The sequence below is a fragment of the Coregonus lavaretus genome (assembly GCF_964263955.1).
Source record: "Coregonus lavaretus genome assembly, chromosome: 16".
Taxonomy (NCBI): Eukaryota; Metazoa; Chordata; class Actinopteri; order Salmoniformes; family Salmonidae; genus Coregonus; species Coregonus lavaretus.
Window position 1 is genome coordinate 29,965,464 of NC_140003.1, and position 107,537 is coordinate 30,073,000.

Here is a 107,537-nt window from a genome sequence, read left to right on the forward strand (position 1 = left end):
AATTGGTGGCTGACTAAATACTTTTTTTCCCCACTGTATATACACACACACACACACACACACACACACACACATTGTGGGGATCTATTTTCTTATAACTAGATGTGATGCCTAGCTTAGAAAGAATACATTAATGATTAAACATAATAGGTTTGTGCTGTACTGATATAGATTGTTTAACATAACAAGCTGTGATTAATGTGAGGAACCGTTAGGGGGTAGGCTGAGACAGACTTGTGATTCACACACACACTGCCTCTTTGTTAAACCGCTCAAGGACATGTGTTCTGCTACAAAGAAGAACAAACTATGTCTGAGGTTGCTGACTCGACACAAGTTGTAAAGATAACAACTAATGCCCGGCAACAGTGAAGCGCCAAGGGACTGGGACCAGCCTGTGCGCCATCGATAGGTTGGGTAAGTTTAAACCACACCCAGCCTCTACTCTGACAGGTCCAGCAGGGAGCGGGAACTATCTCTGTCAGAGTATTTAAAGAAGAACTTATAACAAAAGCTCAGTTCTCTGACTGCCCTGCGTGGTTTTTCAGTGGGCCCGTATATATGAACATCATATTTACCATTCAAGTGTTTGCATTAATTAAAATACTAGTCTATTTTAGAAGACGTGTATTGACCTCTTTTTGTTCCTATACCAGATTTGAATTGACGCAACTTGACAATTGGTGACCGCCGACGTGATCTGGTAGAGGGACTTCGCTGGGTATTGTCCGGCCGATTGGACATCGCTGTCGTTGGACGGTGTGTTTCACAAAGAGTCCGGACAACTAAAAACAGGTAAGCAGACACCTATTGTTATATAACTAAAGTTCTGCACATTGGCTTTATCCAAATTAATTTTGTGAAACACCTGTTTGATGTAAGTGAACTAAATTATGAATTATTATACGAATTATTATGAGTAGATAAGCACCATATTGTGACATGCAAACCTGTGGTGAATGTGATGTTAAACCATGGTACCATAGAGTATTGTTCTACCGGCAAGGTCCGTAACTACGAGGGTACGGCTAGGATCGGGGAAAATACTGAAACCCTCAGGCTAGGACCACCAGGGGTGGGAACTGGGGGTATAGGGAATTATTGGATTAAAAGTGTTGCGCTACTGGCAAGGATCGTAACTACGAGGGTACAGCTAGGATCAGAGGGACACTTAAAATTTTAGATAGTGTTGCGCTATCGGCAAGGTCCGTAACTAGTACGGCTAGGATTGTAGGAGCACTTTAAAGTACACTATAGTGTTGCGCTTCGGCAGGGAGTTGTACTTGGGGGTACAGCCCAGATCGGAGGAGCACTTTAAAGTATAGGGTGTTGTATGAATGAGAGTGCGAATGATCCCAGTGTAATAAAAGAGTGATTGCAAATGAAATAAGAGTGAATGCGGGTTATAGAAATTAATAAACCTGTATACCTTGATAGAAAACTAATTAGGAGTTAAAGAAGTCTGTGGTTGCTTAAACCGTATAACCCGTTAATAACAATTGGGAATAGATATACTAGGGTAGAGAAATTAAAATTTAATATATATTAAAAGTGAGACATAGAATCATAGCCAAAAAATTTAAAATTTCTAAAATAAAGGTACAAATAATGAATAACTAGTATGACTAAACTGAAACGTTTGAACTGATATAATTGAACTGTAACGTTTGATGTTTGCTATAGCATAATACTGGTTTTAAATAATTATGTTGAAGCAATTTGGTTTATTATTTGATTTAACGTTTGATGTTCGACATAGCATAATACTGGTTTTAAATAATTAAGTTGAAGCAATTTGGTTTATTATTTAATTTAACGTTTGATGTTTGACCCTGCAAAATACTGGTTAAATAATTAGACTGAAATAATTTGGTTTATCGTTGAAATATAAATATGCACCGACTTCAACTAATTAGGTGGGAATAATTTGATTTAAATAAATAGACTAACGTACTTTAAATAACGGACGAATATTACGTTAAAACGAAAAACAGACAAAACCTGTTCGGAGTGGAAACAGGAGGGAGAACCGCGTAGGGGTAAATTTAAAGAAGCAGTGAGAGAGAGAGAGAGAGAGAGAGAGAGTAGGAGGGGGCCAGTACCCACTGATAGCCTTACCTAATCTATTGGCGGGGAATGAAAGGGGCCCCAGCAACCTTAGATGTATACAGTAATAATAATAATAATATGCCATTTAGCAGACAGGCCATGAACACAGAGGACGTGGCCAGAGCGGTAGAAGGAATGACCCACCCCAAAACAGGAATAGTAAGGTTTGGGCTGCCGTTAGAGGGCAATGGGTTTCAGGGGATGCAAGTAGCTTTAGCTATTATGCTGAGGGAATAGCACCAACCTATAGTGGGTTCTAGATTAGTTAAATAAACAAACTTCTATTTTAAACTAAAGTAATGCAATAGGCTACAATTATAACATTATCAGAAAAAGGCATAATTTAATGTGAAATAGTTATTACAATTATTATTAATAGTTATTACAGTTATTATCATTCATCCAGTAATGATAGAAGGATAGTAGAGGAAAGGCAAGGGATTAAATCTAATTTAGGGAAAGAAGAAGAGTATGAAGACATATTAGGGAGAAAATACCATTAACTGAGCAATATAAAACGTTTAGCTGAAAAAGACAACAGGAATAATTTACCTTACACCCTAATATAGACATTAGACCACACCAGAAGTAGAGATGGCAGGATCACCAGCAGCAATCATGAAGAGAAGGTTCCCAGAGAATAGTGAAGATATTGGTAATATCTCTAACAAATGAGAAAAAGGACCAGAAAGATAGTAACTAAATGGCCAAAGGAGGGAACATTTGATGTAACTGTGATTGTATTGGCTAAAAAATGAAATATGACATTTACAGGGGGGACAGGAACAATAGAAGGGGAGACAGATTTTCCTAGGGGGTTGATCAAATAATTGATAATGGATCATTTGAGATGAGATCACATGTAGCAGATTTAGGGTAATAAATTAAATAATCATTGTATACTCGAGGAATTTTGAGTGGTTTTATGGATTAGTTATGAGGAATTAGATTGATACAAACAATTATTGATGGGTTAGGACTGGGGATATCTGTATCATGTTTTGTGTGTACTACCATCTTTAGATTACTGATGGTAATTGAAGGTTAACAAAATGTATAACCAGGAGAAAGAGATTAGCTTAAGGGATTGATTGATTGGATTACTATTGATTCTGAACTGAATGAAAGTCGAATTTAGCCGCCATAAAAGACAAAGGAAGTGGGAGGAGCAATAAAGAAGCAAGGGACAGTCTAAAAAAAAAATTAAGGATGGCAATTGGATGATAAATTCCCAATATTACCTAAGTGATTGTTTAGGTAGGTGGTAATATTGACACATGAGCAGAATCATGTGTCAAAAGGGGGATGATAGATGGTAGGATTAAATAATAAATATATACGAAGGAGAGGACAAAATACTTAAAAAATAAATAATTTTAGATACAGTCTAGAAAGAGAATGCAGTCAGAAATAGAAATTGAGAGCTGAACACGTGTGAAGATAGTTTATTAACCACACCCGTATGTCAGAGGTTTTGTGCCCCACAGGTGAACTAAGGTAGCGGCAGGTAGCTTAGTGGGTAAGAGCGTTGTGCCAGTAACCGAAAGGTCGCTGGTTCTAATCCCCGAGCCGACTAGGTGAAAAATCTGTCGATGTGCCCTTGAGCAAGGCACTTAACCCTAATTGCTCCTGTAAGTCGCTCTGGATAAGAGCGTCTGCTAAATGACAAAAAAAAAAAAAAAAAAAAAAAAAACTAAAGGAGAAGGTGACCCACTCTATCTAACCAGGTGACTGGTGAGCATCCAGTCCCTAAAGAAGAAAAACTGGAAGCAGGCCTGTTGGGAAGGGCCCTATCAGGTTATATTGGTCACTGCCTTTGCCATTAGAATAGCAGAAAGAACAACCTGGGTCCACGTTACCCACTGCAAAAAGGTAAGAACACATGCAAGCACCACTGAACACATGCAGAGTTAGAGAGAAGAACTGGACCAATAGGGTCTGGGGATCACCTCTGTTAACGAAGATCTCCTACCCCGACCTATCATCACTGTAGTGTGTTCTCAGGGTGTGAGTATGGGGTAGTACCAAGCAGAAAGACTGAGGACAGGAGAGGGTTGGCGGTTTTTGGGTATATGGATAACTTGAGTTGCATCATAGTCTCGGCAATGGTCTTGATACCGTGGGGGAAAAAAGTATTTAGTCAGCCACCAATTGTGCAAGTTCTCCCACTTAAAAAGATGAGAGAGGCCTGTAATTTTCATCATAGGTACACGTCAACTATGACAGACAAATTGAGATTTTTTTCCTTCAGAAAATCATATTGTAGGATTTTTTATGAATTTATTTGCAAATTATGGTGGAAAATAAGTATTTGGTCACCTACAAACAAGCAAGAGTTCTGGCTCTCACAGACCTGTAACTTCTTCTTTAAGAGGCTCCTCCGTCCTCCACTCGTTACCTGTATTAATGGCACCTGTTTGAACTTGTTATCAGTATAAAAGACACCTGTCCACAACCTCAAACAGTCACACTCCAAACTCCACTATGGCCAAGACCAAAGAGCCGTCAAAGGACACCAGAAACAAAATTGTAGACCTGCACCAGGCTGGGAAGACTGAATCTGCAATAGGTAAGCAGCTTGGTTTGAAGAAATCAACTGTGGGAGCAATTATTATGAAATGGAAGACATACAAGACCACTGATAATCTCCCTCGATCTGGGGCTCCACGCAAGATCTCACCCCGTGGGGTCAAAATGATCACAAGAACGGTGAGCAAAAATCCCAGAACCACACGGGGGACCTAGTGAATGACCTGCAGAGAGCTGGGACCAAAGTTACAAAGCCTACCATCAGTAACACACTACGCCGCCAGGGACTCAAATCCTGCAGTGCAAGACGTGTCCCCCTGCTTAAGCCAGTACATGTCCAGGCCCGTCTTAAGTTTGCTAGAGTGCATTTGGATGATCCAGAAGAGGATTGGGAGAATGTCATATGGTCAGATCAAACCAAAATATAACTTTTTGGTAAAAACTCAACTCGTCGTGTTTGGAGGACAAAGAATGCTGAGTTGCATCCAAAGAACACCATACCTACTGTGAAGCATGGGGGTGGAAACATCATGCTTTGGGGCTGTTTTTCTACAAAGGGACCAGGACGACTGATCCGTGTAAAGGAAAGAATGAATGGGGCCATGTATCGTGAGATTTTGAGTGAAAACCTCCTTCCATCAGCAAGGGCATTGAAGATGAAACGTGGCTGGGTCTTTCAGCATGACGATGATCCCAAACACACTGCCCGGGCAACGAAGGAGTGGCTTCGTAAGAAGCATTTCAAAGGTCCTGGAGTGGCCTAGCCAGTCTCCAGATCTCAACCCCATAGAAAATCTTTGGAGGGAGTTGAAAGTCTGTGTTGCCCAGCGCCAGCCCCAAAACATCACTGCTCTAGAGGAGATCTGCATGGAGGAATGGGCCAAAATACCAGCAAGTGTGTGTGAAAACCTTGTGAAGACTTACAGAAAACATTTGACCTGTGTCATTTCCAACAAAGGGTATACAACAAAGTATTGAGAAACTTTTGTTATTGACCAAATACTTATTTTCCACCATAATTTACAAATAAATTCATTAAAAATCCTACAATGTGATTTTCTGGATTTGTATTCCTCATTTTGTCTGTCATAGTTGACGTGTACCTATGATGAAAATTACAGGCCTCTCTCATCTTTTTCGCTAGGCGTAGGCAAGACCATAAGCAAATAGATAAACTGGGATAATACTAAAGAGTTAAATCAGGGTGATTTTTCCACAAATTGACAGGCACCCACCTTTCCATGGTAGCAAGATCTTATCTATTTTGGCTAACCTTCTATTATAATTTATTAAAGTGAGATCATTTATTTCCTTTGGGATATGTATTCCGAGCTGAACAACTTGTTTTAAATTAAAGACTTCAGCTGAATGTCTACATGAATACTAGGCATTCACATGAAGAAGAGACACATCCTGTCCTTCAGTCACCTCACATACATTTTATCAAATACAAACATGAGTACATCAACAGCAGTACAAGGGGAAATTAAATTATGGAATGATATGAGCACACATCTCTACTCAGATGACCTGTACCCAGATCAGCTTTAGGACTAGGATGAGACATGCAGGAATGATAATCTTACAGACTAGAAATCTCCAATAACCTGCTGTTTGGACAAACCGCACATTAAGACCTGAGGGAAATGGCACAGAGCAGGATCAAGGAGTTAGCTACCTTACTTTGATAAACAGATATACTGCACTGTAGCTCTTGATTCTCTGATTCCAAATCTTGCTTTGTGATAACCCCCCCTGGGTTACGTGCACACACACACACACAGTACAGCACCAACCTGTGAGAATCATACTGCACCACACAAAACCACTAGCCTGGGTGCCAGACTGACAGTTCATCCATTTAACAACACTAGTATCAGTGTTACCAATGACAACACGCTGACGAATGCAGAGAAAGACAGACTGGTATCCAGGCTACATAAAAACACAATACGATAAACTTATTTCAAATCATATCAGCAGTCATTCAGATATTGTAAATCAGTCTTGGTGTATGAATCAACATGGAACTCATACCTTTTTACATCCAACAATGATAACTGTACAGAGGTCATTAAATGAGGAAACGGATAGGAATAGTATAATTCTTAAAGTCAGTGACTGACTACTACTGTAAATAGCATTAGAGCCTCATACAGCCATTCTCCAGCAGTAGATCTGTATAAGCTTAGGCCCAAGATATGTGTGACTGATTAATCAACATGCTAGTATTCATGAAAAATGACCATGGCTAATTATGGTTGTATAACACAAATATCAACATGCAGACAGGTTGTTGTGGTTGTGGTTTTACAATAGTGGCTCTGCCTAGAAAACAAATCCAGTGTAACATTTCAGGAACTTTCAATAGATTCCTTGCTTTTCCAGAAATCCCAGTTGGAAGATTCCTGGAATAAGCAGGAAATCCGGTATCCAACAACCAACCAGGAAACCAACAAGGATTTCTGGAAAACCAAGGGAATTTATTGAATGTTTCTGGAATTTTGCCACCCTAAATCCACTACCGAAGTCAAAAGCGTATTAAGTGACATTTAAATAACTCTACAATAAAATTATAAAAAGATTACTGGAATGAACTTGTTCTTTATGATTTACAATTTCAATTGGCAAGCCTAAACTAGAACATCAGTTTGCAATACAGTATTCATAAAAAAGAAACAAAAGAAAAACATTTATTTCTCCAAGTTCCCTACATCTGTGGCGATCAACCATTACCTGACAGTGAGATACCACATGTAGACTTGTTCACCAGCTGTGTATATGTATGATGACCTTCAGAGAGACTAGAAGCTATACAGTAGTCCTCTCAAATTCACCTCTGGACCTCATTGTTCCCCTCTAATCAGGGACTGATTTAGACCTGGGAAACCAGGTGGTTGCAATTAATTATCAGGTAGAACAGAAAACCAGCAGGCTCCGTACCTCATAGGGTAAGAGATTAATTCCCTTACATTAGGCTATGACCCTCCTGACACCTCAACTGAAACAGGGTCCACCCAGAAACAGGGGTATTTTGCCCACTGCAACTATACAGCAGCTTAAAAGCAAAGAGTAAATCCGATGAGCCTCATAAGGTCAACTTTGGGACCTTCTGGAGTTTCATGATTATATTAGAGTATTCCATCTTGCTACTGTACGTACAAGTTACATATCTAACTGATATTCATAACCCAGGTACATTAAGTGCTTCGATTTATTTTACAACTATTGGTTTATAAACCACTTTTTTCATGCTTTCTGTTTATCGTAGGGAAAGCTATAATAAGATAAGAGGAAGGCACTTCAATATAAGCTTTATATTTGCCCGACTAGCTGTATTTGTTCTTCAGTAGGTAAACAGAGTTCCCTTTACTACAAAACATTATAAATATTATAATAATAATAAACCAAAGAATATAGGGAATTATGTATGCAGCCAGTGTAAAGCTTTGCACGTTTAGTCACCAAGAGGGACGAGGACAGGCAAGAAAGACCTGGTGTTTCTAGGTTCTGTGGATGTTGCTCAGCTGTTGTAGGTTGTTTAGATGTTGTTGTGGTGGTGGTTGTTGTTGTTGTTGTTCTTGTGGACATTCCCTCTTCCTCTCAGGATGATGGCCACCAGGCTGTAAGCTCTCACCTGATAGGTGGATGGAGCTCCATGTTGCTCCCTGTCAACGATGACCCTCAGGAGACCACTGGAGTCATGTCCCAGAGCTGTTGACACACACACACACACACACAAACATAAGGTGTATAAAAAAACACAGCCTCCTTCATACACATATACGCACCCAAGAAAATACGTTGTATAAATGTATCCTCCTGTATCAGATACATAGTGTCTGGTAGCGTCTGTCTCACCTTCACGACTTTGTCGGCCCCAGAGGTCAGCAGCCAGCCTGTGGTGGGCTCGTAGTGCATGTAAACTATGCTGTGCTTGCTGTCATGGAATGTCGCAGTGGGCGCCCGGCTGTAAGACGGAGAGGGGGGAAAACACTTATCACCAAACGTATAGGAAAAAATGAGATGACCAGAAGATGTCCCCAACAGAGGATCACCATTCCACCGGACTACCGTGACATCGGACCACCGAGCCAACAGAGGTCCTCGTCGCTCCCCGCGACAGCTCCCCGCGACAACCCCCCTCTCTGAGGCAGTGGCCCTATAGGCAACAGTACTCCTAGCCGCATCATGCACCCCCCCTCAACGGACCGCCGAGCCAATGAAGGCCCTCGTCGCTCCCAGTGACAGCCCCCTCTCCGATGCAGCGGCCTTCCCGGCGAGTACTCCCCCCCCCCCAAACAGTTCTATTGAGGATGCCAGAACCTTTTGCTTACCTGGAGCGAAAATTCATGATATTTTAGTGAAGCTTCCCACAATTCAGAAGCAGCTACCTGAGGCAGACTCTGGTGATTCATGTGGGATCGAATGACATCAAACTTCGAGTGCCTGAACATGACTTCATGGACCTGATAGAAGCCGCAAAGTATGCAAGTAAGAGGCTAGTTATCTCGGGTCCACTACCCTCAATAGCCCATGGGTCTAACTGCTTCAGCAGACTCCTCTAAATGAATCATTGGCTGAAAATGTTCTGTGCCTCAGTGGAAGTGGCGTTTATTGACAATTTTGACCGGTTCTGGAAGCTGAGGGATTGTTTCAGTGAGGATGGAATACATCCCAACTACCACGGAGCACAGACGCTCTTCGAGCAAAAAAGCCGTCTCAGGTAATCCCTACCATTATATCACAGCGCCACCCCAAGACTGTTACAGATGTTCATATTCCAAGATGTGTTGTCAGTCATAGTCTTGTACCCATAAAGTTGATTCCCATTGTTAGCTCCATTACCGTTAGATCAAATGGGAAGCCCACTGTGGCAAGCACAAGCTCAACCAGAGCTATTAGTTCAAATGTGAAATCCATAAATATGGATATCCCCTTGGTTTTCAAATCAGGTAAGAGGCCTGGGCTGTTGCACTTAAACGTGCAGAGTTTGATTTAAAAAAGGACATTGTTGATATCAGTAATCTTGTGCCTATAAACCTGAATTACACTGTTAGCACAGACTGTCTGCCCAAGTAGGAAGCCCACTGTGGGCAGCTCACCCAGTACTATTGGCTCAAATGTAAATATCATTGACATGTCTACCTCTGATATTTTTTTGTGCTTTCCTGGGAGGCCTAACATTCATATACTGGGTATCTCTGAAACTCCCTTAGATAATTCATTTGATGACACAGTGGAATCAATACATGGTTATAACATCTACAGATGAGACAGAAATGCCAATGGGGAACGTGTTGCTGTATATATTCAGTCATATTCCTGTAAAGCTTGGAGAGGATCTAATGTCAAATGCTGTTGAAGTAATATTGTTACAAGTTCACCTGCCTCACCTAAAGCCTATTCTTGTGGGAAGCTGCTATAGATCACCAAGTGCAAACAGTATCTGGATAACGTGTGAAATACTTGATAGTGTATATGATATCAACAGAGGTCTATTTTCTGGGTGACCTAAATATTGACTGGTTCTCATCAGCCTGTCCACTCAAGAAAAAGCTTCAAACTGTAACCAGTGCCTGTAATCTGGTTCAGGTTATTAGTCAACCTACCAGGGTATTTACAAACAGAACAGGTACTAAATCATCCACGTGTATTGATCACATCTTTACTAATGCTGCAGAAATCTGCTCTAAAGCAGTATCCTCATCCATCAGATGTAGCGCTCATAATATAGTGGCCATATTTAGAAAAACCAAAGTTCCAAAGGCTGGGCCTACAATAGTGTACAAGAGATCATACAAAAGGTTTTCTAGTGATTTCTATGTTGAAGATCTAAAAAATGTCTGCTGGTCTGTTGTGTTTAATGAGGAGCAACCAGATGCCGCACTTGAAGCATTTATGAACATTTATGGAAATGCTTCTTCCAGTTATCGATAAGCATTCACCCATTGAGAAACTGACTGTCAGAATGGCTAAATCCCCATGGATTGATGAGGAATTGAAAAACTGTATGGTTAAGTCGAGACAAAAAAAATGGCAATTAAGTCTGGCTGCACAGCTGACTGGCAAACATACAGTAAATTGAGAAGTCATGTGACTAAACAAAAAGAAAAAGAAATAGTACTACGAAACAAAGATAAATGACAAAGGATGATGGTAAAAAGTTTTGTAGTACACTACCGTTCAAAAGTTTGGGGTCACTTAGAAATGTCCTTGTTTTTGAAAGAAAAGCACTTTTTGTCCATTAAAATAACATCAAATTGATCCGAAATACAGTGTAGACATTGTTAATGTTGTAAATGGCTATTGTAGCTGGAAACGGCTGATTTTTTATGGAATATCTACATAGGCGTACAGAGGCCCATTATCAGCAACCATCAGTCCTGTGTTACAATGGCACATTGTGTTTGCTAATCCAAGTTTATCATTTTAAAAGGCTAATTGATCATTAGAAAACCCTTTTGCAATTATGTTAGCACAGCTGAAAACTGTTGTGCTGATTAAAGAAGCAATAAAACTGGCCTTCTTGAGACTAGTTGAGTATCTGGAGCATCAGCAATTGTGGGTTCGATTACAGGCTCAAAATGGCCAGAAACAAATAACTTTCTTCTGAAACTCGTCAGTCTATTCTTGCTCTGAGAAATGAAGGCTATTCCATGCGAGAAATTGCCAAGAAACTGAAGATCTCGTACAACGCTATGTACTACTCACTTCACAGAACAGCACAAACTGGCTCTAACCAGAATAGAAAGAGGAGTGGGAGGCCCCAGTGCACAACTGAGCAAGAGGACAAATTCATTAGAGTGTCTAGTTTGAGAAACAGGCGCCTCACAGGTCCTCAACTGGCAGCTTAATTAAATAGTACCCGCAAAACACCAGTCTCAACGCCAACAGTGAAGAGGCGACTCCGGGATGCTGACCTTCTAGGCAGAGTTGCAAAGAAAAAACAATATCTCAGACTGCCCATCTTAATCTTTTCTTTTTATTGGCCAGTCTGAGATATGGCTTTTTCTTTGCAACTCTGCCTAGAAGGTCAGCATCCCGGAGTCGCCTCTTCACTGTTGACGTTGAGACTGGTGTTTGCTTTTCTTTCGAAAACAAGGACATTTCTAAGTGACCCCAAACTTTTGAACGGTAGTGAACCTTAATGACATTCTAGGCAAAAAGGTGAACTCTGCTCCATCCTTCATTGAATCAGATGGCTCATTCATCACAAAACCCTCTGATATTGCCAACTACTTGAATAACTTTATTATTGCCAAAATTAGCAACCTTAGGCATGACATGCCAACAACAAACTCAGAGTCTTCATATTCATGCATAACTGACTTAATAATGAAAGACAAGCATTGTAATTTTGAATTCTGTAAAGTGAGTTTGGAAGAGGTGAAACATTATTGCTGTGTGGTCTCAGACCTGGAGAGAAGCAAAAGTCATTCAGCTACCCAAGAATAGCAAAGCACCCTTTACCGGTTCAAACAGCCGACCAATCAACCTAAACATTTGGAAAAAATGGTGTTTGACCAGACACAATTTTATTTAACTGTAAACTGATTAACAACAGCATGCTTTATAGGGAAGGGCATTTAACATGTACGGCACTGACACAAATGATGATTGGATGAAAGAAATTGATAAGAAGCTTGTGGGAGCTGTCTTTTTAGACTTCAGTTCAGCTTTTGACATTATCAATCATAATCTGTTGCTGAAAAAAAACATATGTCTTATGGCCTTATTCTAAAATAGATTAAATAAAACATTTTCCTCAATCTACACACAATACCCCATAATGACACATTTTTGCAAATTGATTAAAGATAAAAAAAACACCCTTTGCTATGAGACTCGAAATTCAGCTCAGGTGCATCCTGTTTCCATTCATCATCCTTGAGATGTTTCTACAACTTGATTGGAGTCCACCTGTGGTAAATTCAATTGATTGGACATTATTTGGAAAGGCACACACCTATCTATATAAGGTCCCACAGTTGACAGCGCATGTCAGAGCAAAAACCAAGCCATGAAGTCAAAGGAATTGTCCATAGAGCTCCGAGACAGGATTGTGTCGAGGCACAGATCTGGGGAAGGGTACCAAAAAATGTCTGCAGCATTGAAGGTCCCCAAGAACACAGTGGCCTCCATAATTCTTAAATGGAAGAAGTTTGGAACCACCAAGACTCTTCCTAGAGCTGGCCGCCAGGCCAAACTGAGCAATCGGGGGAGAAGAGCCTTGGTCAGGGAGGTGACCAAGAACCTGAGGTTCACTCTGACAGAGCTCCAGAGTTGCTCTGTGGAGATGGGAGAACCTTCCAGAAGGACAACCATCTCTGCAGCACTCCACCAATATGGTAGAGTGGCCAGACGGAAGCCACTCCTCAGTAAAAGGCACATGACAGCCCGCTTGGAGTTTGCCAAAAGGCACCTAAAGGACTCTCAGACCATGAGAAACAAGATTCTCTAGTCTGATGAAACCAAGATTGAACTCTTTGGCTTGAATGCCAAGTGTCACATCTGGAGAAAACCTGGCACCATCCCTACGGTGAAGCATGGTGGTGGCAGCATCATGCTGTGGGGATGTTTTTCAGCGGCAGGGACTGGGAGACTAGTCAGGATCGAGGGAAAGATGAACGGAGCAAAGTACAGAGAGATCCTTGATGAAAATCTGCTCCAGAGCGCTCAGGACCTCAGACTGGGGCGAAGGTTCACCTTCCAACAGGACAACGACCCTAAGCACACAGCCAAGACAACGCAGGAGTGGCTTCAGGACAAGTCTCTGAATTTCCTTGAGTGGCCCAACCAGAGCCCGGACATGAACCCGATCTAACATCTCTGGAGAGACCTGAGAATAGCTGTGCAGCGACGCTCCCCATCCAACCTGACAGAGCTTTAGAGGATCTGCAGAGTAGAATGGGAGAAACTCCCCAAATACAGGTGCGCCAAGCTTGTAGCGTCATACCCAATAAGACGAGGCTGTAATCGCTGCCAAAGGTGCTTCAACAAAGTACTGAGTAAAGGGTCTGAATAATTATGTAAATGTGATATCAGTGAAAAAAAAAAATGCTAACATTTCTAAAAACCTGGTTTTGCTTTGTCATTATGGGGCCTTGTGTGTAGATTGATGAGGGAAAAAATGATTTAATCTATTTTAGAGTAAGACTGTAAAGTCAAGGGGTCTGAATACTTTCCGAATGCACTGTACTCTGCCTTATTGTGGATTGAGAGCTCCCTATCTAAATATAACACAGAGGGTTTTCTTTAATGGAAACCTCTAATGTAAACCGGGTAGAGTGTGGTATTCCTCAAGGCAGCTGTCATGGACCCCTACTGGTCTCTATTTTTACTAATGACCTACCACTAGCATTGAATGAAGCCTGTGTGTATGTACACCAATGACTCAACATTATACTTCAGCTACCAAAGCATGTGAAATCACTGCAACCATTCAAAGAGCTGCAGTCAGTATTAGAGTGGATGGCTAGTCCTAAATCAAATGTTAAACTAAAAGCATTGTGTTGGGGACAACCCTAAACCTCATCTAAATTTAATAATAAATAATGTGGTGATTGAGCAAGTTGAGGAGACTAAACTGCTTGGTGTAACCCTAGATTCTAAGATGACATGGTCAAAACATAGATGGAACTGTACTGTAGCTAAGATGGGGAGAGGTCTGTCCGTGATCACAATCGACCAAATATCCTACAAGCCCTAATTTTATCATACCTGGACTAGTGCCCAGTTATATGGTATAGTGCTGCAAAGAAGAACATAGGAAAATTACAGTTGGCCCAGAACAGAGCAACACCTCTGGCCCTTAAATGTGCATAGAGGGCTAATATCAACAAAATACATATCAAATCTCTCCTGGCTCAAAGTACAGGTGCACCTTGTGTTGAGGAGTATTTCTGTCTTTAATAAAGCCCTTTTGTGGGGAAAAACTCATTATGATTGGCTGGGCCTATGCCCTCCCAGGCCCACCCAAGACAGCTCCCCTGCCCAGTCATGTGAAATCCATAGATTAGGGCCTAATTTATTTATTTAAATTACCTGATTTCCTTATATGAACTGTAATTCATGTAAAATCTTTCAAATTGTTGCATGTTGCATTTATATTTTGGTTTAGTATACATTATTTTCTTTAGGAATGTAGTGGAGAAAAAGTTTAAGTTGTCAAAGATTTTAATAGTAAAGTACAGATACCCCAAAACACGAATTAAATAGTACTTTAAAGTACACTATATATACAAAAGTATGTGGCCACCCCTTCAAATGAGTGGATTCGGCTATTTCAGCCACATCCATTGCTGACAGGTGTATAAAATCAAGTACACCAGCAATCAATCTCCATAGACAAACACTGGCAGTAGAATGGCCTTACTGAAGAGCTCAGAGACTTTCAACGTGGCACCATCATAGGATGCCACCTTTATTATTATTATTTTTGTATTGTATTTTAATTTTTTACCCCTTTTTCTCCCCAATTTTGTGATATCCAATTGGTAGTTAGTCTTGTCCCATCACTGCAACTCCCGTACGGAGTTGCAGCGAAGGTTGAGAGCCATGCATCCTCCGAAACACGACCCTGCCAAGCCGCACTGCTTCATGACACACTGCTCGCTTAACCCGGAAGCCAGCCGCACCAATGTGTCGAAGGAAACACCGTACAACTGGCGACCGAAGTCAGCGTGCATGTGCCCGGCCCGCCACAAGTCGCTAGAGCGCGATGGGACAAGGAGGACATCCCGGTCGGCCAAACCCTCCCCTAACCCGGATGACGCTGGGCCAATTGTGCGCCGCCTCATGGGTCTCCCGGTCGCGGCCGGCTGCGAAACAGCCCGGGATCGAACCCGGGTCTATAGTGGCGCCTCAAGCACTGCCTTAGACTGCTGCGCCACTCAGGAGGCAGGATGCCACCTTCCTAACAAGTCAGTTCGTAAAATGTCTGCCCTGCTAGAGCTGCCCCGGTCAACTGTAAGTGCTGTTATTGTGCAGTGGAAACGTCTAAGAGCAACAACGGCTCAGCCGCGAAGTGGTAGGCCACACAAGCTCACAGAACGGGAACGCTGAGTGCTGAAGCGCGTAAAAATCGTCTGTCTTCGGTTGCAACACTCCCTACCGATTTCCAAAATGCCTCTGGAAGCAACGTCAGCACAAGAACTGTTCGTCAGGAGCTTCATGAAATGGGTTTCAATGGCCGAACAGCCGTACATACAGTGGGGGAAAAAAGTATTTAGTCAGCCACCAATTGTGCAAGTTCTCCCACTTAAAAAGATGAGAGAGGCCTGTAATTTTCATCATAGGTACACGTCAACTATGACAGACAAATTTAGGGAAAAAAATCCAGAAAATCACATTGTAGGATTTTTAATGAATTTATTTGCAAATTATGGTGGAAAATAAGTATTTGGTCACCTACAAACAAGCAAGAGTTCTGGCTCTCACAGACCTGTAACTTCTTCTTTAAGAGGCTCCTCTGTCCTCCACTTATTACCTGTATTAATGGCACCTGTTTGAACTTGTTATCAGTATAAAAGACACCTGTCCACAACCTCAAACAGTCACACTCCAAACTCCACTATGGCCAAGACCAAAGAGCTGTCAAAGGACACCAGAAACAAAATTGTAGACCTGCACCAGGCTGGGAAGACTGAATCTGCAATAGGTAAGCAGCTTGGTTTGAAGAAATCAACTGTGGGAGCAATTATTAGGAAATGGAAGACATACAAGACCACTGATAATCTCCCTCGATCTGGGGCTCCACGCAAGATCTCACCCCGTGGGGTCAAAATGATCACAAGAACGGTGAGCAAAAATCCCAGAACCACACGGGGGGACCTAGTGAATGACCTGCAGAGAGCTGGGACCAAAGTAACAAAGCCTACCATCAGTAACACACTACGCCGCCAGGGACTCAAATCCTGCAGTGCCAGACGTGTCCCCCTGCTTAAGCCAGTACATGTCCAGGCCCGTCTGAAGTTTGCTAGAGTGCATTTGGATGATCCAGAAGAGGATTGGGAGAATGTCATATGGTCAGATGAAACCAAAATAGAACTTTTTGGTAAAAACTCAACTCGTCGTGTTTGGAGGACAAAGAATGCTGAGTTGCATCCAAAGAACACCATACCTACTGTGAAGCATGGGGGTGGAAACATCATGCTTTGGGGCTGTTTTTCTGCAAAGGGACCAGGACGACTGATCCGTGTAAAGGAATGAATGAATGGGGCCATGTATCGTGAGATTTTGAGTGAAAACCTCCTTCCATCAGCAAGGGCATTGAAGATGAAACGTGGCTGGGTCTTTCAGCATGACAATGATCCCAAACACACCGCCCGGGCAACGAAGGAGTGGCTTCGTAAGAAGCATTTCAAGGTCCTGGAGTGGCCTAGCCAGTCTCCAGATCTCAACCCCATAGAAAATCTTTGGAGGGAGTTGAAAGTCTGTGTTGCCCAGCGACAGCCCCAAAACATCACTGCTCTAGAGGAGATCTGCATGGAGGAATGGGCCAAAATACCAGCAACAGTGTGTGAAAACCTTGTGAAGACTTACAGAAAACGTTTGACCTGTGTCATTGCCAACAAAGGGTATATAAGAAAGTATTGAGAAACTTTTGTTATTGACCAAATACTTATTTTCCACCATAATTTGCAAATAAATTCATTAAAAATCCTACAATGTGATTTTCTGGAGAAGTAAATTCTCATTTTGTCTGTCATAGTTGACGTGTACCTATGATGAAAATTACAGGCCTCTCTTATCTTTTTAAGTGGGAGAACTTGCACAATTGGTGGCTGACTAAATACTTTTTTCCCCCACTGTAAGCCTAAGAAGCCTGGAAACGCGTTCTCTGGAGTGATGAATCACGCTTAACTATCTGGCAGTCCGACGGACAAATCTGGGTTTGGCGGATGCCAGGAGAACGCTACCTGTCACAATGCATAGTGCCAACTGTACAGTTTGGTGGAGGAGGAATAATGGTCTGGGGCTGTTTTTCATGGTTCGGGCTAGGCCCCTTAGTTCCAGTGAAGTAAAATCTTAACGCTACAGCATACAATGACATTCTAGATGATTCTGTGCTTCCAACTTTGTGGCAACAGTTTGGGGAAGGCCCTTTCCTGTTTCAGCATGACAATGCCCCCGTGCACAAAGTGAGGTCCATAAAGAAATCGTTTGTTGAGAGCGGTGTGTTAGAACTTGACTGGCCTGTACAGAGCCCTGACCTCAACCCCATCGAACACCTTTGGGATGAATTGGAACCCCGACTGCGAGCCAGGCCTAATCGCCCAACATCAGTGCCCGACCTCACTAATGCTCTTGTGGCTGAATGGATGCAAGTCCCCACAGCAATGTTCCAACATCTAGTTGAAAGCCTTCCCAGAAGAGTGGAGACTGTTATAGCAGCAAAAGGGGAACCAACTCCATATTAATGCCCAGGATTTTGGAATGAGATGTTCGACGAACAGGTGTCCACATACTTTTGGCAATGTAGTGTATTTTTACTTAAGTACTTCACACCACCAATGCTTTTTGTGCACAGTCGTGTGTGTGTGTGTGTGTTACTCACTCCTCGTCTGTGATGGACTCATGGCAGCTGTCACACACCCGCACCTCGAACTCGAAGCCCATGAGAGGGATGGTGGAGCGCTTGGCAGAGCACTTTCCACACACAGCCTTCCCACACTTCCTGCAGTGGTGCTGGGGGAGAGGAGATACTGAGGCTTGGGTTGGGCCTACTCGGCTGGCAGATAAGGACAATGTGCATATATCTCACTCACGTAGTCTCACAAACAGGCAGTTTTTTCTGCATTTCACCCTGCTATAGGAATAACATTAACTAAGGACTTATCCTGCCCTCTTGTGGACAATAGGTGAACTACATCCCAGAGTGATAGTGACAGTATGGAGCCCACTGTACCTGGCGCAGGCCAATCTTCTTACTGTCCCACATCTGTTTGAAGTTCCAGAAGAATGGTTGCTCACACTTCTGACACGAGTCACTGTCCAGCCACTCTGGGGTCTGAGGGAACACACAGATAGACAGGTTGAAAACAGACCCTAAATACAGTACTTCTCTAGAATCAGCTTTCCCTTTCTCAATCCTACCTTTAACCATTAGGAGTTAATAAAGGAAACTGACCCAGAATCAGTGCTTAGGTATAACCTAAGTGAGCGACATTTAGAGCCAGACGAAGCCATAGGTAGTCTACACACATTCAGCAAACTATCAGCCATGTTGGCACTGAACACCTCATTTGCATTCAGTACATACAAATTCAAATTTTCATTCAGTTTGTCATTCTCTCTGTCTGTGCATCTATGGCTATGGTTTAAATCCACTCGGTCTGTTTCAGGTCTCTCTCTCACACACAACCCCTCCATCCGTCTCACTGCCTTGAGGTTTCTCTTCCTCCCTCCTGCTCCATCCCTCCACCTTTCAGTCCATCTCTCCCTCACCTCCTGTCTGGTCACGTCCATGTTCCAGATGACGATGCCTCCATCTGAGCTGCAGGAGATCAGCTGACGTGTGTGTGGCGCATAGCACAGGCCCTGGATCTTATCACTGCATGGTTAAAACACACACACACACACACACACACACACGAGGATGCAGTATATAAAGCTTGATTTGATGATTACCTTTCATACATTCTATCCACACATGCTCTCTGTGTTCCATTTAGTTGACTCAGACACCTTCTCCAACTGCATGTACAAGCCTAAAGTTATGGATAATTACTTAACAGAAACATCCCTAAGGACACTACTAGGGACATTTCAACAGTTTCTAAGACTGTATCATACAGATAAATACATTGGGGTTTTAATACTACATTGGGATTACATCTGAAGACTATATTGGACGACTATGTTGACATTCAGTGTGTGAGTCTTACTTGTGTCCCTGCAGTTCTATGGCGGTGCCTTTGCGTCCCCCGATGTCCCACATGATGATGGAGTGATCTGAGCTGCCAGAGAACAACACTCTCTGGGCCGGGTCCCAACACAGTGCCGTCACGTTGCCTAGAGACAGCAGAACACTTAACACACATTCTTTAGATCATACTGGAGGTAACAAACATTCCTAGCCACTGGATCTTTAACTTGACCTGGTCAAGGCTGCACCAAGTAGAACAAACACAAGAAACAAACTAAAAGGGCTCACTGAGTTTCTACTTCTTGGAAAGAGGCCGAAAGTGACTGTCAGAATTGCAGAACAAATTCAACAGGGTTGATAAATGAAAAATTGTGAACATGAATATGATAGCAAATTTAACAGATGTAAAAATGCAACTAACCCTATTTTTATTTTAACTAAGCCAGTATATGGTTGAAACATTGGATCTGCTTTTCCAGTTCAACAGTATCACTTTTCTTCAGATCGTTAATGAAATCAATAGGAACGTTTTTTTGTCCTTAGAAGAAACACCGGGGTCGTCATCATCAAAATAGTGTAGTATACAGAGTGATGGGGATGAAAGAAAAGTAATATGGAGGATGACAGATAATGCTCAGAACTTTTTTCCAGTAATTCTCAATGATGGGACAAAGCCAGAATGCATGGAGATGAGTGTCGGGAATGTATTTTTGGTAGAATGGACACAGAAGCGATTCAACAAGCCCCATCAGCCACAGAGTTCCATAGGTATTGTGGAATTTATGTAGGATTTAGTACTGGATAAGATTTATTTTCTTATTACATGAGATGCTGTGGGCGCTGGTAAATACTTTCTTCTGGGTTTCCCTGTTAAGGGAGATGTCCAAATCGCTGGTCCATTTCTCTAGGGAGGATAGAGTATCACCTACTTCTGTCAGTGTTTTATACATTTTGGAAGTATTTCTTGAACTCCGGTTGTCTAAGAGCAATTGGCTTAGCTCTGAGATATGTTGTTGCTTTGGGTTGAATTGCAATTTAGATTTAAGTAGCTGTTTAATCTGTAGGTATTGAACACTTGAGGAGCTATTCAAATGAAACCTTTTCTGTAACTATACTGAACAAAAATATAAACGCAACATGCAACAACGTCAACGATTTTACTGAGTTATGGTTCAAATAAGGAAATCAGTCAATTGAAATAAATTCATTAGGCCCTAATCGATAGATTTCACATGACTGGGCAGGGGCGCAGCCATGGGGGGGCCAGGCCCAGCCAATCAGAATGAGTTTTCCCCACAAAAGGGCTTTATTAGAGACAAAAATAGTCCTCAGTTTCATCAGCTGACCGGGTGGCTGGTCTCAGACGATCCCGCAGGTGAAGAAGCCGAATGTGGAGGTCCTGGGCTGGCATGGTTACATGGTCTGCGGTTGTGAGGCCAGTTGGACATACTGCAGAATTCTCTAAAACAAGAATTCTCTGGCAACAGCTCTGGTGGACATTTCTGCAGTCAGCATGCCAATTGTGCGCTCCCTCAAAACTTGAGACATCTGTGGCATTGTGTTGTGACAAAACTGCACATTTTTGAGTTTTTTTTATTGTCCCCAGCACAAAGTGCACCTGTTGTATTTTTTGGGGTGTACATTTACCCCTTTTTCTCCCCAATTCCGTGATATCCAATTAGTAGTTACAGTCTTGTCCCATCGCTGCGGAGGTTGAAAGCCATGCGTCCTCCGAAACACGACCCTGCCAAGCCGCACTGCTTCTTGACACACTGCTCGTTTAACCCAGAAGCCAGCCGCAGGAAACACCGTCCAGCTGGCGACTGATGTCAGCTTGCAGGCACCCGGCCCGCCACAAGGAGTCGCTAGAGCGCGATGGGACAAGGAAATCCCGGCCGGCCAAACCCTGCCCTAACCTGGACGACGCTGGGCCAATTGTGCGCCACCTCATGGGTCTCCCGGTCACGGCTAGCTGTGACACAGCCTGGGATCGAACCGGGGATGCAGTGACACCTCAAGTAATGCAATGCAGTGCCTTAGACCGCTGCGCCACTCGGGAGGCCCTAATGATCATGCTATTTAATCAGCTTCTTGATATGCCACACCTGTCAGGTGGATGGATTATCTTGGCAAAGGAGAAATGCTCACTAACAGCGATGTAAACAAATTTGTGCACACAATTTGAGATAAATAAGCTTTTTGTGCGCATGGAACATTTCTGGGATCTTTTATTTTAGCTCATGAAACATGGTATCAACACTTTACATGTTGCGTTTATATTTTTGTTCAGTACTTAAATTAAAGTAACTGGTAGATGTACATAATTCCTTTCTTCTTCCATAGAGTAAACTCGAACGGTTTCCCCGCAATTAGAAAATCGGGATTCGAAAAAATAGGAGAGTTCAATGAAGGAGACAGTTTTGTGTTAGTTACTTTTTAGGCTTTTGTCCATTCTTCCAGTGTATTTAATGTGAAGGGATTGGAAAAGGGTAGTTTTTTAACAGATTGAAAAATATAGGGCAGATCTTGAATCTTAAGTGGTTTTACGCAGGAGTCTTCTATATCAATCCAGGAAGGTGAGTTTACACTTGGATAAGTGAGCCACTTGGCTATGTTATTAATTTGGAAGGCCAAATAATATTTTTGTAAGTCTGGTGCTCCTAGTCTGCCTTTGGGCTTACCGTATTGTAATGTAGTAATAATATAGTTTAATTCTGGCCTTTTCTGTCTCCAATAAAATCTTGAGATAGAATGGTTAAGGGTATCAAACCATTTCTGTGGGGGGGGTGATCATTGAGAGGGAGTTTATTTTCGGCAAAATATAAATGTTAATTGTATTGATACGACCGGTAAGAGACAGAGGAAGAGAGTTCCATCTCTCGAGATCTTCTTTCACCGATTTCAATAGTTGAGGGAAATTATATTCAAACAATTTATCTAGCCTGTGTGGTACTTGTACTCAGAGATATTCAATGCCTTGAGATAACCATCTGAAGGAGAAATCTTTGGCTAAAGAGTCCCAATAAAATGTATTGATATCCTGAGATACTACAGAATGTGTTGATTATTGAGAGCAAGTGTTCTAATGATCGACCGGGTTCTTGTACGAACTTCAGAATATCTTCAGCGTAGAGACTTATTTTGTGAGTTATGTTTGGGGATTGGACGCCTATGATTGAGCTATTTTGGCGAACAGCAGCGGCGAAGGGTTCAATAAATGTTTTAAACAAAAGTGGAGACATTGGACAGCTTTGTCTGGTCTGTTTTAGTAATTTGAGATTATATTATTGGTAGTTATGGAGGCTTTGGTGAGCTATAGAGAAGTTAAAAAAACTGAAATATCACTTTCACATAAGTATTCAGACCCCTTACTCAGTACTTTGTTGAAGCACCTTTGGCAGCGATTATAGCCTCAAGTCTTCTTGGGTATGACGCTACAAGCTTGGCACACCTTTACTTGGGGAGTTTCTCCCATTCTTCTCTGCAGATCCTCTCAAGCTCTGTCAGGTTGGATTGGGAGCGTCACTGCACAGCTATTATCAGGTCTCTCCAGAGGTGTTCGATTGGGTTCAAGTCCGGACACTGGCTGGGCCACTCAAGGACATTCAGAGACTTGTCCCAAACCCACTCCTGCGTTGTCTTGGCTGTGTGCTTAGGGTCGTTGTCCTATTGGAAGGTGAACCTTCGCCCCAGTCTGAGGTCCTTCATCAAGGATCTCTCTGTACTTTGCTCCGTTCATCTTTGCCTCGATCCTGACCAGTCTCCCAGTCCCTGCTGCTGAAAAATATCCCCACAGCATGATGCTGCCACCACCATGCTTCACCATAGGGATGGTGCCAGGTTTCCTCCAGACGTGACGCTTGGCATTCAGGCCAAAGACTTCAATCTTGGTTTCATCAGACCAGAGAATCTTGTTTCTCATGGTCTGAGAGTCTTTAGGTGCCTTTTGGCAAACTCCAAGCGGGCTGTCATGTGCCTTTTACTGAGGAGTGGCTTCCGTCTGGCCTCTCCACCATAAAGGCCTGATTGGTGGAGAGCTGCAGAGATGGTTGTCCTTCTGGAAGGTTCTCCCAACTCCACAGAGGAACTCTGGAGCTCTGTCAGAGTGACCATCAGGTTCTTGGTCACCTCCCTGACCAAGGCCCTTCTCCCTCAATTACTCAGTTTGGCCGGGCAGCCAGCTCTAGGAAGAGTCTTGGTGGTTCCAAACTTCTTCCATTTAAGAATGATGGAGGCCACCGTGTTCTTGGGGACCTTCAATGCTGCAGAAATGTTTTGGTACCTTTCCCCAGATTGTGCCTCGACACAATCTTGTCTCGGAGCTCTAGGGACAATTCCTTCGACCTCATGGCTTGGCTTTTGCTCTGACATGCACTGTCAACTGTGGGACCTTATATAGACAGCTGTGTGCCTTTCCAAATCATGTCCAATCAATTTAATTTACCACAGGAGGAATCCAATCAAGTTGTAGAAATTATGATCAATGGAAACAGGATGCACCTGAGCTCAATTTAGAGTCTCATAGCAAAGGGTCTGAATACTTATGTAAATAAGGTTTCTGTTTTTTATTTTGTATACATTTGCAAGATTTTCTAAAAACCTGTTTTCACTTTGTCATTATGGGGTATTGTGTGTAGATTGCTGAGGATATATATATATTTTTAAAATCAATTTTAGAATAAGGCTGTAACTTAACAAAATGTGGGAAAAGTCAAGGGGTCTGAATACTTTCCTAAGGCACTGTTATTGCACTAAAACCAAATTTCTTCATTGCCAAGTTCAGGAAGGTCAGATTGACTCTGTCAAATGCCTTCTCTGCATCCAACGTCACTACTGCGGTAGGAATATTGGTTTGGGAAGCGAGATGCATGATGTCAAAGAGGCGCCTGGTGTAGTCTGAAGAGTGTTGGCCTTTCATAAAACCTGTTTGATCAGAATGTATTATTTTGTGAAGAACCGTTTCTAATCTGTTGGCTATCGCTTTGCAAATTATTTAAAATCCATGTTAATCAAAGAAATTGGATGATAGCTACTACAGTCTGTTGTCTTTCTAATTTGAGTAGGAGAGTGATTAAGGCGGTGTTCATAGTATGCAGAAGGTTATTGGAGCAATATACGTGCAAAACTATATTTGAAAATATTAAGAAAATAAGGGTACGTTTATAAAACTCAATAGGATATCGGTCCTGGCCAGGCGCTTTAGCCGAGGGAATTGCCAAAATTGCGGAGTGAAATTTGTTGGTAGTTAGCAGTCTCTAAGGAGTTACAGTCTGGGGAGGATATTGCTGGAAGTTGGAGATTATCAAAGAAACGTTTAATTTCGAGGGGATCCACGTCTCTTTCTGGCATACAGTCGTGGTCAAAAGTTTTGAGAACGACACAAGTATTGGTCTTCACAAAGTTTGCTGCTTCAGTGTTATGAGATATTTTTGTCAGATGTTACTATGGTAAACTGAAGTATAATTACAAGGATTCCATAAGTGTCAAAGGCTTTTATTGACAATTACATTAAGTTTATGCAAAGAGTCAATATTTGCAGTGTTGACCCTTCTTTTTCAATACCTCTGCAATCTGCCCTGGCATGCTGTCAATTAACTTCTGGGCCACATCCTGACTGATGGCAGCCCATTCTTGCATAATCAATGCTTGGAGTTTGTCAGAATTTGTGGGTTTTTGTTTCTCCACCCGCCTCTTGAGGATTGACCTCAAGTTCTCAATGGGATTAAGGTCTGGGGAGTTTCCTGGCCATGGACCCAACATTTCGAGGTTTTGTTCCGAGAGCCACTTTTGCCTTATGGCAAGGTGCTCCATCATGCTGGAAAAGGCATTGGTCGTCACCAAACTGTTCTTGAATGGTTGGGAGAAGTTGCTCTCGGAGGATGTGTTGGTACCATTCTTTATTCATGGCTTCTTAGGCAAAATTGTGAGTGAGCCCACTCCCTTGGCTGAGAAGCAACCCCACACATGAATTGTCTCAGGATGCTTTACTGTTGGCATGACACAGGACTGATGGTAGCGCTCACCTTGTCTTCTCCGTACAAGGTGTTTTCCGGATGCCCCATACAATCGGAAAGGGGATTCATCCGAGAAAATGACTTTACCCCAGTCCTCAGCAGTCCAATCCCTGTACCTTTTGCAGAATATCAGTCTGTCCCTGATGTTTTTCCTGGAGAGAAGTGGCTTCTTTGCTGCCCTTCTTGACACCAGACCATCCTCCAAAAGTCTTCGCCTCACTGTGCGTGCAGATGCACTCACACCTGCCTGCTGCCATTCCTGAGCAAGCTCTGCACTGGTGGTGCCCCAATCTCACAGCTGAATCAACTTTAGGAGACGGTCCTGGCGCTTGCTGGACTTTCTTGGGCACCCTGAAGCCTCCTTCACAACAATTGAACCTCTCTCCTTGAAGTTCTTGATGATCCGATAAATGGTTGATTTAGGTGCAATCATACTTGCAGCAATATCCTTGCCTATGAAGCCCTTTTTGTGCAAAGCAATGATGACGGCACGTGTTTCCTTGCAGGTAACCATGGTTAACAGAGGAAGAACAATGATTTCAAGCACCACACTCCTTTTAAAGCTTCCAGTCTGTTATTCTAACTTAATCAGCATGACAGAGTGATCTCCAGCCTTGTCTTCGTCAACACTCTCACCTGTGCTAACGAGAGAATCACTGACATGTCAGCTGGTCCTTTTGTGGCAGGGCTGAAATGCAGTGGAAATGTTTTTTGGGGATTAAGTTCATTTTCCAGGCAAATTGTGTCATTTGTGTCATTCTCAAAACTCAATATTAGGAAGGTGTTCCTAATGTTTGGTATACTCAGTGTAGTTTGGAATAAAATACTTTGAAGGTGGAATTAATATTTTCTTGATCGGTTGCTAAATTACCTTCAATGTTTTTAATAGAGTGGATTACCGACCTTTCCTTGTTATGTTTAAGCATATTAGCCAAGAACCTGTCGGACTTATCCCAGAGTTCATGGCTATGTTGTTGTGTTCTTATAACTAAAGCCTCTGTTTCTGCCGAAATAAGTTAATGAAGTTTGAGTCTGGCCTGTAATAGTCGCTTAGGAATATCATCGGTTTGAATGGATGCCTTTGCTGAGCAGAATGACATAATTTTACAACTTTAGCATTTCAGCAGTTTCCCAGAAATAATTTTTCATGTTCAAGGTCAGTTAGATGTTTCTTGTAATAAACATATATCTGACTTGAGCTGCCTGAGAGGGGAGAGGATTCTCAACCGTTTTTGGGGGGTGAATTTATTCCTATCACGTTCCAAGAGGATGCAGTTAGAGTTTAATCCCAGAGTGTAGGTTGGCATTCAAATATATATGTGATATTAATACAGTATTATACTTATGTCTCGTCAATTTAAATGTTGCTGAGAATATGGAATACCAGGGAGCCCATTAATCTAACAGACAGTTTGATCAGGCAGCAGCTAGAGAGTAAGACACAAGGATTGACCTTCGAAACATAACACGCAACACAAAACCAATGACATACAGTTGAAGACGGAAGTTTACATACACCTTAGCCAAATACATTTAAACTCAGTTTTTCACAATTCCTGACATATAATCCCAGTAGAAATTCCCTGTCTTAGGTCAGTTAGGATCACCACTTTATTTTAAGAATGTGAAATGTCAGAATAATAGTAGAGAGAATGATTTATTTCAGCTTTTATTTATTTCATCACATGCCCAGTGGGTCAGAAGTTTATATACACTCAATTAGTATTTGGTAGCATTGTCTTTACATTGTTTAACTTGGTCAAACGTTTCGGGTAGCCTTCCACAAGCTTCCCACAATAAGTTGGGTGAATTTTGGCCCATTCCTCCTGACAGAGCTGGTGTAACTGAGTCAGGTTTGTAGGCCTCCTTGCTCGCACACGCTTTTTCAGTTCTGCCCACACATTTTCTATAGGATTGAGGTCAGGGCTTTGTGATGGCCACTCCAATACCTTGACTTTGTTGTCCTTAAGCCATTTTGCCACAACTTTGGAAGTATGCTTGGGGTCATTGTCCATTTGGAAGACCCATTTGCAAACAAGCTTTAACTTTCTGACTGATGTCTTGAGATGTTACTTCAATATATCCACATAATTTTCCTTCCTCATGATGCCATCTCTTTTGTGAAGTGCACCAGTCCCTCCTGCAGCAAAGCACCCCCACAGCATGATGCTGCCACCCCCGTTCTTCACGGTTGGGATGGTGTTCTTCGGCTTGCAAGCTGCCCCATTTTTCCTCCAAACATAACGATGGTCATTATAGCCAAACAGTTATATTTTTGTTTCATCAGACCAGAGGACATTTCTCCAAAAAGTAAGATCTTTGTCCACATGTGCACTTGCAAACCGTAGTCTGGCTATTTTATGGCAGGTTTGGAGCAGTGGCTTCTTCCTTGCTGAGCGGCCTTTCAGGTTATGTCGATATAGGACTCGTTCTACTGTGGATATAGATACTTTTGTACCTGTTTCCTCCAGCATCTTCACAAGGTCCTTTGCCGTTGTTCTGGGATTGATTTGCACTTTTCGCACCAAAGTACATGAATCTCCTAGGAGACAGAACGCGTCTCCTTCCTGAGCGGTATGACAGCTACGTGGTCCCATGGGGTTTATACTTGCATACTATTGTTTGTACAGATGAACGTGGTACCTTCAGGCGTTCAGGAAATTGCTCCCAAGGATGAACCAGACTTGTGGAGGTCTACAAATTTTTTTCTGGGGTCTTGGCTGATTTCTTTTGATTTTCCCATGATGTCAAGCAAAGAGGCACTGAGTTTGAAGGTAGGCCTTGAAATACATCCACAGGTACACCTCCAATTGACTCAAATGATGTCAGCCTATCAGAAGCTTCTAAAGCCATGACATCATTTACTGGAATTTTCCAAGCTGTTTAAAGGCACAGTCAACTTAGTGTATGTAAACTTCTGACCCACTGGAATTGTGATACAGTGAATTATAAGTAAAATAATCTGTCTGTTAACAATTGTTGGAAAAATTACTTGTGTCATGCTCAAAGTAGATGTCCTATCCGACTTACCAAAACTATAGTTTGTTAACAAGAAATTTGTGGAGTGGTTGAAAAAAGAGTTTTAATGACTCCAACCTAAGTGTATGTAAACTTCCGACTTCAACTGTACACACATTCAGTAAGCAGGACAACTGAAAACATAAATACAACGACGCATTGAGTGAATGTTGAAAAAAATAAGTGAAATGCCTCTTTAGGCCACTGGGGGTTTACTCTCATGTAAACACAAACAGAGTAGGGGGAGTAAATGGATAAGTGTTTATATTTTCATAGACCACCATTAATCTCTCAAGCCATGCTTGAGCACCCTCGTGTTTAATTCAGAGGGAAATACTTATGCTCAGGTGTGTTTAACAGGCAGATATTTGCATAATGGCAAACGTGTAATAGGACTGAATGGCAGGAACCGGTTACCGAGATTTACTGCCCAAAACCACTCCCTTTTCCCGGGATAAATAACTGAGAGAAACCGGTAAATTATAATACATTATTTATATGAACAGCATGGCGTGAAATGGAACTGTTAAATTATATGCAATATCTAAATCTGGCTTCTCTACGGCCTCTGCAAGATGAATCATCAACGCTCAGGGTGGGGACAGACAGCCCATCTCAGTATGGAACACAGTTCACAATGCATGTAGACCCATCATCTCATCATGGTAACTTTTTTTCTTGTGACAGGTAGGCCTACATTTGCTGCAGCATAGCCTATGCTACAGTAATATAAAGTAATCTAATTTACACATCTCCATCTCGCTTTCGGGGGTCACCTTGTTTGTTAATTGTAAAGATTATATAATTTTTTTATGCAGCTGCAGAGTTTTAAAACAGCCTATCACTCAAATATCGTTGCTTTAAATCAGTGCACACGCGAGCACTCTCTCGCAGTCTCTCCCTCAACTCCATTCAAATTCCATCCAAAATAGATAATCCTGTTCTAGATTGATATAAAGTATTGCCCTATACAGTGCATTCGGAAAGTAAACAGACCCCTTGACTTTGTCCACATTTTGTTAAGTTACAACCTTATTCTAAAATGGATAAAATTCATTTTTTTCTCCTCATCAATCTACATACAATACCCCATAATGACAAAGTAAAAATGAAGGAATTGTCTGTAGAGCTCCGATACAGGATTGCGACGAGGCACAGATCTGGGGAGGGTACCAAAACATTTCTGCAGCATTGAAGGTCCCCAAGAACACAGTGGCCTCCATCATTCTTAAATGGAAGAAGATAGGAAGCACCAAAACTCTTCCTAAAGCTGGCTTCCCGGCCAAACTGAGCAATTGGGACAGTTTGGACACACCTACTCATTCAAGGGTTTTTCTTTATTTTTACTATTTTCTACATTGTAGAATAATAGTGAAGACATCAAAACTATGAAATAACACATATGGAATCATGTAGTAACCAAATTGGTGTTAAACAAATCAAAATATATTTTATATTTGAGATTCTTCAAATAGCCACCATTTGCCTTAATGACAGCTTTCCACACTCTTGGCATTCTCTCAACCAGCTTCACCTGGAATGCTTTTCCAACAGTTTTGAAGGAGTTCCCACATATGCTTAGCACTTGTTGGCTGCTTTTCCTTCACTCTGCCGTCCGACTCCACCGGTCTAATGTCCATTGCTCGTGTTTCTTGGCTCAAGTAGGTCTCTTCTTCTTATTGGTGTCCTTTAGTAGTGGTTTCAAATCAAATCAAATTTGTCACATACACGTGTTTAGCAGATGTTATAGCAGGTGTAGCGAAATGCTTGTGCTTCTAGCTCCGACAGCACAGTAATATCTAACAAGTAATATCTAACAATTTCACAACATATACTCAATACACACAAATCTAAGTAAGGAATGGAATATAAGAATATATACATATATGGACAAGCAATGACAGAGCGGCATGGCCTAAGATACAGTAGAATATTATAGAATACAGTATATACATATGAGATGAGTACTGCAAGATATGTAAACATTATTAAAGTGACTAGTGTTCCATTTCTTAAAGTGGCCAGTGATTTCAATAGGCAGCAGCAGCCTCTAATGTGCTAGTGATGGCTATTGAACAGTCTGATGGCCTTGAGATAGAAGCTGTTTTTCATTCTCTCTGTCCCAGCTTTGATGCAGCTGTACTGACCTCGCCTTCTGGATGATAGCGGGGTGAACAGGCAGTGGCTCGGGTGGTTGATGTCCTTGATTATCTTTTTGGCCTTCCTGTGACATCGGGTGCTGTAGGTGTCCTGGAGGGCGGGTAGTTTGCCCCCGGTAATGCGTTCGGCAGACCGCACCAACCACTGGAGAGCCCTGCGGTTGCGGGCAGTGCAGTTGCCGTACCAGGCGGTGATACAGCCCGACAGGATGCTCTCAATTGTGCATCTGTAAACGTTTGTGAGAGTTTTAGGTGATAAGCCACATTTCTTCAGCCTCCTGAGGTTGAAGAGGCTCTGTTGCGCCTTCTTCACCACACTGTCTGCGTGGGTGGACCATTTCAGTTTGTCATTGATGTGTACGCCAAGGAACTTGAAGCTTTCTACCTTCTCCACTGCGGTCCCGTCAATGTGGATAGTGAAGTCCACGATCATCTCCTTTGTTTTGTTGACGTTGAGTGAGAGGTTATTTTCCTGGCACCACACTCCCAGAGCCCTCACCTCCTCCCTGTAGGCGGTCTCATCATTGTTGGTAATCAAGCCTACTACTGTTGTGTCGTATGCAAACTTGATGATTGAGTTGGAGGCGTGCTTGGCCACGCAGTCATGAGTGAACAGGGAGTACAGGAGGGGGCTGAGCACGCACCCTTTTTGGGTCCCAGTGTTGAGGATCAGCAAAGTGGAGATGTTGTTTCCTACCTTCACCACCTGGGGTCGGCCCGTCAGGAAATCTAGGACCCAGTTGCACAGGCCGGGGTTCAGACCCAGGGCCTCGAGCTTAATGATGAGGAAGCAATTCGACCATGAAGGCCTGATTCACACATTCCCCTCTGAACAGTTGATGTTGAGATGTGTCTGTGACTTTAACTTATTTGGGCTGCAATTTCTGAGGCTGGTAACGCTAATGAACTTATCCTCTGCAGCAGAGGTAACTCTTTGTGTTCCATTCCTGTGGCGGTCCTCATGAGAGCCAGTTTCATCATAGCGCTTGATGGTTTTTACGACTGCACTTGAAGAAACTTTCAAAGTTACTGAAATTGTCTGTATTGACTGACCTTCATGTCTTAAAGTAATGATGGACTGTTGTTTCTCTTTGCTTATTTGAGCTGTTCTTGCCGTAATATGGACTTGGTCTTTTACCAGATAGGGCTATCTTCTGTATACCCCCCCTACCTTGTCACAACACAACAGATTGGCTGAAATGCATTAAGAAGGAAAGAAATTCCACAAATTAACTTTTAACAAGGCACACTTGTTAATTGAAATGCATTCCAGGTGACTACCTCATGAAGCTGGTTGGCAAAAGGTGGCTATTTGAAGAATCTCAAATAGAAAATATATTTTGATTTGTTTAACACTTTTTTGGTTACTACATGATTCCATATGTGTTATTTCATAGTTTTGATGTCTTCACTATTATTCTACAATGTAAAAAATATTAAAAATAAAGAAAAACCCTTGATTGAGTAGGTGTGTCCAAACATTTGACTGGTACTGTATTTACATTTGCAAAAAATCCTAAAAACCTGTTTTTTGCTTTGTCATTATGAGGTATTGTGTGTAGATTGATGAGTGGAAAAAACACAATTTAATCAATTTTAGAATAAGGCTGTAACACAACAAAAAGTGGAAAAAGTCAAGGGGTCTGAATACTTTCCGAATGCATTGTATATATCCTAGCCTACCTCTTTCAGGAAATAAATTCAATGCAGTATTAGCCTTATATTGAGCTAATGAATTATGTATTATCTGCTTCTAACTTATAGCTGCTTCTAACTTATACTCATGTCTCTTGCGCAATACGCAACCACCTGTGCTCTGCTGGCCTCTCCTTAAAAAACACTCCTTAGCTCTTGGTGTCCAATGCAGGAACAGCTAGACTAGAATAGCTTGCTGGACATAATTGTTTTTAGCATTTCTTATACCAATATACTATTAGAAGAGAGACGCAAGCTCTTTTTTGCAGAATTTTACATACAGCAGCCAATAGGCTATAGCAGTTATTTATTCAGACCCATAACCATTCAATCTTCGTGAAGAGAAGTGAAAGCCTTCTGCATCTAATAATAATCCAATATTATTCAAGGCCGCCATTAGAATGATGAAGATAAGGACAACGAAACATATTTCCTTTAACTGTTGAAAGTGAGGAAGGAATGAAACAACAATAGAGAGAGAAAGAGGAGGTAGGCTAATAACATTAGGGGAAATATTATGAAAGGTATTATTGAGTCAGCCTGCTAATTATACAAATAGGCCTTATCATATTTGAAAATTAAAATCAAAATTCGCTAGCCTATACTTGTAACTTTGTAGTCCGCATGTGCTGCACCAGAATCACATGTTCTCTTCTGCTTTATCATGGTTTGAATGTTGTGCGTAATTCCAGTCCATACAATACAGTATAATACAGTACAGTAATACAGTTTACACTAAAAAAGATTAGCCTACTGGAGCTAGTTTCATTTATTTACCCTAGAGAACATATAGCTAGCTACATCTATGGGCTTTTATGTTTTTCTGTCATGCGTAATGTGCAGTCGCCTATATCATATATGTATTGGATAACGGCACAATCATTTGGTCTTTTTTGAGCTTGGGCTCATAAAATGTGTTTCATATATGGTTCATCAGGCTCAGGTAGCATCAGGTTTGAATTTTCATGCTGATCAAAGCTCTAATAAAATCCAGACATTTATATGCTTTATAATGCTTTTGAATGACACTTCCGGTTTTGGTGGGAAATACCAGGTTACCCAGGAGAAAAGTGATTTATTCTAGGGATGGAACATTTGTAAAATACCGGGAAAATATTCAACCCTAATGTGTAACTCTACTGATAAGAGACAGGCCTGAAATAGTGGTGCTGTCAGCAGTTGTCAGTCACACGCTCTTTTGTCAATATAGGAAGTATGGGATTTGACTATGCTACAACAACTGACCCCAGATCAGAACATAGCTGTGAGGGTTGTCCTCCGGGGTGTATATCCCACACTGCTCATTAGCTCTGTCACTGCTGGCAGGTGACCGAGTGGCCGGAAGGGACGGTCAGAGTGGGCAATAGACCTATTTAGAAAATCTACATGATTTTTCCAGACATGGGTCTAAAATAGTATTTGTGTTTTCTTTCAAATATTTAGGGGCACTTTATTTAGCTTCCTCTGCGTAATGGAACCAATGGAGTAGTCCCAAAAGGGCAAACCCCCCCAGCTGGTGTTTTAAGGCTGGTGGAGGATGGGATAGTAGGGGACGAGTGTTGTGTTGCAACGTGGGGTGTAGTAGTAGTACCGGTGTGTCCTTTGAAGGTGGTGACCAGACTACAGCTGTCCTGCTCCAGCTTCAGGATGGTCACCTGACCAGAGTAGTCGCCCACAAAGGCGTGCCTCGTCTCCACATCGAACCTGGGAGGGGCACGGTCAAGGAAGGTCTCCAGCAAAAACATGACAGTGGCAATGACCGTTTAAAAAGGCAATCTGCAGTTGCTACATTCATTTTTGGACTTATAAATTAATAATATGTACCCATTGATTCTTGAAGAATATAACTTATAAATGCCTCATGAGCTTAGTTCAACTGTCGTACCGCATCAGAACTCAAAATATGAGCTTGTTTGACTCAAATGTTTGTAAATAAAGTAAATGTATAGCCTCAAAACATGGTTAAAACTATCATTGTGATATCATGAATGGTCAGTCCTTGCATCCATAGCTCTGTCTATGAATTTGAGAGTAGTTACATTTTTCCAGCCCCATCCCTCAGCTTGGGTGGGAAAATTCGTTATTGTTTAACTGCTTTAACTGAACCACTTGCAGCTGAGCAACTTCACACATATTTATTACATTCTCACAGTGTTACCTGGTTGAAACCTACTGTATCTGATCTGTATGTGGTTCATTCTAGTCAGAGAAGGGCTGACTACATTTCCAACAAAAACATCTAAGATTCCATTTGAGTGAACGTACCACAACAGTCAACTGTTCATTAGCTACAAAATCATATGTATTTAGTCTCTGAGCTCAAGAAAGTCCTTTCAGTGACCTTCTGAGGGTGCAGCCAGGCACACACAGTTCTCCCTGTGACCTGGATACGAGGCCAGAACGATAACAGTCAGAGAGAAAAAAAGACTAATCTTCACAGAGCATAATCTAATTTCTCCTTCTTCTGAAAAGGGTTGCTGTACTAATCTGACCCCAGGCCAACTCGGGACTGTGGTTATTATGGAGAATTAGCTGGATGACATACTAAAGAAAATCCACGTTCCAGGTCGATTTCTTTAATTTCAACAATTTTGGACAGTGACTCCTTTGGATTTGTAATAAGGCAAACAAAGCCAAAACAAAACGGCTGCCATGTGAATGATGTCAGCTGAAATCTGCCATTATTTTGCTTTGTTGTATTTAAAATGGGTAGTGTTTATCCATGGCTTTGAAGCAGCAGTCAGTCTTATGACCTGACAGAGCTGGTTGGTATTGAGTGCCCCCCACAGTGGAGTGGACCCAAACCTTTCATCTAGCCATTACGGAAATCTATCCGGAACGTTGCCTTGGTGACCACATGACTGAAGGCTATTGTTAGTGTCCCCCAATAAGAAAAACCACTGGGACGCTAATCTGGCTCCCCCTCTGGTATACGCCACATTGCGTTGTTGTTATAAAAACATACACTTGTTTGAGGTGAAGGAGACGCAGTCAAAAGCCATTATCACTTGAAAGATTGAAATGTAAAGCCACAGACACACTCAGGTATCTGTTAAGATAAAGTGCCTTCAGAAAGTATTCATACCCCTTGACTTATTCCACTTTGTTGTGTTATAGCCTGAATTCAAAATTGATTAAATAAATGTTTCCCCTCACCCATCTACACACAATACCCCATAAGTTCCAATTGGCTCATTCATCCCCCTCCTCTCCCATGTAAACTATTCCCCAGGTCGTTGTCAGGTCATTGTCAACTTACCAGGTCAAATAAGGGTAAAATAAATAAATAAAGTGAAAACATGTTTAGACCGTTTAGCAAATTTATTGAAAATGAAATAAAGAAATATCTCATTCACATAAGTATTCACACCCCTGAGTCAATACATTTGGCAACGTTTACAGCTGTGAGTCTTTCTGCGTAAGTCTCTAAGAGCTTTGCACAGCTGGATTGTACGATATTTCTCTATTATTTTCCAAATTCTTCAAGCTCTGTCAAATTGGGTGTTGATCATTCCTAAACAATCATTTTCAAGTCTTGCCATAGATTTTCAAGCAGATTTATGTCAAAACTGTAACTCGGCCACTCAGGAACATTCACTGTCTTCTTTGTAAGCAACTCCAGTGTAGATTTGGCCTTGTGTTTTAGGTTATTGTCCTGCTTAAAGGTGAATGAATCTCCCAATGTCTGGTGGAAAGCAGACTAAACCAGGTTTACCTCTAGGATTTTGCATGTGCTTAGCTCCATTCAGTTTATTTTTATCATGAAAAACTCCCCAGCCCTTAACAATTACAAGCATACCCATAACATGATGCAGTCATCACTATGCTTTAAAATATGGAGAGTGGTACGCAGGAATGTGTTGTATAAGATTTGCCGCATTCAGGACAAAAAGCTAATTGCTTTGCCACATTTTTTGCTAAATTACTTCAGTGCCTTGTTCAAATAAAAAAAATCTAATTTTATTTGCCACATGCGCCGAAAACAACAGGTTTTCCAAGCCCTTAACCAACAATGTCGTTTTTTTAGAAAAATACGTGTTAAGTAAAAAAATAAAAAATAGCAAATAATTAAAGAGCAGCTGTAAAATAAAATAACAGTAGTAAGGCTATGGGTACCGGTACAGAGTCAATGTGTGGGGGCACCGGTTAGTCGAGGTAATATGTACATGTGGGTAGAGTTAAAGTGACTATGCATAAATAAATAAACAGAGTAGCAGCAGTGTAAAAGAGGGGGTTGGGGTGGAGGGGGGGGGGGGGGGGGGGGGTTAGCTGTTCAGGAGTCTTATGGCTTGAGGGTAGAAGCTGTGAAGAAGCCTTTTGGACCTAGACCTTTTGTTGCAAACAGGATGCATGTTTTGGAATATTTTTATTCTGTACAGGCTTCCTTCTTTTCACTCAGTCAATTTGGTTAGTATTGTAGAGTAACCTCCTGGCACCGACGAAGATGGCGGCCTCGCGACTAGCTCTTAGGAAACTTTGCAGTATTTTGTTTTTTTATGTATATTTTTTTAACATTATTAGCTCAGAAAGTGTTTTGCGTCATTACATACAGCCGGGAAAAACTATTGGTTATCAGAGCGGCGGTAACTCACCAGCATTACGACCAGGAATACGACTTTCCCGAAGCAGATCCTTTGTTTGCTCACCCCAGGGCAACTGAACTGATTCCAGCGGCTGACCCAAATCATTGCTGGCGGAGGAGAGGCACTCGGAGCGGCCTGCTGGTTCGATTTAGGAGGCGCGCACACCACCCACCGCTTCCAAGTATACTAATCGCTAATGTTCAGTCTTTGGATAACAAGGTCGACGAACTATGGGCAAGGATTTCTTTCCAGAGAGACATCAAGGCCTGTAACATACTCTGTTTCACGGAAACATGGCTCTCTTGGGATATTCTGTCAGAATCGGTCCAGCCAGATGGGTTCTCAGTTCATCGCGTAGACAGGAATAAATATCTCTCCGGGAAGCAGAAGGGCGGAGGTGTGTGTTTCATGATTAACGACTCGTGGTGTAATTGTAGTAACATAGAGGAACTCGAGTCCTTCTGTTCACCTGACCTAGAATACCTCACAATCAAATGCCAACCGTATTATCTCCCAAGATAATTTTATTGGGTTATAGTCACGGCCGTGTATATCCCCCCTCAAGCCGATACCACGACGGCCCTCAAAGAACTTCACTGGACCTTATGCAAACTGGAAACCACATATCTTGAGGCTGCATTTATTGTAGCCAGGGATTTTAACAAAGCAAATTTGAGGACTAGGCTGCCGAAGTTCTATCAACATATCGACTGTTGTACTCGCGCTGCTAAAATCCTCGACCATTGCTATTCAAACTTCCAGGATGGTTATAAGGCTCTCCCCCGCCCTCCTTTCGACAAATCTGACCACGACTCCATTTTGCTTCTCCCTTCCTATAGGCAGAAACTCAAACAGAAAGTACCCGGGCTAAGGACTATTCAACGCTGGTCTGACCAATCGGAATCCACGCTTCAAGATTGTTTTGATCACGCGGACTGGGATATGTTCCAGGTAGCTTCCGAAAATAATTTAGACATATACACTGAAACAGTGACTGAGTTTATCAGGAAGTGTATAGGTGATGTTGTGCGCACTGACTATTAAAACCTACCCTAACCAGAAACCGTGGATAGACGGCAGCATTCGCGCAAATCTGAAAGCGCGAACCACCGCATTCAACCATGGCAAGGTGACTGGGAATATGGCAGAATACAAACAGAGTAGCTACTCACTCCGCAAGGCAATTAAACTGGCAAAACATCAGTATAGAGACAAAGTGGAGTCGCAATTCAACGGCTCAGACACGAGACGTATGTGGCAGACAATCACGGACTACAAATGGAAAACCAGCCACGTTGCCGACACCGACGTCTCGCTTCCAGACAAGCTAAACACCTTCTTCGCCTGCTTTGAGGATAACACAGTGCCATTGACAAGGCCCACTACCAAGGACTGTGGCCTTTCCTTCTCCATGGCCGACGTGATTAAGACATTTAGGCATGTTAACCCCCGCAAGGCTGCCGGCCCAGACGGCATCCCTAGCCGAGTCCTCAGAGCATGCGCGGACCAGCTGGCTGGTGTGTTCATGAACATATTCAATCTCTCCCTTTCCCAGTCTTCTGTTCCCACATACTTCAAGAGGGCCACCATTGTTCCTGTACCCAAGAAAGCAAAGGTAACTGAACTAAATGACTATCGTAGCACTCACCTCTGTAATCATGAAGTGCTTTGAGAGACTAGTCAAGGATCATATCACCTCTACCTTACCTGTCACCCTAGACCCACTTCAATTTGCTTACCGCCTCAATAGATCCACAGACGATGCAATTGCCCTCACACTGCCCACTGCCCTATCCCATCTGGACAAGAGGAATACCTATGTAAGAATGCTGTTCATTGACTATAGCTCAGCATTCAACACCATAGTACCCTCCAAACTCATCATTAAGCTCAAGGCCCTGGGTCTGAACCCCGCCCTGTGCAACTGGGTCCTGGACTTCCTGACGGGCCACCCCCAGGTGGTGAAGGTAGGAAACAACATCTCCACTTCGCTGATCCTCAACACTGTGGCCCCACAAGGGTGCGTGCTCGGCCACCTCCTGTACTCCCTGTTCACCCATGACTGCATGGCCAAGCATGCCTCCAACTCAATCATCAAGTTTGCAAACGACACAACAGTAGTAGGCTTGATTACCAACAATGACGAGACCGCCTACAGGGAGGAGGTGAGGGCTCTGGGAGTGTGGTGCCAGGAAAATAACCTCTCACTCAACATCAACAAAACAAAAGGAGACGATCGTGGACTTCAGCAAACAGCAGAGGGTGCACCCCCCTATCCACATTGACGGGACCGCAGTGGAGAAGGTGGAAAGCTTCAAGTTCCTTGGCGTACACATCACCGACAAACTGAAATGGTCCACCACGCAGACAGTGTGGTGAAGGCGCAACAGAGCCTCTTCAACCTCAGGAGGCTGAAGAAATGTGGCTTATCACCTAAAACCCTCACAAACTTTTACAGATGCACAATTGAGAGCATCCTGTCGGGCTGTATCACCGCCTGGTACAGCAACTGCACCGCCCACAACCGCAGGGCTCTCCAGAAGGTGGTGCGGTCTGCGGAACGCATTACCGGGGGCAAACTACCCGCCCTCCAAGACACATACAGCACCCGATGTCACAGGAAGGCCAAAAAGATCATCAAGGACATCAACCACCCGAGCCACTGCCTGTTCACCCCGCTATCATCCAGAAGGCGAGGTCAATACAGCTGCATCAAAGCTGGGACAGAGAGAATGAAAAACAGCTTCTATCTCAAGGCCATCAGACTGTTAAATAGCCATCACTAGCACATTAGAGGCTGCTGCTGCCTACTGAAATTACTGGCCACTTTAAGAAATGGAACACTAGTCACTTTAATAATGTTTACATATCTTGCACTACTCATCTCATATGTATATACTGTATTCTATTCTATAATATTCTACTGTATCTTAGTCCATGCCACTCTGTCATTGGTTGTCCATATATGTATATATTCTTAAATCCCATTCCTTACTTTTCTGTGTGTATTGGGTATATGTTGTGAAATTGTTAGATATTACTGCACTGTCGGAGCTAGAAGCACAAGCATTTCGCTACACCCGCTATAACATCTGCTAAACACGTGTATGTGACAAATAAAATTAGATTTGATTCATCAGTTTTCTCCTATCACTGCCATTAAACTCTAACAGATTTAAAGTCACCATTGGCCTCTTGGTGAAATCCCTGAGCAGTTTACTTTCTCTCCGTCAACTGAGTTAGGAAGGATCCCTGTATCTTTTTATTGTCTGGGTGTATTGATACACCCTCCAAAGTGTAATTAATAACTTCACCATGCTCAAAGGGATATTCAATGTCTGCTTCTTTGTTTTTTACCCATCTACCAATAGGTGCCCTTCTTTGCGAGGCATTGGAAAACCTCCCTGGTCTTTGTGGCTGAATCAGTTTCTGAAATGTACTGCTCGACTGAGGGACCTTACAGATAATTGTATGTGTGGGGTACAGAGATGAGGTAACAATCATGTTAAAAACTATTAGTGCACACACAGTGAGTCCATGCAACTTCTGTGACTTATTAAGCCCATTTTTACTCCTGAACTTATTTAGGCTTTGCCATAACAAAGGGGTTGAATACTTATTGACTCAAGACATTTCAGCTTTTCATTTTTAATTAATTTGAAAACATTTCAAAAAACATTATTCCACTTTTACGTTATGGGGTATTGTGTAGGCCAGACAAAAAAATCTCAATTTAATCCATTTTAAATTCAGGCTGTAACACAACAAAATGTGGAAAAAGTCAAGGGGTGTGAATACTTTCCGAAGGCACTGTATCTGTGGCATAGCAACATCATGTGAATAGAATGAGTAGAATATAATGAATAGGTGGTTTTTAACTGATGAAGGATACTGTAGTCCAGAGACCCAGGCGGTGGTGCGGTATAACCCCAGCGGCGTTCCACTCTCAGAGCAGTGCCAGGTGAGGTTCTTGTCCTGTCCTGTACTAAGGACCCACTCCATCTCCAACACAAACAGCACCACTGTCACTTTGCCCTGGTGGGCTGACAAAGAAAACACACACACACTTATGAAAGACATAATGTCATTATAATAAACAGATAACAAATACTAATAAATATGACCAAACATTGTCAAAAATAGTATACAGTAGATGGACTGGTGTTCTTTGCATCCTCAGTCTTAGTTTATTGCTCCTAGAGGTATGCAGATAAAACCAAGTAAAGTGCCATGAACAGAAAAAAACATTATTTTGTCAGGTTTAATCCCTTCCTGCCATTGACCGGAGTCAGCTGAGTCACAGAGAGAACACAGCCTGTGCCTACACTTCCCTTCTCACCCTGATAGGTCCTTTCTGGGGTCATCTTGTTGTAGTCTTCAGACAGGATGAACTCCTGAAACACAGGAAGTATGTCTCTCACTGGTTTTCCCAAGAAATAGCACAATATTTATTTGATATGGACATACTTTTGGGTCAAAATTACCCAACGCTTAAAATTACCTTACGATAAGCAAAAAGGGAAGTGCTTAGCTTTATTAAATTATATCCATGTTATTTTTAGACAGGCTATTTTTTCTGCAAATAAATCCCACACTCATACACATAATAACAAACGGTTTTACAGCAACCCGTGCCTACACCTCCAAAGAGATCACCAATTACAAAAATGTGAGGGCATAAATGTGAGTGCTATGAAAAAGTATTTGCCCCCTTTCTAATTTTCTCTACTTTTGCATATTTGTGATACTGAATGTTATCAGATATTCAACCAAAACCTAATATTAGATAAAGGGAACATAAGTGAACAAATAACACAACAATTACATATTTATTTCATAAACAAAGTTATGCAAAACCCAATTCCCCTGTGTGAAAAAGTAATTGCCCCCTTACACTCAATAACTGGTTGTGCCACCTTTAGCTGCAATGACTCCAACCAAATGCTTCCTGTAGTTGTTGATCAGTCTCTCACGTCGCTGTGGAGGAATTTTGGCCCACTCTTCCATGCAGAACTGCTTTAACTCAGTGACGTGTGGGTTTTCAAGCATGAACTGCTCGTTTCAAGTCCTGCCACAACATCTCAATTGGGATTAGGTCTGGACTTTGACTAGGCCATTCCAAAACTTCCAATTTGTTGCTTTTTTAGCAATTTTCATGTAGACTTGATTGTGTGTTTTTGATCATTGTCTTGCTGCATGACCCAGCTGCGCTTCAGCTTCAGCTCACAGACGGATGGTCTGACATTCTCCTGTAGAATTATCTGATACAGAGCAGAATTCATGGTTCCTTCTATTAAGGCAAGTCGTCCAGGTCCTGAGGCATCAAAGCATCCCCAAACCATCACACCACCACCACCACCATGCTTGACCTTTGGTATGATGTTCTTACTGTGGAATGCAGTGTTTGGTTTTCGCCATTGCAGCAGGAGTCATTGCAGCTAAAAAGGTGGCACAACCAGTTATTGAGTGTAAGGGGGCAATTACTTTTTCACACAGGGGAATTGGGTGTTGCATAACTTTGTTTATGAAATAAATGAAATAAATATGTAATTGTTGTGTTATTTGTTCACTTATATTCCCTTTATCAAATATTAGGTTTTGGTTGAAGATCTGATAACATTTATTATATTATATATTATTTAGTATCACAAATAGGCAAAAGTAGAGAAAATTAGAAAGGGGGCAAATACTTTTTCATAGCACTGTATAACCCGCTTAAATGTTCCCAGTGAAACAGCCTGAGTGACCAAGCCACTCCTGAAGATGAGGCATATTTATTATCCCGGTGTTGATTGATCCACTTAACTGCTTACCCAATCATGCAAGAGATTACTCAGAGATGCACACCCTCTGGGAGTATCAATCAGTGCTGGGTGTCAGGAGAAGCAAAGACTCATAGAGAGTAACACACAGTAGCTACTCAGTGACCCGCTGATGTGAAACATGAAACCATGACAACCAGCCCAACCTGACCAGCCCCCAATCTGACCCTGGGGTATGAGCTTTGGTAGGCCTGTGTGTCAGGGTTGAGGCTGGATGCTTGGTATAAAAAGGTACAGTGCATTCAGACTTTTTCCACATATTTGTTACCTTACAGCCTTATTCTAAAATGGATTAAAATCGTTTTTTTCCTCATCAATCTACACACAATACCCTATAATGACAAAGCAAACCGTTTTTTTTGTAATTTTTGCAAATGTATTAAAAATAAAAACAGAAATACCTTATTTACATAAGTATTCAGACCTTTTGCTATGAGACTCAAAATTGAGCTCAGGTGCATCCTGTTTCCATTGATCATCATTGAGATGTTTCTACAACTTGGAGTCCACCTGTGGTAAATTCAATTGATTGGACATGATTTGGAAAGGCACACACCTGTCTATATGAGGTCCAACAGTTGACAGTGCATGTCAGAGCAAAAACCAAGCCATGAGGTCGAAGGAATTGTCCGTAGAGTGCCGAGACAAGATTGTGTTGAGGCACCAATCTGGGGAAGGGTACCATCAAATATCTGCAGCATTAAAGGTCCCTAAGAACACAATGGCCTCCATCATTCTTAAATGGAAGTTTGGAACCACCAAGACTCTTCCTAGAGCTGACTGCCCGGCAAAACTGAGCAATCGGGTGAGAAGGGCCTTGGTCAGGGAGGTGACCAAGAACCTGATGGTCACTCTGACAGAGCTCCAGGAAGGACAACCATCTCTGCAGCACTCCACCAATAAGGCCTTTATGGTAGAGTGGCCAGACGGAAGACACTCCTCAGTAAAAGGCAAAGGACAGCCCGCTTGGAGTTTGCCAAAAGGAACGTAAAGGGCTCTCAAACCATGAGAAACAACATTCTCTGGTCTGATGAAACCAAGATTGAACTCTTTGGCCTGAATGCCAAGCGTCAAGTCTGGAGGAAACTTGGCACCATCCCTACGGTGAAGCATGGTGGTGGCAGCATCATGCTGTGAGGATGTTTTTCAGCGGCAGGGACTGGGAGACTAGTCAGGATCGAGGGAAAGATGAACGGAGCAAAGTACAGAGAGATCCTTGATGAAAACCTGCTCCAGAACACTCAGGACCTCAGACTGGGGCGAAGGTTCACCTTCCAACAAGACAACAACCCTAAGCATACAGCCAAAACAACGCAGGAGAAGCTTCGGGACAAGTCTCTGAAAGTCCTTGAGTGGCCCAGCCAGAGCCCGGACTTGAACCCGATCAAACTTCTCTGGAGAAGCCTGAAAATAGCTGTGCAGCAATGCTCCCCATCCAACCTGACAGAGCTTGAGAGGATCTGCAGAGAAGAATGGGAGAAACTCCCCAAATACAGGTGTGCCAAGCTTGTAGCGTCATACCCAAGAAGACTCGAGGCTGTAATCGCTGCCAAAGGTGCTTCAACAAAGTACTGAGTAAAGGGTCTGAATAATTATGTAACGGTGATATTTCAGTATTTCTTCTTTTTATTTTTTCTAAAAACCTGTTTTTGCTTTGTCATAATGGGGTATTGTGTGTAGATTGATGAGGGGGGGAAACGAATTAATCAATTTTAGAATAAGGCTGTAATGTAACAAAATGTGGATACTTTCCGAATGCACTGTATGTGACGCCAATACATGAGGAGTGTAAGTTAGACAACAGAAATTGTCACTTACAGAGATGGTTCCATTTTCCATTCCCACAGACAGCCTCCTGGTCTCTGGATTAAAGGACATACAGGAGCAAGAAGCTACGAAAGAAAGGAATGACAAGTCTAAGACAATTGTGCATGTATATAAGTGTGTGGAGGCAACAAGGCACCCAGCAGGATGTTAAAATGAAATATAGCCTAACTGGTTGTTTACTTTATTAAAACTGGAACAGATGCTAAAACAGATTCCATACAGACAGAATAGCTGACGACTGCTCACAAAATGAGGCCAATGGAGTTGCTTGGCCTAGATGCTTAACTCCATGCATGCATAAGTAGCTAACGAGAGATGAGTACTCACCTGGCATAGTGTGGTATATGCTGGGCCAGTACTGGCCACTGTCTCTCTTCAGCCATATCCGGATCGTCCTGCGGGTCAAATAAGGACATTCTGGGTTATGTATGGGTCGGGACTATCAAACTGCTGTAGGCACTATTCCCCCCCCTGTGCAGTTGCAAACTTTGGTAACGGAATTACAGTAAAATCTCCCTCAGGTTTTTATGCGACCACGTTTTCCAAAAACTCTTAAATATCTGCTCTGAATTAAGATTCAAAAGATGTCTGCTGAAAGAATGGGGTGTCAGCTATAATCATGGCACCTTGAGTTTGAAAAAAATGATGTTGAGATGTTTCTGTGACTAGAACTTTGTGAAGCATTTATTTGGGCTGCAATTTCTGAGGCTGGTAACTCTAATGAACTTATCCTCTGCAGCAGAAGTAACTCTGGGTCTTCCATTCCTGTGGCGGTCCTCATGAGAGCCAGTTTCATCATAGCGCTTGATGGTTTTTACGACTGCACTTGAAGAAACGTTTAAAGTTCTTGAAATGTTCCATATTGACTGACCTTCATGTCTTAAAGCAGTGCTTCTCAATTATTTTCTGTTACGCCCCCCCCTAGGAAGTAAACATTTCGCGCCCCCCAACTCTCCGCCACGACTGTAAATAGTATCATTTGTCTATAAAATTGTTATAAGTACACCTCTGCATAACATTGTATCCTTATTAACATTAAAGAAAACAAAAAAACAAAAAAGAAAGAAAGAACTTTATTAACATAGTTTTTTAGTCTGTAACAGAAAATACTTAAAGTGCATCAATTTGCCTGAACATTTTTTTTTATTCATCCTTATTTAAACTGTAAACATTTTTTGACCATTTGATACTGAAAAATAAAATATAATATAATCAATAAATAATAAATTCAAATTGATCAGCAACATTAACTCAAGAGCACAATATATGAAACACTGACCTATAAAACAAAAATGAATAAAACAATTTCTGCTGATTTTTTTTAATCAAAATGAGGAAGTCAGGATTAATGGCTACAATGAGCACGTTTTGCAGTGCACAGCTTTTCGAAGCGGGGTTTGAAGCATGATACTGCAACTCTCAGCTCCTGCTCAATGTTTAGCTGGGACCTGTACTTGGTCTTCAGTGCAGCAACAGCAGAGAAGCCAGTCTCACAAAGATAAGATGTTGCAAGAGGAAGAAGTATGATCTAAGAGTGGATACTGCCTCTCTACACTCTGCCAGAATTCACTTTGTGTCTGCGATGTGAACCTCAGTCTCAATGTGGAGTCAGACGTCATATCAATGAACTGGTCCTCCTCTGCAGAGCTGAAACCAGTTGGAGCTGGTGCATTGAAAGGATCTCTCACCCAGTCATATTGGGAACTGTTTTCAGGGAAGTACTTTTTAATGAATCCCATCAGTGATGAAATATGCTCCTTAATATATGGAATCACTGAGGTGGCATCATAGTCAGTAGTGTCAACAAATTCATGCAGGTTCTCGAATGAATCAGTATTTCCTTCATCAAGTCGCCTGCCCCACATTGCAAGCTTTCGAGTGAAAGAGCTGATCTTGTCTGTGACCTGAGGGAGGTTTTTATCTTTCCCTTGAAGCTGTAGATTTAGTTCATTTAGCTTTCCAAATATGTCACTCAGGTAGGCCAGTTTTGCCAGGAAGTTCTCATCACTAAATATTTCTGCAAGGTCATACTTGTGCTCCTGCTCCGAAAACATTCTTATCTGCTCTCTGAGCTCAAAAACTCAGGACAAGACTTTTCCTCATGACAGCCACCTTGCTTCACTGTGAAACAGCACAGCTTGATGTTCAGCTCCCATCTCCTCACAGATAGCAGAGAAGACTCTTGTTTTTAGTGGTCTGGTCTTTATAAAATTGACCTACAATGTCAGTCACAACCTCACTTAATTCAGAGGAAAGGTGCATTGATGCCAGTGCTTCTCTGTGTATAACACAGTGTGTCCACTCAGCATTAGGTGAGGCCTTCTTGATGAGTGCCCAAAGTCCTTTTCTCATCCCTGCCATGGTCTGTGCACCATCACTGCAAACACCAATGCAGTTCTCCCACTTTAGCCCATTCTCAGTCAGGAAGCACTCAAGCATTTTGAATAGCTCTTCAGCTGTGGCTCTGTCTCTGACATAATTACAAAAAAGTAGATCCTCACACAGGGAGTTTGTCATGTCAAAACTTACATAAGCGATAAACAAACAGTCTTTGTTGGTGTCAGTTGCTTCATCGAACTGTAAGGCAAAACGTTTGTCTTTGAGTTTATCTACCAGCTGTTCTTTAAGATCGTTAGCAATGTCATTTATACGTCTGGCGACAGTGTCATTGGACAGAGGGATAGTTTTTATTTTTGCAGCACTTGCGTCATCCAGCATGACAGAGACCATGTCTAATGCTGCAGGCAGTATCAGCTCCTCTGCTATGGAGTGTTTTTTTTGTTGCACTGAGCAATTTGGTACACCACCTTATATGATGCTAACAGTGCTCGCTGGTTTACTGAAGTAGCATTCACAAAGCGGGACGATTATTGGCAATATTCGGCACGTTTTCGCTGAAAAAACTCAAGCGGCTTATCAGCATGATTGGGGTGTAATGTCTAAGTGACGCCTTCATTTATTTGGCTTCATGCTGTCCGCTGCCAACATTTTTAGACACAGTAAACATACCGGTCTTTCCTCGTCTCCCACCGTAGTCACAGTGAAGCCAAGCGCTACATACGCTTCGTCATATTTCCTCGTCTTAGCTTTCGGGAGACTTACGTTTGTCTCATTATCTCCGTCTCTCTCCGCCTTTCTTTTCATCCCTGTTAAATATTTTTCCATGGTGTCTCTTAAGGGTTTGTTACCTGCACTTCATATCTCCTGCTCTGTGCTGTGTGCTCGTTCGGTGCAAAAAAACCCTACTCCCTGCGGCAAAAAAAAGCATGTTCCCCGGGGTCACACGCACCCCCCCTGGCATCGCTCCGAGCCCCTCCAGGGGGGCGCGCCCCACTATTTGAGAAGGACTGTCAAAGTAATGACGGACTGTCTTTTCTCTTTGCTTATTTGAGCTGTTCTTGCCATAATATGGACTTGGTCTTTTACCAAATAGGGCTATCTTCTGTATACCCCGCTACCTTGTCACAACACAACTGACTGGCTCAAACGGATTAAGAAGGAAAGAAATTCCACAAATTAACTTTTAACAAGGCACACCTGTTAATTGAAATGCATTCCAGGTGACTACCTCATGAAGCTGGTTGAGAGAATGCCAAGAGTATGCAAAGCTGTCAAAGGCAAAAGGGTGGCTACTTTGAAGAATCTCAAATAGAAAATATATTTTGATTTGTTTAACACTACTTTGGTTACAACATGATTCCATATGTGTTATTTCATAGTTTTGATGTCTTCACTATTATTCTACAATGTAAAAAATAGTACAAAATAAAGATAAACCCTTGAATGAGTAGGTGTGTCTAAACTTTTGACTGGTACTGTATATACATTTGCAAAAAATTCAAAAAACCAGTTTTTGCTTAGTCATTATGGGGTATTGTGTGTAGATTGATGAGAGGAAAAAACAATTTAATCCATTTTAGAATAAGGCTGTAACATAACAAAAAGTGGAAAAAGTCAAGGGGTCTGAATACTTTCCGAATGCACTGTATATATCCTAGCCTACCTCTTTCAGGTAATAAATTAAATGCAGTATTAGCCTTATATTGAGCTAATTAATGATGGGTTATGTATTATATGCTTCTAACTTATAGCCTGTCTCTTGCGCAATACGCAACCACCTGTGCTCTGCTGGCCTCTCCTTAAAAAACACTCCTTAGCTCTTGGTGTCCAATGCAGGAACAGCTAGACTAGAATAGCTTGCTGGACATCTTTTTTTTTTTACATTTCTTATACCAATATACTATTAGAAGAGAGATGCAAGCTCTTTTTTGCAGAATTTTACATACAGCAGCCAATAGGCTATAGCAGTTATTTATTCAGACCCATAACCATTCAATCTTCGTGAAGAGAAGTGAAAGCATTCTGCATCTAATACTAATCCAATATTATTCAAGGATGCCATTAGAATGATGAAGATAAGGACAACGAAACTTATTTCATTTAACTGTTGAAAGCGAGGAAGGAATGAAGCAACAATAGAGAAAGAGGTGTTAGGCTAATAACATTAGGGGAAATATTGATGGACTGTCATATCTCTTTTCTTATTTGAGCTGCTCTTGCCATAATATGGACTTGGTCTTTTACCAAATAGGGCTATCTTCTGTATACCACCCCTGCCTTGTCACAACACAACTGACTGGCTCAAACGGATTAAGAAGGAAAACAATTCCACAAATTAACTTTTAAGAAGGCACACCTGTTAATTGAAAGGCATTCCAGGTGACTACTTCATGAAGCTGGTTGAGAAAATGCCAAGAGTATGCAAAGCTGTCAAAGGCAAAAGGGTGGCTACTTTGAAGAATCTCAAATATATTTTGATTTGTTTAACACTTTTTTTGGTTACTACAGGATTCCATATGTGTTATTTCATAGTTTTGATGTCTCACTATTTTCTACGAAGTAGAAAATAAAGAAAAACCCTTAAATGAATAGGTGTTCAAAAACTTTTGACCGGTAGTGTATATAATATATACAGTTGAAGTCAGAAGTTTACATACACCTTAGCCAAATACATTTAAACTCAGTTTTCCACAATTCCTGACATTTAATCCTAGTAAAAATTCCCTGTTTTAGGTCAGTTAGGATCACCACTTTATTTTAAGAATGTGAAATGTCAGAATATTGGTATGATTTATTTCAGCTTTTATTTATTTCATCACATTCCCAGTGGGTCAGAAGTTTATATACACTCAATTAGTATTTGGTAGCATTGCGTTTAAATTATTTAACTTGGGTCAAACGTTTCGGGTAGCCTTCCACAAGCTTCCCACAATAAGTTGGGTGAATCTTTGGCCATTCCTCCTGACAGAGCTGGTGTAACTGAGTCAGGTTTGTATGCCTCCTTGCTCGCACACGCTTTTTCAGTTCTGCCCACACATTTTCTATAGGATTGAGGTCAGGGCTTAGAGATGGCCACTCCAATACCTTGACATTGTTGTCCTTAAGCCATTTTCCCACAACTTTGGAAGTATGCTTGGGGTCATTGACCATTTGGAAGATCCATTTGCGACCAAGCTTTAACTTATTGACTGATGTCTTGAGATGTTGCTTCAATATATCCATATAATTTTCCTTCCTCATGATGCCATCTATTTTGTGAAGTGCACCAGTCCCTCCTGCAGCAAAGTACCCCCACAGCATGATGCTGCCACCCCCGTGCTTCACGGTTGGGTTCATCCTTGGGAGCAATTTCCAAACGCCTGAAGGTACCACGTTCATCTGTACAAACAATAGTACGCAAGTATAAACACCATGGGACCACGCAGCCGTCATACCGCTCAGGAAAGAGACGCGTTCTGTCTCCTAGAGATGAACATACTTTGGTGCGAAACATGCAAATAAATCCCAGAACAACAGCAAAGGACCTTGTGAAGATGCTGGAGGAAACAGGTACAAAATTATCTATATCCACAGTAAAACGAGTCCTATATCGACATAACCTGAAAGGCCGCTCAGCAAGGAAGAAGCCACTGCTCCAAAACCGCCATAGAAAACCCAGAGGAAGGAAAATTATGTGGATATATTGAAGCACCATCTGAAGACATCAGTCAGGAAGTTAAAGCTTGGTCGCAAATGGTCTTCCAAATGGCCAATGACCCCAAGCATACTTCCAAAGTTGTGGTAAAATGGCTTAAGGACAACAATGTCAAGGTATTGGAGTGGCCATCACAAAGCCCTGACCTCAATTCTATAGAACATTTGTGGGCAGAACTGAAAAGGCGTGTCTGAGCAAGGAGGCCTACAAACCTGACTCAGCTACACCAGCTCTGTCAGGAAGAATGGGCAAAAATTCACCCAATTTATTGTGGGAAGCTTGTGGAAGGCTACCCGAAACGTTTGACCCAAGTTAAACAATTTAAAGGCAATGCTACCAAATACAAATTGAGTGTATGTAAACTTCTGACCCACTGGGAATGTGATGAAAGAAATAAAAGCTGAAATAAATCACTCTCTACTATTATTCTGACATTTCACATTCTTAAAATAAAGTGGTAATCCTAACTGACCTAAAACAGGGAATTTTTACTAGGATTAAATGTCAGGAATTGTGAAAAACTGAGTTTAAATTTATTTGGCTAAGGTGTATGTAAACTTCCGACTTAAACTGTATGTATGTATATACAGCTCTGGAAAAAAATGAAGACATCTCTACATACAGTGTGGAGAACAAGTATTTGATACACTGCCGATTTTGCAGGTTTTCCTACTTACAAAGCATGTAGAGGTCTGTCATTTTTATCATAGGTACACTTCAACTGTGAGACATGGAATCTAAAACAAAAATCCAGAAAATTACAATGTATGATTTTTAAGTAATTAATTTGCATTTTATTGCATGACATAAGTATTTGATACATCAGAAAAGCAGAACTTAATATTTGGTACAGAAACCTTTGTTTGCAATTACAGAGATCATACGTTTCCTGTAGGTCTTGACCAGGTTTGCACACACTGCAGCAGGGATTTTGGCCCACTCCTCCATACAGACCTTCTCCAGATCCTTCAGGTTTCGGGGCTGTCACTGGGCAATACGGACTTTCAGCTCCCTCCAAAGATTTTCTATTGGGTTCAGGTCTGGAGACTGGCTAGGCCACTCCAGGACCTTGAGATGCTTCTTACGGAGCCACTCCTTAGGTTGCCCTGGCTGTGTGTTTTGGGTCGTTGTCATGCTGGAAGACCCAGCCACGACCCATCTTCAATGCCCTTACTGAGGGAAGGAGGTTGTTGGCCAAGATCTCACGATACATGGCCCTATCCATTCTTCCCTCAATACGGTGCAGTCGTCCTGTCCCCTTTGCAGAAAAGTATCCCCAAAGAATGATGTTTCCACCTCCATGCTTCACGGTTGGGATGGTGTTCTTGGGGTTGTACTCATCCTTCTTCTTCCTCCAAACACGGCGAGTGGAGTTTAGACCAAAAAGCTATATTTTTGTCTCATCAGACCACATGACCTTCTCCCATTCCTCCTCTGGATCATCCAGATGGTCATTGGCAAACTTCAGACGGGCCTGGACATGCGCTGGCTTGAGCAGGGGGACCTTGCGTGCGCTGCAGGATTTTAATCCATGACGGCGTAGTGTGTTACTAATGGTTTTCTTTGAGACTGTGGTCCCAGCTCTCTTCAGGTCATTGACCAGGTCCTGCCGTGTAGTTCTGGGCTGATCCCTTACCTTCCTCATGATCATTGATGCCTCACGAGGTGAGATCTTGCATGGAGCCCCAGACCGAGGGTGATTGACCGTCATCTTGAACTTCTTCCATTTTCTAATTATTGCGCAAACAGTTGTTGCCTTCTCACCAAGCTGCTTGCCTATTGTCCTGTAGCCCATCCCAGCCTTGTGCAGGTCTACAATTTTATCCCTGATGTCCTTACACAGCTTTCTGGTCTTGGCCATTGTGGAGAGGTTGGAGTCTGTTTGATTGAGTGTGTTGACAGGTGTCTTTTATACAGGTAACAAGTTCAAACAGGTGCAGTTAATACAGGTAATGAGTGGAGAACAGGAGGGCTTCTTAAAGAAAAACGAACAGGTCTGTGAGAGCCGGAATTCTTACTGGTTGGTAGGTGATCAAATACTTATGTCATGCAATAAAATGCAAATTAATTACTTAAAAATCATACAATGTGATTTTCTGGATTTTTGTTTTAGATGTTTTAGATTCCGTCTCTCACAGTTGAAGTGTACCTATGATAAAAATTACAGACCTCTACATGCTTTGTAAGTAGGAAAACCTGCAAAATCGGCAGTGTATCAAATACTTGTTTTCCCCACTGTATATATATATATATATATATATATATATATATATATATACACACATATACACACACACATTATTGGTTGTTGTGTGACATTACAGATGCTCATTCTACGTTGTTTAATATTCTCCCCATTGTTATTGATTACTGCATTGTTGGGTTTACAGATTGCAAGAAAGGCATTTCACTGTGCTTGTGCACGTGACATTCAAACTTGACAGATATCTTGCTTGTCTGGATGGCATCTTCTACACCTCTTCTGACAAATTAGTCTGTATATAATGTAAGTACACACACAGTTTAATGTTGTCTGAAAAGCACAGATGCTCATTCTGTTTTAGTTTGATATTAATAGGCATGTTTTTTTTTTGCACTTAAGATATGCACCTACTGTATGAAATATTTTATCTTTGCTGCCAAAAAAAAAAGGCCCAACCAAGAATCTATGTTTGGAAAGCGGTTTGTTGTGCACACATTTATGAACACTTACAATCTCACCTTTGCTAGAGTAGCTCAGGAAGGTTGGCTGCCACCACACACACACACACTTTGTGTAGCCTAAGGGAGGGGTACGTCTAGTGAGTCTAGCATAGAAGGTGTGGGAGGAGTTGGAATGGAAATTTCCCCATTGAAAGTCTATGGCCTTTGGAATGCATTGAATTGTATGCATATATTGCTATGGTTTAAAAAGTAGAAACAGTATCAAAAATATTTTGTCAGGTAATCTAGTCTGAAGTAGTCTGTAATGTTTGTTTGGTGTCTCTAGCTCAAAGGTTTGTGAGCAGGAGAAAAATAATGAGTATGTTGAGTCGAATTACATAAGAGTTGCTGTTATAAGCACACTAAAGCCCTAAAAGTATACATCTGGTTAGTTCAGTAGCATATGTGTGTGATTAATTGCATTAGGTCAAAATAAATAACTTCGGTGGAAAAATACTAATTTGTCAATGAATGTCAACGATTTATTGTGTAAAACATGAAATATGTGCGTAACTATTTCATTTTAACATGCTCATTATATAACCCTGAATGTCATTTTGATAGGACATTCATATCTTGAGATATTTCAGTTTCTGTTTGTTAATCTGAGTCCATCGGTGTCATTTTTGGAAAACACTTTCCCTAGTGACCTTTTGAACCAGAATTCAGACAAACAAATTGTAGAATCTCAGCAATAGTAGGCTTACAGACATGAACAACGTGTACTATGATTCTGAGGGTCTGTTGTATCATTTGGTATGCTCAGTTCAAGCAATGTTTATTTTACCCCCCGCCACCCAACTACAGAGGACAAACATACAGTCGTGGTCAAAAGTTTTGAGAATGACACAAGGATTGGTCTTCACAAAGTTTGCTGCTTCAGTGTTTTTAGATATTTTTGTCAGATGTTACTATGCTACAGTGAGGGAAAAAAGTATTTGATCCCCAGCTGATTTTGTACGTTTGCCCACTGACAAAGAAATGATCAGTCTATAATTTTAATGGTAGGTTTATTTGAACAGTGAGAGACAGAATAACAACAAAAGAATCCAGAAAAACGCATGTCAAAAATGTTATTAATTGATTTGCATTTCAATGAGGGAAATAAGTATTTGACCCCTCTGCAAAACATGACTTAGTACTTGGTGGCAAAACCCTTGTTGGCAATCACAGAGGTCAGACGTTTCTTGTAGTTGGCCACCAGGTTTGCACACATCTCAGGAGGGATTTTGTCCCACTCCTCTTTGCAGATCTTCTCCAAGTCATTAAGGTTTCGAGGCTGACATTTGGCAACTCGAACCTTCAGCTCCCTCCACAGATTTTCTATGGGATTAAGGTCTGGAGACTGGCTAGGCCATTCCAGGACCTTAATGTGCTTCTTCTTGACCCACTCCTTTATTGCCTTGGCCGTGTGTTTTGGGTCATTGTCATGCTGGAATACCCATCCACGACCCATTTTCAATGCCCTGGCTGAGGGAAGGAGGTTCTCACCCAAGATTTGACGGTACATGGCCCCATCCATCGTCCCTTTGATGCGGTGAGGTTGTCCTGTCCCTTTAGCAGAAAAACATCCCCAAAGCATAATGTTTCCACCTCCATGTTTGACGGTGGGGATGGTGTTCTTGGGGTAATAGGCAGCATTCCTCCTCCTCCAAACATGGCGAGTTGAGTTGATGCCAAAGAGCTCCATTTTGGTCTCATCTGACCACAACACTTTCACCCAGTTCTCCTCTGAATCATTCAGATGTTCATTGGCAAACTTCAGACGGGCATGTATATGTGCTTTCTTGAGCAGGGGGACATTGCGGGCGCTGCAGGATTTCAGTCCTTCACGGTGTAGTGTGTTACAATTGTTTTCTTGGTGTCTATGGTCCCAGCTGCCTTGAGATCGTTGACAAGATCCTCCCGTGTAGTTCTGGGCTGATTCCTCACCGTTCTCATGATCATTGCAACTCCACGAGGTGAGATCTTGCATGGAGCCCCAGGCCGAGGGAGATTGACAGTTATTTTGTGTTTCTTCCATTTGCGAATAATCACACCAACTGTTGTCACCTTCTCACCAAGCTGCTTGGCGATGGTCTTGTAGCCCATTCCAGCCTTGTGTAGGTCTACAATCTTGTCCCTGACATCCTCGGAGAGCTCTTTGGTCTTGGCCATGGTGGAGAGTTTGGAATCTGATTGATTGATTGCTTCTGTGGACAGGTGTCTTTTATACAGGTAACAAACTGAGATTAGGAGCACTCCCTTTAAGAGTGTGCTCCTAATCTCAGCTCGTTACCTGTATAAAAGACACCTGGGAGCCAGAAATCTTTCTGATTGAGAGGGGGTCAAATACTTATTTCCTCATTAAAATGAAAATCAATTTATAACATTTTTGACATGCGTTTTTCTGGATTTTTGTTGTTATTCTGTCTCTCACTGATCAAATAAACCTACCATTAAAAGTATAGACTGATCATTTCTTTGTCAGTGGGCAAATATGCAAAATCAGCAGGGGATCAAATACTTTTTTCCCCTCACTGTATACTGAAGTATAATTACAAGCATTCCATAAGTGTCAAAGGCTTTTATTGACAATTACATTACATTTATGCAAAGAGTCAATATTTGCAGTGTTGACCCTTCTTTTTCAAGACCTCTGCAATCCGCCCTGGCATGCTGTCAATTAACTTCTGGGCCACATCCTGACTGATGGCAGCTCATTCTTGCATAATCAATGCTTGGAGTTTGTCAGAATTTGTGGGGTTTTGTTTGTCCACCCACTGCTTGAGGATCGACCACAAATTCAATGGGATTAAGGTCTGGGGAGTTTCCTGGCCATGGACCCAAAATGTCAATGTTTTGTTCCCCGAGCCACTTAGTTATCACTTTTGCCTTATGGCAAGGTGCTCCATCATGCTGGAAAAGGCCTTGGTCGTCACCAAACTGTTCTTGGAAGGTTGGGAGAAGTTGCTCTCGGAGGATGTGTTGGTACCATTCTTTATTCATGGCTGTGTTCTTAGGCAACATTGTGAGTGAGCCCACTCCCTTGGCTGAGAAGCAACCCAACACATGAATGGTCTCAGGATGCTTTACTGTTGGTAGCGCTCACCTTGTCTTCTCTGGACAAGCTTTTTTCCGGATGCCCCAAACAATCTGAGCAAGCTCTGCACTGGTAGTGCCCCAATCCCACAGCTGAATCAACTTTAGGAGACGGTCCTGGCGCTTGCTGGAAATTCTTGGGCGCCCTGAAGCCTTCTTCACAACAATTGAACCTCTCTCCTTGAAGTTCTTGATGATCCGACAAATGGTTGATTTAGGTGCAATCTTACTAGCAGCAATATCCTTGCCTGTGAAGCCGGTTTTTGTGCAAAGCAATGATGACGGCACGTGTTTCCTTGCAGGTACCATGGTTAACAGAGGAAGAACAATGATTTCAAGCACCACCCTCCTTTTAAAGCTTCCAGTCTGTTATTCTAACTCAATCAGCATGACAGAGTGATGTCGAGCCTTGTCCTCGTCAACACTCTCACCTGTGTTAACGAGAGAATCACTGACATGATGTCAGCTGGTATTTTTGTGGCAGGGCTGAAATGCAGTGGAAATGTTTTTGGGGATTAAGTTCATTTTCATGGCAAAGAGGGACTTTGCAATTAATTGCAATTCATCTGATCACTCTTAATAATATTCTGGAGTATATGCAAATTGCCATCATAAAAACTGAGGCAGCAGACTTTGTGAAAATTAATATTTGTGTCATTCTCAAAACTTTTGACCACGACTGTAGGTACAAGGTAAGCGTTTATGCAGGCAAACTTAAATCCGCTTTACCTCATTTCTATCAGCATGTCACATGTGCAACCAGAGGGGAAAAAACTTTAGCCCACCTTTCCTCCACACACAGAGACGCATACAAAGCTCTCCCTCACCCTCCATTTGGCAAATGTGACCATAATTCTATCCTCCTGATTCCTGCTTACAAGCAAAAACTAAAGCAGGAAGTACCAGTGACTCGCTCAATACGGAAGTGGTCAGATGACGTGGATGCTACGCTACAGGACTGTTTTGCTAGCACAGACTGGAATATGTTCCGGGATTCATCTAATGGCATTGAGGACTATACCACCTCAGTCACCGGCTTCATTAATAAGTGCATCGACGACGACGTCCCCACAGTGACCGTACGTGCATATCCCAACGAGAATCCATGTATTACAGGCAACATCAGAGCTAAAGGCTAGAGCTGCTAATCCGGACGCTTTTAAGAAATACCGCTATGCCCTCAGAAGAACCATAAAACAGGCAAAGCGTCAACACAGGACTAAGATTTAATCCTACTACACCGGCTCTGACACTCGTCGGATGTGGTAGGGCTTGCAAAATATTACAGAATACAAAGGGAAACCCAGCTGCGAGCTGTCCAGTGACGCGAGCCTACCAGACGGGCTGAATGCCTTTCATGCTCGCTTCGAGGAAAGCAACACTGAAGCATGCATGAGAGCACCAGCTGCTCCGGACGACTGTGTGATCACGCTCTCAGTAGCTGATGTGAGCAAGACCTTTAACCTCTATGGGATCGGTGTCCAGTATACAGGACGGTTGAGCTGACATGCGCTAATGTGATTAGCATGACTGTTGTAAATAACAGCAAACATTCCAGGACATAGACATGTCTTATATGGGCAGAAAGCTTAAATTCTTGTTAATCTAACTGCACTGTCCAATTTACAGTAGCTATTACAGTGAAAAATACCATGCTATTGTTTGAGGAGAGTGCACAACAACAGAAAACTTATCACGGCAACTGGTTTGATACATTCACCTCTGAAGGTAAATAATGTACATACAAATCAGTAATCTTGCTCTGATTTGTCATCCTAAGGGTCCCAGAGATCAAATGTTGCATAGTTTTGTTTGATAAAATCAATGTTTATATTCAAATGTAGGAACTGGGTTCTACAGTTTGAACCCCTGCTGTCTCTGGCTCCACACCCACCCGGCCATCTAGATGTGTGAAAGTTAGTGTATAAGCTATTGATCCATCATGTATGACATTCGTGGGAGTGTGTAAACTTACAGAAATGATATGGTAATACAAAATGTATGTCCTCTATAATTACAGTTGAAGTCGGAAGTTTACATACACCTTAGCCAAATATATTTAAACTCTGTTTTTCACAGTTCCTGACATTTAATCCTAGTAAATATTCCCTATTTTAGGTCAGTTAGGATCACCACTTTATTTTAAGAATGTGAAATGTCAGAATAATAGTAGAGAGAATGATTTATTTCAGCTTTTATTTCTTTCATCACATTCCCAGTGGGTCAGAAGTTTACATACACTCAATTAGTATTTGGTAGCATTGCCTTTAAATTGTTTAACTTGGGTCAAACATGTTGGGTAGACTTCCACAAGCTTCCCACAATAAATTGGGTGAATTTTGGCCCAATCCTCCTGACAGAGCTGGTGTAACTGAGTCAGGTTTGTAGGCCTCCTTGCTCGCACATGCTTTTTCAGTTCTGCCCACAGGTTTTCTATAGGATTGAGGTCAGGGCTTTGTGATGGCCACTCCAATACCTTGACTTTGTTGTCCTTAAGCCATTTTGCCACAACTTTGGAAGTATGCTTGGGGTCATTGTCCATTTGGAAAACCATTTGCGACCAAGCTTTAACTTCCTGACTGATGTCTTGAGATGTTGCTTCAATATATCCACATCATTTTCCTTCCTCATGATGCCATCTATTTTGTGAAGTGCACCAGTCCCTCCTGCAGCAAAGCACCACCACAGCATGATGCTGCCACCCTTGTGCTTCACGGTTGGGATGGTGTTCTTCAGCTTGCACGCATCCCCCTTTTTCCTCCAAACATAACGATGGTCATTATGGCCAAACAGTTATATTTTTGTTTAATCACACCAGAGGACATTTCTCCAAAAAGTACGATCTTTGCAAACCGTAGTCTGGCTTTTTTATGGCGGTTTTGGAGCAGTGGCTTCTTCCTTGCTGAGACAGAACGTGTCTCCTTCCTGAGCGGTATGATGGCTGCGTGGTCCCATGGGGTTTATACATGCACACTATTGTTTGTACAGATGAACGTGGTACCTTCAGGCGTTTGGAAATTGCTCCCAAGGATGAACCAGACTTGTGGAGGTCTACAATTCTTTTTCTGAGGTATTGTCTGATTTATTTCTATTTTCCCATGATGTCAAGCAAAGAGGCACTTGAAGGTAGGCCTTGAAATACATCCACAGGTACACCTCCAATTGACTCAAATGATTACAATTAGCCTATCAGAAGCTTCTAAAGCCATGACATCATTTACCGGAATTTTCCAAGCTGTTTAAAGGCACAGTCAACTTAGTGTATGTAAAACCCATTGGAATTGTGATAGTGAATTATAAGTGAAATAATCTGTCTGTTAACAATTGTTGGAAAAATTACTTGTGTCATGCTCAAAGTAGATGTCCTAACCGACTTGCCAAAACTATAGTTTGTTAACAATAAATTTGTGGAGTGGTTGAAAAACTAGTTTTAATGACTCCAACCTAAGTGTATGTGAACTTCAGACTTCAACTGTATGTGCTTGAAAACGTATCAATTAGGCATATTTTGGCAGACCTGATACAAAATTGTCCAGTATTGACATGCTTCACTGGATCAATCTGAAACTTTGCACACACAGTGCTGCCATCTAGTGGCCAAAATCTAAATTGCGCCTAAACTGCAATATTATATTGTGGACTTTCTCTTGCATTTCAAAGACAATGGAACAAAATAATAAATAGAAAATGCATGCTTTTTGTTTGTATTATCTTTCACCAGATCTAATGTGTTCTATTTGCCTACATTAATTTCACATTCCACATATTTCCAAGTGTTTCCTTTAAAACTATCAATAATAGTCCCGTGTAGCTCAGTTGGTAGAGCATGGCGTTTGCAACGCCAGGGTTGTGGGTTCGATTCCCACGGGGGGCCAGTATGAAAATGTATGCACTCACTAACTGTAAGTCGCTCTGGATAAGAGCTTCTGCTAAAATGACTAAAATGTAATAATATACATATGCTTGCTTCAGGTCCTGAGCTACAGGCAGTTAGATTTGGGTATGTCATTTTAGGCGAAAATTGAAAAAAAGGGTCAGATCCATAAGAGGTTAAACAGGTCAATATTCACAAGGGCGCGGGGCCAACCGGACTACAAGGACATGTCCTCAGAGAATGCGCGGACCAAATGGCAAGTGTCTTCACTGACATTTTCAACCTCTCCCTGACCGAGTCGGTAATACCTACATGTTTCAAGCAGACCACCATAGTCCCTTTGCCCAAGAAAGCGAAAATAACCTGCCTAAATGACTACCACCCCGTAGCACTCACGTCGGTAGCCATGAAGTGCTTTGAAAGGCTGGTCATGGATCACAACACCATCATCCTGGAAAACCTAGACCCACTCCAATTTGCATTCCGCCCCAACAGATCCACAGATGACGCAATCTCAATCGCACTCCACACTGCCCTTTCCCACCTGGACAAAAGGAAAACCTATGTGAGAATGCTGTTCATTGACTACAGCTCAGCGTTCAACACAATAGTGCCCACAAAGCTCATCACTAATCTAAGGATCCTGGGACTAAACACCTCCCTCTGCAACTGGATCCTGGACTTCCTGACGGGCCGCCCCCAGGTGGTAAGGGTAGGCAACAACACATCTGCCACAGTGATCCTCAACACGGGGGCCCCTAAGGAGTGCGTGATTAGTCTCCTCCTGTACTCCCTTTTCACCCATGACTGCGTGGCCAAGCACAACTCCAACCCCATCATTAAGTTTTCTGACGACACAACGGTGGTAGGCCTGATCACCGACAACGATGAGACAGCCTATAGGGAGGAGGTCAGAGACCTGCCAGTGTGGTGCCAGGACAACAACCTCTCCCTCAACGTGAGCAAGACAAAGGAGATGATCGAGGACTACAGGAAAAGGAGGGCCGAACACACCCCCATTCACATGTGGAGCAGGTCAAGAGTTTCAAGCTCCTTGGTGTCCACATCACCAACAAACTATAATGGTCCAAACACACCAAGAAAGTCGTGAAGAGGGCACAACAACACCTTTTCCCCCTCAGGAGACTGAAAAGATTTGGCATGGGTCCCCAGATCCTCAAAAAGTTATACAGCTGCATCATCAATAGCATCCTGACCGGTTGCATCACTGCCTGGTATGGCAACTGCTCGGCATCCGACTAAGGCGCTACAGAGGGCCCAAGCTTCCTGCCATCCAGGACCTATATACTAGGCAGTGTCAGAGGAAGGCCCAAAAAATTGTCAAAGACTCCAGTCACCCAAGTCACTGTTGCTACTCGCTGTTTATTATCTATACATAGTCACTTTACCCCTACCTACATGTACAAATTACCTCGACTAACCTGTACCCCTGCACATTGACTCGGTACCGGTACCCCCTGTATATAGCCTCCTTATGTTATTTTATTGTGTTACTTTGTATTTAATTTTTTTACTTTAACTCTATTTCTTGAACTGCATTGTTGGTTAAGGGCTTGTAAGTAAGCGTCTCACCGTAAGGCCTACACCTGTTGTATTCGGCACATGTAACAAATAACATTTGATTTGATCTTTAATAATTTATATATTTTTTAAGTATTGACCTTGGGCGAATCGATGTAGTTGGAACTGAGTTCCACACAGCCTTGTCTCTGCTCAACTCCGTTGGTGGAGTTCATCAGAAATGTTCTTCACCATGTAGTTGAGTTTAGTCAGTTAACGTTACATAAATCAACTCGAGCAATGACCGAGCGGTCTGTTCTGAGGGAAAAGCCACTTAGCGATAGGGATCTTATAGTGCCAGTATCTACATGTTTGCATAGAAATTGTGCAAAATGCATATAATATCATAACGATAGCTAGTCATATATTTGACAACATGGTCTCATAAACGGCATCGTAAAGCAGTATCATCCTACCTGTCCTCAGAGACGCTGATCACCCCGTCCTCCTTTGGAATTATAACGGCAGTGTTCACAACATCTTGGGAAGCCTCGATTTTGTTGAGCAGAACAGGCGTCCGAGTCTGTGGTTTGGGTTGTATTTCTGCCGCCATGCCGCAGGTATATAGCTCTCCGTAACATAACACCCTAGTCGAGCCGCATAGGCATTCTGGCATGTAGTAGCTAGCAAGCTAGAAGCAGTTTGAACACAGCGACCCGTGTGTTGTAACAGCCAAAGATGCTGCTAGTCAGCTGACAGGATATTCACCTACGACGCCCCTGTTCGCACCATAGATGTGCACGGGAAAAACTAGAACGTTAGGCTGCCGTAAATTGCAATATTATTAATGTTTTAATTGTTACTGTATATGCAAATGTAACAAATTATATTAATGACCACATACTGATGAAATCACATCAGTTATGTGATATTCAGCATTCTTACTATGTAAACAGTTATGCTAAATAGAGAGCAATATTAATGACGTCTTTTTGTAGGCACTAACCGAGGCAGGCTCACTCCGCCATGGATCGTTGGTCAAAGCAATGACATATGACGTTTCAAAGCCTATTGGGAAATGCCATGCGGGAAGTATATAGCTCCTTCGCCAGTTTTGGCTCTACGTAACATAACACCCTAGTCGAGCCGCATAGGTGTTCGAGGTTGTAGTAGCTAGCAAGCTAGGAGCACTTTGAACACAGCAACCTGTGTGTTGTAACAGCCAAAGATGCTGCTAGTCAGCTGACAGGACATTCACCAACGACGACCATGTTCTCACTATAGATATGCGCGAAAGAAATAGAATGGCTAGGCTGCCGGAAGTTGCAATATTATTAATTATTTACTTGTTACTGTATGTGCAAATGATAAACATGATAAAAATGAGCACATACTGATGAAATCACATCAGTTATGTAATATTCAGCTTTCTTACTATTTAAACAGTTCTGCAAAAAAAATGTTAAATAGGGAACAATATTAATGGCGTCTTTTTGTAGGCACTAACAGAGGCAGGCTAACTGCCATGGTCAAAGCAATGACATATTACATTCAAAGTCAACATTTCTGAATCAATTAGGCTACAGCAGCTGCAGTTCATTGCATAACACCCTACACACTATACAGCATGTATTATCCCATTGAAATTAGAAAATTATGTGCAAATGATAACATCACTTTCGTATGGTAATGACGAAACCTTCAAATTAAATCCAGCATTTCATCACATTACAATATCAATATAGCGTTTTAATCAATAGCCACTTTTTTAAGACCAATAATGAAAGATGCAGTGTTGAGACTGGTATGTTGATAATATTGGGCTGTAGAGGAAACACCTGTCTCAGCTAAAGTGGGGTGGAAATTATTCAGTAAGGTCTCTACTAACAAAAAAAGGGGGGACTGTGTCGTACATATCCAGCAGCACTTCGTACTCCGCCCCCTCCATTGCCCCCAATGCAATACAATGTAGCCTACATGGGCGGTGTGTTCAATAGGGCGATATGGGCGACGCACTGCCAAACGGGAAAAGGAAGGGATTTTTTTTCTAATCAATTATATCATGGCAACAGTAGTTCAGTGTTCACGTCTGATCTGCCAGCCACTAAATGTCCAATCAGGCTAAAGTCGTGCTTCAAATGTCCCCGCCCGTTTTGGGGCGATTTCAGTCAGGTTGAAAATCGCCCAGAAGTCTCTCATAGCCTCTAATGTAAAATATTTTTTTTTCAAATTTCTGAGCTTTCAATACATTCTCTATGGGTGTCTGAGGGCTTGCACTTACGCGCTTTCGTCATACGTAACGTAACGTAACCATGAACGGCAGACAGCAACGCTTGGACAGCGACTGGTGTAACCGACATGCACCATCTTTCAGAAAAGATTAAGAAAAATGAGCTGTCAAAGACCCACATTGATAGCTGTTTGAGATTGTCTGCTTTGGTGAGAGTGAATATTGCCACTCAACTGGATGAGGGATACAGGCTAGCTGTCCGCCGCCACAACGATGAGGTTAGCAACAGCAGAGTCGTGAACACTGTCTACGAGAATCGAGACGACCTCATAGAATGTTTTGAAGCCATCCGGACGGGTTCATTGGGTTCATTTGACCAGCCCACCGTACCAGAAGCTACAGAATAAGGACATCGATGCTGTCTTTATCAAACGTGCCCTCGACAGCTTCGCAAGCAGTGTGCAGGCCATAAGGTAAGATAAAGATTAAACAATATCATTCGATCTTTCTCAAAGCAGAGCTTTATTTGAAAATGTATGCATGAAAGGAGACTGCATTTGTGTTTGAAATTACATTATTGTCATTATATATGGCCAGTGGTGTAATCTATCTTATTTTATATACTATGTGTACTGTACAGTGGTGCTCATAAGTGTATGAACACATTCTAAAGCTGACTAAAAAGAGGAATAAAAAAATAAAAAAATCATCTTTTGGAAATTGATCTTAATGACTTAATTAAAAAAGTTGGAAAATCCAACCTTTAAGGACACCAATTTTCTTTTCTTTTTTATTCCTCTTTTTAGTCAACTTTAGCATGGGATCATAAGCTTATGAGCACCACTGTATACTGTGCTGAACATCCAGGCTATGTGAGACACAAAGGCTAACTTAAACACTAAAGACTTTATGCATCCCTGCCCATTTTAAGTGGAACTGAAGTATTTGTACTATACATGGATACATTGCATATACCTGTGCATCACATAGACAACAATACTGTACAAAGCCAACAAACACATTGGTCTGTTTGCCTTCAGGGACTCCTCTCAACAGCAGCTGCAAGAAGCAACAGGAGCCAAAAGACCCAGAACAGCTTTGAGAGAAGAGGAGAAGCAGAGGCTGTCTGAAGAGGTCTGCAACACCATCCTGGATCACACCAAAGAAAGGTTCTCTTTCTCTGGCCACCTTGTGAGTGCTACCTTACTGCAAGCAGACATGTTTGAAAGGTACTGCCATTCAAAAAAATAAAAAATCTGTTCATGTTCATTTTTACAAATCTATACAATTGGCCAGAATATGGTTGTTCATATTTACAAATCTATACAATTGGCCAGAATATGGTTGTTCATTTTTACAAAGCCATACATATTGTTTATGCAGTGTTGAGGAATGTGAAAGAACACCCTTGATTATTTTTACTGTGATAACTTATTTTGCTTTTGTAAGCCAACACTTTTGAGATCAGTCAATAAATGCTTCTGGTATTGACTTATATGCTGCCCCTGTCTTCATGTTGTTGCTGGACATATCTTTTTAAAAATGTGTGTAGGTCACCTAAATCATCAGAAAAATTGCCCCTCCTGAGAATTTTTTCAGGAGCCGCCACTGGTAGCCTATATGGAATACATGACTCTAGACAAAAAAAACTTGACTACCTGTCTCAGCTAAAGTGGGGTGGAACATACTCAGTATGGTCTCTAGTTCTAACCAAATATGTTTTTAAAACTATACATTTTTTATTTTTTTACAAAGACATATGTTTCGTTTTTTAGGGGGCCTGTGAAGGCCTGCTGCGGCTTTTTACTCCGCCCCCTCCATTGCCCCCAATGCAATACTGTATATGGAATACATATTGGGCTGTAGAGAAAAAACCTTACTACCTATCCCAGCTAAAGTGGGGTGGAAAATACTCAGTATGGATCTCTACTAACCAAATATGTTTCGCTTTTGAAGGGGACCGTGGACTGTGTCATACATATCCATTAGCACTCCGTACTCTGCCCCCTCCATTGCTCCCAATGCAATACACATATGGAATAGGCTACATGGGTTGTAGAGAAAAAACTTTACTAACTGTAGCTAGGTTTCCATCCAATTGGCGATAGATTTTCATGTGAATATTCTAAACTCCACATAAAAATAAAAAAAATCGAATTTTCCCACCAGAAACCATGTTTCCATCCAGTTTTTATGTGTGTAGTCATACCCTATATAAAGAAAATCATGACAGCTGTGATGGAAACAGGTAGTTTTTGTACAATAAATGCCAACAGATAATTTGTTAATTCCACATGGTGAAATTAATTATGCGACAAATGGTGGTGAAAACGCCTTTATGTGTAAATATTAATATAATAACCATCATATCGAAGTAAACGTGGACTCGCGCGATAATGGTGTGTGGTCCCCCCACTATGACTCGGTTCACTCTGCAGTTTATTAGGCTACATATTAAATAGATTATTATGCACTTCACAAGGTGGTGAAAGTGCACGGTGATCTTGATGTTTTCCAATAAATATATAGTCTTATAGAGCTCGCCAGTTTGTAGTCCTAAAACCCGGAAATAAGTTACCTTAGGTTCGTTCAGCCATCCCTATGGGAAAATGAATGGGGTTATAATAGAGATTTGGAATAAAGGTCGAAAATAAGGTCGGAGGTTAACAGGCTGAGATCTTATAAATGTTGTGCTATGAGATAATAGCAGTCAGTTAACATTACCTTTTATGAATTATGAAGCCTTTATGTGATTGATGTGTTTTTTTATTATTAGCCAACATAGGCCTACATTCTTCCAAATTCACAAAAAGGGACGTTAGATTATGAAGATTATCTCATAGAACAAGACGTATAAGATCTCCTAAACCTGTGTTTACCACAGACCTTATTTTTGGCGTTTATCCAAAAACCCTAGAAAAACGCCATTCATTTTCCTCATCGGCTTTGTCCAACGAACCATGGCGGAGTTAATGCCTACAAAATGACGACATTACTAGTTCTCTCTATTCTGGTGACACGATGATTGATGCTTGACTGCTGTTTGACAAAAAAAAATATTCTCGTTTTGAGGCCTATATTCATAATAATCTCATCATGTAGACTAGCCTACACAGACTGTATCTGCGAGTTGGTGGCTAGAGCGCACGTGCCAAGACCAGAGTAGGCACATTTGCTATTTAACACAATTACGAAGTTTTTGTGACAAAACTATCAGTAGAGTTGAAAATGTGATGGAAACACATTGAACTTTAGATTTGTAAAATGTAGGGTACATGAAAACTTAAGCGAAAAAGTAGGTTACATTTTGTGTCCGTTTGGTGGAAACACCACTGGTGGGAAAATGCGCGTTCTTTTCTTTATGCGGATGTTTTAATATTCGCATGAAAATCTATAGGCACTGATGGTTTGTCACAAAAAATGTTACGTTATATAGGCTAGCGAATGTGCCCACTCTTGTATTGGCACTGCACGAGCCAACAGCTCGCAGATAGGCTACACTGCATGTATAGTCAATAGTATACACGATCAGATTATTATGGACAAAAGAGATACATTATTTTTATTTGTCAAATGGCAGCCAAGCATCGACATCATGTCACCACAATAAGAACCTCGATATTTATTGGAAAGGACCATCAAGCTAAACAGCGTGCAATTTCACCACCCTGTGAAGTTCACCATAACATATTTAATCTGTAGCCTAATTAACTCCATGCTTGCCCGAGTCGAAGTGGGAGGACCACACAACATATTATATCAACATTTATTCTCGCATCATTTACCGACACAAAAATATCCCTCCTTGTCTAGCGTATTTTGATTTGTCAACATTTGGAAAGTTTACCGACAAATTTGCTGTTTCCATCAGGCCCATTTTAGGCCTACTTTACTCGCATAGAAATGTTGGATGGAAACCTGATTTAGTCTCAGCTAAACTGGGTTTTTTACTCTGCCCCATGCCCCAATGCAATATAATACATATTGGGTTGTAGAGAAAACCACTATAGAAAAAACTTTCCAACCTGTCTCAGCTAAAGTGTTTAGGTAAAGTGTCTATTTATATGGCCCCTGTGCCCTATGCCTCTGTCATATAAATATATATAATATAGTGGTAGAATTAATAATAGAATGTATGATTTCTTTGATGATTATTTGTTGATTTTTAAAGAAGAGTCCTTCATGTTTGAGTTGCCATGGAGATTCCTCTCGGAATTTGGCGCCCAGGACGGCATTCTGGGATTACAGGGTCTCCCCAAACTGTCATGGCGTCCTAGGAAGATGGCGACTACCATTCAGCAGGCGTTGCTGGATTTCGTAACCATTTAAATTCAAGGAATTGGAGACATAGGTAACAAAACTGTGGACATATGTGTTATAGAGCAAGCCTCAGTTGTCTGCATGCATATTGTTGGTTTGGTGCGACGAGTCGAGTCAAATAATCTACCAACTGCTAGCAAGCTAGTCGAATGAATGAGGCCGCGGGTGCTGATTCGGCGTGTCTGTTAGATAACCCGTAGTGGCTAACTAGCTAGCTACGTTGGTCGTTTTAAAGTTCACACAAGTATTAAAAGTAGCTACGCTTAAGATAGCTAACTTGTTGTTGGACCATTGTTGAGTGGGTTTAAAAATGACACAATCCTCTCGTTGATAACTAGCTAGCTTTAGCGTGCTACGCTAGCTAGTTGACTCTAGCTAACTAGCTAGTACTAGCGAGTTAGCGGGTAACGTTACTTTACTTAGCTACTTTGGTTGCTATGTAGCTAGCCAGCAAACTAGCTTGCTAACTCTTAGCCAGTGTTTAGCACACTTGTTGTTTTTATCTACCTAACATACGTTACCTAGCAAGTGTTATTGCCAGTTGATATGGACGATTACAAAAAGGTTGCCTGTAAGTGGGCCATTGGTTATGTAATACTGCTGCAGTGTTTTTATTTTTGTGTGCCCAGACTCAGTGTAACCATGAGGACATTCATGGCAGTTTGTTTAACGGTAACGATGTAATTCATTTGTATTGTCTTGACATTCTGAAACAACCAGGGGTGTATTCATTATTTGGATTCAGTTGCAAAACGTTTCGTCTGTTGCAAAACGTTTTGCAATGGAAACGGTTTATTCTAGGAAGTAGGAAGGACAAAAACAAAAGGGGAGGGACCTACCTGAATTTGTCCAATAGGAACACTCGTTTTCGTTGCAAAAGGTTTTAGTTTGGAGTAGGCCTAAACGGTTTCTATTGCAAAACGTTTTGCAACAGATGGAAAATTTTGTAACGGAATCTGACTAATCAACACATCCCTGTTGAGTGCCCTGGAGTAACTGTTCTGTTTTTCCCTGTAGAGTGACAGACAAGGCCCAGGAGAACAGTGACAGGGGCCAGAGGTTTTCAGGCTGTCACTCAATCCCACACAGAGCTGATAAAATGGAGTGTGCAGTGGACACTCTGCAAGGTGTGTGATCAAGATTTACAATAGAAATATCCCTGTAGTGTGATGGATGGTTATCCTCACATAAAGGGTTATACCTAAATATGGGAAATTCATGACCAATAAATGTAACCAACCTTTCCTTGGTGATACTTCTTAAATTCTCATTTGGAAAGCACCGGTGTCTTATAAACGCCTGTTTCTAGTTGCTGGTGGAACTCCGATTTAATGAGGAAATATTCAGAAAGATATTAAATCCACTTTTTGTACCAAGTGAGAAATGCCTCTCACCTGTGTGACATATCTTTGTTTGGGTTGCACTGTGTGGCATGCTGTCGCCTTGTTCTACGGCCACGTTGCTTAGAAATGACTAGTTCTGCCTCCCGAGTGGCACAGTGGTCTAAGGCACTGCATCACAGTGCTAACTGTGCCACTAGAGATCCTGGTTCGAGTCCAGGCTCTGTCACAGCCGGCCGCGACCGGGAGACCCATGGGACGGTGCACAATTGGCCTAGCGTTGTCCAGGTTAGGGGAGGGTTTGGCCAGCAGGGATGTTCTTGTCCCATCGCGCACTAGCGACTCCTGTGGCGGGCCGGGCGCAGTGCACGCTGACACGGTCGCCAGGTGTACAGTGTTTCCTCCGACACATTGGTGCGGCTGGCTTCCGGGTTAAGCGGGCGTTGTGTCAAGAAGCAGTGCGGCTCGGTTGGGTTGTGTTTCGGAGGACGCACAGCTCTCGACCTTCGCCTCTCCCGAGTCCGTACGGGGGTTGCAGCGATGGGACAAGACTAACTACCCCCCACCCCCCACCCAAAAAAAATAAATAAGAAAAATAAGAAATTACTAGTTCCAGCTAAGATGTTGGGAAATGTGAGATGTCTGGCAGCTAAGATGATGAGAGATCTCCACACTCGGTACAAATGAATATTCTCTGGTTATCGGAGTTTCACCAGCAACTGGAAACAGACACCAGTGGCCAGACATGCTCCGGAACTTTGGCGACTAGTAAGTATTTTCAGCATATGTCAATGTGTAGTATATACATGCATAATCTATGAGCAGAATTACTCTCTCACCTCAATTAAAGACAAAATTCCTAGTTTGAAAGCAACTGATTTCTGGAAGCTGGGGGGAGAGAGATTATCCCTTTGTATTCAATTTTGAAACAAGAATAAACCTTTCTCACTCATGCCATATATGCCACTTTTTTAACGAGAAGTTGCTTTTTAGGGGCATTCGCTCTTTAAGGAAGTATCTGCAAGTAAATGTTTGTTGAAAGTTTCTTTGCTGTGCTTTCAATAGACCATCGGCTCGACCTCAAGCTAGCTGTAGCTATGCCGCTGGATTGGCTAGATCATGATATGCCAATGACACACACACCAGAGGTTGCCAATTCTCTTCCTGGCCATCATTCGTTAGGAATGTATGTCACATGTTGCTGATGAAACTCACCATACACGTAATTTATCCAGACAAAGAAATGTGATTTGTTAATCTGTAACTAAGGAATGTGATTGGTTAATCTGTGCAGGTGGGGATGATGCAGCAGAGAGTGAACACACTCTAGAGGAAATGTCTGCAAAAGAAGGAAGTGAGATGCCGCACAAGAAGAACAAGAAGCACAAAAAACACAAGGGCAAAAAGAAGAAGAAGAAACGCGGCAAGGGAGAGCGGGCGACCAGCTCAGAGTCGGCTCCAGAGTCCGATGTAGAGAAGCCGCCAGTCAGAACCAGAGCAGGGTGAGGCTCCTCCCATTAGAACTAGAACATTGTTTGAGTCCTCCCATTAGAACCACAACAATGAGGAAGTTTGATTAAGCTGAGCTGCTGTGCACGTGCTTAACCTACGTCACTTTTGTTTTGAGACGACTTTGCCATCGGCCAGAGCAGGGAACCTGGCTCACGCCCGCCCGGGAAGCAGCCCAGTTCCAAAATGAATGCAATCACTTTTCAACTGGTGCAAACTCCTCCCACCGGAGCAACCTAGGCCAGATAATTTAATCCCCTCACTGCTTGACTCTGCCCATTACAACCAGACCTGTGCTAGACAGAACAGATTGTTGCCTGGTTACCTCTAGATGGTTTCCTCACCAGAATTTAGGAAACAGCAGCAGAAATGTTGTACTAATCAGCCAACAAGCTCTTGTTTGTCTTTATACTATTGGGACGATTGTGAATATTGTATTTATTATATTTGCTGTTATAATAAATGTTTTCTTTGTTGTTTTTAGCTCAAGGAGTGCTGGCCTAGTGGCCTCTGATGCAGGAGCAGACACAAAAGAGGAGGCAACAAAGGACTTGATCACAGGTAAGGAGTGTGGCTCTGGGGTCGGGGTGTAGGAAACGAACAGATGCAAAAGTTATTTGTTACTAATGCCTGTGTACCGGTCCTCGCAGATAAACCTGAGATAAGTGATGCTAAATCCAGAAAACACAAAAGACATGTTGGGAAAAAGAAGAAAAAGAGGAGGAGAAAAGGGGAAGAAAAGCAGGAGAAGAACTCACCTTCACACTCCCCATCAGAAAACGAATCTATGTCAGGGACAGATTCTGAGTCTGAGGGGAAGCCAGCTGGCACGGCAGTGCAAGCATTTCCCATGCTGTCTAAGGCCAGACAAGAGGAGAGGGTGTCCTCCCTATGCGTAACTCTCGGCCAAAAAGAGGGATCTCTGAAAATGTGTCAAACCTCAGATGAGGAGTCTGCGGATGCAAGAGGAAAGACGGAAGAGAATGCGCCCCCTGCTGACAGGGAGGACCAAACAGTCTCTGTCATAAAGGCAGAAGATCCACGGAGCGACAGGAGCTTCAGCCACACCCAGGAGCTTCCGGACATCATCCCCAAGCAAGGCGGCCAGAGGGAGGAGACCAGAGGAGGATTAGAGCTTGAGCAGGACGGCCAGAAGGAGGACATCAACGCAGGGCAGAGGTCAAATGTGAATAACCATGCTCCCTCCAGGTCAAGGTCACAGTCACTGACGGACACTAAAAGAGCCAGATCGAGTCTTAGTCGTTCGACAAGCCCCAAGCGGTCCAGATCAAGCCGCAGACGTTCACGAAGCCCCAAACGATTGTCTGGTCAGCCTGTGTATGGTAGGGGCAGGTCTCGATCCGGCTCAAAGAGCATGACTCCCAAGAGGAAGCAGTCTAAGTCCCTTAAAAGGGCAGGACGTAAGTCCCCTTCTTTGTCCCCTAGGACAGGACGTAAGTCTCTTTCTCTCTCCCCTAGAAGAGGATACAAGTCCCCTTCTCTGTCCCCCAGGAGAGGATGGAAGTCCCCTTCTCTGTCCCCCAGGAGAGGATGCAAGTTGTCTCCTTTGTCCCCTCGGAGGGGACGCAAGTCGTCTCCTTTGTCCCCTCGGAGGGGACGCAAGTCGTCTCCTTTGTCCCCTCGGAGGGGACGCAAGTCGTCTCCTTTGTCCCCTCGGAGGGGACGCAAGTCGTCTCCTTTGTCCCCTCGGAGGGGACGCAAGTCGTCTCCTTTGTCCCCTCGGAGGGGACGCAAGTCGTCTCCTTTGTCCCCTCGGAAGGGACGCAAGTCGTCTCCTTTGTCCCCTCGGAGGGGACGCAAGTCGTCTCCTTTGTCCCCTAGGAGGGGACGCAAGTCGTCTCCTTTGTCCCCTAGGAGGGGAAGCAAACTGTCTCCTTTGTCCCCTAGGAGGGGACGCAAACTGTCTCCGTCTCCAAGACAAGGGCGGCGGTCTGAGTCCAGGCCTCGCAGTCGTGTCAGGAGGTTGAGGACCAGAAGCCCTCCGCCTCGTCGTGGTAGGCGCTCAAGATCCCGCTCGCCTGTGAGGCTGACTCGCCGCTCACGCTCCAGATCTAGACGGCTCCGTCGCTCCCGGTCCCCGTCTCGCAGGAAGAGGTCCCCCCCCAGGACACGACAGTCCCGGTCTCCGGTCAGGAGATGCAAGCGGACTCGCTCCCGCTCCGTCGTGATCCTGAAGAGGAACAGGAAAGGCTCACTGTCCAAATCCCCAACCGACAAGAACAACAAGTCCCGCTCCAGGAGCTGCAGGAAATCCAGGTCACCAGTACAGAAAACACTTTCTAGATCACCGAAGCGGAGCAGGACAAAGTCCAGATCCCCAAGACGCAGTAAAACATCAACATCACCATGTAACAGGTCTCATACTCCTAAATCCAAATCCCTGAAAATAAGTAAGCATTCAACATCAAAATCACCCAAAAGAGACATATCGAAATCCAGATCTGTCTCAAGCGACAGGCAATCTGAGAGCGTATCCCCAGAACGCTCAAGATCCAGGTCTACTGCCAAAGACCAGAAGTCTCCGAAATTGTCCGACAAACATACTGCAGACAAGACTGTGAATGATGAAGCGCCTATGAAGCCTCTTGGGGAGGCTGTAGCAGCAGCTGCAGCAGGGCCTTGGAAACCCCTCCCTTGGGCTGCAGCCTCCAGTTCTATCATACACGTCAAGCCAGTGACTGGGCAGGCTGACGAGAGCAGCTCTGAGATTCCATCTGAAGACCACGACTCCGTAGCAGAAGACCCAAAGGGGGCAAGAAGCCCAACAAGCTCCTCCTCTGAAGAGCCAGATGAGCATGCTACCTCCAGGTCTGTTTCACCAGAGACCGTTCCTGCTGATCGCCGCTACAGGTCCTCATCTTCTAAATCCTCCATCAAGAAGACATCATCCTCAAAACAACGGCAGTCCTCAACATCAGCATCTCCTGCCAGGAAGTCCCACTCACCTGCCGGCAGAAAGATGTCCACCTCTCTCTCACGGAGGTGCTCCCGGTCCAAGTCCACCTCTCCCTCTCAGTCCAAGTCTGCCTCCAGAAGGAGACGTTCCAAGTCCCCAGCCAGGAAAAGGAAGTCTGTCTCCCCCCCTGCCAGACGGAAGAAGAGGTCCAAGTCCAGAAGTCCTGCCCGGCGCAAGAGATCACGCTCTAAGTCACCAGCACGGCGCAGGAAGTCACGGTCCAAGTCCAGGACCAAGCGCTCCAAGTCCCGCTCCCCGGTCAGAAGGAAGAGGTCCAAATCCACAGACAGGAGCAAACGCCCCAAGTCTCGTTCTCCAGGCCGGAGGAGAAGGTCCGGGTCGCGACGGCGCCGACCCATCATGCGCAATCGCTCGTTTGACCGGCGCGACCGATGGAAACGAGAACCAAGCCACTCGCCCATCCTCATCCTCCGCAAGCGCCGGTCCACATCTCGAACCCGCCGTAGTGCCAGCAAGACCCCTCCTCGTCTCACTGAGCTGGGTAAGACTACAACTATGGAGTTCTCTGGAACCCTCTTCCCGACAGCTAAAGGTACGAAGTTTCTGCGCGTGTGCAGGATTCTCTATTTTACGCACAGTCTCTGCTCTACTTGTTTCGGCTACCCAGAGTACAGGCTACTCTGGCGAATGAATGGTGCTTGTTTAATAAAGTTAGATCAAAGCTGAATCAATGTCTGCAAGATCACATAATGGTAGTGTTCTACTGAATATAATAGCATAGTATAACGTTACTGTAAGACAAAAAACACCACCTAATTTCTTATGAGATTTTAGGACGATTGTGCAAATAGTCGCATTTCTCTGTGGCAAAAACTCAACCGCATGCACCACTAGGCAAAATATGTGCTTTGATTGTAACAAAACACAGGTATGCTACAGTTTAACACAATTTGCTCACTGTACATTTTACATTGACATTTTAGTCATTTAGCAGAAGCTCTTATCCAGAGCGACTTACAGTTAGTGAGTGCATACATTTTCATACTGGCCCCCCGTGGGAAACCCACAACCCTGGTGTTGTAAGCGCCATGCTCTACCAACTGAGCTACAGGGGACTAATTCAAAACGACACTGTAGGCTATTTCGAACAACACTGTTGCTAGCTCCAGAAGATCTAAATGCATATCCCCATGAAACTGATTGATGCTGCATGGACGTTTCACCGGTAAAACTTAGACTTGAATGTGACCATTCGCACAATCATCATCTAGTTTCTTATGATATTTTTTTTGTCTTACAGTAATGTTATACTATGCTATTATATTCGGTTCTGTTATGTAGAACACTATGTTTATGCTATCTCGCAGACAATGATTCAGCTTTGATCCAACTTTATTAAACAAGCACCATTCGCCAGAGTAGCCTGTTCTCTGGGCAGCTGAACGAGTAGAGCAGAGACTGTGCGTAAAGTGGAGAATCCCGCAAATGCGCAGAAGATTAGGACCTTCAGCTGTCGGGAAGAGGGTTCCAGAGAAATTGGATCCGCAGCCACACCATATATACACCAATCCAATGTATTGTCATTGTTAAGTAGCCTCAGTTTAATGGTGGCTGTTCTTGGCACCTTAGAACAGATTAGGTGTGAGAATGTAGTCTGAAATTCCACTGTTGACAGATGTCTGTTCCCTCCTTTCTCTTTCCTCTCCCCTTTCTCTATTCACAGACAAAGACCAGCTCCTGGAGATAGCGAAGGCCAATGCAGCCGCCATGTGTGCTAAAGCAGGTGTGCCCATTCCAGAGAGTCTGAGACCCAAGGCCATCCTCCAGCTTCCCTTGCCCAACCCAGCCCCAACCCCTCTGAATCTGCCTCTTCCCCTGCCCTTGCCTCTCAACATGCCCGGCATGGGAATGCCCAACATGAACATGCCCAACATGAACATGCCCAACATGAATATGGGCAATATGTCCAATATGGCCATGAGTGCTGCCATGGCCAGTATGAAAGCTGCCACCATGACTGCAGCCCTCACCAACATGGCCCAGATGTCAAACATGCCCCAGATGGCTCCCCTCCCCACCATCACCAACAAGCCCCCTCCTAGCCAGGCTCCCCAAACAACCCTCCCCCCCCTCAACCTGGACCACATAGAGGAGGTGAAGAGGAAAGTGACTCAGCAGGCCAACATCTACAGCATCAAGGAGCTCACCGAGGTAAGACTTACAAGAGACTTGTAATGAATGTAATAACAAAGATGTACTTGATCCATTGTGGATGTAGACCCCCCATGATGTATTACAGCAAGCATAAAACTTTAGCTCAGACTCCCATTTGTATTGTTTTATGTATTGATTTAGGCAATTAAGCCCTCTTATCTACTTTCACAGAGTCATGATCTCGTGGATACCATTTTTATGTCTCTGCATGCAGTTTGAAGGAAGTTGCTAACTGCGCTATTGCTAACTAGCTTTAGCGCAATGACTGGAAGTCTATGGTAACTGCTAGTAGATGCCATAGTCTTCCAGTCATTGCGCTAATGCTATTTATCATTGGCTCACAAAACTACCTGTAACTTCCTTCATACTGGATGCAGAGACCTAAAAATGATATCCATGACTTTATCTGACTATGGGGAAGTAGATAAAGGGATTCATTGTCAAAATCCCGAAGTATACTTTAAGGTTACAAACATGAATAGAATGAACCTGCATCTTACTGACAAGTCACCCGGTTCCAGATGTTTTATGTAGTTATGTGTATTGAAGTTACAAGCACGACAAGACTAGACTGTGAAGAATACTGTGTTGTTTGGGGGGTTCTCTTGTATTACTCTGACTGATTTGACTTCACAATGATTTATGTTTCTAATATCATTCTGTGTGTGTAGAAATGTAAGATGATAGCGGCGAATAAAGAGGAGATGGCCATAGCGAAGCCGCACGTGTCTGATGACGAGGATGAGGACAGGAAGCCCCGTAGCAAGAGCTTCTTAAGTGTAAGAACTCCCATCCTTCATCCTAACATTCACCTATCATACATCCAAACGTTCACGCACATTAGATGAATGAGGAGTAGTAGAGTGATGACATTGTAACTTTGACTTTTCTCTCTATTCCGCAGTAACTTTCTTTGGGGCGCATCAGAGGCACTCCCCATGGATACCATCACCGGGTGGACAGAAGTGCAGGTTGTTGTGGATACAGAGCAGGAACCGTGTCAGATACTGCCAGCCCGTGTTCCCTGGACAATCATTCCCTTCCCTGCCCCTCCCATCAGTGCTCTAGCTGTCTGGGGAAGTGTTTGAAACGTCAGTGATCCTGTGTCCTATTCCAAAGACTGGCCTGAGTGTTCCTGTGTGTCATTGGACGGATTGGAGTGTGTACAGTGTGGTTACTCCTAGCTTCTACATGTTGCTCAGACAGAGCTCTCTGGACAATGACTGAAGCAAAAGGAAAGAAGGAACATATTTTCTATGTTTTGGCGACCCTTTCTAATGTTAAACTTCTGTTTATTTTTTATTGTGTTCAGTAATTAAATTTCCAGCTCATGGTTCCTTTAGTGACATTTTAACCTGTAATTAAGTGAACTGCTCGGACTGCTCTCGGCACGCTCAGACACACAAATACACACATTAGTAATATGATGGTCAAGTGTGTCCTTACTGACGGGCAGAACGACCAGGTCTCTCCATTGAGAAGACAAGCTTATCAGGGCTTTGTAGGATCCACTCTAAATGTTTTGTCACTTCTCTATATGTGGTAGTGTAATTAACTGATGTAGTATTTAGCTGTTTTAATGACTGAAAATACATTTTAGGATTTCCTTGGTCAGTAGTAGGGTATTATTTGGCTGGCTTTGTACATAATGTGTTGATTATTAAAGGAAACCAAAAAATGACCTGTTTTATGTTCTTGATGTAGGAGTCTAACTTTTAAGGTCCCCTTCTTTTCTAAATCTTTACCTCTAGGTCAGAAGTACTGCAGGGGTGTATTCATTACATCAATTCTGTTGCAAAACGTTTATTAAATGGAAGCAAATTAAACAGAGGGACCTACCTGAATTTCTCCAATAGAAACTCATTTTAATAGCAAAACGGAACATTTTGCAACTGTTTGGACTAATTACCACCAATGTACTGTATATTCTTTCATTCTAATCAGACTGATTCAGACCTGGTAGACCAGAGGTGCGTTCAGTTCGCTTGAACGTTTGCTACATTGTGAAACGGTTTCCACTGAACAACATGTTTCACCAAAATGTTCTTGTACGTTCTTGAACAGACTTTGAGGTACGTTTGCTCCAGTTTGGTGAGGGTGGCGAGGTGTGGCTTGAAGCAATAAGTGACGTATTTAAAGGGCAGTGGCCGTGCTGACAGCATTCCCCAACCCATAACCCCTCCCTGATTTTCATTAGGTCGTTCAGTACAGCACCGTTTCCATTCAATTGAACGTTCCAGAATGTAAAAACGCATTGAACGTACCCCAGGTGAGTGTTATGTCTGACCTCACAGCTATATGACTAACTCTGAGCCGTGTGACTAAGTTTAACCCCTCTCCCATTCGTTCCACATGGAGAACTCTTATCGACCTCAGCTAGGGATCTAGTGCTAATGAGTCCTGAGGGTGGACTGGAGTTCCTTCTGCCTGGCACTTCGCTGGGTCCTAAAGATCCACAGTTCAATGTTTTACTGTCCCTTATTTGGGCATTTCAGACTGCACGTTCGGAGCAGGGCCAAGGGTGTATCCATTATTTGGAGTACGTTGCAACGGAAACCATTTACTGTTTACTCTAGGAACCAAGAACAGAAGCACAAACGGAGCTAACAAAATGAAATGTTGAGGGACCTACCTGAATTTGTCCAATAGAAACTCTTGTTTTCGCTGGCAAAATGTTTTCAGTTTGAAAAAAACAGTTTCTGTTGAAAAATGTTTTGCAACGGAATCCTATTAATGAATACACCCCAGTTATGATCATGTTGTTTGGACCATGTTGGCCCAAAGGCTCATGGAAGCTCTTTAGTATAAAAAATAATTGATGGAAGATCAATGGTGGAACACTTTTGAAAGCTGGACCATGGTGCCAGGAAAAGGGGTCACACACACTCACTAGGCAACCCCAGTCAGTCCGCTAAATTCTGGTGGAGAGATCAGAGCTGAACTGGTTTCAGAGTTAGATAGTGAGAATGCCAGACTTTTCTGAGGAAGGGGTGGACCACTACCTACTGAATCAAGTGAGGATCATATGCTGCTACGTAGTGTGTGTGTCGTTGTTATTGTGTGTGTGTTAGGTGGACCTGAGGTGCCGGACAGTGGGCAGGTGTTTTGAGAAGGTTTTGAAGATGGTCAGAGATCTGACCGCTGAGGTCAGCAAGATAGACGGACACTTCCAGTCCATCGCCCACGCTGGAGTCAACAACGAGAACATCAAGGTAACACAATGACTTTGATATCTTTCACACAGTGGCCTTCAGTATGTCAATCTACAGAATTATGGGATCCCATCTCTGTGTGTGTGTACAGGACCAGCCTGCCGTGGTGTCTAAATGGGCAGCCCTCCTGAGAGGCAGATGTTCCTTCAACCCAGCCATCCAGGTAAGGCCCACTGTACTTGTGTGTGTTAATATTGTGTGTGTGTCTGTGAGGGGTCTGATGATTGTGTGTGTGTGTAGGTCCTGACTCCCAGCCTGGTATTGGTGAGTGTTCCGGTGAGAGGGATGATTGGATATCATTAGCATGTGACTCATCAGTGGAGATACTATTCTCTGACTGGCTCCCTCCTCCCCACTCCTGTCCATGAGCCAGAGAAACTCCACCAATGGCTGGAGCTGGAGAGCTTCACAAGCCCCGCCCAGGACTGGCAGGGAGGATGTGTTAGAGCAGTTCAAAGAATTAGCCAGTTCAATTTCTTAAATATTCTCAAATAACTCAGTATTGATGTGCATGTGTGTGTATGTGTGTCTTTTATAGGATACCAAAGTGTGTATGGAGAGAGACATTGTTCTGGCCAAGGTGGTCAGTCTTTTCAGAGAACATCTAGAGACTGCCATACAGACCTGTAGCTTCAGTAGTGAGTGTGTGTCAGGGTAGGGTAGGGTAGGGCAGGACAGGATAGGACAGCAGGGCATTAGACCTATCAGACCTCCCACACATACCTCTACCGCCACAGGCAACACACACACGCACAAGGTGTTGGGCCAGAGTAAAATCTATAGACTGACCAGGCCACATGGAAACTGAGGTCAAAGGCTTCTCTCGTAGCCAAAGTACACACACACACACAATCTCTAACCCGATCCTGTATGTGTGCAGGTAAGGTCAGCATCTTGGAGTCTGTGGGTTCGGTAGTGTATGTTGCCATAGAGACGGTGGAGGGTGTGATGGAGGCGGAATTTGTTCCCACAGTGGAGCTGGGAGGTCAGCTGGGAGTCATGCTTACATTTACATTACATTTTAGCCATTTAACAGACGCTCTTATCCAGAGCGACTTACAGGAGCAATTAGGGTTAAGTGCCTTGCTCAAGGGCACATCGACAGATTTTTCACCTAGTCGGCTCGGGGATTAGAACCAGCGACCTTTCGGTTACTGGCACAACACTCTTAACCACTAAGCTACCTGCTTACTAACCCCTACTTCCCTACACACTAAACCCTATAACTTTCTATACCCTAACTTACTTTCTCTTTATCTCTCCCTCTCTCCAGTTGTTTTGGTTTAACCTCATGGCGACGTCTAACTACCATGGGCTGTTGACGTTCTCACGGGCGGAGCAGGCGTTGCTAGGGGGCCTTGACGAAGACGGTGGTTGCCGTAGGAAGTGTTACCATGTCGTCAGACAGCTGAAAGAGGACTCATGGTGTCCTGGAACCAAGCCTGTCATCACAGCCTTCCACCTGCAGGTATCCAATCACAACACAGCGTCTCTGCCCAGGGCCTACCCCCTCCTCAGCAAACCAATCAGCTCTCACCTTTTCAGATGTTTATGATTTTTAAGTTATGTTTATATATTTGTGGTATACATACAGTCATCTTTCTATGTGTCTCTCTGTACCCCCCTCTCTCCCTCTCTCTCTCTACAGACTCTGTTGTTCTGGTGCTGTGAGAAGTTTTCATGTGGGCGACTGGCGCTGTATAAAGGAGTGTGTGCTGCGTGTAGCCAGGAAGCTGTTAAAGCGTGTGAGCCAGCGCTACCTGAAACTCCTACAACCTGCTGTACAGTACCACTACTGAGTTAGACCACACAACCCAGAAGATCAACGTCAGCCTCTACGTCCAATAAGTACCAAGGCAGCAGCTACTCTTCCTGGGGTCCAGCAAAATTAAGGCAGTTGTACAATTTTAAAAACATTATTATGGACAGACTTCTCCCCATCTTAGCTACTGTTGTTGCAATATGTTTTGACCATGACAGTTTACAATCTAGGGTTACTCCACGTGTATGTGTATTTTCCATTTATTTTGCCTCATCCCTCTCAACCATATAATTGTTCAATTCCTCATCAATCCACAGTGATTTAACCATTTTTACAGTCATTTTCTTAATGGGTGCATGCTTTTTAGTAACTGGGATAAGCAATTTCATAAATGTGTCAAGTGCAGCATTTGGTTGCTTCTCATTACACACTACAGACCAACAAATATTTACATCAACAACATAGGAATCACTACAAAACTTAGTGTATGACCTCTTATACACTATATTAGGCCCATCCTTTGGATCTTTGGTTTTCCTAGATATGGCTACTATATTGTGATCACTACATCTGATGGATTTGGAAACTGCTTTCAAGCTTATTTCTGCAGCATTAGTGAAGATGTGATCAATAAATGTTGATGATTTAATTCCTGTGCTGTTTGTAAATACCCTGGCAGGTTGACTGATAACCTGAACCAGGTTGCAGGCACTAGTTACAGTTTTAAGCTTTCCTTGAGTGGGCAGCCTGATGAAAGCCAGTCAATATTTAAATCACACAGAAAATATCCCTCTGTTGATATCACATACATTATCAAGCATTTCACACGTTATCCAGATACTGACTGTTTGCACTTGGTGGTCTATAGCAGCTTCCAACCAGAATGGGCTTTAAGTGAGGCATATGAACCTGTAGCCATATTACTTCAACAGTATTTAACATGAGATCCTCTCTAAGCTTTACAGGAATGTGGTTCTAAATATAAATGGCCACACCTCCACCTTTGGCATTTCTGTAGATCTTATAACCATGTATTACTTCCACTCTATCATCAAAGGTATTATCTAAGTGAATTTCAGAGAATGAATGTCATCTGTTACTAGCAATTTATTGATTTAATTAAACTTGTTTGTTAAGCTACATATGTTAACGTGGGCTACTTTTAGCACTTTTCTGGGATGCTTGATTGTTTTTATTGCGAATCTTAGCGGTGGTAGACATTTACATTTTAGTCATTTAGCAGACGCTCTTATCCAGAGCGACTTACAGTTAGTGAGTGCATACATTATTATTTTTTTCATACCCCCCGTGGGAATCGAACCCACAACCCTGGCGTTGCAAACGCCATGCTCTACCAACTGAGCTACATGCTCAAGTTATTTATGTTAGTGCAGGGTGAGCTGCACACAGTGGACTTCCTGCTAGGGCACACCGCCTCAGTGCTAACAGAATAACTCTGGTTCATAGGCACATAATTACTGCACACAATAGCTATAGGATCAGCAGAGGCATTCAGGGCAGTAAGAGGGACATAAATTAGGTTACTTACTTTGTCTTCCAGCGCCCCTGGGATAATGTACATTTTCTGAAGTATTATGACAACTCAGTGACACAATGGTAAGGATTAAATGAGCTGGGCTTGGGTCATTGTGACCAAGAACCCGATGGTCTCTCTGACATAGCTCCAGAGTTCCTCTGTGGAGATGGGAGAACCTTCCATAAGGACAACTATCTCTGCAGCACTCCACCAATCAGGCCTTTATGGTAGAGTGGCCAGACGGAAGCCACTCCTCAGTAAAAGGCACATGACAGCCCGCTTGGAGTTTGCCAAAAGGCACCTAAAGGACTCTGACCATGAGAAACAAGATTCTCTGGTCTAATGAAACCAAGATTGAACGCTTTGACCTGAATGCCAAGCGTCACGTCTGGAGGAAACCCGGCACCATTCCTACAGTGAAGCATGGTGGTGGCAGCATCATGCTGTGGGGATGTTTTTCAGTGGCAGGGACTGGGAGACTAGTCAGGATTGAGGGAACAATGAACGGAGCAAAGTACAGAGAGATCCTTGATGAAAACCTGCTCCAGAGCGCTCAGGACCACAGACTGGGGCGAAGGTTCAACTTCCAACAGGACAACAACCCTAAGCAAACAACGCAGGAGTGGCTTTAGGACAAGTCTCTGAATGTCCTTGAGTGGTCCAGCCAGAGCCCGGACTTGAACCCGATCGAACATCTCTGGAGAGATCTGAAAATAGCTGTGCAGCGACGCTCTCCATCCAACCTGACAGAGCTTCAGAGGATCTGCAGAGAAGAATGGGAGGAACTCCCCAAATACTGGTGTGCCAACCTTGTAGCGTCATACCCAAGAAGACTCAAGGCTGTAATCGCTGCCAAAGGTGCTTCAACTAAGTACTGAATAAAGGGTCTGAATACTTATGTAAATGTGATATTTCCGTTTTTAATTTATAAATTTGCAAAACATTTCTAAAAACCTGTTTTTGCTTTGTCATTATGGGGTATTGTGTGTAGATTGTTGAGAAAAAAACAACAACAATTTAATCCATTTTAGAATAAGGCTGTAATGTAGCAAAATTTGGAAAAAGTCAAGGGGTCTAAATACTTTCCGAATGCACTGTAAAACCAATATAATGTAATACGCCATTTAGCAGACCCTTTTATCCAAAGCGACTTACAGTCATGTGTGCATACATTTTTACGTATGGGTGGTCCCGGGGATCGAACCCACAACCCTGGCGTTACAAGCGCCATGCTCTACCAATTGAGCTACAGAGGACCACAATACAGGGTTGTGTTCAGTACAGCATAGCAAAACATTTTGCATCAGAAAATGAATGTCCTTATTAAACAAGTCACAAGTGTTTTTATTCTTTACTAAATAAAGTGCTGCGTTTATTATTTTGCATACATTGTTGCTTCTGTTGAAATGGTGGTTAAAAAGTTTCATAGATTGTATGTTCATAAAACACATTTATATCAACTGCCTCTACGTTTATGATCCAGCAGAGTGCAGCATCGCTCCACTCCCTCTGTGTCATCAAATAAAATTGTATTTGTCACATTCTTCGTAAACAACGGATGTAGACGAACAATGAAATGCTTACTTACGGGCCCTTGCCAGCAACGCAGAGAGAGAATAACACAAGGAATAAATACACAATGACTAACAATAACTTGGCTATATACACAGGGTACCAGTACCGAGTCGATGTGCAGGGGTATGAGGTAATTGGGGTAGATATGTACATATAGGTAGGGATATAGTGACTAGGCAACAGGATAGATAATAAACAGTAGCAGCAGTGTATGTGATGAGTCAAAATAGTTAGTGCAAAAAGGGACAATGCAGATAGTCTGGGTAGCTATTTGGTTAACTATTTAGTCGATTTATGGCTTGGGGGTAGAAGTTGTTTAGGGTCCTGTTGATTCCAGACTTGGTGCATCGATACCGCTTGCCGTGCGGTGTCAGAGAGAACAGTGTATGACTTGGGTGGCTGGAGTCTTTGACAATTTTTAGGGTCTTCCTCTGACACCGCCTGGTATAGAGGTCCTGGATGGCAGGGAGCTCAGCCCCAGTGATGTACTGGGCCGTCCGCACTACCCTCTAGCGCGTTGAGGCCGAATGCCAAGAAGTTGCCATACCAAGCGGTGATGCAGCCAGTCAAGATGCTCTCAATGCTGCAGCTGTATAACTTTTTGAGGATCTGAGGGCCCATGCCAAATCTTTTCAGTCTCCTGAGGGGGAAGAGGCGTTGTTGTGCCAGCTTCTTCTCAACTGTGTTGGTGTGTGTGGACCATGTTAATTCCTTAGTGATGTGGACACCGATGAACTGGAAGCTCTCGACCCGCTCCACTACATCTCCTTCGATGTGGATGGGGGCGTGTTCGGCCCTCCGTGTGTGTGACACCTGCAGATGAGATGAGTGTTCCTAAAAGGCCACAGGAGGGAGCTAGTCCTCACATTGCCTCACAGCAGACACCTGAGGCAGGCTTTGAATTGGAAGACATATCAGGCTACTGAATGACAAGGACTGCACTCTGTCCTCCTAGGCACCCTTTTTAGGGATTTGTGTATTTATACCCTCATGCACTGTACTGTATTGGGCTTATGTATGCATACCCTGTTTTTGGTTGATGTTTTTCTATGTTTTCTGAGAAGGTGCAGAGGATGGCGGCAACATAGGGTTCTGAGAGGATGGAGGGATGGAGAGAACGTGTGGAGGAAAATAAATGTGTCTGACGTGATGAATATTCCCAAACACACTGAAAGAATGACACACACACTCACTCACAACAGTATTTCTAGTAAAGCTGTTACCATTCACACCTCTACATCTTCAGGATCCCATCCATACTAAGGCCTACTGCTCCTACCAGAGTTCTAGCTCTTGGGGGCCCCAAAGTCAGATTTGTGCAGTGCCTAATCTGTTTATAGAACCAGATCATCTATGTAGAGAGAATCAGCTTTGTTGTGTGGCATCATGGGTTAGGGTTAGAGTTAGGGTAGCGTCATGGGAGAGACATGAATCACTGAGCTGACATTAAGGGTTAGGGATTGAGGTGACTGGGTGAGTCATGTCTCTCTCTCTCTCTCACAGACACACACACACACTGTCCACCGGAATGGCCCCAGGAAAGAACACAGACATAGGGTAGTTATTGGATACAGAAGAACACACTAATGTGATGTCATCTTGTGACTTAGTTTGATTGTTTGTTTGAAGGTTGTTTGTCATGAAGCTGTGTGTGTGTGATTGTATGTATTTTACCATGGTGCTGCTATCAATACAATGTGTGGTTTTGGCAAAGCCTAGTATTTTGAAGATATCCTATCCCATTAATGTTCCATCTTGTCTGAGACACAGTTCTCCCAACATGGATTCAGAAGCTAAAATGGGCTGTGTTGTTGTGATTACTGATAGCTTCTCCTGTGGTGTGTGTGTGTGTGTGTGTCTGTCCCAGCTGATGAGGGTGCATGAATCTATTGGCTGCAGGCTCCATTCAACACTGTCCAATAGCATCTGGAGAGAGACAGAGAGAGAGAGGGAGAAAGAGAGAGAAGAGAAAGAGAGAGAGAAAGATGTGAACGTCGTGTTTTTTTCTTCCGTTAACGATAATCACGTCCTGTACCGTACTCAGTTGTTGCGGGGTTCAGACCACAAATACTTAGGCTATTCCCGGGAGCTCACGGCATCGGTGGAATTTACCCCAGGCACGTCGCTGGTGCACGAGGCTCTGCAGTCACCGACACACGGTTCCAGGATTTCTCTCCTGTCCTCTCTCCCTCTCTTCTTTTCAGTTTTCTTCGCAGTGAGGGATGAAACGCTCTGTCATCTCACATTTTTACTGCAGCAGCCGCGTGAACAGACCAATGGAGCTATGACGTGTGTGTCGGTGAGTCTCATTTATCACCATGTTCTAGTGTGTGTGCGTGTGAGGGGGGGGGGGGGGGTGGGGGGGTGTACTGTAGGCTACAGCAAACTCATTACTATTCATCTGATGTTGCGCTTCACAGTGAAATTGTGAAAATATAGAATGTCTTTCACTATTATTTTATTATTATAGATATATAGCTGAATATCAGATGGATAAGAGGTTGATTTTCTTTAGACATGTCCTGAGTCAAAACGTCATGATCTAAGCAGCACAACCGGTGTCATGGCCCCTGTAGCACCTGGGGGGTGTCACTGCAGCGAATGAAGAGGAATGGGCTCTGATTAAAATATTCAGCCATATGCAGCTGATACAGGGCCAGATATAGGATACCTGATGTTGCAGCTGCAGTAGGCTACCAGTCACAGCCAAGAGATACATTTAAATGTTACATATTCATCTCTTTCTCTCTCTCTCTCTAAAATAGATTCAATTCAAATGACCTTTATTGGCACGAATGGGCACGATCAATACAATATCAATGCTATAGCAACAACTAGTTGTGCGGACATGTTTTACATGCATACTAATTTCCCCGAAAGTGCAGTGGGGTTCTGAAATTTAGAAACAAAGGACTGATATTTAACAAAAATTACAATAAGGAAATTACATTAATAACAATTGCAATAACTATCACATACTGTGCTGCCAGCCCCAAGACTGTTGGCATGTTGATTTTGAATGTATGCACAAAAGATTATTCACCTGAAATAATAATATATATTATTACACTGAAGTTAAGTGGTAACTGGGCAAAATAATTCCTTAATGGTGAGTAACTATAACTTGTTACCATGCTATTGCAATGTTATTACCACTTTACCCTGTGCTGTAACCAGTGGCGATTTAAGCATGTAAATCTTGGTGGGGCAAACTCAACATTTTTTTTTAGATGCATGCCAGCAAAGCCACTACACAACACAACACTAAACAATACATGAATTGCACTATAACGGTGACAAACGGTGCCCACAAACTGTTAGGGCCTACAGAAAGCTGTCCCAACAGCAGAGTTTTCTTTTCAGCACCATGGAGTGAATCCTTACCACCGCTACACCTGGCTATCAGCGGAGCCTAGTCTGTCAGCGAAACAGTTAATTCAGCCTCATTTACTGCCTTTTTAAAAAACAGAGCTGATATGGCTGACTTGCTTAAACAAATGTGGTTTCTACTGTCAATTGAGATGTATAAACTATGGCATAAGGGAACGATGAGCGGATAAGAGGCAATCTGTAATTTCGATTAAGACATTTAATGAGCGAGCTAAGACAGACGCAGTCAATACAACTATTTGTTCAGCGCTTTTGAAATGTACATCGACAGAATTCAGAACATGGGCCATTCTTAGGGCCATTCTTACAGTATTCTCCCTGTACACCAAGTCAGAACCGTAGGATAAATAAAGGGGGCATATAAGCAGACAATGAAAGCTCTTACAATATTCGATGATTACATTTCTCTAAAACAGGCTATAGGCTACATGTGCACCACCAAGTCAGAACAGTAGGCTAAATTCTGAGGGGGAAAGGGACCAAATTATTAGGGTGAGGCACATGGGCTACTAACAGCTTACTACACAACATACACTTAGTATTACTTTCTTAGCTACAGTATACATATCTCCCTGGCATATTACATAATTTATGCAGCAGCATACAATACATTTTTGGAATCACCGTTGTGCTGTTCTCACTTGAACAGGAAGGTGGTGCGGAAGTCCTTCTTCTGGGCAAATTTTGTCATGAAACTTTGTCATCAAAGTCTGGCATTCTCTAGATTTATGGTGCTTTCAAGACAACTGAGAACTCGGAAAAAAACAAGGTTGAATCATGACGTCAGTGATCTTCAGGTCGGAGCTCTAGAAAGAGGCCCGAGTTCCCGACTTGGAATTTCAAGTTGGATGACCACTCAAAACGTATTTTCCAAGTCGGAGATCGTTTTTTTCAGAGTTCCCAGTTGTCTTGAACTCACTGAAGTCTGAGATTTCCGAGTTTCCAGTTGTTTTGAACGAGGCAGAAGTCATGCTGGATTGACAGCATGGCCAATGTATTCAACCTTTTCTGGCCCATGGTGTTGCGCGTTAATGTTTATCCTTTTAAGCTTGGAAAAGAGACCCTTAAACCCAGACTTGGATCACACCCCTCTCCACCGAATAGCAGGGGAAGCAAAATAGTGATTGCTTTGCAGCGATTTCAGTTAGCCACTGATTCCCTCCAAACCACTAATTGTTGAATTTGCAATTTTCCAACTTGTTGTGTAATGTTTTTGTCCAATGCAATGGCCGATGAGCACCGATTCGTTTGATCTATAATTTATCTTCATATGACAAGGATTGAAAAGGATTTGCCAGTAGATTGTCGACGTGATTCATGATGATGACTGCTTGTCTAGCTTGCTAGCTAAGATTTTGAAAGTATGATGTTGACATGATCAGTCCAATCAAAGCTACGGTAGATATAACGTGATTTGACGTCATTTTATCTGTGGCCAATGACCTTGACCCTTCTTGGATGGGCACTTCAAATGTAAATCTATGGCAGTACCCAAGGGGGCTTGAACTTTCTAGCTCTCCCTGTAGATTTTGTGGTGACGCAGTGTCCCCATGAGTGACAGAACACTGAGCCAATCACGGCACAACTAGAGAAGATGACCAACCCCTATGCTCTGTATTTTCCGCTAGCTGCCCCTCCACCACAGAAAGCACTGAGCTAGGCTGAAGCACCTTTATGTTTGTATGCGGCTTTATTAACTCAATATATGTTTTTTGTTTTGTTTTTTTACATTGTTTGCAAACTGATATGTGACACGTATTAATGCCAAAATAACAGGCAAAACAGGCAACAACAAAACAGGTGGGGCTCAAAACAGGTGGCTCTGTCCCACCTGCCCTGAATAACGGGTCGCCACTGGCTATAATATAAAATTATACCAAGATTACTCTCAGTTTCTCTGTAGTTGGAGAATGGGAGGAGATAATGTCTCTCAGTTTCTACCACTCTGCACCCTGAGAGGTTGCAGCCTGTTCTCTCTGGCCAGTCATGTTGTTTTAATGGGGTCTTCATGTCTATACTTTAAGTCTGCCTTTATTTGTGGTATTGTACTCTGTCAGACTAGGCTGTGTCAAAACTTGCATGCTCTTTTTTTTCAACTGTCAGTAGAAGAGGGAATTTGCCCAGTTCAGCCCGCATGCTTGGAGGAGAACCATTGTACATGCAGTATGTATATATCATTCAAGCTCTGTCTCAATCTTTTTCTCTCTGTTTGTCTCTCTGTCTCTCTCTCTCCCTCCCTCCAGGCAGAACAGTGTGACTGTACGAAGAGAACCGGGAGGTGACTGGCTGACCCAGGGAGGAGAGAGACATATTCTGAGACAAACACACACAGAAAACTGAGCAGGGCTGTGTAGAGTGTGTGTTAGACTCTCAGACGGAGTCCTGACCTTAACCCAACGCCGACGCTCCCACGTCCCTCCAACATGTCTCCCCCGTCTACCCCCACCCCGCTCCCCTCTCTGCCCTCCTCTCTACTGTGTGTCCTCTCCATGCTCCTGTCCCTGTTCAGACTGAGGGGCATCCTCCCCCCTCTCCTCTCACTTGTACTGTCCCTCCCCCCTGCTGCTAGCCAGTCACTCATCACCACGTCCCAGGGCAGACTGAGGGGTCAGTTGACCCCCCTGCCTTCTGACCTGCTGGGCCCTGTTGTCCAGTACCTGGGGGTCCCCTATGCCCGCCCCCCCACCGGAGAGAGACGCTTCCAGCCCCCCGAGCCCCCCCTGTCCTGGCCAGGGGTGAGGAACGCCACCCAGTTCTCCCCAGTCTGCCCCCAGCCTGTAGAGGAACACAGCCTGCTGACAGAGATGTTACCTCTCTGGTACTCTGCCAATCTGGACATAGCCAGCACATACCTGGCACAGCAGAGTGAAGACTGCCTCTACCTCAATATATACGTCCCCACTGAGGAAGGTATGTAGTATGTACAGTACACACACACACACACACAAATCATCTATCTCTACATATTTATGCATGCACCCACATATGTTTCTTTGCATACTACAAGAGCTGTTGAACACTCAGAAAATCTGGCTTGTGTGTGTGATTCCAGACATCCATGATGAAGGCGGTCTGCGGCCAGTGATGGTGTATGTCCATGGAGGTTCTTACTCAGAGGGGAGCGGCAACATGATGGACGGCAGTGTCCTCGCTAGCTATGGAAACGTCATCGTCATCACAATCAACTACAGGCTGGGAGTACTGGGTTAGTCAACTTCATCATCATCATCAGCGTCGTTGTCATCATCATCATCATTATCATCATCACCTTCATCTTCATCTTTACCATCATCATCATGAGATTCCGCCTAATCACCTTTCTGGCTTACTCTGGTTGAAATGTCACTGGTCTGTGTTGCCACTGAGAAGCTAGCAGCCTGTATATAGCCAGATTAATCTGTGTGTGTGAGAGAGAGAGAGAGAGAGAGAGAGAGAGAGAGGGGAGAGGTGGGGGTGAGAGAGAGAGAGAGAGAGAGAGTGTGTACGCCTGGTTAGAGGGGAGCCAACAGCTTTGTGTTTATGGCTCACAGTAGGTGGAGTTCAATTAAGCTTTATGAGAGGAGAGAGAGAGAGAGAGAGAGAGAGAGAGAAGAGAGGTGGGGGTGAGAGAGAGGAGAGGAGAGAGAGGAGAGGTGGGGTGAGAGAGAGAGAGAGAGAAGAGAGGTGGGGTGAGAGAGAGAGAGAGAGAGAGAAGAGAGGTGGGTGTGAGAGAGAGAGAGAGGAGAGGTGGGGTGAGAGAGTAAAGGAAAGGAGCGATAGTAACTGGTGTCCGCTAACCAACCAAGAATCCACAAAATGGGACAAACACCAAATTGAGACTCTACATGCATGTTCAATTTTACAACCACCTAAAAGGAAGCGATTCCCAAAACTTCCATAACAACGCCATCACCTACAGAGTAATTAACCTAGAGAAGAGTCCCCTAAGCAAGCTGGCCCTGGGGCTCTGTTCACAAACACAAACAGACCCCACAGAGCCCCAGGACATCAACGCAATTAGACCCAACCAAATCATGAGAAAACCAAAAGATAATTACTTGACACATTGGAAAGAATTAACCAACAAACAGAGCAAACTGCAATGCTATTTGGCCATAAATAGAGAGTACACAGTGGCAGAATACCTGACCACTGTGACTGACCCAAAATTAAGGAAAGCTTTGACTATGTAAAGATTCAGGAAGCATAGCCTTGCTATTGAGAGAGGCCGCCGTAGGCAGACCTGGCTCTCAAGAGAAGACAGGCTATGTGCACACTGCCCACACAATGAGGTGGAAACTGAGCTGCACTTCCTAACCTCCTGCCAAATGTATGACCATATTAGAGACACATATTTCCCTCAGATTACACAGAACCACAAAGAATTCGAAAACAAATTCAATTTTGATAAAAAAACTCCCATATCTATTGGGTGAAATACCACAGTGTGCCATCACAGCAGCAATATTTGTGACCTGTTGCCACAAGAAAAGGGCAACCAGTGAAGAACAAACACTATTGTAAATACAACCCATATTTATGTTTATTTATTTTTCCTTTTGTACAACACTGTACATATCCATAATATATGACATTTGAAATGTCTCTATTCATTTGAAACTTTTGTTAGTGTAATGTTTACTGTTCATTTTTGATTGTTTATTTCACTTTTTTTGTTATCTATTTCACTTGCTTTGGCAATGTAAACATATGTTTCCCATGCCAATAAAGCTCTTTTAATTTAATTGAATTGAGAGAAGAGAGGCAGGGTGTGAGGTAGGAGGGGGAGGGAATAAGAGAGAGGGTAAGAGATGGGGAGGGGAGGGAAGAGAGAGAGAGAGGATAAGAGAGTGGGAGAGGAGGTGATCTAGGGAAAGAGGTAGTGAGGGAAGGGTCAAGAGGAAAAGGAGGAGGAAAGCAAGAGGGGAGAAGGAGAGGAGGTCTAAGTGATCTGATTTATAATCATTGAAGGTCACATGTATCTTGTGGCTCAGCCCTCAGTAACACACACTCCAGCTCATCCTGTTAGTGACACACTCATGTCTCTAATGTGGCGTGTGAATTAGTGACACACTCATTTTGCGTGTGCATGTGTTCAGTGACACATGACTCTTCTGCTGTCCCAGGTCTACCTCAGGTCTGACTGAGGGTGGTGAGCAACGGTCACATGACATCATCAGTCACTGGGTCCTCGGGATTTGGCTACACTGTCAAACATGTCTGTCAATCTGTGTTTAGACAATACATTGTATCTACAGTATAAGGGTTAGTGCGCAACTGTAGCCACTTACTGGATTAGGGTTAGGTTTAAACGGCATACTGTAATACTTGTTATTATTGATTTATTAAAATCATTAATGAGAAATTGATAATTATCTGCCGTAACAACCAATCCCCAGTGAGCCTACTAGTCCCAGAATTGTAAGGAATCAAACCTAGTTTGAAGTGGAGATCGGCCTTTAGTTCCAAGTCCATATTTACATCCTGCTGTTCATGTCTTTGATGAATTTTTTTTACATAAGTATTCAGACCCTTTGCTATGAGACTCGAAATTGAGCTCAGGTGCATCCTGTTTCCATTGATCATCCTTGAGATGTTTCTACAACTTGATTGGATTGGACATGATTTGGAAAGGCACACACCTGTCTATATAAGGTCCCACAGTTGACAGTGCATGTCAGAGCAAAAACTGAGCAATCGGGGGAGAAGGTTCCTTGGTCAGGGAGGTGACCAAGAACCCGATGGTCACTCTGACAGAGCTCCAGAGTTCCTCTGTGGAGATGGGAGAACCTTCCAGAAGGACAATCATCTCTGCAGCACTCCACAATCATCGCTTTATGGTAGAGTGGCCAGATGGAAGCCACTCCTCAGTAAAAGGCACATGACAGCACGCTTGGAGTTTGCCAAGTCTCAAGGTTTTGCTCGCCTGAGGTAGAGTATCTCATGATAAGCTGTAGACCACACTATTTACCAAGAGAGTTTTCATCTATATTTTTCGTAGCTCTCTATTTACCACCACAAACCGATGCTGTCACTAAGGCTGCACTCAATGAGCTGTATAAGGCCATAAGCAAACAGGAAAACGCTCATCCAGAGGCGGCGCTCCTAGTGGCCGGGGACTTTAATGCAGGGAAACTTAAATCCGTTTTACCCAATTTATACCAGCATGTTAAATGTGCAACCAGAGGGAAAAAAATTCAGGTCAACATTCACAAGGCAGACAGATTACGAGGACTTGTACTCCGAGCATGCGCTGACCAACTTGCAAGTGTCTTCACTGACATTTTCAACCTCTCCCTGACTGAGTCTGTAATACCAACATGTTTCAAGCAGACCACCATAGTCCCTGTGCCCAAGAACACTAAGGTAACCTGCCTAAATGACTATAGACATGTAGCACTCACGTCTGTAGCCATTATCCCAGAAACCCTAGACCCACTCCAATTTGCATACCACCCCAACAGATCCACAGATGATGCAATCTCTATTGCACTCCACACTGTCCTTTCCCACCTGGACAAAAGGAACACCAACGTGAGAATGCTATTCATTGACTACAGCTCAGCGTTCAACACCATAGTGCCCTCAAAGCTCATCACTAAGCTAAGGACCCTGGGACTAAACACCTCCCTCTGCTCTGGCACCCCAATGGTGGAACAAGCTCCCTCACGACGCCAGGACAGCGGAGTCACTCACCACCTTCCGGAGACATTTGAAACCCCACCTCTTTAAGGAATACCTGGGATAGGATAAAGTAATCCTTCTACCCCCCCCCCCCCCCCCCCCAAAAAAAATAAAAAAAATAATAATTGGAAAGTGGTTATCCCACTGGCTATAGGGTGAATGCACCAATTTGTAAGTCGCTCTGGATAAGAGCGTCTGCTAAATGACGTAAATGTGCCCTTGAGCAAGGCACTTAACCCTAATTGCTCCTGTAAGTCGCTCTGGATAAGAGCGTCTGCTAAATGACTAAAATGTAAATGTAAATGTAACTGGATCCTGGACTTCCTGACGGGCCGCCCCCAGGTGGTAAGGGTAGGTAACAACACATCTGCCATGCTGATCCTCAACACGGGGGCCCCTCAGGGGTGCTAGCTCAGTCCCCTCCTGTACTCCCTGTTCACCCATGACTGCATGGCCAGGCACGACTCCAACACCATCATTAAGTTTGCCGACGACACAACAGTGGTAGGCCTGATCACCGACAACGATGAGACAGCCTATAGGGAGGAGGTTAGAGACCTGGCCGTGTGGTGCCAGGATAACAACCTCTCCCTCAACGTGATCAGATTTGGCATGGGTCCTCAGATCCTCAAAGGTTTCTACAGATGCACCATCGAGAGCATCCTGACTGGTTGCATCACTGCCTGGTATGGCAACTGACTGGTTGCATCACTGCCTGGTATGGCAATCCTGGTTGTGTGGTGCCAGGATAACAACCTCTCCCTCAACGTGATCAAGACAAAGGAGATGATTGTGGACTACAGGAAAAAGAAGAGGACCGAGCACGCCCCCATTCTCATCGACAGGTCTGTAGTGGAGCAGGTTGAGAGCTTCAAGTTCCTTGGTGTCCATGTCACCAACAAACTATCATGGTCCAAACGCACCAAGACAGTCGTGAAGAGGGCATAACAAAGCCTTTTCCCCCTCAGGAGACTGAAAAGATTTGGCATGGGTCCTCAGATCCTCAAAAGGTTCTACAGATGCACCATCGAGAGCATCCTGACTGGTTGCATCACTGCCTGGTATGGCAACTGCTCGGCCTCCGACTGCAAGGCACTACAGAGGGTAGTGCGTACGGCCCAGTACATAGTCACTTTAATTATACCTACATGTACATATTACCGCAATTACCTTGACTAACCGGTGCCCCCGCACATTGACTCTGTACCGGTAACCCCTGTATATAGCTTCGCTACTGTTATTTTTACTGTTATTTTACAGCTTTTATTTTTTACTTATCTATTGTTTACTTAACACTTATTTTAAAACTGCATTGTTGGTTAGGTCTTGTAAGTAAGCATTTCACTGTAAGGTCTACACCTGTTGTATTCGGTGCAAGTGACAAATCAAATTTGATTTGATTTGAAAAGGCACCTAAAGAACTCTCTCGACCATGAGAAACACCTCATGGTGTGGCGCAGTGGTCTAAGGCACTGCATCGCAGTGCTAACTGTGTCACTAGAGATCCTGGTTCGAATCCAGGCTCTGTCGCCCGCGACCGGGAGACTCATGGGCGGCGCACAATTGGCCCAGCGTCGTCCAGGGTAGGGGAGGGAATGGCCGGCAGGGATGTAGCTCAGTTGATAGAGCATGGCGTTTGCAACGCCAGGGTTGTGGGTTCGATTCCCACGGGGGGCCAGTATAAAAAATAAAAAAAATGTATTCACTAACTGTAAGTCGCTCTGGATAAGAGCGTCTGCTAAATGACTAAAATGTAAAATGTAAACAAGATTCTCTGGTCTGATGAAACCAAGATTGAACTCTTTGGCCTGAATGCCAAGTGTCACGTCTGGAGGAAACCAGGCACCGCTCATCACCTGGCCAATACCATCCCTACGGTGAAGCATGGTGGTGGTAGCATCATGCTGTGGGGATGTTTTTCAGCGGCAGGGACTGGGAGACTAGTCAGGATTGAGGGAAAGACGAACTGAGCAAAGTACAGAGAGATCCTTGATGAAAACCTGCTCCAGAGCGCTCAGGACCTCAGACTGGGCGAAGGTTCACCTTCCAACAGGACAACGTCCCTAAGCACACAGCCAAGACAACGCAGGAGTGGCTTCAGGACAAGTCACTGAATGTCCTTGAGTGGTCCAGCCAGAGCCCGGACTTGAACCCGATCTAACATCTCTGGAGAGACCTGAAAATAGCTGTGCAGCGACGCTCCCTATCCAACCTAACAGAGCTTGAGAGGATCTGTAGAGAAGAATGGGAGGAACTCCCGAAATACAGGAGTGCCAAGCTTGTAGCGTTATACCCAGGAAGACTAAAGGATGTAATCAAACAAAGTACTGAGTAAAGGGTCTGAATACTTGTGTAAATGTGATATTTCAGTTGTTTATTTTTTTTTAAATTTGCTAACATGTCTAAAAACCTGTTTTTGCTTTGTCATTATGGGGCATTGTGTGTAGATTGATGTGGATTTTTTTAATTTTTATAATAAGGCTGTAACGTAACAAAATGTGGAACAAGTCAAGGGGTCTGAATACTTTCCGAATGCACTGTATTTCTGTTTGTTGTGTTATTTTAAACATTTTACTCTAATATCTACTAGACTTTCCTTTGATATTGCTGTGTATTTTATATGTGTTACTTCTTTAGGTTTCCTCAGTACGGGTGACCAGGCAGCTAAAGGCAACTATGGTCTGTTGGACCAGATCCAGGCTCTGCGCTGGGTGAAGGAGAACATTGCTGCATTCAGCGGAGACCCAGACAGAGTCACCGTGTTTGGCTCTGGGGCTGGAGCCTCCTGTGTCAGCCTGCTAACTCTGTCCCACTACTCTGAGGGTAAGTAACCTCTAACCCCTGAACCCAAACTCTTGACCTTTAACTTCTAACTTTCAGCCTGGTCACAGTTCTCAAAGAATCACCTCCAATTCCTGACCCATAACCTCTGACCTCTAACCTCTGTCAGCATGCTGTGTATCAGATCTGTTCCAGAAGGCGATCATCCAGAGTGGGACAGCCCTGTCCAGCTGGGCGGTCAACTACCAGCCAGGGAAGTATGCAAGGCTGCTGGGGGACAAGGTGGGCTGCAGCCTGGAGGACTCATCAGAGCTGATCGTCTGCCTGCAGGGGAAGACCTACCAGGAGCTGGTGGAACAGAACATCACTCCAGCTAAATACCACACCGCCTTCGGACCTGTCATCGACGGTGATGTCATCCCTGATGACCCCCAGATACTCATGGAGCAGGTGAGAAAATATAGAACACTATGGTTTATATAGATTATACATGTATTACAAGTTATTCTGAAAATGTTAGACCTGGACATAGCACCATTTCAGCAGCTACGTTTGTCTTAAATTATATATTAAATTGCTTAGATCATAGGAATCACTGTGCTGCCACATGTATAGATCTATCAAAGGCCTTTGATACTGTCGACCATCCCCTACTCATTCAAAGGTTGTCTGAAATTGGCCTCGACCAGGCGTCTTGCAAGTGGTTTGGGAACTAGCTGTCAGATAGGACACAATGTGTGCTTTCTGATGGTGTCAAGTTTCCTCGATATTACTAAAGGTGTCCCGCAGGGGTCGATTTTGGGACTTGTCCTCTTTACTATTTATATAAATAAAATTGGTCTATCTCCAAAAACCTGTAACATTCATCTGTATGCAGATGACACTGTTATGTGTGCTATTGCCCCTACGGCTGACCGTAGGGGCGTAAAAAAAATAATCAGATGGCTTACACATTTATGCATTGGATGGTTCTTTCATTGAGCAGGTTCCCGACTATAAATATCTGGGCTTTTGGACTGATAATAATTTGACGTTCAAAAAACGAGTTAAGAAGCTGAGATTTAAAATAGGCTTATTTTATAGAAATAGATAATTCTTCTCCCCGATCAGCAGGAGGCAGATTGTACAGTCAACTTTCCTGCCAGTTTTTGACAACGGTGACACCATTTATCGGAATGCAGCAGCCACTACTCTTAAACCTTTGGATGCCATCTATCATAGCTTTTCGCTTTGTCACAGGTGATAGTTTTAATATGCATCACTGCATCCTGTATTAAAAGGTTGGCTGGTCCTCATTAAAGTCCTGTAGATCACTTCATTACTCCCTTTTTGTCTACAAAGCTCTACTATACAAGCTCCTGACTTACCTAACTTCGTTGTTAAAGTATAAAAACATGAGATACCAAACCCCTTCACAGGGTTGGTTGACTCTTGAGATTCCTCGGGTCTCCACCGAACTAGGTAAATCCGCTTTTAGTTTTAATCCTCCAGATTTTTGGAATCACTTTCAAAATTCATTACATTTGGATTCCCTGGTGCCACTAAGGCAGTTTAAAACCCTGATGATAAATGAGTTCACCGAGGTGTGCAATTGTTTTGATTGACTTTAATAATTTGTTTATGATGCCTGTGATGTTTGTGATGTTCTAATGTAATGTACTTGTTATTCTATCTTGTAGTTTTTATATTTTATTTTATGTCCTCAGGACACCATTGAAAAAACAGAGATCACCCAAGAAGAAATATTAGATACTGTTAAAATATTAGCATGGAGAAAAGCACCAGGAATGGATGGCTTTCCCATAGAATTCTATTCAACATTTTGGGACAAGGTAGCCCCACTATTTACACAAATGACAAAGCACATGTCACTCAATTCAATACTTCCTAGTTCCATGTATCAAACGGTTATTACAGTTATGTTATGAGTCCCCTGCTGATTATAGACCCATACGTTTAATAAATTGTGACAATAAAATAATAACAAAGCTTATAAGCAATAGAATGGCAAAAGTCTTACCAGACTTGAAACAGTATATATTAATCAAACAAGGTTTATTAAAAATAGACACAAACAAATACAAGAACATGTTCCAGTTTAATACAATAACCCCAAAAACAAGATATACATTTATCAAAAATGGCTGTTGATGCTGAAAAAGGCTTTTGACTGTCTAGAATGGCTTTTTCTATTCAAAACTTTGGAAGCTTTCAACTTTCCAGCTGAAATAATAAATGTAATGAAGCCAAAATATACACAAATAATATATTATCTGTTGAAATTGCTTTAGAAAGGGGCACAAGACAGGGATGCCACTTCATATTTAAGAACACTATAACAATATCGAAGAAAATGAAACATATTCTACAAGAACCAATATCACTCCCTAAAAACACAACCTTATGGAACGATCCTTGGACAGCTTTTCAGAATTCATAAATTGGTCCACATGGAAAACTAAAGGCATAAAAAACGTAAATTACTTGGTAACAGGAAATACATGTATTTCCATTACAGAATTAAAAAGTAATTTTGGACTGACCAATGAAGATACAGTCATTTTAAATACATGCAACTTAAAAGTTACATATCACAAAATTTCAGAGCGACCTTGAGGGTATCTTATTTGAGTCGGAAACGGATGCTCATATGATAGGTGTGACGAGTACTGAGGATACGAAGAGGCAGGACGCAGATGCAGGAATCAACAATGTAAAGGTTTACTTAACACTGAGCAAGAGAACAACAAAGAGCGAGTACACGACAAGACACTGCCGGTCCTGACAGTGGCAACGAAGAAACCACCCCGGCTCCTGGTTCATGTGCTCCACCTGCCCATTCGACTGAGGCCTATACCCGGAAGTGAGGCTGGCTGTGGCCCCGATCTTCTCCAGGAAAGCCTTCCACACTCGGGAGGTGAATTGGGGGTCACGGTCCGAGACTATGTCCTCCTGAAGTCCATAATGCCAGAAGACCTGTTGAAACAGGACCTCAGCGACCTGGAGAGCAGAAGGAAGACCAGTTAGTGGCAAAAAACGGCATGATTTGGAGAACCGATCTACGACCACCAGGACTGTTGTGGAGCTGTCCGACCGTGGGAGGTCAGTGACAAAGTCTCTGGACAGGTGTGACCAAGGTCACTCAGGCACTGGGAGAGGAACTAGTTTGCCTGCCGGGGCGTTCCGAGGTATCTTTGTTTGGGCACATATGGAACAGGAGTTGATATAGCGGGAGACATCAGTAGCCAAGGTGGGCCACCAGTACTTTTGTGAGAGAGAATGCGCGTAATACTGCCGTAAGGGTGGTGTGCGCCTAGATCAGCAGGCGGTCACAGACCCTGGTGGGTACATACACGCACCCCGGAGGGGCGTTGGCAGGCGCTGGGTCCTCCTGAGCCACCAGGTGGATGTCTTCGTCCACATCCCAAACGACAGGTGCCACGATGAGAGACGGAGGCAAGATAGGACCCCCCAGATCCTTCCTTTCTCCGGTATGGTGCATCCTGGAGAGTGCGTCGGCTTTCACATTCTGGGATCCTGGGTGGTAGGACAGAATAAACTGAAAGCAAGTAAGAAATTGGGCCCACCTGGCTTGACGAGAGTTCATCCATTTTGCTGCCCGTATGTGCTCCAAATTCCGGTGGTCAGTGAGAATCCGGAATGGATGGACTGCGCACTCCAGCCAGTGTCTCCATTCCTCCAGAGCGAGGACCACCGCCAACAGCTTCCTGTCTACTCAGCATGTCTCGGAACACATCATTGACGAAGGACTGGAACATGGAAGGTGCGTTGGCGAGGCCGTAGGGCATGACGCAGTATTCATCGTGGCCTGAGGTAGTGCTGAATGCAGTCTTCCACTCATCTCCTTCCCGGATTCGGATCAGGTTGTAGGCACTCCTTGGGTCCAACTTGGTAAAGTACCGGGCCCCTCGCCGCTGCTCGATGGCCGACGGAACCAGAGGGAGGGGGTACCGGTACTTGGTGGTGACTGCGTTCAGCCCCCGGTAGTCAATGCACGGCCTCAGTCCTCCGTCTTTTTTGGCGTCGAAGAAGAAGCTGGCGGAGGCAGGAGAGGTAGAGCGTCTGATGAACCCCTGTTTCAGGGTCTCCGCCACATACTTCTCCATGGCCTCAGTCTCCACTATGGAGAGGGAGTAAATGTGACTCTTTGGGGGGTGTTGTCCCTCCAGCAGGTCAATGGCGCAGTCCCAGGGCCAGTGAGGAGGGAGACACTTGGAGGCAGAGAAGACATCGGAGAGATTTGCGTACTCACGTGAAATGTTGGGCTGGAGGGCGGACTCCGGACTCTCCACTGACGTGGAACAACAAACCACCGGCAGGCAGGTCCTCCGGAATGAGGAGAACCAGGTTGTGATCCTCTTAGTGATCCAATTGATGGTGGGGTTGTGTAGTCTGAGCCAGGGCAATCCCAAGACGATCCGGTGAAGGGGTGATGTGACAATGTGGAAGGACAGCTCCTCGTGGTGCTCCAGTAGTGTGGGAATGGTGATGGTAATGGAGAGAGTGACGTGCGTAATGGTGCCTGATCCAAGTGGTTTATTGTCCAGCGAGGTGAGGTGTAGCGGAGAAGGCAGTGGCACGGTGGACAACCCCCATTCAGAGACCAGCTCCCTATCTATAAGGTTCCCCGCTGATCCGGAATCTATCATTGCCGTTGAAAGCGAAGAGAAGGAAGAACCATTCACCATTAGGGGAACTAAAAACAGTGGTTTGGTGACAGGTGATGAAGGAACACTTACGGAGCGGCGACGGGAGTCATACCGCCTAGATAGGGAGCCGCCAGGAGATATGTGGTCCGTGGTGGTGTAGGGGGTGCTTCCCACCTCCATGGGTGAGGACCCGGAGGCAGGGCGGCTTCCATAGCTCCGATGGGGTGAGCGTCGAGGCTCCGGGAGGTGTTGGGAACGCTGTTGGTCTCCCAACATGTCGTCAAGACAAATGGACGTGGCAATGAGGGTATCAAGGTCCATCTCGTCGTCCCGACATGCGAGTTCTGTCGTGATGTCCTTCCGTAAGCCTCTACTGAAGGCCTTGCGCAGAGCACGCTCATTCCAGCCGGAAGATGCCGCCACTGTGCGAAAGATCAGGGCGTACTCGAACGCGGCCCCCTCTCCCTGTTGTAGCCGGAGGAGACGCTCACCCCCGTCCTTTCCCTCCGTGGGAAGATCGAACACCGCCCTGAACCGAGCGAGAAATGTGGAGTAGGGAAGCGCTGCGGCCTCACCTCCTTCCTAGACGGCCGTGGCCCAATCCAGCACCTTTCCCTTCAGTAGCGAAATCACCAGCACTATCCTGGCTTGGTCCGATGGAGATGCCCCACGCTGACGCGCCAGATACAGTGAAACCTGTAGCAGGAAGCCTCTACATTTTGTCGTTTTCCCGTCATAGCACTCCGGCAGGGCGAGGGGTCCCTCAGACATTGGTGATAGCACGGGAGTAGGTGGACTGGGTGCACTCGCCGCTCCCTGAGGTGGAATCGGAGCGATGGTCAGTTTATGCAGCGTTTGGAGCACTTCCTATATGGCAGCGTTCAGCTGGGCAATCTGCTGCTGGTGCTGGTCGAGGCGCTGGGAAACACCAGGAGGATTACCTGCTGCATCCATCTTCGTGATTGGTGTGTGATTCTGTGACGAGTACTGAGGATACGAAGAGGCAGGACACAGACGCAGGAATCAACAATGTAAAGGTTATTTAACACTGAGCAAGACAACAACAAAGAGCAAGTAGGGAATATACAAAACCTTGCAGAGGACACATCCAACTGACAATCGCTTATAAAAAAATATTAATATAAACTAAAAATAACTGATGTTGGCACAAGATGGAGGGAAAGTTGGAGCATAACTAACGAAATTACAGTTAACGAAAATGTACACTTAATCCAGTAGAAGCTAATGTATAGAATGTATTATACAACAGACAAAATTCATGTCTTACGTGTAAAACTAATAATGACTCAATAATCCATGCTTTCTGGGAATGCTATAAAGTCCGGAAGTTGTGGGCGGAGCTATAAAGTTGGCTGTCAGAAGTATTACAATGTAAATGTACTTTTAATCTGTCTGTCTGCATATTTCAAGACATGGCATATGGGGGTGTGGTGAGATACCCAATGGGCTGGACGATTCTCTTCTCATCACTCATCTTGAAAATACGTATTGTAAAAACGTGGAAATCAATCAATCCACCATCATTAACACAATGGAAAAATCAAATGATTTATTATTTAAATATTTAAATAGCATGGGTGACTGAGAAAAACAAATTGATACAATTGCAGGCCATGTGGCAAACAATAATGCATGCACTAGGGATGGGTGTGCACTAGGGATGGGGGTGTGAGCATGCGGGTCCGGGCAGATGAGATGTACTCATTGTTTGTGTGCGTCTATAAGTTGTTGTTCGTAATGTTTGTATATGGAGTAAAAAATTAATACAATTGGGCTCCCCTGAGTAAATAAAAGTTAATAATAAAATATGGTTTATTAGATTTAGCAAGATTTGGTTCTGGGTTCTGAGTCAGGGTTAAGGATGCACAATATTGTTATTGTCAACCCTGTTCTTCACACACAGGGGGAGTTCCTCAACTATGACATCATGCTGGGTGTGAACCAGGGGGAGGGGCTTCAGTTCGTTGACGGGATTGTTGACAGTGAGGACGGTGTCTCCGGCGACGATTTTGACTTTGCCGTGTCGGACTTCGTGGACAGTCTCTACGGCTACCCGGAGGGGAAGGTAGGCTGTAGGAAAATGTATATGCCCACCCAGTGTTTCTACGCAAGGTGTTGGAGGGCAAAGAATATGTTCAGCAAAAAGTCAAACTGCACTCTGCATACTGCAATCTATCTATGCTCCCATGTGCTTTATTGACAAGGTATTTTTGTACCTTGTTTTTATCCTTGCAAAAGGACACGCTGAGAGAGAGCATCAAGTTCATGTACACAGACTGGGCCGACCGGGAGAACCCTGAAACCCGGCGGAAGACGCTAGTCGCGCTGTTCACTGATCACCAGTGGGTGGCGCCGGCGGTGGCCACAGCAGACCTCCACGCCCAGTACGGATCGCCAACATATTTCTACTCCTTCTACCACCACTGTCAGAGTGACACATCGCCCGCCTGGGCTGACTCCTCCCACGGAGATGAGGTGCCGTATGTGTTCGGTCTACCGCTGATCGGACCCACGGACCTCTTCAACTGTAACTTCTCTAAGAACGATGTGATGCTCAGCGCCGTGGTCATGACATACTGGACGAACTTCGCCAAGACAGGGTGAGAAAAATCTCTTGTCTAACTCCTTCGCTAACAAATATCTCTTACTTTCCTCTATTGAATGGTAAAGTAACCACGGTTCACTTTTAAGATCTATTTCTGATTGTGTTTGTGCTTCGTCTCAGAGATCCTAACCAGCCGGTGCCCCAGGACACCAAGTTCATCCACACCAAACCCAACCGCTTTGAGGAGGTGGCCTGGGCCAAGTACACCCCCAAGGAACAGCTGTACCTGCACATCGGCTTGAAGCCACGCGTCAGAGACCACTACAGGTAGATCAGATAATCACAGACCACTACAGAACACTACAGGTAGATCAGATAATCACAGACCACTACAGAACACTTCAGACAGATCACATAGTCACAGGCCACTACAGGTAGATCAGATAATCACAAACCACTACAGACCACTACAGATAGATCAGATAATCACAGACCACTACAGGTAGACATTTCTTTGCCAACCTTTCCAAGAGCAACAGATATCTTGCTGCTGCCATATCTTGTTCAAGAATGTATAATGAACCACTTTGTACTGTTATTGTGTATATTTTATCAGATTCCTTGTGAAATGTATTTTTTCTTTGTATGGATGATGATTCTACTGCAAAACCCCCCAAAAACATTTTTCTTATCCAACTCCAGAGCTGCCAAGACAGCGTTCTGGCTACAGCTGGTGCCCCACCTCCACAACATCAACGAGTTGCTGCAGTACGTGTCCTCTGCAACCCACAGCCCTCCCCAGGACACCACCCCCCACTCCTACACCAAGCGGCTGTCTAAAGGCCTGGGCCTGGGTAGCACGCGCCACCCCAACCCCAACCCCCCGGCCACGCCCCAGGCTCCAGCACTGCAGGGGGAGGAGCTGCAGGTCCCACACCCCGTTATGGAGGACTACTCCACTGAGCTGAGTGTTACCATTGCAGTGGGAGCCTCACTCCTCTTCCTCAACATCCTGGCCTTTGCAGCTCTGCTCTACAAGAAGGACAAACGCAAGATGGAACATCGCAGGCTGCCACGCCCACCTCCACGCCGTGACATCATGAACGCTGACATCACACACCAGCTGCAGGGGGAGGGGCTTCTGAAGCAGCTGGAGGCTGAGGCTCTGCACCAACACAACACGCTGGAGATACACGACACACACAACATACACCACACGCTGGAGGCTCTGGACACGCTGGACACACAGGACATCTACAACACTCTGGACACCCTGCGACTGACCTGTCCACCTGACTACACCCTGACCCTGAGACGCTCCCCTGACGACGTGCCCCTGATGACCCCCAGGTCCCTGCCCATGACCCCTGGCTCTCACCCCACCACCCCCATGACCCCCATGACCCCCATGACACCTGGCTCTGTTGTGGGGGTGCAGCCCATGCAGGGCTATAGTCCTTACAGTAACACTCACCTGCCCAATACACACATGCACACACACCCCAACACACACACACATTCTACCACACGCGTATAACCACAGACAGAGATGGAGCAGAACGGAGCAGGATAGTTTCTCCAGCATCTAAAATGGCGGAACGATCCAGTCTGCAGTATTGCATGAGTAGAACACTAAGGAGTGGAAGTGATGAACTCTGGGAGAGGAAGTAATGTGCATCAGTAAATGGAACATTATAAATGAGAACTTCCAATATGGCTGGCAATTTGGTTCATACATCATGGAAACATTGCTTGTCTATAAGCTGCGTCCGAAATGGCCGAAGTTGCCATGTGACTTGCCCTGGAGCAGGGCTGCTGTGATGTCCAGATCAGATCAGACTACTGACTGAACCTTCTGGGAACAACTTGAATAACCTGTGAAATGTGAATGTAGAATATTTCAATTGCAATGAAATCCTTCAGAGGATCAACATTCCTTGCAGCTCTGTGCTCAGCCAGGCCATGGATGTGGTCTGAAGGACAGACAGACACAGACAGACAGAGAACAACAGATGGACAGGGACAGAGACAGACTGTATTTATAGCACCTGGGACAAAGTCCTCTGAAGGGTTCAACAATAACAAGTTCAACAGTCCGAAGATCTACCAACCAGCAGTCTGTTCAAATATGTAAATAACTTGTAAACATAATGGAGAAAAGATGGTAAGATGTAAAGCTTTTACTGTTTTATTGCATTAAAATATGTTATTTAACGACCGTAGGCTTTAATTTGAGTTCATTATAAATGTATAGGTCCTCAGAACAAGATGTAATTTGACCCTTACCTCTGACCTCCTGACCCTAACACTAACCCTGACCACATCTATGCCCAACCTCTTCCCTGATCTGTAACTGGGTCTGTCCTTGGTCCCATCTCTCAGCCATGGACCCTTACTTTTGTCCTTACCCCTGACCTGTAACCTCTGACCCTGACCTCTAACCCTATCCTCATCCAAACTTCGACCCACATCCTAACTTCGACCCTCATCCTAACCTCAACCTGTCTATGAACTCTTATTTCAGTCCTTACCCTTATTGACCCCTTACCTCTAACCCTGTCATCTAACCCTGATCCTGACCCTACCTGCTTCCACCATGTCTCCCAGAGACAAAACTGATCAGTTGACCTGAGACCCTAATTCAATCATACTGAAGTCTAAAACGTTATGATTGAAATCTGGCCCGACACAAATTCTGCATTTGTGAACTTTTTGAACCACAAAATAAAACTCATATAAAGTCATATACTGTATTGTATTTAAAGAAAGCTGAAACAGTGGATCTGAAACAATTAATCTTATTTGAAATGCTACCATAGGCTAGATTAGAATATGTATCTTTTTCAAAATATTTTCTGTTTCTGCCTTAACGGATGGAAGGAGTCTTTGCTGTATGTACTGTATGAACTTTCTGCTGCATTTTGTTAAATAAAGTATCAGTATTTTACCATTTATATGTTTCTCATATATATACTATACTCTCAAAGGA

The 107,537-nt window shown here is 43.4% G+C and overlaps 3 protein-coding genes and 1 pseudogene across 4 annotated transcripts; 3 read left to right on the top strand and 1 right to left on the bottom strand.

Annotated features, from left to right (window-relative positions):
- Positions 1–5,777: 5,777 nt before the first annotated feature.
- On the bottom strand, positions 5,778–62,561 carry LOC311143930 (WD repeat and FYVE domain-containing protein 2-like). Its single transcript, XM_084179810.1, has 12 exons — positions 62,318–62,561; positions 44,956–45,023; positions 44,620–44,693; positions 41,319–41,373; positions 40,872–41,022; positions 33,988–34,100; positions 19,530–19,656; positions 19,090–19,195; positions 18,551–18,652; positions 18,200–18,330; positions 8,500–8,608; positions 5,778–8,352 (listed from the first exon to the last, which is right to left on the bottom strand). The coding sequence occupies exons 1-12, from the start codon at positions 62,515–62,517 to the stop codon at positions 8,323–8,325; spliced, it is 1,266 nt and encodes a 421-aa protein (XP_084035936.1). The 5' UTR covers positions 62,518–62,561; the 3' UTR covers positions 5,778–8,322.
- Positions 62,562–68,353: 5,792 nt separating this feature from the next.
- Positions 68,354–78,073, top strand: sona (SON DNA and RNA binding protein a). The gene is made up of 8 exons (XM_084179667.1): positions 68,354–68,422; positions 69,409–69,518; positions 71,026–71,233; positions 71,725–71,801; positions 71,891–74,719; positions 75,902–76,389; positions 77,064–77,171; positions 77,297–78,073. The coding sequence occupies exons 2-8, from the start codon at positions 69,491–69,493 to the stop codon at positions 77,297–77,299; spliced, it is 3,741 nt and encodes a 1,246-aa protein (XP_084035793.1). The 5' UTR covers positions 68,354–68,422; positions 69,409–69,490; the 3' UTR covers positions 77,300–78,073.
- Positions 78,074–79,358: 1,285 nt separating this feature from the next.
- Positions 79,359–81,403, top strand: LOC311143785 (protein mab-21-like 3; annotated as a pseudogene). Its single transcript has 8 exons — positions 79,359–79,406; positions 79,464–79,604; positions 79,696–79,767; positions 79,845–80,036; positions 80,143–80,242; positions 80,485–80,600; positions 80,878–81,072; positions 81,253–81,403. The product of its transcript is annotated as a protein mab-21-like 3 (transcript).
- An 8,888-nt stretch (positions 81,404–90,291) lies between these two features.
- On the top strand, positions 90,292–106,085 carry LOC311143313 (neuroligin-4, X-linked-like; the record flags this gene model as incomplete). Its single annotated transcript, XM_084179143.1, has 8 exons — positions 90,292–90,778; positions 90,921–91,073; positions 97,169–97,354; positions 97,497–97,762; positions 103,907–104,068; positions 104,242–104,603; positions 104,729–104,875; positions 105,251–106,085. The coding sequence occupies 8 exons, from the start codon at positions 90,292–90,294 to the stop codon at positions 106,083–106,085; spliced, it is 2,598 nt and encodes an 865-aa protein (XP_084035269.1).
- Positions 106,086–107,537: the final 1,452 nt, after the last annotated feature.

What these genes read in the sequence shown, in the direction of transcription:
- LOC311143930 (XM_084179810.1), bottom strand. Translation starts at nt 62,517, where the DNA reads ATGCCAGAATGCCTATGCGGCTCGACTAGGGTGTTATGTTACGGAGAG. An exon ending in CATATACCACACTATGCCAG is followed by an intron (nt 44,694 to 44,955) that starts GTGAGTACTCAT and finishes TTTCTTTCGTAG; the next exon opens with CTTCTTGCTCCTGTATGTCC. An exon ending in TGGACGTGACCAGACAGGAG is followed by an intron (nt 18,653 to 19,089) that starts GTGAGGGAGAGA and finishes GTGTTCCCTCAG; the next exon opens with ACCCCAGAGTGGCTGGACAG.
- sona (XM_084179667.1), top strand. Translation starts at nt 69,491, where the DNA reads ATGGAGTGTGCAGTGGACACTCTGCAAG. An exon ending in TGCAGTGGACACTCTGCAAG is followed by an intron (nt 69,519 to 71,025) that starts GTGTGTGATCAA and finishes TAATCTGTGCAG; the next exon opens with GTGGGGATGATGCAGCAGAG. An exon ending in GCATCAAGGAGCTCACCGAG is followed by an intron (nt 76,390 to 77,063) that starts GTAAGACTTACA and finishes CTGTGTGTGTAG; the next exon opens with AAATGTAAGATGATAGCGGC.